The sequence below is a fragment of the Argopecten irradians genome, chromosome 2 (genome assembly GCF_041381155.1).
Source record: "Argopecten irradians isolate NY chromosome 2, Ai_NY, whole genome shotgun sequence".
Classification (NCBI taxonomy): domain Eukaryota; kingdom Metazoa; phylum Mollusca; class Bivalvia; order Pectinida; family Pectinidae; genus Argopecten; species Argopecten irradians.
In genome coordinates, this window is record NC_091135.1 from 23,622,341 (window position 1) to 23,766,519 (window position 144,179).

General features: G+C 38.7%; 1 protein-coding gene and 2 long non-coding RNA genes across 3 annotated transcripts; 2 read left to right on the plus strand and 1 right to left on the minus strand.

Annotated features, from left to right (window-relative positions):
- The first annotated feature begins 1,242 nt into the window (after positions 1 to 1,242).
- Positions 1,243 to 62,272, plus strand: LOC138314867 (mucin-19-like). Its single transcript, XM_069255462.1, has 71 exons — positions 1,243 to 1,418; positions 3,443 to 3,465; positions 4,026 to 4,064; positions 6,018 to 6,090; positions 6,547 to 6,701; positions 7,928 to 8,023; positions 8,260 to 8,871; positions 9,111 to 9,217; positions 9,491 to 9,641; positions 9,809 to 10,040; positions 10,314 to 10,662; positions 10,859 to 11,162; positions 11,582 to 11,752; positions 12,176 to 12,419; positions 12,768 to 13,073; positions 13,548 to 13,795; positions 14,134 to 14,318; positions 14,635 to 14,897; positions 15,403 to 15,533; positions 15,826 to 16,126; positions 16,554 to 17,116; positions 17,316 to 19,034; positions 19,352 to 19,484; positions 20,066 to 20,400; positions 21,379 to 23,364; positions 23,965 to 24,103; positions 25,160 to 25,557; positions 25,870 to 26,011; positions 26,247 to 26,743; positions 27,112 to 27,244; positions 27,724 to 28,187; positions 28,346 to 28,496; positions 28,770 to 29,024; positions 29,331 to 30,160; positions 30,485 to 31,307; positions 31,658 to 31,845; positions 32,144 to 34,006; positions 34,236 to 34,931; positions 35,415 to 35,474; positions 35,750 to 35,976; positions 36,487 to 36,613; positions 37,447 to 37,734; positions 39,400 to 43,785; positions 44,166 to 44,690; positions 45,061 to 45,621; positions 46,657 to 47,325; positions 47,814 to 47,879; positions 48,269 to 48,570; positions 48,908 to 49,043; positions 49,262 to 49,660; positions 49,834 to 50,232; positions 50,727 to 50,804; positions 51,226 to 51,386; positions 51,813 to 51,956; positions 52,142 to 52,292; positions 52,940 to 52,996; positions 53,322 to 53,612; positions 53,945 to 54,156; positions 54,640 to 54,735; positions 55,226 to 55,376; positions 55,659 to 55,829; positions 56,107 to 56,388; positions 56,704 to 56,751; positions 57,297 to 57,509; positions 57,922 to 58,023; positions 58,264 to 58,367; positions 58,971 to 59,084; positions 60,409 to 60,492; positions 60,793 to 60,924; positions 61,275 to 61,326; positions 61,722 to 62,272. Exons 1-71 carry the CDS (start codon positions 1,348 to 1,350, stop codon positions 62,051 to 62,053), a joined length of 26,496 nt encoding a protein of 8,831 aa, XP_069111563.1. The 5' UTR covers positions 1,243 to 1,347; the 3' UTR covers positions 62,054 to 62,272.
- A 2,436-nt stretch (positions 62,273 to 64,708) lies between these two features.
- LOC138316918 (uncharacterized) lies at positions 64,709 to 67,096 on the minus strand. The gene is made up of 2 exons (XR_011207679.1): positions 66,946 to 67,096; positions 64,709 to 65,078 (listed from the first exon to the last, which is right to left on the minus strand). It is a non-coding gene; the product is annotated as an uncharacterized lncRNA (long non-coding RNA).
- Positions 67,097 to 83,338: 16,242 nt separating this feature from the next.
- LOC138314868 (uncharacterized) lies at positions 83,339 to 94,374 on the plus strand. Its single transcript, XR_011207430.1, has 2 exons — positions 83,339 to 83,992; positions 93,004 to 94,374. It is a non-coding gene; the product is annotated as an uncharacterized lncRNA (long non-coding RNA).
- The last annotated feature ends 49,805 nt before the right edge of the window (positions 94,375 to 144,179 follow it).

A 144,179-nucleotide genomic window follows, 5' to 3' on the forward strand; every position in this document is an offset into this window, starting at 1 on the left:
TGCTTTAATTTGTTCGATATGCATGAGAAAATGTATTATTATACAAAAACAACAAAGTATAATAAAGTGATACGACAAAACTGTTTTGTATTGACGAAATAAACGGCATTTTGCTTATACCAGTACAAACTTTAACAGATAGAAAAGAACAATAACTGATCAATTTGTTTACGTTATATTACCGCTGAAATTTAAAACAAATATGAATGAAAAATAAGACAAATTCGTGTCAAAGAACATTAAAACAAACGAATATTTACAACAAAATAGTATCTTTGAAAAGTACGTATACCGCAAATGACAGACGTAAAAGTAGAACCATCTATACTCCTGAAGAGTAAGCTGTCCTGATTACATCGACGACACACACGATACAAACCTGGGTAAAATCTGGTGTATAACCTCACGGAAAACCAGTTGATGATAAAGATACAACAAGGTATAGATGAAACGCTCACCACGTCTGAATCCATATTACTTAATGAAACAGATGTTTGTTTATTTACAATGTGTCGATGATAACTCGTTACACTTATCACCTTTTGTGTTAGTAACGATATAACTTTTATTCAACAAGAGACTGGGCTCTTGTTACGATAATATGTCTCTCAGAACAATATATTCGAAGAAGAGTATTATCAAAATTAATTTTATTGGTCTAAGTTCCACTAATTGACCTCTAAGAAATTTTGAAAAAAGACAACATCAACACAATTTTGAAAAAAACCCATGATGCAATTTCAAACCTTACATAAAAATTACCGATTTCACCACAAGAAGCAATGAATTGAAGTGTGTACGTAATCATTTTCTGTTATTTAACCTTATCTCTGATAGATATGTGAATGCGTCTCCATATTTGTCGGGTATCATTTAATTTAATCCATTAGAGGTATATTCAGATTTGACAGATTCCTGAATTAAATATATCTTAATCCATTAGCTTTAGAAATTATGAATATAAACCAAACTTATGAAGTCTACTACTTGAAACATTTATCAATTTGGTTCTAAAGGTAAATTAAAAGGCACGACATTATGAAACCTATATCCGTCCCGGAGATACAAAACTAACAAAGGTCCATTTAATGTTATCTCAACCCTTACAATCCCAAATCAATGCTACACAAATCGAATGTCATTGCAACCAATCAGAATTCAAGCGATTGATCACGTGAACAAACCAACTTTCAATAAATGTCCCAAACTCCGAACTATTTTCCAAAGGGGTCCTTTCGACAGTACCAGTATACGGCCTTGTGATTTCCCCGAAGTTACCGCAACTATTTTGTGTAAAACATTTTCGTGAAGTGCTTTTTTCATAGTAGTTGTTTTAGGGGCCATACCATGGCGCCCAGTGCCCTACTGGGGACAGTGTGTATTGCACTAGCCCTCACCGGATCTCTTGTGGACGCAAGGTAAGAATGTCTTTCATTGGATTTTCATTTCGCGTTCGTTAGTTGCAGTTTCTGGAGGTTTTCATTTCATTTGGGCGTCTATATTTCTGAAATATAACAAGAGGTTAACATTTTTTTTTCATTTTGCTTTTCAATAAAAGTAAAGGGGGAAATTATACGTTTTACAACATTCTATTTGATATTCTAACATTAATGCATGTACACTTTGTTTTTTCAAGTCATAATATCATCATAATCCCATATCAATTTACTGTAGATCTAAGATAATTTGTAAGATAGCTTTATCATAAATCTATATAGTATAAATACTTTTTCGTCAACAAGGCAAACTTTTCCTTTGACTTTCTATCACAATGTTATCATCTAGAGTTGAATCATCTTGACAAGGTTTCGACATCCTTCACACGCGGGATTTATTCAAATTGCCCACCAATCAGTTAAATAGCGTTAGAGTAAATGACAGAACTTGATCACGCTAGCTTCTATTTGCAGTACGTTTGAATCAAATGCTTTATTATAGTCTATCAATGAAATATAAATCCTGTCGTCATATATTAAAATTTACTGTCCAAACATTTGAAAATAAACCATATTCGATATAAAATTGTTACGCATATTACATATTCTGACAAGATATTTCAAAATTTTAAAATTTATTGATATGCATACTAAGGTACTAATTAGGCATTGATTTGCGTATTTTTATTTTGTTTTACAATCAAACACATTTATTTCTTAGCCAAAAGTTAAAATTGACCAATGAGTGTTCCGCTTTTAAAATTTTCTGCGAAAACGTTCTTCGTGTATGATGTCATAATAATCGACGTGCAATTTCTTTTATTCTATGGAAAACAACCTCAAACCATTAACCAATAGAAATGAGTGTAAAATATGAAATTGAATTATAATTGTGGATCTTTTGACTTAACCTCGAAAAAATTAACACAAAGACAGCTAATCCAGTACGTTTTTATGCATTGAAGCAAAGAGGAGCAGAATGTGAAGAATGCTCTTAGTTCATTGCATTTGATGACGCAAAATAGTCTCAATAATGTAGTTATGCTCTGTATGAAGAATCGAGGCATTTGGTTCATATATAGGTATATTAGCTGTCATAACCTCCGAAACAACGTGGGTGTTACTGTGTTCTGGACGTTGGAGGAAAGTCATCTAATGTCATGCAACAATCTTTCTGACAGGCAGTGACTTTAATCCTAAATATTACTGCAAAGACACTTTAATGACCAAAACAATCGCTCTTAACGTTGAGCTTCTTATTTCAGAAGATAGGTTATACAATGATTTTTATAACCTTCAACTTATAATTTCTTTTAAGCTGTTTGACGTTTTCTGATGCTCACGAGTACTTGTTATCATTTGACCAATCAATTACATCAAATTAATAAAAAGTGTAAATTCTATATGGTTTTATGTGATATATTGGAAATAAATTATTACAGCCTTATTTTAATTCGAACCCCAGAGCTATTGTAAACTTTATCAATTTGCATTAATGGCTGATGTTTGAGAGCAAATGGCATGCTTGATGTTTTTTACTCTTGTGCCCAAACCATGGGATATTTGAAATAAGTTTTCATACATATAGTCCTATGGAACTAGAACACAAAATACTGATTTTATGTTGCTAATAATGTTTTTATTTATATGATATAATAAAGATTGAATGACTGCTGTGGTTCGGGTATTCTGCCTCTTGTAGAAAACCCGGTTCTTTCAAAGAATACACATCTGTGTTTGAGGCTCTTCAGCAGAGTATCCACTGGTTTTATTACTAATTACATAAGTACAGCGATCTGTCATTAGACTTTTCACCGTTCATAGTTATATTCGCTTTTGATTGTGTATTGGCTGCTTCATCAGTTGTATGTTTTCACACAAAAGAAGTATTATTTCTATTTTCATTCTATACCTTAACTATTATAAAGGATAATAAAAATATTATTTTTGGCATTTTAAGTTTTATATCATGCTATATATGTTTCACTGTTGTGTCTTATTTTCAGAGCAAAGAGATCTAAAAGACAAGGTATGTACATCTATCTCACTTTTTTCTTAATTTTCATGTGGTTACTCTTGTATTGTCCAGCAATGATAATCACATATGTAATTTTTATCATGCGGGGTTCCTTATTTTTCATTGCGGTGACGCGACAGAAATGGTTATAAAATGCGTAACCAACAGGTTGGATACCATAATTATTGATAAAATCATGAATAGAAAATACAATTCTGTGTCGTTGATAAATATATAATAATCATGATCACTAATTTACATATTAACGTAATTAAATCAATTGAATTCATTATCTTGATAGATTCAATAATTCTGCACATGCATTTATATAAAAAAAAAATTCTAGGCTTAAAGTAGATTTTTTTTGTATTATTATGGAAGACAAATAAACAACATTTAGAACAAAAATCCTAAACTGTATCATAATGTTCAATAGGGACCCTCCCCTTTATTTGTTATACTCGTACCTCTTTGATAAAATACTTACCGTCATATATATTCATAATGAATTTGTTACCATCGTATTGTTCGAAAAAAGACTTTTATTTCCGATCTGCTTATGTCTTTTTCAGCTTTCGACCCTTTCTCGGACCCTTTCGGCCCCGGCGCAGGTATGTATAAATTTTAATTTTTAACAAGCTGTTCTTGTCATAAGACAATGGAAACATTGTGCGTATATGCGAGTTTATCACTCACAGTCAAATACTAGTTTTAGATAAAATTTATGGTCGTTATCTATCAAAATAATATCCGCCAAAAGTAAGTAGGGCTAGAAATAAAAGCAAAAAAGATATGTCTACCTGTTGGTAATCTCTCTATGGTTGCCCTGACGACCTGTAATTAAATGTTTAGTTAAGAATTAAAGGATCACGGTGGTTGATGCACAGGAAAAAGATCCAATTGTTGTGACTGATCACAACGCAGCATTGACGTAGACATAGGATGTGTTTGGATTTACTGGGGACATTGGCTTATCTTACCATTGTCATAGGGTTTAGTGGCATTATAAATCAGGACTTTCCAAGGGTTTTTCTTCTTCAAATTCTTTGTGTATATATTAATCATAGTTGTGTGAAGATAGCAGCGGAATAGCTCAAAGATAATCAACAAGAACTCCGGTAGGGGAGGATACAATGATCATATAGTTTTCAAATCTCATTATTAATTTCCTTAAATAATTTAGAAATAACACATATAGCTTTAAAGGTCATACAGTTTTGATACCCCTTTTAAATTGACCTTTGGCAAATAAAAACACGTTTATTCAAATTGTCACAATTGAAATTGACAAAAAGACAATTATTTATTTTCTTTTATCTTGAAAGAAGATTGCATTGAAATACGGTATAAGTTCTTACCAAATCGCTGTGTAGTGTTATGTTTAGACTTCAGCCTTATCTACTTTAGTCTGTAAATACGTACACATACTGTACATCGGTGTTATTGACATAGCCTCGGCTGTTCAGAGCCAAAAGCACCGACGATGAGGTTTCCTATCGTCTGACTCGACTACCTATATAAAAGACCAATTTAAAGCTGGAATCATTTTTCATTTTATCCTACCCGTGATGCCATGATAAGTCCTGTGACTGGCTTTCAGTGATCCTGATAATACGACTGCCAGAGACCCCATAGGGCTCTGACATTGGCGGAATCGGGACAGTTGCCAAAGTGCACGTATCCGATTTTATTTTCATTCTTTATTTTACATGACAAAAATGTTGAATGCCATCAGTAAGAATAAATTGCAGTCGAAAATCCACGATTAGGTTCTCAATGCAGGGATCAATGGGCTCCAGATAGTGGGGTATGTGACTGGTGATTCAATAAGCCATCTAACGCCTACGCGGATTGGTGGATAGTGGCGAATGATAGGGAACGATCGGGTCCCGGGGAATGACATTTCGGAAAAGTTACAAAAGTGAAAGTTAGAAAAGATCCAAGTTTACACCAGGAAGTTGAACTTTACCACTGGTGTCAATATTCTAAGTCACGTTATACAATTGTAATACACCATATTTATCACAAGGGCCTGAAACAAATCCCTACCCATCGGATATGATAGTATGGTAATACATAGAATCAATGGGAGGATCGGGATTCGTGCCATATCTATGTATTAAACATATACGTTTTCCCGAAAAATAACGAAAAGCTTATATTCTGGTGCTCAATTTTACTCGCCGCAAATATAGATATCATTTTGTGTAGATACTGAAATTTATAACGTAAATTATAATCATTTTTTAAAACACATAATGAATAAAAATAATTAAGTATTAGCATGTATTGAAAGTTTACAAGGTAACGCATTTTTTTTAATCTGTAAAACTCTCAATAATAGAATTTTTCCCAGGAGTGAAGGCAAATGTCCTGTTGATAATATGTGGAAATTCTCTTTTATATGGGGTTCAAGATTTCTTTAATTTGTAATTAAGTTACGCGAAATAGGTGAGATGCGCTCTCAGTTAAATTATACATGTCGGTTCACGGAATTGCTTCATTTCCTTTTAATTACTGTTTGTTCTAGAGGTATTAATATGGAGTCACTTTCTTATTTCCAGGCGCTGGTGCTTGTCAACCTCTGCAGGCCCCGACTAACGGAAACATTAACTGTGGCGACAACATTCCATTTTAGTAAGTTACATCAATCTTTAAATGTGAATCGAAAGGTGTATTACAACCCGGTGTCCTTGCCGAGGTACTTAATGCTAGATTTTACTTCGTGATCCGCCAGTTGAAAGTCCCAAAATAATATGTATGGATTGTTTGCTACAAAAGAACGCATAGAAAATAAAGAAACGAATAAAATGAAATAAAAAAAAGGAATCAGGTTCGACATCAATGTATATAAAATCCAAATTACACTGAATTACACGCATTCTCTTTTTTTATCGTAAGATATTATTTGAATAGTGTTACATTTATTGTAATATCATATTCAAATGCAATTCTACATAAAATCACATTTTCTAATCACATGTGTGCAAGAATGAAAGCAATTGAATATCATTTTCTCTGAAATACAGTATTTGAATTTGATTGGACATCAAAGTGGTGATTTTTCAAAACAATGATTTATTTTATCAACAGTACCTGCACAGCTCGTTGTGATGATGGATATAAATTCGAAAGTGATGTGGCTTTCGTAGAGCGGGAATGCGACTCTGCCACGGGGTTATATTTTCCTCCACCGGGAGAGGCTCCGCTGGCACCGGGGGAAAAACCATCAATCCCAATATGCATACGTGAGTGCAATTTTTATATTCCAATCGATTTTGATGACATTTTAATTTTTTCATAGGGTTTAATTTGCTGGTTTGTGATACTTTCAGGTGTATGTATATCCTTTTGTTTGTTTCTTTTGCGTCTGTTTGTTTGTTTTTTTTTCTCTGTTTTCGAGTATTTTTTCTTCGTTTAAATCAAAACCATTAATATTTGGCCAGGTCCCAGTTGTGTTATTTCTCTTTTTTGCGCCATTTTTTCCATGAAAATTTAACAACTAAAGCTTTATAGGCATTACAAAGAATATAAGTAACGAGTATGGTCCTTTAATTTGTAATTGATAAAATTCAAAGAAGAGTGATGCTGTATATTTTGTATATTTTGGAATGTACGAAGCATTACGTTCCCAGTTGCAAACGCCTTTTATTGTTTATTTCCTAAAAATGTTTTTATTTTCAACTTATATAACATAACCCCTATCAGCAGGCGTACGCAAAACAAAATGATTTAAACAATTATAACCTCATGGTATATTTCAGTTATATAAATTTAGATCAATATCTTCAGTAAATAAGAACATACTTCCATTTAGTGTTGAAATTTACATACTTTGTCACCTGTATGAAGTTATCTAAAGTATCGATGTAGACTATTAGTAATCACGCAGACAAAGGCCTTCGCTGTGTAATTACAATTCAAAACGAAAGTAAACGCCTTCATTATGTAATAACTATGCAAAACGAAAGTTAAGTCAAAGGATATGACATGGTGAATAAAGATATCGCTGTGAAAGATATGTGTTTTGCTTATTTAGAAATATGATGTAATACATAATAACCGAGATATCAAATACTACAGCATTATATATTTATACCTTTTTTTATTTGAAATCAAGCGAGGCACAAGTCAAAATATACAATAAAGATGTTGTTGGAGGAAATTTTCGTAAGATTAAATCATGAGATATGATGCGCGTTTTTTAAATTTAAATGAGCATTGAAGGGAATGTTATAGTGTTAAACTTTATTCACTAAATGAATCTCGTGCGTAAAGCATTTTATTAAATATCCATATGAATGTGACATTCTGTCATTATGTGTACCCTTTATTGATACTGACTGAATGAGAACTTCGAAATCATTTAAAAATTCGAATTCTAAAAGGATAATGTTGAAAAAATGACAGAAGCTTCCCTTTTTTCATTGTAATTCAATAAACTTACAAAGTAATAAGTGTTTGTCTATTACAGCTGTCTGCTCACAGGGGTGTGAAAATGGTGGTTCCTGTGTCATGCCAGAAACCTGTGCATGTAACAAAGGATGGAAGGGACTCCGCTGTGAAATTGGTAAAGTGACACATTCTTACTTCGCCTTAAAGGTGTACTAGGGAGATCTGTCAAGTTTTAGTTTAAAAGAGTAAATATTATTAGTGAAATAAATTCAATTCAAAAAGCGCATAGTAATTAGAGATGCGGTACTTTGAAAAGTTTATATTTTGAGTATTTGTTTGCTAAGAATAAAAAAAACTCACTTGCATTGAAGCTATAGTAGCATGTTAATCATGTCTTTAACTTTGTTACAGTTGACAGCGGTTCTTCTTCCCCGGGGAGTGCAGGACTCCCCTCAGCTGGCACCCCGACAGGCACCCCACCCACTCACTCCACGTCGTACGACGCCACGTGTGTAGCCTGGGGTCAGGATCACTACAGAACATTCGACCGAAAGGTCTACTCCTATCAGGGTCAGTGCGAGTATGTGTTACTGAAAGACTGTGCCGCTAACACGTTCAACATCCACGTCATCAACGATAGGTCATGTTCCCCAGGCTCACCATGCACTAGGCAGGTGGATGTATATTTCGGGAATGTGAAGGTATCACTGAAAAGGGAGGCAGCCGGGCCAGCAATATTCTGGGATGGATCCCTAATGACACTGCCGATGTCTAGAAACGGACATGTTTTTGAGAAGCTCGGTGCTTATATCATCATCAGAAGTAACCTCGGGTACATGTTACGTTGGGATGGACGAGAGTCAGTGTTCATGGCAGTTACCTCAGATCACCGTGGTAACACTTGTGGACTTTGTGGTAAATTCGATGGGGACCCATCAAACGATTTCTTCACTGACTCTGGAAAAGTTGTCTCCTCCGCTGCCAGTTTTGCTACCACATGGAAGAGATCTGCACTTGGGGCTGGTATGCAGTTTGAAATATGCAATGCTTCATTTTGTCAGTTTGTCTCCTGTCATTGTTCATTTAATACTAAGATAGAGTGAAGTTGATCACAACCTAAAAGAGAGAAGCATATTTTTTTCTGGTGTTACTAACAATCCGTTTCATATCTTAGATCAAAATTAATTTTATTTGTTTTTGGTGCATTTGTATTTAAACATCATGAGTAATAAATGCACGAATCATTGCCTTGATTATTCCAGGAACCTGTCCTGATGTCCCACAACAGATGTGTAGTTCTGCGGACGCGACACAAGCCCAGTCCACCTGCTCAGCAATCATGGGATCTGCATTCCAGGCTTGTCACGCAGTAAGTAAAGCTTTCCTAATATGATAATTTAATCTTTACTTTTGGGGGTATTTGATAGAACAATGTCTGCAAAACATGCAAGGCAGTACTATTCATACGATACATGGTGAGAAAACGGATTATGACGAACTATCTGATAACCACTGATCGGTTACTATTGTAAATTGATTTCACAGTCACTGTAGAGCACTACCTACGATACGATTACAAATTGATAATCATTATACATCTTTAAAACAATTATCTATCAGCACGATTATTCTTTAACCCTAGACGGTGGACCCCCAGCCCTATCTGGAGGCCTGTAAGAGTGACTGCTGCCAGAATGGTATTCAGTCTTGTACCTGTAACAGTTTTGAGGCCTACAGTCGGGCCTGTATGGAAGCCAGTATCAAACTGTCGTGGAGGACCAACCAACTATGTCGTATGTATAAGCTTGTTGTATACTTCTCTATAAAGCATACCCTTGTCGATCATTTGCCTAAATTACAAAGCTTGTACAGTAGAAGACAATAATTTGTGTAGGAAATGTATGGAGTTATCACTATAAAGAAGATATGAAAGGTTATATTCCGGTATATTTTCATACAGCTGTCCAATGTCCCGGAAACTTCATTCATAAAGAGTGCGGAAGTACATGTTCGAGGTCATGTGGTTCCAGCATGACAACATGCACCGATACAACATGTATTGATGGCTGCTTCTGTCCGGATAACATGGTCATATCCGGCGATACATGTGTAACTGTCGACCAGTGCCCCTGTAAACACGGCGAGCACCTCCATCAGCCAGGAGAGACCATCAAGAAAGAATGCAATCAATGGTGAATACTTTTCATTGTTTAGACATATTTAGTAATAATTTCATTTGAAGTTAATTCCATGCCTCATTGTAAAGATGATGATCAAGGTACAATAAAAGTGAAAATATGAACTAAGATGATATTGGAATGATATCAAAGTTCATTTCAAGAACTTTGAGATATTACAAGAAAGGAAATGGCGATGATTTATGTCCTGATATGTGATCATAGACATGTTGCCATCATATATTGTATAGAGGTACTATTATAGAGTCTTTTATACAATGCTTTCAGCACATGTAAAAATGGAGCCTGGGACTGTACTACAAAGAAATGTTCGGCCACCTGTTCTGCTACGGGTGACCCTCACTACATGACATTTGATGGCAAGCGATATGACTTCATGGGTGAATGTACATATTATTTGATAAAGGAATCGACAAACTTCAATGTCTTAGCCCAAAACGAGCACTGCGGCCATGGTGTTGCGTCCTGTACCAAGTCAGTCACTATTGAGTATGGTGGACACACGATTACTTTGGGTTTCCAACATGTTCTTACCATAGACGGTGTCACCACCTCGGTTCTTCCCTACAAAGGAGACGGCATTGACGTGATTCGTCTCAACGGCCTCTTCATCAAGGTAGGTTTTTAACATTTTCTAAAACTGCCGAAAAGTAGAAATACATTCATGGCCATAACATTTTTATCTGCCACTCAAACTCAAGATCTATTTCAGGGAAAATGAGTGGGTCTGTAAAATTTTACCAAACAACTGAATACTACATGAAAACACATTCTTGTTATATGCCATGTTAAGAAATATATAAATCTTGCAGGCAATTCTGGACAATGGTGTTTCTATACTCTGGGACGGTAAGACACGAGCCTATATCACGGTACCAACAACCTTTGTCAACAGAACCCAGGGTCTCTGTGGTACATACGACTTCAAACAGTCTAATGACTTTTTGACACGAGAGGGCGATATTGAGACATCGCCAGCAAACTTCGGAAATAGATGGAAGGTGCGACCTACGTGTAAAGACGTTGGGGAGGTGGTAAATTCCTGCGATGAGAATGCCCAGAATAAAGTGAAGGCTGAACACTACTGCTCCTATCTATCAGGAGAGGTATTTAAACGTAAGTAACTGATTATCATGACCATGCTCTCGTTAAATACCCAGAAATCCACGATCAGTGTCATCAAATATTAGTATTATTTTATGCGATTCAGAAGAAAAAATGCACCTTTTTAACATAGACAAAATCTGTTTCATTGTATAAGCCAAAGATTATATAGCCGATTTATCTTATAACTTAAGCGTTTAAAATAAATATTGCTTAGTTAAAGGTTTTCATCAAAATTAAGAACATTATCTTTTGATCATTTCTAAATACGAATTAATGTCAATGCCTAACACAACAAGATAGATTTAGTAGGACATTCAGACAATGCCAGAAAACAGTTGTATGGTTAAAGAGGCGTTTTTGATATGCGAACTTCAAAATAAGAAGGAAAAAAATAACACGTGACATAAGAATATTTCTGTCCTTTTCAGCGTGCCATAGTATTGTGGATTACACAGTGGATCTACAGGACTGTACATTTGATATGTGCCAATGTCAGGATAACATCAAAGACTGTCTATGTCCAATCCTGGGCAGCTACGCTCAGCGATGTGCCACGTCAGGGGTCTCCATTCCATGGCGTCTCAATGTATCCGAATGTGGTAGGTACAAACTACAAAAAATATAGGAGTATACAAGAAAGGAACATACTACTTAGCAAGTTAGAATAGCTATTTTAGTGTCCAAATCTGTGCTATTGATCTATCATGGAAAATAGAATATTTGTCCTATTTGCCATTGTTTAAGAAGTAATCCTCACATTCATTTGATATGTTTTAATTTGATTGGGATGCTACAGTGATAGGTAGTTTAATGGTATACTATATGATTGAATTTGGAGAAGGTGTGGTGACGTAAGTATATAATTCCAAAACTAAGGGGTGGTCGAAAGAAGTTTAGATGGGAGAGGACAGCTACATATCTAAAAGTTTCGTTTGTAACTGTAAGAACACATAAATGTATTATTACATTATTAGATGTGCGCCATTATGGGAAGCTGAATGTTACATGAATGTCTGTTCTAGTGCTACCCTGTACGGGAGGCCAGGAGTACCAGGTCTGTCCTAATGAGTGCCAGCGTTCCTGTGATGTCATCGGTAAGTTTCCAAACTGTGTACAGTCCCAGGAGTGTGCTGAAGGTTGTGGATGTCCAGCCGGTCAGGCGCTCAATGACAAAGATGAATGTGTGACCATTGACCAGTGTCCATGCGTATTTGGTGACCGCCAGTTGGAGCCAGGCAAAGTAGTTATGATGGAGGACAAGATTTGGTAAGCCTACACAAATTCTCAATGACTGATAATGATAAACAGCGCAGTTATTGAACTTTGATAATACAGATAATTTTTGTTTATCCAGTGCATCTATATAACCTTGCTTGTTTTGTGTCTCTCTTGTTCAGGTATCGATTTCTAAAACAAAGTTTTGGTATTTAAATGTACTAATATAATTCTGGTAAATATAAGTCGTATTATACCTTTCAGCTTCACTTTAATTATATTGGCTATATACTTCAACATATAATCATGTGTCCTGTTTTATTTATATTGTACATGAGGGATGGTTAGTTTCCATCTTTGTTCGTAATTATAAGTCAATATAAGATGTTGTCTTTATAGCACTTGTCGTAATGCTCACTGGGATTGTCAGCTGCCATCTCCCAATGTTATGGTGGCTAACATCTCCTCACCATGTCCAGACGATGAAGAGTACACCAGTTGTGCGTCCGACTGTCCAGTGACCTGTCAGAATATGGCCTCGCCACCGACCTGTCCTACACCTAAGGACTGCCAACCTGGCTGTCGCTGTAAACCTGGATACGTCCGGGAGGGTGAAAACTGTATCCTCGCAGGCGACTGTCCGTGTCATCACGGCGGCAAAGCCTACCGAGAGGGAGAGACCATGGTCATGGACTGCAACCAATGGTTCGTATTTGGTATTTCGTCAAAAATTTCTTTCAAGTTTTCTAGTTATAGTATTAATTGTTATTTTAGTAATATAATGTGCGTTTTCAAATTTTTAGATTTTTTTTTCTATTTAAGTGGCAACAGTAATAATAACTACTTTGTATGTATACATAATAAAATTTTGACATCGATGTTCTATTTCGACATACTCATTATTTTATAAAAATGAAATACAAAACTACATATTTTAGTGATTTTATAACAATCACTCACTTTATTAACTGGAAAATTAATTTTGTAAATTTAAATTTGTCAGAAAAGAAGAGACAAGAGAAAAAAGAACGAGAGAACAAAAATTGTCAGTGGGCTTAAACAATGTCTTGATATGAGTAACCCGATTACTGTTCAATGTTCATCATGTGAACTTTTTTTTCTCATTTTTATCATTTGACGCCCTACCATTAATATGATGTCACCTTCATTGCCTTGTAGTACATGTACCAGCACAAAGTGGGTCTGTGAGAATAAGGACTGTCCTGCCGTTTGTAGCGCCTATGGTGACTCGCATTACCACACATTTGATGGGAAAACATACGAGTTCCAGGGCAACTGTGACTATGTTCTTGCAAAATCTTCCCCAGATAATCCTAACCAGTTCCAGATTACCACAGAGAATATTCCTTGTGGAACTAGTGGCGTTACTTGCACAAAATCGATCACATTTGAAGTAGGCGTTCCAGGTAAGTTATGCTACTTGTGAAAAATTGATTACATCTAGATAAATGACATTACCTGTACAAGTAGGTTTTCCATGTAATTGCAGAAAGAAAGATTGTATTCCTCAGCCATGCAAAGTGCTAAGTTCATCCAGTCTTGCCATGCCACATATCGCTGCATGCAAATTTTGTATATGCACAAAAAGAAGAGTGAGTGAAAAACAATTTAGGAAATCTATTATAATTTTTTTATAATTAAAAATATGAAAAATAATGTTTTTGTTATTTACCATATTTGTCATTCGCAAATAATAAAATATTATTGATACTCTAAAATGAATGTGGTGATCTTTCTTTGACAGGAAGCCTAAACTTCTTCAGGATACAGCTGATAAGAGGGAAGGCCGTCTATGTGGACTCCAACTCACCATTCCATAAACAAGAGATTGGAAACTTTGTGATCATTTCCACTGACAGTGGCATTACACTTACGTGGGATAGGGGTACTCGTGTGTACCTAAAACTCGCCACCATCCACAAGGGCAAGGTAGGGCCTTTTGGTTTTCCTTTGTTTAACGTCCTATTACCATTTCAGGCCTATTTAAAGATGTGCCAGGTTTGTTGGTGAATAAAAGTACGCAGAGAAAAACCACTGCCCATCGTTCAGTACCTGGCAATTGCCCCACATGAGATTCGAACTCAGAAGTGATAGAGTTTCAGAACAATTGCTTTATAATGGTACCAGTGTGTCGCCTTATTCCATTCAGGATGGAACTTTTGAATAATTCACTTGATAATCAATTAAAGCAACTCACAAATCATGGCCTCTAATTACGTATTGAATATAATATTTACTGATACAGGTCGTTGGTCTGTGCGGAAATTTCAACGGAGACCAGCTGGATGATTTCGCTATGCCTCAGGGCGGTCCACCAGCAGTGAAAGTCACTACCTTTGCTGACAGCTGGAAGGTGCGTCAAGCCTGTGCTGCCCCTGGTGTGATAACAGACACGTGTGAGGCCGCCCCACACCGTAAACCTTGGGCCCAGCAGAAATGCAGCATCCTGCAGTCTCGTATATTCCAGGCCTGTCACCACCAGGTTCCAGTTCAAGATTACGTAAACAGGTCAGTAATTACTAATTAAGGTGCTATACCAGGGACAACTGGTATTTTTATCTATAAAAACAGAAACAGAAGAATCAGTATTTTTCTGTTAGATGTAGTCGAGCATTGTACTGATATATACTGGTGAAATTGTGGACAAGACAGTTACCTTATGATGTGACCGGGTGGGGTGTGTTGCTTGTTGTCTTCGGCGGCATGCGTCAGTGAAATAGCACTATAAAAAGAGTAAAAGTTCCACAATACAATAAAACACAACAAGAAATACGTACCACGCACGTCATACACGCAACACACCGTCATAACATGCCGTCATTTCATGATCCTGGCTGTTAATAGGACGTTTATTAATCAAACAAACATTTTGCCTTACTGCTGATGGTCGATGACATGTGTACTTAGACCATTGTTATGTTGCTTTGAGAGGCAGCAGCTTTTATCTCTTATATGGAAACTTCCATTCGAAGAATGGGACAAAGACGAGACAATAAACCCCATTTGTTTACAGGTGTATCTTTGACACGTGCGCATGTGACTTGGGTGGAGATTGTGAATGTCTATGTACAGCCATTGCTGCCTACGCTCACCAGTGTGCTATCAGTGGATATCCAGTCAAATGGAGAACTGAAGAACTCTGTCGTATGTATTTTATTCTAATTTTGAACTTCAATCTATCAATTTTACACCCATTGCGAAACAATTTATATAACTGATTTATATTTAAGAATTTAAGAAATCAATATTATTTATATAATAAAATTGTGAAAATATTTACACAAATTCGAAACAAAAAGTTTCTCAAAGTGATGGCGTTTTATCCGGCCCTAAATTTAACCAAACAATTAAATTCATTCTGTATGTCGCAGAAATGTTTTTTCACTTTCATTGTGACATGATATTAACCATTCCAACGTATGTTTTGTTTCAACAGCCGTTCAGTGTGAGGACTGTGAAACATACAACCCTTGTATTTCACTGTGTCCTAAACGTACCTGTGATAACCACCTTGTATACGACACTATCACGTCCGACTGTCAGGAACAGAACTGTGTTGAGGGATGTGACATCGAGCCTTGTCCCTCTGGTCAGGTATACGACAGCTCCACCGAACCAATGGCCTGTATCCCAGAGGCATTCTGTAATACCACAGTGTGTACCGTTAACGGCAAAGACTACAGACAAAACGAGCGCATCACAGACGGGTCTGTCTGTCAGGCGGACTGTGAAATATGGTAGGTGTACGCAACTTAAATAAACCTAACAATATATACTCCAATATTTGTCATGCTTAAATTTGAACAATTTATAGTAAATAGTCTAACAAATCACATCTGACAAACTTGAATAAATTGGATTTTACTTATTCTCAGATATGAAGTGATTGCACCTTTGCCGTGCTGAACATGCCTCTTTCATTATTGGTAAACGCGTTGAAAACTTTTAACACGTGTAATTGTATTTTTGAGTTTCCATGCTATTTGTCTGCCGTCTAGATTACATCCATATCAACAATAAATCATACAAGAATTTTTTTCATAATAGTTTACTTTGACAACATATCAGGTCTATATACAATGTTTTGATGGTTAGAGTTTGAGGTCATTTGTATATTAAGTCTCTGGTTTGATTGTTTTATCGTTTTGTCTGATTTGTTACCAGTTTTTGTGACAATGGCAAGATCAAGAGGAACGGCTACTGTAGCACAACACTAGGACCAGCTACAGTACAGAGTGGTAACCCCACCCCAGGGCCGGGGCTTGGTCCTGATGGCCACCCCACTGCTGCACCTGGCTCTAGTCAGTTTGGTCAACCAACGGCTCATCCTCAACCTGGCAGCAACGGCAACCCAACCGCTGCCCCTGGATACACCAAGCCACACCAGGACGGATATTACAAGACCACACCAACTATTCCTGGTCCAACTGTTCTGCCACCAGTATGTGTGGCAAACGGCTGGACAAGTTGGATGAGTATTGCCGTGCCAACAGCGTTTAATCGTGGAGATGTTGAAACCATGGAAGGGCTGAGAGAAAAATACACATTTTGTGATGCTAACATGATTACAGAGATCCAGTGTAGGGTTATCGGTACCAACACGATGGCAGATAAAGCAGGACAGCGCGCTACCTGTGACTTGGCGTCTGGACTGGTGTGTAATAATGCATACCAACGAAATGGCGAAATATGCTACGACTATGAAGTTCGTTACAACTGTGATTGTGGTAAGTTGAGCAAAATAGTAGATATGACAAAAATATAAAATATTATAAAATCCTCATTAAAATGTTGTTCTTAATTCAATTATTATTTTGTAGTAGAATCGAAATCCTGTTGTGATACATATGACCACACATTTACTTAGACCCCAGATGTATTTGATATACAGTTGCAGAAAATTTTATTTTTGAATCTATATTTAAGCTCCAACGGCAGCTCCAGGATTAGGACCTAATGGCCAGCCTACTGCTGGTCCAGGTCTAGGGCCAAATGGCCAGCCTACTGCTGGTCCAGGACTAGGGCCAAATGGCCAGCCTACTGCTGGTCCAGGACTAGGACCTGATGGTAAGCCAACAGCAGCTCCAGGAGTCGGACAAAATGGACAGCCCACAGCTGGTCCAGGAGTTGGCCCAAATGGTCAGCCCACAGCAGGACCAGGAGTAGGACCTAATGGTCAGCCCACAGCAGGACCAGGAGTAGGACCTAATGGTCAGCCCACAGCTGGCCCAGGACTAGGCCATAATGGTCAGCCCACAGCTGGCCCAGGACTAGGACCTAATGGTCAGCCATCAGCTGGTCCAGGAGTAGGACCCAATGGTCAGCCAACAGCTGCTCCAGTTATTGGCCCCGATGGAAAGCCGATTTTGCCAACTCCAATGCCAGGAGTACCATATCCTATGAAGCCTTCTTGTGAATGGTCAGAATGGATGAACAGCTACATCAGAACAGCGTCCAGCAAAGGAGACTATGAAACCATGAGCAATCTGCGTCTGGCATACTCTTTCTGCGAATTCCCTTCAAAGATTGAGTGTCGTGTCACAAACCAACATACACCATTGAATCAAGCTGGTCAGATGGGCGTGTCCTGCGATATCAACAGAGGTTTGGTATGCGAAGACATCAACCAAAACACTGCCACATGTCTTGACTATGAAGTTCGTGTTTATTGTAATGATGCTTGTCAGCCCACAGCTCAACCTGGTGTAGGACCTAATGGTCAGCCCACAGCTGGACCAGGAGTAGGACCAAATGGTCAGCCCACAGCTGGTCCAGGCGTAGGACCCAATGGTCAACCCACAGCTGGACCAGGAGTAGGACCTAATGGGCAGCCCACAGCTGGACCAGGCGTAGGACCCAATGGTCAGCCCACAGCTGGACCAGGCGTAGGACCCAATGGTCAGCCCACAGCAGGACCAGGAGTAGGACCTAATGGGCAGCCCACTGCTGGACCAGGAGTAGGACCCAATGGTCAGCCTACTGCTGGACCAGGAGTTGGACCCAATGGTCAGCCCACAGCTGGACCAGGCGTAGGACCCGATGGTCAGCCCACAGCTGGACCAGGCGTAGGACCCAATGGTCAGCCAACAGCAGGACCAGGATTTGGACCCAATGGTCAGCCCACAGCTGGACCAGGTGTAGGACCCAATGGTCAGCCCACAGCAGGACCAGGAGTAGGACCCAACGGTCAGCCAACAGCAGGACCAGGAGTAGGACCTAATGGTCAGCCAACAGCTGGTCCAGGAGTAGGACCCAATGGTCAACCCACAGCTGGACCAGGTGTAGGACCCAATGGAAAGCCCACAGCAGGACCAGGATTAGGGCCCGACGGAAAACCCACAGCAGGACCAGGTTTGGGACCTGATGGAAAACCAACAGCTGGACCAGGTGTAGGACCCAATGGTCAGCCGACAGCCGGTCCAGGATTAGGACCCGATGGAAAACCTACAGCAGGACCAGGTTTGGGACCTGATGGAAAACCAACAGCTGGACCTGGAATAGGACCCGATGGTCATCCCACAGCCGGTCCAGGATTAGGACCTGATGGAAAACCCATTACTGGACTTACTCCAAACCCTCTTTTGGGCGAAACCACAGTTGTTACTCTTCAGACCACGCATGGCTTTTACACACCAGGAAGTGAAGGTAGACTTACATTTTATTTAATTTATATTTAACTTTGTAATCATGGAATTGAATACAAGCCATATATATTCGCGATAATGCCATAAATATTATTTTGTGCAATTTAATTGTCCTATAAGTAACGGGTTGTAAAATCTTAATGTAACTTGACAACAAAATATTCAACTGCCTTAAAATTTGACCACACATCTCCTCCCTACTTCCAACAAATAGTGGTTACAGCGTGGCCGATATATAATATATTTTATTATTGTACACAGACATTTGAAAAACAAACATGTTTAGTTTACCATTACATTAATTCTATATTTCATTAGGATGTGACAATGAGCTCGGCGTATCTAGTCCTGTCCAAGTGACGGATGATCAGCTTGACTCTTCCTCATCAAAGGGTGCTGCAACAGATGCTAACATGGCCCGACTCCGGGGAACTGCTGCATGGGTAGCAAGGTAATCATTTCCCAGTGTTTATCATGGAACTGCTACATAGGTAGTAAGGTAATCATTTCCCAGTGTTTATCATGGAACTGCTACATAGGTAGTAAGGTAATCATTTCCCAGTGTTTATCATGGAACTGCTACATATAGGTAGCAAGGTAATCATTTCCCAGTGTTTATCATGGAACTGCTACATATAGGTAACAAGGTAATCATTTACCAGTGTTTATCATGGAACTGCTACATAGGTAGCAAGGTAATCATTTCACAATGTTTATCATGGAACTGCTACATAGGTAGTAAGGGAATCATTTACCAGTGTTTTTAGTATGGAACTGCTCCTTGGGTAGGATTATAACTAACAGTTTGTACAAGTAAATATTAGCGTGCAATAAAGTTACGTGTATTTCCCAGGTGATTTAAAATCACGAACTGAGTTGCCACTAAGACGCTGCCATAGGAACATTACTACCACATGATTAAGTCGTCACAAAAATGAGTTGGTCTTGGGGTGACAATTATTTTGAATTTAGAATTTAGATGTGATGTTGATTGTATCATTATCTAAGTCTCTCTATACCTACGTATTACAGGTACAATGACGACCAACAGTTTGTACAAGTAGATCTGAAACAGCCTACCCGTATTTCCGGCGTCGTTATACAGGGCAACCCCTTGACACCTCAGTGGGTCACCAAGTACGTTGTCATGGTGAGTGACGACGGGGTCACCTTCACCCCGTATCACGAGACCGGATCATCCGAGGAGATGGTATTCGTAGGAAGTCACGACCAAAATACACCTGTCAAAGCCCGATTTGACAGAGAAATCCTCACCAATTTTGTCCGTATACAGCCCCGCGAATGGCAAGATGGCATATCTCTACGATTTGATGTCCTCAGCTGTTACAAGACCCTACTGTCTACAGGTAAAGATCATTAAATACTGATCTTGTGATGCAATGATTGAAGTTACATTTCAGGACGAATGTACAACCATCAATTTATCATATTACTGTAAAAACGTACTTATTTTTTCACTGTCAAATTTTAGCGCAAATGCGAAAAACTGTAATTATAATCTATTTGTGCTGATATAAATTAGCACAATTTTGTGGCTCAATACCAGGTAATACCCTATAACAATATTTAGCGCTGTATATGAATATCGCGTTAAAGACGGTACGAAAAAGATAACTATTTCTAAAATAAGTACGTTTACAGTATAAACATGGTTATACATTCATCAGTCTATTATATAGACATTCCAATTGTCCACACAAGGGTTGACATATTCAATACCTTAATTTCGGAATACTAAAACGATGTGAGTAAAGAACGATTTCCCATCGATTAGTTTCACCTTCCGGTGAATGTGACGTCACAACCATTACGTCAAAATATAATGTCATTCGGCGAAAATGCTTAAACTTTTTTAGTATCCATGAGTCATGTAATATATATAAAATATATGACGACGAACCATTATATTCAGCCTAGGATAGGTTCATATATATGAAACTATAACTCAGGTTCTTAAAAACAATATAACCATATGTTTTGTTGTTGATCATGAAATACTGTATGGTTCGTGGTACATCATGTATCTTTAAGTAATTGTATATCAAGAATGAATCTGAATACAGATTTTTGAAGCCTTAACGGCCATGTCATTATTACGTCTGATTAATACTAAGCTTATGACGCGTTCATCATCTAAAAGTTAATATTCATTTTATATTTCTGTGGGAAGTTGGTAAACGCTTTACTACTTTGCTTTAATTTCTCTCTATAATTACTTAACTTTTGAAGACATCAGCAATTAATATAATAGTGATTTTCCTTATATCAAAGACACACATTAAACATATTCAACAATTCACTAGCTCTATTTAAATTTCTAATAGCTGGACCAGGATTAGGACCAAATGGTCAGCCCACAGCTGGACCAGGATTAGGACCAAATGGTCAACCCACAGCTGGACCAGGAGTAGGACCCAATGGTCAACCCACAGCTGGACCAGGAGCAGGACCCAATGGTCAACCCACAGCAGGACCAGGAGTTGGACCCAATGGTCAGCCCACAGCTGGACCTGGAGTAGGACCAAATGGTCAGCCCACATCAGGACCTGGAGTAGGACCCAATGGTCAGCCCACAGCAGGACCAGGAGTAGGACCCAATGGTCAGCCCACAGCAGGACCAGGACTAGGACAAAATGGTCAGCCCACAGCTGGACCAGGTATAGGAGCAAATGGTCGTCCAACAGCAGGACCAGGAAAAGGACCAAATGGCCAACCAACCGCTGGACCTGGAATAGGACCTAATGGTCAGCCCACTGCTGGACCAGGTGTAGGACCAAATGGTCAGCCAACAGCAGGACCAGGGTTAGGACCCAATGGTCAGCCCACAGCAGGACCAGGAGTTGGTCCAAACGGTCAGCCCACTGCTGGACCAGGTGTAGGACCAAATGGTCAGCCAACAGCCGGGCCAGGAGTAGGAACCAATGGTCAGCCCACAGCAGGACCAGGATTAGGTCCTGATGGAAAACCAACAGCAGGACCGGGAGTTGGGCCTGATGGTCAGCCCACAGCTGGACCAGGTTTGGGTCCCGATGGAAAGCCTACCGCAGGACCAGGAGTAGGACCCAATGGCCAACCAACCGCTGGACCTGGAGTAGGACCTAATGGTCAGCCAACAGCAGGACCAGGTGTAGGACCAAATGGTCAGCCAACAGCAGGACCAGGTGTTGGTCCCAATGGTCAACCAACTGCTGGACCAGGTGTAGGACCCAATGGTCAACCAACAGCCGGGCCAGGAGTAGGAACCAATGGTCAGCCCACAGCAGGACCAGGATTAGGTCCTGATGGAAAACCAACAGCAGGACCGGGAGTTGGGCCTGATGGTCAGCCCACAGCTGGACCAGGTTTGGGTCCCGATGGAAAGCCTACCGCAGGACCAGGAGTAGGACCCAATGGCCAACCAACCGCTGGACCTGGAGTAGGACCTAATGGTCAGCCCACAGCAGGACCAGGTGTAGGACCAAATGGTCAGCCAACAGCAGGACCAGGTGTTGGTCCCAATGGTCAACCAACTGCTGGACCAGGTGTAGGACCCAATGGTCAACCAACAGCCGGGCCAGGAGTAGGAACCAATGGTCAGCCCACAGCAGGACCAGGATTAGGTCCTGATGGAAAACCAACAGCAGGACCGGGAGTTGGGCCTGATGGTCAGCCCACAGCTGGACCAGGTTTGGGTCCCGATGGAAAGCCTACCGCAGGACCTGGAGTAGGACCCAATGGTCAGCCCACAGCTGGACCAGGTTTAGGACTTAACGGAAAGCCTACTGCAGGACCTGGAGTAGGACCCAATGGTCAGCCTACAGCAGGACCTGGAGTAGGACCTAACGGTCAGCCAACAGCAGGACCAGGAGTAGGACCCAATGGTCAGCCCACAGCAGGACCTGGTGTAGGACCCAATGGTCAGCCCACAACAGGACCAGGTTTAGGTCCTGATGGAAAACAAACAGCAGGACCGGGAGTTGGGCCTGATGGTCAGCCAACAGCAGGACCAGGTTTAGGTCCTGATGGAAAACCTACAGCAGGACCGGGAGTTGGGCCTGATGGTCAGCCAACAGCAGGACCAGGTTTAGGACCCAATGGTCAGCCCACAGCAGGACCAGGTTTAGGACCTAATGGTCAGCCCACAGCAGGACCAGGTTTAGGTCCTGATGGAAAACCAACAGCAGGACCGGGAGTTGGGCCTGATGGTCAGCCCACAGCAGGACCTGGTTTAGGACCCGATGGAAAGCCTACCGCAGGTCCTGGAGTTGGACCTGACGGAAAGCCTACAGCAGGACCAGGTTTGGGACCTGATGGAAAACCAACAACTACAGGTATTTAAATGATATGTGTAAAGTTTACTACAGTTTTGATAGAATATAAATTATGATCTCAGTGATTTTTATTTCATCACTTACTCGTTTCTAGGGGACATTTAAGGTATCCTAATTGTCACTGTTGGTATATGTCTGTCTTGCCAAATAGGTTTAAAAGCCAGTGCAGTCAACTTCACATTGACTTGGAGATTGTCAATACTCATAAGTAATATCCTAAATGTCCAAATCTCAACTTTGCTTGTTTCGCTTGTAACAAGCAATTTCATTGGCGTTTAATTGTAATTTCGTTATCAGTTTTAAGTAACATACGATTGCATATATTTATGGTAATAATATAACTTTTATCATAATTTAAATTTCGCCACATATATAGTCTTGGTATTACAACTATATTGTATTCAGTTCCATACATTATACAGCATAACATGTCTTAACCGTATTATCATACATCCGGGACCAACATACTTCAGGTTTCAAATGCTTTATAATCTAAAATGTCATATGATTACACCGTAATAGACAGCGACCTGGTAATAAGGTAAGGAGCCGGTTTAGACAGGCTATCTGTAATTGGTTTTTATGTTTTGTTTAATTCAGCGCCATGTACAGAACCTATGGGTGTCGATAATAGTATGATAGTCAAAGACACACAAATGACAGCGTCTTCCTCCCGAGACATTCTTTCCTCAGCATCCTTCGGCAGGTTGTTTAATGAATACGGAGCATGGGTGCCTGAGTAAGTAATAGTAACTCGTGTGGTTACATATAAAACTCAATCACCCCTAAAGACACATGGAGTCTCTTCTACTTTAAAGACTAGACCAGTCCATTAAGAAACTTGAGGGGCGAGTAATGATTTAAGTTACAAAATATGTGAGTGGTACGTGATGTTTCACATGAGGGACAAAAGGGATTGTTGTTCTTAGGCAAAATCCTGTTCCATTAATGTAAATATTTCGTAAGGGCGGAGTTTGTTTTTATTTTTTGGAAATATAAAACTTACAAGAATAAATATTTAAGAAAGTGAAATGTCAAACTGTTTGGAAATATTTACTCACGTTTCTCACGTGTAATAGGCCTAACTATGCAATGAAAATCCCAACCTTTCTAATCGTAATGGCCGCCATTTCGGGTAATTGTAATAGTGTATTCGGATTGGTATGCAATTTCAGAATTTCACTAATATATTTTTTTTTCAAAATGGGATTGAATTATTTTTCCATAATTTTTGTGTATTTTTTGGAAAAAATAATAAAATCAAAATAAATCATAATCAAGTAAAATAAATCAATTATTAAAGAATTTTTCACTTTGTTCTCATTCTCAGATTAAGTTACATTTAGTACAGTTACAAGTTTGAAACTATTTCCTGAAATAAGTGCTTCTGTTGTGTATTAAGTATTTTTCTTATTTTTCAGTATAGAATATTTAAGATAAATTAAGGATAGGAAAAAAATAGTGGTATATTTGATATTTTTCCTTTCTTTTAATTTATATAAATGGAATTTAGATCTTTACCCGCGAATCACAGATCGTCATATGACGCACAAATTTCAATTGGATTCTAGTTCTGAAAAGCTAATGCATAATCACAGCGTTTAAATACAAAAGTAAATTTAAAAAATATGGACCTCAATACATCTTAAATCAAAAGAGGATTATATATTGTTTAATAAACTATCACAAGTAAGATGAAACCTTGGAACAAAACCGCACCTACTAAAAACTAATTATCCGATAATACCTAAGATATTAATTAATTACTGAATATATTTTCAAAATTGTTTTGCAGAAGTGGTCACAAGCGAGACTGGATTCAGGTAGATTTCCTCACCCCCGAGGTCATCACGGCCGTGATCACCCAGGGAAGCCCCACCGAGTCCAAATGGGTTACCAAATTTATCATCTCTACCAGCCAGGATGGCATCAGTTATAAACCATATTCTGTCACTTCAACAGGAAGCCCTAAGGTGTTCTACGGTAACACAGATGGGACTAACAAAGCCATTAATCAATTGGACAGCCAGATTACTGCCAGATATGTCCGTATTATTCCCGTGGAGGCCGCCCAAGGTGGCGTTGCTATGAGACTCAACTTCTTGGGTTGTTTCACCAGTGCCACCCCCGCCCCAGGGACCGTCACTGCCAAACCCAAACCAACTCCAGTACCTGTTGCTACACTTGAACCAGGTATGATATAAGATATGCCTGCCCATGTAGCCTTCATAGCCATAGAAATATCAAGGTTTGTTCAGGCCTGAGAAACGTTTGTGAGTGATACCCTGATTGGTTCTTGTTCTGGTGCACTGACAAAGAGATTAAAACACTCTGTCCAGCGCCCATCCTGATATTGAAGATGCATAGCCATATGTATTTAGTCACTTCCAAAGTATAGCCTATAACGCAATCATGGATCTGGGTCTATAACTTGATTAATCCAGAATGTCATTTACTTTCGGTGTGATACATGATGATAGTTGAATCATGATTTCTTTTTTATAGTTTGTGCATTACCCATGGGACTTGAGAACGGCCTCATTGTAGCTAACAGTCAAATATCTGCTTCGTCCTCCAAGAGTCCTAAGAATAATGCCACTCAAGGTCGTCTCTATAATGATGGTAAAGGAAACGCATGGATACCAAGGTAAGGATTTTCAAGGCATTTGTTTGAAAACATTAACTCATACAATACTGTTATCTGAAATGAATATTCCATTTTGATATGTTAGGTGTTACATACTCATAGCTTAGTATTTTCCATTTTTCTAAATAATTTATTCTACATTCCCATTTACGTAACGTAAATAAATTGTTCCTTATTTAAAGAAATTGCTCTGAATTGCTTGATATGTACTATAAACTATTTTCATTTCTTCCAGACTGTCCGATAAGAATCCACACATCGATGTGAACTTCTTGGAAGCCAAATCTATAACCGGGATCATAGTTCAAGGTCAAGGCAAGCTGCCACTGTGGGTCACATCCTTTTCTGTATCAACGAGTCTGGATGGAATCACCTTCACACCTTACAAGGATGATGTGAATGGAACAACAGCTAAAATCTTCCCTGGGAACAAGAACAGCTACACCCAAGTCTCATATCTCTTCAACAGAAAGATCGTTGCCCAGTACGTTAGGATCACGCCTCTGGAGTATTATGGACTTCCTGCTATTAAGTTTAACATCCTCGGCTGTAATCCATCAGCTCCTCGTCAGGGTGTTCCCACTGCAGCACCACATATGGGAAGTGGTCAACAGCCCACAGTAGCCCCAGGATCAGTTTCACATGACAAGCCAACAGCAAGGCCTGTTGTCTCAGGTCATGGAGCACCAACAGCTGCACCACATGCTGGCAAATTTGAGGAACCATCAAAAGGTATTTTGTACTAGAAAGTATGCCCTGGACAATTCTGTAGTCATGATATTATTTTTATCGTGTCCTGATTCAAACCAAGACAAATTAAAGCACGTTGGATAATTGTTTATTATTTTCAAAACTAAATACGATTACATCCAAATTTGCTTTTAGTTGGATCTACATAAATGCCATCTATACAAAAGCAATATCATAAAGAACTGATTAAATATAGATCTGTCATTGGCATATAATTATTGGTATTATTATTTTAGAGAGTTTTCAAATTGAAAAAAAAGTATATGAGGAATGTGAAGTGTACTGCAAGTTTACAAAACGTACTGAAGTAGAATAAAACACGTTGTAGAATATTGAATTATTGTCTTCAGTGTGCCTGTCCACCATGGGACTGCAGAACCACTACGTAGTAAGTGATAACCAGCTGTCTGCCTCGTCATCCAAAGATAAAAACCACAATCCCGGTATGGGCCGTATCTTCTCTCAAGCTTCATGGATGCCTAGGTAAGATTCTCGCAGTATAAGCAAATTATTATAATTTGCTTATAATTATTATAATTTGCTTATAATTTGCTTATTTCTGTTTGTTTATTGTAGTTGTCTCTAATGAATAGGTAATGAATACTATTTCTCTCATACTACAAACATGAATAGATAAATGAAAAAAGAGACCAAAATCAGCATTTATTTATGAATTTGAGATAATTGGCACAAAGAAATCAATTGTACATGAACATGTACATTGTATGTGCAGGTATCATAAACTGACTTTCCTTTACATTAAATTTACACTGATTTTACATTTATATACCAATTTACTTTAATGATACTGAAACATATTTCTATTTCATTTTGTATGCAAACCTTTCTGAGAATCCTCTACGAAATTTAAACTTAGTGAATAGTGAAAAGTTAAAGCTAATAATTAATTTTTCAGACCGCTTGACAAAAAACGTTCATTGAAATATATATTCTTTCTACAGTACAACTGACAGTGCTCCTTGGATCCAGGTAGACTTCAAAAAGCCTAAGTTATTGTCCGGTGTCATCACTATGGGAGGTCATCAAGTGCAGCAGTGGGTAAAAGAGTACAAGGTCGCGACCTCTCTGGACGGCAAAGTATTTACTCCATACAGTGATACTCCTGGCGCCACCGTAGCTAAGGTGTTCAGTGGTAACACAGACAGTATGACTCCTGTCCGGCAACTGTTTAACCGTAACATCACCACACAGTACATCAGAATCTACCCACTACAATTCGAGGGAACCATTCCTGCCCTCAGACTGAACATTTTAGGTTGTACACCGGACACTCCTGTTCTACCAACACCAGCTCCAGGAGCAACATTGAAACCCACAGCCATGCCTTTACCAGGACAAAATGGCAGTCCCACAGTTAAACCAGCACCTGGTGTCACTACTATCCCTACTGTAGCACCAAACACAGGTCAGCCCCTTTCCAAAATAGTCTTTCACGATTTAACTTACCTTCTGATAGGTTTCATCCGATGATATTTACTCTACTGTTTTAGAAGGACAGACATGCATAACAAACCAAAAATAAAATCATTTGCAAATGTATGTTTATCTTTAATTTTTTCTCAGTTTGTGATGTTCCCATGGGTATGGCAGACCGATATATCGTCAAGGACTACCAGATGTCTGCGTCCAGTTATCTTGACCGTTTCCATTCTGCCAGTCGTGGGCGCATCTACACAGAAAAAGATGGAAGCTATGGCGGTGGCTGGATACCAGCGTATGTATGACTTATAAATGCGCGCATTTATATTTTACAAATATTTATAGTTTTAGCATATTGATATTTGAAATGAGAAATGAAAGTTTTAAGGGAATCCAAATCAAGCTCAAAATTCACAGTTTCATAAATATATAGAATTGTACACAAAGCTTGAAAAAACATTCTTAAGTTAAAACAAGTCCATGGACACTTTCAAGTCAGATGGAGAATAGAACCAGGTTGAGACATTTTAATAAAATATAAGCTGACTGTATCATTATTTATCTTCAGTGTTAACAATAACCGCCAGTACATCCAGGTGGACTTCTTGGCACCCTATCACATTGCCGGAATCACAACACAAGGCCAGCAGGACAGACAATTCTGGGTAACTAAGTACGAGGTTTACTACAGTCGTGACGGGAAGACGTTTATTCCAGTGACGGCCTCCAAGACCGACAAGTCCCCCATGGTAGTATCTGGTAACACCGATCAGAACACCCCAGTCACCAACACTTTCCCACTGATCTACGCCAGATATGTCAGGTACACAAAACCAACTTCCGAAATGTAATCTTTTAATTATTATAATTGTTATGTTTTATTATTTCTTTTTATTTTCAAAAAATTCAAAAAATAAATCTTCATAATTATAAACAAAAGTGGATTGATCAAATTGATACATTTAATTATTACATTTGGTTTTTATAAAAATGACGTAAGCTGATAGAATTATTTAGCTGGTATGCATTGGAATATCACTTTTGTTATCTTGATGCCCTTGATATTTTTGTTTTTATTTATACCTCTCTACGAAGCTGCCTATTTCTAGTGTTTGTATGTGTATTCCAGGATTCGCCCACTGGAGTGGCACAGAGGTATTGGTGTTCGCTTCAATCTCCTCGGTTGTCTATCACCAACTCCACCCCCTACCACCATGGAACCATTCATTCCTGGATCCACCATGGAACCATTCAACAAAGTGACCACGATGGAGCCCTACATATCACCCTCCACCCTGGAGCCTTACGTCCCTGGTTACTCGACTGCCGCCCCGACATCCTGTCTGTATTGGACACCCTGGATCAGCACGGTCAGGCCGGATCAAACCGGAGAGTACGAGACCATCTACAACATGAAAAACCTAATCCGAACCTGTGACATGGACAAGATCACTAAGATCGAATGTAGGGCCGTCGGTTCTCATAAAGCGTTCAACGAAACAGGAGAAATCGGCATCATGTGTGGAATAGCTTACAACGGTCTGGTTTGCCTCAATAGCAAACAATCCTCTGGTCAATGTCAGGATCATGAGATCAGAGCTTTCTGTGACGAATGCGCTTCACATGTGACAACCACAGTCCAGACCCCAGCTCCTCAGGTCACACCGAACCCGAACTTGCCCCTGTGTAACGAGAGCAAATGGTCTGTATGGATCAACAAACACGTCCCAGGTGGTGATGGTGGAGAGACGGAGAACCTGTCTACTGCCGAACGTCAAAGTCTGTGTAATGGTGGCCGTATCACTAAGGTGGAGTGTGAAGACATGTATGGTGTGTCATACTTCAGCAGTGGTGCCTATAGCTCGTGTACTCCAGAAAAAGGCTATGTGTGCCGTGATGATGATAATGCTCCAATCCCTTGTGACGACTTTAAAGCTCGATTCTACTGTGATTGCTCCGGTATGGAACTTATTTTAAATTGAATTACTGCAACCTTTTTGAAATTGTTACATAATTGTTTTAATTTGCGATTTTTGCTTTTCTGTTGTGAAGCATCTTTTACATAATTGAGCTTTTCGAAATAGCTACATGGCAGCAAATAAAAAAAATATGAACAATAAAGAAAAATTACACATTTGATAATAAAACGTTACCAATTAGATATAATTTATCTACTTTTAATTGTTTTCATTCAAAGTTAAATTTCCTTCTATCCTGATAAGCATTTTGATAAGATAATATCAGATGACTTATAAATTAATAGTTTTTTTTAATTTTCAAAAGAACAACCAACTCTAATGCCCAACGGTCAACCAACCGCAGGACCAGGAGTGGGACCCAATGGTCAGCCCACAGCAGGACCAGGAGTAGGACCCAATGGTCAGCCCACAGCAGGACCAGGAGTAGGACCCAATGGTCAGCCCACAGCAGGACCAGTAGTAGGACCTAATGGTCAGCCAACAGCAGGACCAGGAGTAGGTCCAAATGGTCAGCCAACCGCTGGTCCAGGAGTAGGTCCAAATGGTCAGCCAACCGCAGGACCAGGTGTAGGTCCAGATGGTCAGCCAACCGCAGGACCAGGAGTAGGTCTAAATGGTCAGCCAACCGCAGGACCAGGAGTTGGACCTAATGGACAACCAACAGCAGGACCAGGAGTAGGACCAAACGGTCAGCCAACCGCAGTGCCAGGAGTAGGACCCAATGGTCAGCCGACAGCAGGGCCAGGACTAGGACCAAATGGTCAGCCAACAGCTGGTCCAGGATTAGGACCCAATGGCCAGCCAACAGCTGGTCCAGGATTAGGACCCAACGGCCAACCTACAGCAGGACCAGGAGTAGGACCCAATGGTCAGCCTACAGCAGGACCGGGAGTAGGACCAAATGGTCAGCCTACGGCTGGTCCAGGAGTAGGATCAAATGGTCAGCCAACAGCTGGACCAGGAGTAGGACCCGACGGTCAGCCCACAGCAGGTCCAGGTATTGGACCGAATGGCCAGCCAACAGCAGCACCAGAAGAATGTACAAGATGGTCAGCCTGGTTTAACAGAGACCGACCAAATACAGGATCAGGTGACTTGGAGTTCATGACACCAGAGGAGCAACAAACGTAAGTGTATATAGATTATTGGTCTTTTCGCAAGTCGACAAATAGTGTATATTATCAATTAGAAACAAAAAACCGAACAACGTAGTACAGGCCCAAAAGTTTGTACTTTAATCAACCTCGGAGAAAACATTTGTGTATTAAATGACTGGAATATATGCTTAATCATTTATTGTCCACGAATAACTTTTCATTTTGTTCTGTCTGATTTATAGCATATTTAAAAGATAACTCCAAGTGGATACATCATTTATCAATGATTGCATTGTAATTTGATTCGAAACCTGTTTTCCTCATTTGGAATTTTAAGAATGTTATATGACAGTGATGTAATGCTTTCCCTCCCCATACAGTTTCTGTGGCCAGGGAGTGATATCTAAGGTAGAGTGTTACTTGGCAGCTGATAACACCCCGGCTTACAACAGTGGAGAGAGTACCACATGCAACATCAAAACGGGATTCTCCTGTAAAAACATCGAGAACTTACCGTTCTCTTGTCAGGACTACAAGATCAAATACCAGTGCAGAGAGCTCTGCACATGTATGTATCATTCAAACACTCGTGTGTTTTTGTGTAAATTAAACCTAGGTTTAATCAAAGTACTTTTTCCTTATATTTATTGACAAATGTGACAAAAGGGTTCGATATGCAAGGTAGTGACTACATGTGTCTTGTCTGTAAAAAACTATTGACACATTGAAGGCAAAAAATAAATATGCAATAGTACAAACTTCTAACAGAGAAAATCGTTTATTAAGATTATTTCGATATCGTGTTAGTACGTCAATGGTTCTACCCCGGATTGCAATAATTAATTATTTCGTATTTTCTAACACAGTTACAAAGCCATCTGGAAATGATCGTTATTCAACAACACCTATGCCTGGCATTGGAACCAATGGACAGCCAACAGCTGGACCAGGATTAGGACCTAATGGTCAGCCTACAGCAGGACCAGGAGTAGGACCTAATGGTAAGCCGACAGCAGGACCAGGAGTAGGACCTGATGGTCAGCCGACAGCAGGACCAGGTGTAGGACCCAATGGCCAGCCAACAGCTGGTCCAGGATTAGGACCTGATGGAAAACCTACAGCAGGACCTGGAGTTGGACCCAATGGCCAACCCACAGCAGGACCTGGAGTAGGACCCAATGGTCAGCCAACGGCTGGTCCAGGCTTAGGCCCTGATGGAAAACCCACAGCAGGACCTGGAGTAGGACCTAATGGTCAACCCACAGCAGGACCAGGTGTAGGACCCAATGGCCAGCCAACAGCTGGTCCAGGATTAGGACCTGATGGAAAACCCACAGCAGGACCTGGAGTTGGACCCAATGGCCAACCCACAGCAGGACCTGGAGTAGGACCCAATGGTCAGCCCACAGCTGGGCCAGGATTAGGCCCTGATGGAAAACCCACAGCTGGACCTGGAGTAGGACCCAATGGTCAGCCCACAGCTGGACCTGGTGCAGGACCTAATGGTCAACCCACAGCAGGACCAGGAGTAGGACCCAATGGTCAACCCACAGCAGGACCTGGTGTAGGACCTAATGGTCAACCCACAGCAGGACCAGGTGTAGGACCCAATGGCCAGCCAACAGCTGGTCCAGGATTAGGACCTGATGGAAAACCCACAGCAGGACCTGGAGTTGGACCCAATGGCCAACCCACAGCAGGACCTGGAGTAGGACCCAATGGTCAGCCAACAGCTGGACCAGGATTAGGACCTGATGGAAAACCTACGGCAGGACCTGGAGTTGGACCCAATGGCCAACCCACAGCTGGGCCAGGATTAGGACCTGATGGAAAACCCACAGCGGGACCTGGAGTAGGACCCAATGGTCAGCCCACAGCTGGACCTGGTGCAGGACCTAATGGTCAACCCACAGCAGGACCAGGAGTAGGACCAAATGGTCAACCCACAGCAGGACCTGGTGTAGGACCCAATGGCCAACCCACAGCTGGACCTGGTGCAGGGCCCAATGGGCAACCCACAGCTGGACCTGGATTAGGCCCTAATGGTCAACCCACAGCAGGACCAGGAGTAGGACCCAATGGTCAACCCACAGCAGGACCTGGTGTAGGACCCAATGGCCAACCCACAGCTGGACCTGGTGCAGGACCCGATGGGCAACCCACAGCTGGACCAGGATTAGGCCCTGATGGAAAACCCACAGCAGGACCAGGAGTTGGACCCAATGGCCAACCCACAGCAGGACCTGGAGTAGGACCCAATGGCCAACCCACAGCAGGACCAGGAGTTGGACCCAATGGCCAACCCACAGCAGGACCAGGAGTAGGACCCAATGGCCAACCCACAGCAGGACCAGGAGTAGGACCCAATGGCCAGCCCACAGCTGGACCAGGAGTCGGACCTAATGGCCAGCCCACTGCTGGACCAGGAGTCGGACCAAGTGGTCAACCTACAGCTGGACCAGGAGTCGGACCCAATGGTCAGCCCACAGCTGGTCCAGGATTAGGCCCTAATGGAAAACCAACAGCTGGACCAGGAACAGGACTCAATGGTCAGCCAACAGCTGGTCCAGGATTAGGTCCTAACGGTCAGCCCACAGCTGGACCAGGAGTCGGACCAAATGGTCAGCCCACTGCTGGACCAGTAGTCGGACCAAATGGTCAACCTACAGCTGGACCAGGAGTCGGACCTAATGGTAGGCCTACACCTGGTCCAGGAGTAGGTCCTAATGGTAAGTAAAGATTCATCAACGCAAATCATTCAAAATGATTCCTTATCGATTTGTTTGTCAAGTTATATTCAATAAGTATAATAATGTCGAAATATTTTTTCTAGATAATGTAAGAACTTTTTCGGAATCTAATTTAGGTTATTTTTACAGAAGAAACTGAACAAACTATTGATGTAGATTATATTGATAGGTGTTATTTTTTTCTGAAATGATCGTTGTATTTTGTTAGGTACCCCGACTCCCGGAATGATTGATATCAGTACCCCTACTGCTGTTATATCACAATGTACCCAGAGTCGCTGGTCAAGCTGGATGAACCAAGACAACCCCTCTATTGGTGATGGCGATCATGAACAGGCCAGTGAAAGTGACCTTGAAGATTTTTGTATTGGAGGCAAGGTCACAAAGATCGATTGCTACACCTCCGATCAGATAAATCCCATCCCATTCTACAGTACTGGAGAAGTAGTGACATGCAATGTAGCCTCTGGGCTTACCTGTATGAATGCCGAAAACTACCCGATAGCCTGCAATGATTACAAGATCCGCTACTTCTGTGAATGCTCACCTCACGTCACATCTGCTGTCACACCTGCTGTCACACCTGGCAAGGTTTCCACAACAACTGCCCCACTTTTCGTCCGTTGCGGCTGGTCTTCCTGGTTGAATAGTTACACACCAGAAAGCCGTCTTAACAGCGGAGATTTCGAGACAATCAGCGGTCTGAGGTACAAATACACCCTGTGTAAGGACATCATCGATATCGAGTGTCGCGTCCGTGGTAGTGAGACACCACTTTCTCTGGCTGGACAGAGGGGAGTGACATGTGATGTGACCAATGGACTCCGATGTTACAACCGTGACCAACAAAACGGCCAGTGTGAGGACTACGAGGTCAGAGTCATGTGCTGGAACAACGACTATTGTGAGTATTATAGCAAAACGAGAAGAGATAAAGCTTACATAAAATGTATGTATCAAACGTGGGTTTTCTTCAGACACTTAGGTTTCCTCCCATACTAACACCCACCGTAGACTTACACACTCGACTTTAAGTAATTTGTATAAATTAAATAACAATTGATGTGAACGAATAAAGTTTATATTTTCACCAATCTTCACTTTAAGTAATGATAAGATTTTCAATATATCAATGGCAAATATTCAATTTTTCTCTTTAATTTTACTTCATACGTTAAAACACAGTTATAATGGACCTCTGAGGACCAATGAAATCACTTCATTATAAATACAGTTCATTATACACTTACCACATATGTGTTATATGAACCGTGACAAGCTAAGAGAATCACTGCGTTATAACCATGAATTCGTTGTTTTACTATATATCATGTTTCATAACATTAATTTATTTTAACGAGATGATTCACTTGTTTTTTTTCTTCAGGTAACCCGGGGATGCTCTCAACCACACCAGGAACAAATCTGCTGGTACAGACAACTACAGGTATGCCTTCACAATATGGTTTACAGTTCATGTCCTACTATAATGATATTTAAGTGCAGCTTCAGTTAAATAATTCAAATAATTAGGTCTTCAAAGGAAGCATAATTTAATTTAAATTCTGTAAAATCTGTAGAAATAATGAAATTTGGAATATCAAGATGGAAGAAATGAAAAAAATATAAAAAAAAACCATCTTGGTCTCCATGCCATCCTGTCTGGACAAGTAATGCTGTAGTTAATAATGATAATAATCCGTTTTCTTGTTATCGTTTCAGCTGTTTGTGCCCCAGGTGAGAATCTGTATGCATGTGCCTACAAGTGTGGAGATATGTGCGACAGCCTGTCCAGTCTGTCTGATAGCTGTAAGACTAGTGACGCATGTGTACCTATGTGTAAGACTGACACATTCGCCTGCCCACCCGGAGAAAAACTCAAGGACAAAGGAACGTGTGTTCCTGAGTCGCTTTGTCCGTGCAGAAAACAGGACGGTTCTCTTGCTAAGGTAATACGTGAATTCATGGTGAAAGAAATTGTAACAAAATAATTAAAGACTTCAGTTTCAGTAGGTCAGTTAGTAGAAACAAGAATGGAAGATTATATTTCAAAGACCTTTCAATTTTGTAATTATTTATGAAAAATATAATGTGTTTAAGGAAGATTGTGATTACAATGCCTCCTCATTTACTGCAATATTACATAGGCACAAATTAACATGAGTTTTGATTTGATTGGAATACTTTTATGGAAGAAATCCCTGAAATAGGTTCAGGTTTTGATCGTAATGGATTGTGGTTAAACAGTGGTACTGATTTCGTTTTGAAATTGGCATTAAAAAAAAAGTTTTTAAAGTTGTTCTGATGTAGGAATTAAATCAATAGTTATAATTATGCAATATCATTTGATATGAGAGAAACCAGTTTTGTATAAATCAAAGATCAGAATGTCATGTAAAATACTGGCCCTGTTGTTGATGCAGATCTGTAAATGTAAACAAATGATTTTCTTTTGACAGCCATTTGAAACTTGGACAAATCCATTTGATGAGTGTTCTATCTGCCGCTGCTTTAATAACACTGTGAGCTGTATCCAAGACTCTGGCTGTCTGAATACCACCCCAGAACCCTCACCACAGACAGGAGGTAAGCTGCAACACCTGCTGCTTCTTCTTCTTGATTTCTTCTTCTTATTCTTCTTCTTCTTCTTTGACGTCAATAACAACCATAGTCATTTAAGGACGTGATCGATTTAGGACGAGAAAAGCTGGAGGATCTGAAGAAAAATACTAATCTATTATCCTTTTCTGGCAATGACACTATGTCAATTGTGGGATTCAAACTTTAAAACCAGAGGTGACATTTCAGAGAGCTATGTCAGAATTGAGTGGCATCTGGGATCCGTACATTTGTCACCAAATATACAGATTGAACACTTGAAAATCAATCATGATTGTTGTGTATATAGATGAATATTAAGACACATTTCAGGAGGTATTCTATGTTAGGGTTAAATGCAGGTATAGACCAATATACCATTCCTATATCACAAAACACAGGGTTTGATCTCGCATTATCAGTAAAGACATCCATAGGAATTTATCTTACCTATCATTAAACTGATGCTTACCTCTTTCAATTGACGCCAACCTTAAGGTTATTTCTCCAATCTGATATAAGGGCCTGATTCTGCGTGTGAAAAATAAAAAAAATGTCATCCACATAGTGCAAAGGTGGATATAGTGGTAGTAAACCACTGGAATAGCGGGGATGAAACATTCAGGTATATGTTGTATATTGTCATTCGCCACGTTGATTTATTCTTTCTTTATCGAGCCACATAAGACTTGAGGAACTTTAACATATATTGTATTAATTACATAACAGTCTAATTAATACACACCTGAAAATGATTGATTTACAATATGATATAAAATGATTATACAGTAATATATTTGCTGTTGTTTTATTCCTAAAAGCTATCCCAACATTCGTCCATCCTACTTGTACTTGGACCTATTGGATCAACGTTGATTCGCCTGGCTCTGGTATGGGCGATTTGGAGACATTCGCTGCCATCCGTCCAGGACATACATTCTGTGACAACCCCGTTCAGGTTGAATGCCGCACAGTAGCCACACACATAGATGCCGCCATGTCGGGACAGAAAGTGACATGTGACCTCCAGACTGGACTCCAATGTAACAACTGGGAAAATAGCAACACATGTAAAGACTATGAAGTCCGATTCTTCTGTCCCTGTACAAGTAGGTTCCCCTGTTACATTATTTCTTCAAGTTTATATGTTATATTTCTCCAAAAATTTAAAAGATAAGATTTTAGGTAAGTTTGAATGTTTGATCAATTACAATCGTATAAAATAATGAAAAAAAACCAGCAAAACATTCTTCGTCGTTAACGATATGATATATATCAAGAACGCATTTTCTATAAGAACTAGTTGAAATGAAGGCCAAACTGAAGTCTCACAATGTCAGTGCGATAGACATAGCTCTTATGATTAGCATATAAATAATTATCCTTAATACTTGACATTTTAAGAGTTAATAAAAGTATGTAAACCTATTGCACGATTCTATACTAAATATCATAGTCGGTACGTTACAGTGAGTAATGTTAACCGAGCATCAAAGGCTGTGTTTGATCTGGCATAAGACATGTTCTTAGGCCGATTCGTTTGAAAACTGCCAAAATCGGGAAATTATGTCATGTTCTTAAACGGAACAATTACATTATGCGTATATTCATTCAAGTAAAGCTTCATAATTTAACTAATCAAAGTAGAACTCAAATGATACAATTTCAAAAGGTTGATGTTGTTCGTCAGACCATGCTTGATCTATTAAGTGGACGGATGTATTGATCAAATACCGCGTCATAGCGAATACTATCATGTCAGGAGAATTTATGTAATCATAATATACAAACCTTTTAATACCAATTTGATTTGAACTGCCTTCTATTGGCTGGAATTGCCATCAACGTTTGGTGGCTGTTCTTAAAACTGTGTTACATGCCACTTTGAAAAATTATTTAAAAGTACGTTAAATATGGTGTAGGTTCAACGCACTTTGAAAAAAAAATTATTATTTCATTTTGCGTTAATATGATACATTTTAACGCACTTTGAAATAAAAGTTTGTTACATGTATGTAACAACTCTCATCACTTAAATACTGTGTAAAATTTCGACACATCTACTTATATAAATGATACTTTAACAAATGCCTAATACATATAACAGTATGTATGCTATATAGGAATGAAATATTATTAAAATTCATTTTAACCATATTATCTTTTAATGGTAACACACACAAATGAAAGCTGCTACTTAACTTTAATCTGAAGGAGTAACTATTGATATAAATACAAGTGCATATTGTGTAAGGATTAATATGTCTTTACATTACATCTGATTGAACTGAACAAATTATCTAGTTGCATTTTGGCTTTGATTTCAATGATAATAAGTTTTAATTGTACAGACACGTGATCAAGAAGGCAAAAATGAGAAAATGTTTTATCTGCTTCTAGAACTTTGGGGGTGAAAACGTCTTACTACTTTCATTACATACATGAGACCATTCTTGTGGAGAAATATTTGATATGTTTTTCTTTTGTCAAATGGATCGTATCATTATATGATATGTATATGGGTATATCCCTGTATTGATGCCCTATTCAACAAAACAACACTAGTCCTTAAATATACGATACCCCAAAAGATGACTTCATTTTTTTAGACTTCGTTGGGTAGAAATTGGAGACCAGGGCATAAATGTTTCACAACACATATTATTTAACCTTATTTTAAATGCAACAGATACAATGTAATTACTTCATTATTGTGTTGTTTAGAACATCCTAGAAAAGATGAAATTTATCATTTTTGACTTTGGTTATTGTAGCTCCTGTACCAGGATTAGGTCCAGATGGCAAACCGACAGCACAGCCAGGATTGGGACCAAATGGTCAGCCCACAGCAGGACCAGGATTAGAACCCGATGGTCACCCTACCGCAGGACCGGGTGTTGGACCTAATGGTCAACCCACAGCAGGACCGGGATTAGGACCAAATGGTCAGCCAACAGCAGGACCAGGCGTAGGACCCGATGGTCACCCTACAGCAGGACCGGGTGTTGGACCTAATGGTCAACCCACAGCAGGACCGGGATTAGGACCAAATGGTCAGCCAACAGCAGGACCAGGCGTAGGACCCAATGGTCAGCCAACAGCAGGACCAGGTTTAGGACCAAATGGTCAGCCCACAGCAGGACCAGGCGTTGGACCCAATGGTCAGCCCACAGCAGGACCAGGCGTAGGACCCAATGGTCAGCCAACAGCAGGACCAGGTTTAGGACCAAATGGTCAGCCAACAGCGGGACCAGGAGTAGGACCCAATGGTCAGCCAACAGCGGGACCAGGCGTAGGACCCAATGGTCAGCCCACAGCAGGACCAGGCGTTGGACCCAATGGTCAGCCCACAGCAGGACCAGGCGTAGGACCCAATGGTCAGCCAACAGCAGGACCAGGTTTAGGACCAAATGGTCAGCCAACAGCGGGACCAGGAGTAGGACCCAATGGTCAGCCAACAGCGGGACCAGGAGTAGGACCCAATGGTCAGCCAACAGCAGGATCTGGAGTAGGTCCAAATGGTCAGCCAACAGCAGGACCGGGAGTCGGACCCAATGGTCAGCCAACAGCAGGACCGGGAGTCGGACCCAATGGTCAGCCAACAGCAGGACCGGGAGTCGGACCCAACGGTCAGCCCACAGCAGGACCAGGAGTAGGACCCAATGGTCAGCCAACAGCAGGACCAGGAGTAGGACTAAATGGTCAGCCAACAGCAGGACCAGGAGTAGGACCCAATGGTCAACCTACAGCAGGACCAGACTTAGGACCCAATGGCCAACCTACTGCAGGACCAGGAGTTGGACCCAATGGTCAGCCAACGGCGGCACCTACTTGTGGTTGGTCTCCATGGTTAAATACTGATAATCCGACAATTATGAAGCCAGGTAAGGTAATGGCTGGAGATTTTGAATCATTGTCTAGTGTCAGAAATAAGATGCCTCTTTGTGCCTTCCAGATGATGACCCGAATAGAGTGCCGCATTGCTTCCAGCCATTTGCCTTACACTGCCAGTGGAGAAATTGTAACGTGTGACAGAATCAGAGGTCTGCGCTGTAGGAATGAATTACAGCTTGATAAAAAATGTCAGGACTACGAGGTTCGCGTTTTCTGTGATTGCAATATTACTCCCACAGCTAAACCAGGTGTAGGGCCTAATGGTCAACCAACAGCAGGACCAGGATTAGGACCAAATGGTCAACCAACAGCAGGACCAGGCGTAGGACCAAATGGTCAGCCAACAGCAGGACCAGGTGTCGGACCTAATGGTCAACCCACAGCAGGACCAGGATTAGGACCCAATGGTCAGCCCACAGCAGGACCAGGCGTAGGGCCTAATGGTCAGCCAACAGCAGGACCAGGTGTCGGACCTAATGGTCAACCCACAGCAGGACCAGGATTAGGACCCAATGGTCAGCCCACAGCAGGACCAGGCGTAGGACACAACGGTCAACCAACAGCAGGACCTGGTGTCGGACCTAATGGTCAACCCACAGCAGGACCAGGATTAGGACCCAATGGTCAGCCCACAGCAGGGCCAGGAGTAGGACCTAATGGTCATCCTACAGCTGGTCCAGGAATAGGATCAAATGGACAGCCAACAGCTTCTCCTGCTGTCTGTGGGTGGTCAGTTTGGATGAATGGTAACAAGCCTAATGATGTGGCAGAATTAGAACTTTTTGTTGACCTTCGTCAGCAGTATAAATTCTGTGATACTGATGAAATAACTGCAATAGAATGTAGAAGAGCAGGTTCCTCCTTATCTTACATAGAGGCAGGTCAGTCAGGCATTATTTGTGATTTCAATAGAGGAGGACTTACATGTATCAACAGTCGACAGGGAGCTACAGGAGGTCGCTGTTATGACTACGAAGTAAGAGTGTTTTGTGAGCCAACAGGAGTAGATTGTTCTACATTACCAACAGCAGGACCAGGCGTAGGACCAAACGGTCAGCCAACAGCAGGTCCAGGATTAGGACCCGATGGAAAACCAACAGCTGGACCAGGATTAGGCCCTGACGGAAAACCAACAGCAGGACCAGGATTAGGTCCTGACGGAAAGCCTACTGCTGGCCCTGGAATAGGAACAAATGGTCAGCCCACAGCAGGACCAGGGGTAGGACCCAATGGTCAGCCAACAGCAGGACCAGGAGTAGGACCTAATGGTCAGCCAACAGCAGGACCTGGAGTAGGACCTAATGGTCAACCCACAGCAGGACCGGGATTAGGACCAAATGGTCAGCCAACAGCAGGACCAGGAGAAGGGCCCAATGGTCAACCAACAGCAGGACCGGGAGTTGGACCCAACGGTAGGCCCACAGCAGGACCAGGAGTAGGACCACATGGTCAGCCAACAGCTGGACCAGGGGTAGGACCCAATGGTCAACCCACAGCAGGACCAGGAGTAGGACCCAATGGAAAACCAACAGCTGGACCAGGATTAGGTCCTGACGGAAAGCCTACTGCTGGGCCGGGAATGGGAACAAATGGTCAGCCCACAGCAGGACCAGGGGTAGGACCCAATGGTCAGCCAACAGCCGGACCAGGAGTAGGACCTAATGGTCAGCCTACAGCAGGACCGGGATTAGGACCCAATGGTCAGCCAACAGCAGGACCAGGAGAAGGACCCAATGGTCAACCAACAGCAGGACCGGGAGTTGGACCCAACGGTCAACCCACAGCAGGACCAGGAGTAGGACCACATGGTCAGCCAACAGCTGGACCAGGGGTAGGACCCAATGGTCAACCCACAGCAGGACCAGGAGTAGGACCAAATGGTCAGCCCACAGCAGGACCTGGCGTTGGACCCAATGGTCAGCCCACATCTGGTCCAGGAGTAGGACCAAACGGTCAGCCAACAGCAGGACCAGGTATAGGACATAATGGACACCCCACAGCAGGACCAGGAGTAGGACCCAATGGTCAGCCAACAGCCGGACCAGGAGTGGGACCTAATGGTCAACCTACAGCAGGACCGGGATTAGGACCAAATGGTCAGCCAACAGCAGGACCAGGAGAAGGACCCAATGGTCAACCAACAGCAGGACCGGGAGTTGGACCCAACGGTCAACCCACAGCAGGACCAGGAGTAGGACCACATGGTCAGCCAACAGCTGGACCAGGGGTAGGACCCAATGGTCAACCCACAGCAGGACCAGGAGTAGGACCAAATGGTCAGCCCACAGCAGGACCTGGCGTTGGACCCAATGGTCAGCCCACATCTGGTCCAGGAGTAGGACCAAACGGTCAGCCAACAGCAGGACCAGGTATAGGACATAATGGACATCCCACAGCAGGACCAGGAGTAGGACCCAATGGTCAGCCAACAGCAGGACCAGGAGTAGGACCTAATGGTCAACCCACAGCAGGACCGGGATTAGGACCAAATGGTCAGCCAACAGCAGGACCAGGAGAAGGACCCAATGGTCAACCAACAGCAGGACCGGGAGTTGGACCCAACGGTCAGCCCACAGCAGGACCAGGAGTAGGACCAAATGGTCAGCCAACAGCTGGACCAGGGGTAGGACCCAATGGTCAACCCACAGCAGGACCAGGAGTAGGACCCAATGGTCAACCCACAGCAGGACCAGGAGTAGGACCTAATGGTCAACCCACAGCAGGACCAGGAGTAGGACCAAACGGTCAGCCAACAGCAGGACCAGGAGTAGGACCCAATGGTCAACCCACAGCAGGACCAGGGGTAGGACCCAATGGTCAACCCACAGCAGGACCGGGATTAGGACCAAATGGTCAGCCAACAGCTGGTCCAGGAGTAGGCCCCAACGGTCAACCAACAACAGGCCCGGGAGTTGGACCCAATGGTCAGCCCACAGCAGGACCAGGAGTAGGACCCAATGGTCAACCAACAGCTGGACCAACAGTCTGTTCCATGACATATTCCCCATGGATAAACCAGGGCAACCCTAACACTGATGACGGTGACCATGAGGTATCCGCTCTGGAGTACCAGACACAGACAGACTTCTGTAGCTTTGGTACCATCAGTGGAATAGAATGTTGGGACGTGACCCTCGACGCTCCTTCTGAATCGTCTGGAGAAGTCATCAAATGTACAGTGGCTGATGGACTTAAATGTTCTAATACTGAAAACTTCCCTATCCCCTGTACCGACTACAAGATCAGATACAGATGTGATATATGCCGTAAGTATCCTATGATTTGAAATATTTTAACAGGCAACATTGAAAATAAGGTTTTCGACTCAAACATTAAGCTTGAAAAAAAGTGTTTCAAACACCTTATATTATTTTCATACAAATATCAGTCACTATAAATAACAAATCTTTATACGGATTGTATGCTGTTAGTTTATACCTTGGGTATATTTCTACTTGTATGCCGAAATGCAAAGTTTGTTCTACATGACAAATTGATTCAATGTCTGTAAGAAAACTAATGATTTAAGAATAATTGCGTTTTATGATAATATGATAACGAAACTCTTGTAAAAATGCAAGTATACTGGAAGGTATTTTTTGAAATTGATATTTCATATCTGTGTGTTAATTTGTTTCTTTATCAGATGCTTCGCCCACAGCAGGACCAGGTGTAGGACCTAATGGTCAGCCGACAGCTGGTCCAGGATTAGGACCCAATGGTCAACCAACAGCTGGACCCGGAGTAGGACCTAATGGTCAGCCCACAGCAGGACCAGGAGTAGGACCTGATGGTCATCCAACGGCTGGTCCAGGAGTAGGACCTGATGGTCATCCAACAGCTGGACCAGGAATTGGACCCAATGGTCAACCAACAGCTGGACCAACAGTCTGTTCCATGACCTATTCACCATGGATAAACCAGGGCAACCCCAACACCGATGACGGTGACCATGAGGTATCCGCTCTGGAGTACCAGACACAGACAGACTTCTGTAGCTTTGGTACCATCAGTGGAATAGAATGTTGGGACGTGACCCTCGACGCTCCTTCTGAATCGTCTGGAGAAGTCATCAAATGTACAGTGGCTGATGGACTTAAGTGTTCTAATGCTGAAAACTTCCCTATCCCCTGTACCGACTACAAGATCAGATACAGATGTGATGTATGCCGTAAGTATTCTCTGATTTGAAATATTTTAATATGCCGCATTTGAAATAACGTTTTCGACTCATCCATTAAGCTTGATAAAGTTGTTTCAAACACTTTTATGTAATTTTTCAACAATTAAAGTCAGTATGAATAACAAATATATATAGGAATTGTAGACTGCTTGTTCATACATTGGTTTATTTCTACTTGTATGACGAAATGCAAAGTTTGTTCGTCATGAATAATTGGTTCGATGTCTGTAAGGAAACTTGTGATTTAAGAATAATTGGGTTTTATGATAACGATACTCTTGTAAAAATTCCAGTATACTGGAAATTATGTTTTGAATTAGATATTTCATATTTGTGTGTTAATTTGTTTCTTTATCAGATGCTTCGCCCACAGCAGGACCAGGCGTAGGACCTAATGGTCAGCCCACAGCAGGACCAGGAGTAGGGCCTGATAGTCATCCAACAGCAGGACCAGGTGTAGGACCTGATGGTCAGCCCACAGCAGGACCAGGAGTAGGACTCAATGGTCAGCCAACAGCAGGACCTGGAGTAGGACCTGATGGTCATCCAACAGCAGGACCAGGAATTGGACCCAATGGCAAGCCAACAGCTGGACCAGGAATAGGACCCAATGGTCAACCAACAGCTGGACCAACAGTCTGTTCTATGACATATTCCCCATGGATAAACCAGGGCAACCCCAACACTGACGATGGTGACCATGAGGTATCCGCTCTGGAGTACCAGACACAGACAGACTTCTGTAGCTTTGGTACCATCAGTGGAATAGAATGTTGGGACGTGACCCTCGACGCTCCTTCTGAATCGTCTGGAGAAGTCATCAAATGTACAGTGGCTGATGGGCTTAAGTGTTCTAATGCTGAAAACTTCCCCGTCCCCTGTACCGACTACAAGATCAGATACAGATGTGATGTATGCCGTAAGTAAATAGTTAATGCATTTGTGGTTAGAGTAGTGTATTTGATTGTTTCAACTTTTGGTAATATTTTTTTTCTTGGTTTGGCTTTCTGATTATTTGACATACAACATCTGTTCAATATCCTGATGCCTTCATAGCCCATTGAATTCACTCAAGGAGTGCTTCTATCTCTTGATGTTGGAAGTATTGCCGAAACATTAGAACCATATTACAAGGCATTGTATTAGTTTGTCATTGTCAATCTGTCTATTTTCATTACCAAACTCTCATGAATTGAGTATTTTCTATTTTCACTGTTTTGATGCCCACACTTATATCATGAGTGTCAATTTTATTCTTGCCCATTTCACTTCGTCTTCGATAATTGTCGATAATATGATATTCACAATACCTCGACAGTGTTTGTAGTTGTCAGTGTCAGATTGTCTATGATAACGCTTAAAGGGACTGGGTTTCTGCCGTTCGGATATTTACAATGCCTGGATATTTGTTGTAGTTGTTAGTGTCAGACTGTCCATAGTACTCTTGTTCAGAGTTTTTTTTACACCATTACTACTGTCCCTCATAATATTGTCTTCAACTCTAGTGATAGGTTCATCCTCATCACACGTATAAAAGAAACCTCTTCACCATTGCTTTCCATGCTGTTGTAGTGTCCCTCATACTATAAACCAAGGTTCTTCCGCGACTACGAAATTTGGCGTTTTTCATATGAAATTAACCTCATGAAGAATTTTTTGGATAATAATTCGCCGAGATAAACTATCATGAATTTACTTTGAGCACGAAAATAAATCGCATGCGAAAAGAGTTGGTTGACAGTATCTTATTCTAAATATGATGAAATGTTAGTCATGTGATACAGAAAAAGTCCAATTATTGCTGAAGTGATATTTTTAGTCTAACATATCTTATATATTATTGACTTCTGCAATATTAACAGAGAAACCACATTATTTTCATAAATATGAATCATCAGATGATTAATGAAGATATTATCTTAATGTTGATAAGCCTATTTCTTTTCGTCATCAGATGTTCAGCCCACAGCAGGACCAGGATTAGGACCTAATGGTCAGCCCACAGCTGGACCAGGATTAGGACATAATGGTCAGCCCACAGCTGGACCAGGATTAGGACATAATGGTCAGCCCACAGCTGGACCAGGAGTAGGATCCAATGGTCAACCTACAGCTGGACCAGGAGAAGTATCCAATGGTCATCCCACAGCAGGACCAGGTTTTGGACCTAATGGTCAGCCAACAGCTGGGCCAGGTTTTGGACCTAATGGACTACCAACAGCCGCCCCAGGAGTAGGACCCAATGGTCAGCCAACAGCAGGACCAGGAATTGGACCCAATGGTAAGCCAACAGCTGGACCAGGAATTGGACCCAATGGTCTGCCAACAGCTAGACCAACAGTCTGTTCCATGACCTATTCACCATGGATAAACCAGGGCAACCCCAACACTGATGATGGTGACCATGAGGTATCAGCTCTGGAGTACCAGACACAGACAGACTTCTGTAGTTTTGGTACCATCAGTGGAATAGAATGTTGGGACGTGACCCTCGACGCTCCTTCTGAATCGTCTGGAGAAGTCATCAAATGTACAGTGGCTGATGGACTTAAGTGTTCTAATGCTGAAAACTTCCCTATCCCCTGTACCGACTACAAGATCAGATACAGATGTGATATGTGCCGTAAGTCATTCTTTATTTTCAGATCACAACACACTTGTCTTATCATATTTTGGTATAATTGTGCTTATATGCATTATCATAGTTACATAGGCTATCTAGTATTATATGATATGGTAGAACAACAGAGGTGTGTGGACAGAAATACTTTTTACTAGGGCCAAATCATTCCACTGCATACCATATAATGCTCCTGTCTACTGGGTGCAATTCTCATGGTTTATTTATTCAGGTAACAATATAAGTACTATGACAGTACTATCAGTTTTATTTGTTGTTATTTACCTATGCCTACACAATAACCTCTGAAGCAGTATTTTCGCAGCTTTTTATCTTAGCTTTGTCTTTACGAGAATCTCGGAGTCTAATATCGTGATCTCTACTTTGCGTGTTAAACCCTTATGCAGATTAAGTAACCTATATTAAACTGTATCAATAACCTCAGGTTTACCCATGACATGATCACATTGATTGTTATCGATCACTTACAGAAGCGGCCCCGACATCCGCCAGTAACACTCCCACCACCAAGACTCCTATTGTTATCCCAGCACCAGGTAAGAATCCTATCTGCTTGTACCTCAGCCATATCTATATAACAATAAGTAACTGTATTAAGTGTACTGTTAAACTTCAAATGTGAGTGGTGGTTCACATAGAGTGCATTCCGTACAGTTCTGTCTGTCCCACCTTGCGTAGATACATGGAATCGAGTTAGATCACATCACAGACCTTGTTTAATCTGAAGTATCCCCGACAAAATGTTTGAACGTACCAATTAAGCTCTTAAATTGTTCTTACTGAAGGTTCCACCATGGCTGCATCAACTTTTGACCATAGCATTACACAAACATTTATGTTGGTACGTTATATTGTAGGCAATAAGCAAGGGGTTGAAAGGTAATGTTTATCATTTGGATATGATATATTGGTACACCTATTTCAGTATGTGCCAACCCCCAGGACAAAGGAGCTGTAATAGATCTCTCCAGCGCTATTCTGAGTGCCTCGTCAAGTAAGACAACAATGACTGGTCCACAACACTCCCTGATAAATGACCAGGCCTGGGTATCTGGAGCCAACAACAAGATTCAGTGGATTAGGGCTGACCTTGGACAGCCCAAGGTAATCATGGCACTCTCCACCAAGGGACACAAAACACAAGCATCCTGGGTGAAAGCCTACTACCTCATGTATTCTGTTGACGGTGTCCACTTCTCTTACTACACCGAAAATGGACAACCCAAGGTAAGGTCCTTTAAACATTGGTGTAAATATGTTGTTTAGATCTCAGCAGTACAAGTAAAAATAAAGTCTGTGGAAGAGCAAGGCAGTCAATGAGATATTAAAGTATGTTGAGATTTGAGTGTTTACACTTACATGTAACTATGTAATATTCCTCACTCTTTATTCACAAAATAGACTAAACAGGAAACTGATTGAAAATAACATATATTTAATTCTATTTCTTGGCACAAACTAATTGTAATATTAGTTTAACTTTGGTAAAATATCAAGCCTTTAAATCTAACTATGTATCCCTCTGAGGCTTTTTCTATTAAAAGACGCTTGATTATGATTGCAGCTGATTGGTGGAAACTTTGACTCGAACAGCGCGGTGAAGCAGACCCTGAATCCATTTGTTGCCCGTTACATACAGGTTATACCCGCTGTCTGGGAGGGGGATATTGCTCTTCGCTGGCAGCTGTATGGTTGTACAGGTAATTATTTTTACCGTTAACTTAAGAAAATGTTAGTTAGGATCCCGGTAAAACGCCATTGAAAACTTCATATCGTTAAGTGTAAGAACGTTAATTGATATTTCTTTCATCTGCACGACTGATTGTATGGTATGTTCTTTCTATTGACCTTTTTCCTTTAATAAATGTGTTTAAATATCATTTCACAAAAGTTGAAGGTTAATTGTATTTCTGTTTAGGCTCCCCAACAGCCTCACCTAACCCGGCTGGTTCCGGATCACCGACTGTAGGACCGGCCGGTCAGACAGGACAGCCGTCTGTAGCCCCCATCGGTCAAACTGGAAAGCCTTCAGCAGCACCAGTGTCCTGTGACAAGCGCTGGTCTCAGTGGTTCAACCGTGACAATCCAACAAGCGGAGACGTAGAACATGAAGCCATGACACAGTCTGAGAAGGAACAGTTCTGTCCTGGAGGAAATGTCACGAAAATCAATTGCAGGACTAAAGAGGGTATTCCGTTCGTCAGTACAGGAGAGATCGCCACTTGTGATGTCGTGAACGGCCTGGTCTGCAATAACATCGACAACGTCCCAATTCCTTGCAGTGACTACGAAGTGCAATACTGGTGTGACTGTGCTGGTAAGTATCTACTGTGTTATGTTACATTTTGAAACAAACTAAAATAAAGCTGACCATAAATCAGTTTTTCCCGCAATCATATAGAAATTTAAAGAAAAAGACCCTCTACAAACTGAAATGTTATGTATTTTTTGTTCTTGCTTTGCGTTACTTATTGTTGGCTATCCTTGTAGATTCACCAACCATCCATCCAAATATGGGTAGTTTTGGAACACCAACTGCAGCTCCAATTGGTCAAACAGGTCAACCTTCTGCAGCACCAAACAGCCAGACTGGAAATCCAACACCTGCCCCAGTACATTGTGACAAGCGCTGGTCACAGTGGCTCAACCGTGACAACCCAGCTAATGACGATATGGAACACGAAGCCATGTCGCCGGCAGAGAAGAAACAGTTCTGTCCAGGAGGAAACGTGACCAAGATTCGCTGTATGACCGTCAATGACATTCCATTCTCCAGTGCTGGAGAAGTTGCCACTTGCTATGTTGACGGCGGTTTGACCTGTAGCAACACTGATAACTTCCCTATTCCTTGTAGCGACTACAAAGTCCAGTACTGGTGTGACTGTGCTGGTACGTTGAAAAATATTGAATTTAGCTTATGTCATCACTAATTCACAAAAGAAAGATTTGGAAAAGTATTTATCGAAATATGACAAGAGTGGTAGTTCAAAATTGAACCAATGGATAGAGTCTAAACCCATAGGACTTAATACAGATAGTCGGTAATTCATCCCCTTGGGCTAGAGGGATGAGGTCAAAAGGTGTAAATGTGGTCATATAGCTACATGAAGGATTTAATTCTGTTCCTCCTAAAATCATTGATTGATATCTCTCGTATCTATTTTAACTTCATTTGCTTTCAATTGTTTTATGGGGGACGGGCAGCTTTCTGTTTATTGAATCCATAATTGCAAAAAAGGTGTGAATGGTATGAAATGTGTTTTCGTTGCGTTTATTGAATATTGGATTAACCAGGTGAGCGGTAAGGCCCACAGGTCTCTTGATTCCTTTTACGTACTCTCATAATTATTAGAGATATCAATACCACGCTTGTCTATTCACAGATCTCCCCACACCTGCACCATCACACAGCGCTGTGAAACCAACAGCTGCTCCAGTGACCCCAGCTAACAACATTCCTAGTAAGTAGTGTAGCTGTAGGTTTCCTGTATAATAACATTTTCGTTTGTCAGAACTAGTATATGGCAAACAACTAAACGTGACCACGCATTGCAAATAAAACTCACAAATTTCAACTGCAATGATATACTGTACCAGTTTGCAAAAATATCTTTGGTGAAGCCAATGGATTTTTGTGTCCTAGTTATAAATCTTCTATGAATGTAATATGATATTAATGTAAATCCATTCAAATATAAACCATTTTGAATGTTATTGTCACAAATACGTCACAGCAAAATTAAATGCCTGCTTATTTCGAAGGAACAAATAATCTTAATAAACTATGACAGTTCAGAAAATAAACATTTACGATGAGAATGATATGATTGATACAGGTTTCAACAACAACAAAGTTCAACTAAAACGATTTTTTTCTATTAGCTGCATGTAGGGAACAAATGGGTATGCAAAACCACCAGATTCGGGACGACATGATTTCTGCCTCCTCGTCACGTGATGCTAACTCTGCCCCTTACAAGGCTCGCCTTGGTGGGCCAACTGCTTGGACAGCTGCTGTTGACAACAAAAACCAGTTCATACAGGTAAGGTATAGACTGTCAGCGTTGTTTATTCAGGCGATATGGCGGACACACAAAGCTCTCAGTTAAAAATATTCTGCATACAGGGGTGGGACGACTGGATCGCCCGTTGTCAGTAAAACGTGACCGGGTGGGATGTGTCGCCTGGAGTATTCAGTGGCATGCTTTAGTGATATGGCACAATGAAAAAGACAAGAGTTCCATTGTGCACGAAGGCACAACACGAATATACCGCAGTCTCTCGCATACATGGGAGTCCGTCTTTATATGACCATGACTTTTAATAGGACGTTAATTTAATCAAACAAGCAAACTATTAAAAGTAAGTTTGAATTGCTGACAGACGATTAATTGCTCTACATTTGGCAGTGTTATGTTTTTGGTGATCCGTTTCGTTTATGTAAAGCAGTAATATTTAATGATTACCAGGTCGACTTCCTACAACCGTCACTGATTACCGGAGTAACTACCCAGGGTCGCCCAAATGTGCCATCTTACGTCACCTCATACTATGTCCGCTACTCGTTGGATGGCCTAAACTGGAACACGTACAGGGAAGATGGGGCCAATAAGGTAACATATTAATCATTTGTGATTTATTCCTACTTCAAAATATTTCAAATTTATTTAAATAGTGCTATTATTTTCTACTTTTTTTCTGCTTACATGTATTAACATTTCTCGCTTCTTCGAATTGTGTTTTAAAATCAACAATCCTATTGTGCCTAAAATAGAGGCTATTATATTTTACATTGTAGCTGTTCAACGGCAATTTTGATTCGGTCACTCCTCAAACCCATTTCTTCTCCAATCCCATACGAGCCCGCTACATCAGGATTAATCCACAGAGCTATCATGGCAAGGTCACGATGAGATTCGAGATCCACGGATGTTTCGCCTCTTATCCAAGTAAATATTAATTAGTTGTTTTCTTTTTATAAATACCGGGAAGAAAATGGAGATGTTGGCTGCATTAGGTCAACAATAATAGTCTGTCACATTGTATTCCACATCATGTATCTAGTTGGGATATGTTATAATTTACCCAAAAAAAAATATTGGACTACCCCGGTCTTAATTTGTCGTCAGTGGTGATTAATGTTTAAGTTTAACAGCTTTTCTTGGCAGGCATACTTCAATTTTGGAATGTTATCACATATTAAATAAGTTTCATGAAATGAAGGGGCGGGGGATATATTGATAGTCATGTCCATTCCGTCCTGCCAATTAAAAGAATCATCCGAATAAGGTATATTTTAAGAAAATATATAATTTCCGTGTAGCTGTTTTTTCTTCCCCGCGATTTCTTTCTTCCCCGCGATTTCGCGCGTCATTGCTATGAGCGCGAAAAGACGATCCGCAAAATATTGAGAAATGGTTGAATCATTTATATCCAGAGTGCGAAAATGAGATTTTCAAGGTTTTAGCTGAAATCAGGTAAATTTGTAAATAACAGTTATACGGTATGTAATTACTGGAACAAACATTATTTTTTAAATTTATACATACATTTATATATAGGCTCTCTCTGAAAACATTAACTAATTGTGTTCCAGCAACCACACAGGGTGTTCCTGGTAAAGTGCCTACTCCTATTCCAACCAAGGCTGTCGGTAAGTTTAATGGTTAATATAGGAAACATTTTGAAAAATTTACTTGTTCCTTTGTATAATTGAATATTGTGTTAACTTGCGATACTATCCTAAGTCCCTCTTTGTGCATTGCCTAACCGAATGCCATTCTTGCGATAAAGGATATACTTTTGATTAGAGATGGACTGTTTCTACTTTTTCTGAATAGAATATGATATTGAAAATGACTCATACAAACCTTCCCTGTAAGCGATGACGCAGGATTTAACACATGTTATTGTTTCCTCTAAGTGGTACCTTTTAAAAAGGAGGCAGAATATCAAATTTTGACCTTTTCCCATTCCAGATGAGAACTGCGTGGAGTATGATAACTGGGTAAATGTTGGTCAGCCTACCCCACTCAGCGGCGGGGATTACGAAAGGATTGATGCAGTAAAGGCCGCCTCACGTACTTGTCAGAGCCCAATGAAGATCGAGTGCCGCACAGCCACTGGAGTGTTGTACAACGAAACTGACCAGATCGTCAGCTGTAACCTCTGGCAAGGATTAGTGTGTAATAACGCTGACCAGGCAGATAGCCACGGTTGCTTCGACTACAAAGTCAGACTCGGCTGTCTGCGTAACAGTCCAGAATGTGGTAGGTTTAGCTTCTGTTCAAGTTTTGTTTTGAATGTTCAGCCTGTTTTTCAGTAATTTTCATCCTGGAATCAAAAAGTATGGAAATTTTGAATAGCCTCGGATTTATTCAAAATATATCATTTTTGATGCTGACCCATTTTTTAGAAGGACGAACTGCAATAGTTGTTTTGTTTTGCTTCAAACCATGCCTGAACATTAGTTCAACAACACATCAATTTTGATTACAAAGCCATGTGTTTGTGTAACATACTGGACTGATTTGAACAATTAGCCCTTCAGCCTCTGGAATATCATGACTATTATTAGCTAACGGTGTTGTTTAATTTGCAGTACCACCAATGCCACACCCTACCCCATCCATGGCTCCCCTGATCGGCTCCACCGTGGTGGTGAACCTGACGTACTCTGGCTCAGTGTGTTTTGAAGGTATTGATACGTCTAGGTGTCCAACAAATGGCTGTGCTCCTGGATTGGTCTGTGATGGCATGAACTGCGTAAAGAAATCCGAATGTACCTGTCTCATTGAAGGCAAACTTGTCAGGGTAGGTATACAGGATCTCCGAGTATAAGTGGCATGTTGTAACGATCTTAAATTTACAATAGTAATAGCATTTGCACATACTAACCACACGGTAAAGGAAAAAAAAACTACATTTTTGCTAGAATTATTATCTTGGGCCTCCAACGTTAGATTACAGCCCTAAAGTCACGAGCGACTTTGGTCGTTGGTGTAAAGTCCGTCAATCGCATATATATTCTTTTCTCAAAAAGACGTATTCCATTTTAAAGAAACTGGAACTGCAAAATACAATGGCTTACGATGTAAAACATGAAACTCAACAAAGGTTAGATAATTAATAAATAATCACAATCTCCCCTTTTGATGGCAATATCTAATCTGGTAACCTCCATTTGTGTTGTTAATGAGAAATCTGTTTAAAACCGTACCCCCCCCCCCCCACACTTTTATTGTAAATTTATATCTGGTTATCTCCCCTATTTATTTTGATATTATCTCCCTTTAGCCTGGAGACATTATGGAGAACTCCAAGTGCGAGACGTGTCAATGTTTCGCTGGACAAGTTTCTTGTCTACCTAAACAGTGTCCTATGTGTATGGATGTAAGTATAATCTAATGTTTACACCATCGAAATATTACTTTTAATTCGAATTTTAAAAGTAAATATTTTTTCACATTCTGAGCATTGGTTAAGGTTGTCAAGTTTATAATTTTATCATGGGTCAGGAAATCTGACTGCGAAAATGTGTTTTGATAAAAAGATGATTTTTCATTCTGGAACTAATATACATGTGTACGTTGTATTAAAATCATAACTATCAAACAACTTGAAAAGTAATTATTTGATATTCCATTTAAGTTTCATTAAATTCGATAATTTTTAATGAAATTCATAATTTCTCAATTTTAGTTGTAAGATTATGGTAAACTTGAAACTATTTTACTACTAAAATGAATTCAATTGAAACATTACGTTTTTGATAAACTTTAAAACTAACACCCACCATCAGTGAGCAGTAGACATCAAAATACTGCTCGCATGCTTGTAACAATGTCAACGAAAGTGCCTTGACAATAATCCAATGTTTCAGGGCTACACCAAAGGTTTCAACACGACCACATGTGAATGTTCCTGTGTGACTTGCGACGCCAGCGAGTTCCGCTGTGGAAACGGCCAATGTATTCCTGCTAATGCCAAATGTGATGGAGTCATTGACTGTATCGATGATGAACACTCCTGTGGTAAATAACAGACTTATCCTGACAATTTTAGTAAAAGATTCCAGCACTAAGTGCATTGCACGTTACATAATCATAAACATACGAGTATAGCAATTTGGTTTTCATTGAATAAACTTAAACTATGATCCTCCAAATCATCCAAACATATTATAATGTTATAGAATATATCCCACATTATGCGTCTACGGTATACTCCAATTTTCTCATCAATTAAGCATATTAAGCGTTATTTAAAACACTTTGTTTAATATTTACACAGAAAATATCATTTTCTGTTGTCAGCTGTTGTGCCCTTATTTACACCGCCGGCCACACCTACTGCCGCTCCACATGGCTCTCAAGGAAACCCAACTGTTGGACCTAACAGTAACAAAGACACCCCTACACTTGCCCCAGGCTCACTCACCAAATCTCCGCCAGGCCACGACATGTACACTACTACAGGACCATCATGTAAATACTGATTTTATGTTTATAATATTTCAAGAATAGTTTCTTACCTCAGCTACAAATTACGGATTGTGTGTTTTGGATTATGTTTTATGTAAAATAATAAAAACAATAATCCAAAGATTTTGCCCCGAATTATATGAAGATAAACACATGATGTATTACTTCATATCGCTGATTTAGCATAATGCAACCATATTCAGCTGAAACGGAACTTTTCCACAATATATTTTGATTGCGATAACTCATGTAAATATTCGGTATGTCTTTTGTTGGTCAGCTTGTGTTAGTGGTTGGTTGCCTTGGTACAATGAGAATGACAGAACAGTGGATGGAGATTTTGAACCTTCAGCTGCAGTTTATCAGAAACACACTGGCGCATGTGCAGGCGGAACCCTGACGCGAATTGAATGTTTCTCTATCGACATGAATGCCCCGTCCTACTCTACAGGGGAGGTAATTCAGTGTACCACAGACATTGGACTCCAGTGTCTAGACTCTGATAACTTCCCTGTACAGTGTACCAACTACAAGATCAGATATTTCTGCGAGTGCTCAACATGTGAGTTGATTTTCTTTTGATAAAAAATATTCTTCACTTTGTTAACAAAAAGAACAAAACTACATATCATTTTTGTCCCTTTTAAGAATTAAATGCAATGACCTATGCAGTACTTTAGACTGAAATGTGTGCAAATTTCTAAATGCGATTCAATTGTGAAACACACATTTGTACTGGTTGTTTGGCAGATTTAGAAATAAATATTTTAAAGTTATACCTTTGATAAAAAAATTGGTTGAACAGGAAATAAAATCAAAACCATAGAAATATTATAGTGATGATTTAATGATAATTTGACGAATGTTTATGTTATAGCTGTGACTCAAAACCCTACTCCAGCCCTAACAGCTACACCAGTCCTAGGTAAGACATCACCCGTCCTTATTTAGTGTTTAACATAGTTATGTGTAATGTATGTGGTGCTCTTATCTCATATTTTGACATTTGGACCTGTTGCATATGTAAAGAGTGGTCCAGTCTCCATGGAAGGGTTGAATTTTCCATTAGCTAATATTACCTCGGTTGCTAAAAGAACTCTTCACAATAACCATGTCACGTTATACAGTATACATCGGATCTTGGTGTCCTTGTTTATTTCATAAACAATTAAACGTGACAATTCCTTAAAGTTTCTACTTTAAGACAATATCAAGTCATTATTTCAGGATGCCCTGATGCAATAAACCGTACAACATTGCATCTTTTGCACGGTGGGCTACTGAATGATGGGCAGCATTAACTCCCATGGTTGTTCTAAATACATTGTTCCATTGCTTAACAACGCATATTTCTATCTACAAAAATATGTCAAAGCTCAAACCACGACAGAAATTACACATGACTATTTCATGTTCAGTATAACCTGATGTTTCCTCATGTGGATTGATTTTGAGAGTATTTGCTTACAGATACATGTCAGAACGTTGTCTGTCAGCCATTGGTCAAGCCATTCCTACACGAAGGCGAGGTTGCCCAGATCGTAAAGACTGTAGATGGTTGTTGTGATCGTTACCAGGCAGTATGTAAACCCGACCGTTGCAGCACCTCACAGGTCACATGTACCACACCACGTGTTATGGCTGCTATCAACCCGGGAGAGTGCTGTCTCCGATTCAGATGTGGTGAGTAGTTATATAACCTGCAAGTAGTTATATTACCTGTAACAGGAATCATTCGCAGTTTCTGATGTGAGGTATTTGGATTATCCTTAACTGTATCATCTATCTTTTGTTCTTTTTTTATGTGGAGGAGGGATGGGAAGGGATAGGCTGGGCCATCAATGAAGTACAGCACACATGCTCTTCAATATCTATATTTTTAATCTTTTTTATCTATTCATCCATACAATGTACATTTTGTTGCTATCTCGCTTCAGTATAATATTGATTACTTTGAATTTCTATTGAAACTTTTACCAGAATCCTGATCGGATGTAATATTTTTGCATTGTTGACTAGATATTATTGTAACTATTTGAGAGTATCTTGATTATCCACTCCACCATATCCTATATCGATTTGTCGATGTCTATAGACTGTCCTGCCACCTGTCCGACGCATGTAGGCCTGACCTGTCGTCCTGGTTCCACCATCACCACGGTAGAAACTGACTGTAACTGTACAAGCTTCGCCTGTGGTATGTTGTCTCCTACTTTACATTTAAATTCACTACATTTAAAGGCATTTTTCATACAATGTTTCGACATTTTAAGTCGATTTTAGTGAATGAATAATAATAAACTGGAATGACAATAGGATCTAACAGTACCATTTACAAATATAAAAACAACAACACGTGCTAAATATGAGTTAATTTTATCTCAAAAACCTTTATTAGTCTGTTGTCTTATCAGCGTATAATTTTGTATTCACACAGTACCCACACCAGTTCCCACCAGACCAACTGGATGCAGATACACCATGGAGTTTGTCAATGCCACCGCTGTACCAAACCCTGCACCATACCCAGCCACATACCAGGTAAACTCGGTCTCAAGTTAGTTCCCTTCAATTTATTATTGAGAAAAATACCTTATACTCTGATGAGATAAACACATTGACTTGGAAAAGTTCAAATATTTGTTCAGTTCTGAATGAAAGATATTTTTCATTTGAACATTCTCGGTAAATACATCTGCATACTCAACTTTCAAGATTAAAAACAAATTGAATGATACTTGTTCAAAACTCCTACGAGACAGACCTCTTATATGAACTTACATGTGACTGATGGTACATGTACTAGAAAGTACTAGAACGTCAAGTTAATGTCACAACATAAAAGTTTTCAATTAAGTTGAAATTAAATATTCATGGTTCAAACTAAATAAAGAGACTTCCAAGATTATTCTTGCATATTATGTTTACATTTTTTTCCTACATTAAATAGTCATATATCCTGTTTAAGATTCTTGTCCAGCTTACACTATTCCCCTTTACCTGATAGCCATATATACCCATCTCACATACACATACACGGGAGGCTGACCCTGGATGTTAACAGGACGTTAATACAATAATATAATAACCAACACCTATTAATAAAACAATTAACGTGTTAATAAGTGATGACACATTTGATAGGTTGGCGAGACGTGGAAGGATGGACTGTGTAAGTCTTGTCAGTGTGTCCTGGATAGCAGCGACGACAGCAGTGAGACCACATGTCACACACAGACCTGTCCAGACTGTAAACTGGTGAGTAGTCAATACGGAAATCGGAATTCATCTTACTTGATGAGTAGTAAATAAATAAAGTAAGCGGAAGTCATCTTACTTGATGAGTATTAATAAATAAAGTAAGCGGAATTCATCTTACTTAATGAGTAGTAAATAAATAAAGTAAGCGGAATTCATCTTACTTGGAGAGTTGTAAATAAATAAAGTAAGCGGAATTTATCTTACTTGATGAGTATTAATAAACAAAGTAAGCGGAATTCATCTTACTTAATGAGTAGTAAATAAATAAAGTAAGCGGAATTCATCTTACTTGGAGAGTTGTAAATAAATAAAGTAATTTGAATTCATCTTACTTGGTGAGTAGTAAATAAATAAAGTAAGCGGAATTCATCTTACTTGGAGAGTTGTAAATAAAGTAAGCGGAATTCATCTTAATTGGTGAGTAGTAAATGAATAAAGTAAGCGGAATTCATCTGACTTGGTGAGTAGTAAATAAATAAAGTAAGTAATCGGAATTCATCTGACTTGGTGAGTAGTAAATAAATAAAGTAAGTAATCGGAATTCATCTGACTTGGTGAGTAGTAAATAAAATAAGTAAGTAATCGGAATTCATCTTACTTGGTGAGTAGTAAATAAATAAAGTAAGTAATCGGAATTCATCTTACTTGGTGAGTAGTAAATAAAGTAAGCGGAATTCATCTGACTTGGTGAGTAGTAAATAAATAAAGTAAGTAATCGGAATTCATCTGACTTGGTGAGTAGTAAATAAATAAAGTAAGCAGAATTCATCTGACTTGGTGAGTAGTAAATAAATAAAGTAATCGGAATTCATCTGACTTGGTGAGTAGAAAATAAATTAAGTAATCGGAGTTCATCTTCCTGTATTCCATTCAATTATATTTTTAAGTATTGTTGGATTCTCATTTGAGCAATTCTGATTTCAAAAATATTTGTTAACACATATGATATTCAATGTTACAATTTCATGGCGACGTAGCTGTGTTTTTGAGCAGTCATTGTTTGACCATTGTCGAACAATCAACCAGTATTATTCTGTATTTTGTTCGTCGAACCTATGTTGCATTGCTGTATCTTTTTGTGGTGATGACATATTTTCAATGGCGACATCTAACCATTTTGAGGTGTATATCGCCTTGGCATATTTTATAGATTTGACCGTTTACAGTATGGATGGCGACACCATATTTAAATATAGATTGATTAATGAATATTTATCTATTTATTACGATTTATTAGTGATAAATTGATTTATGATTGAATGATTCATTGATTGGTTTTTATAATCATTTTGAATGACCTTTATCAATGAATTTCACACAGGGAGAAGAACGAGTCAATGCTACTGACCAGTGCTGTGGACAATGTAGGTCTGTTGGCTGCGTAGCCAATGGCCAAGTCTTTACGGTAAGAATCAATGGTCAATATTTCTTGTTATTCAATGATATTTCTTCTATTTAATTGACGCGAAAGTCCGTTCTACAAAATACTATTTTATCATGGGTAAATGAGGTATATGCGTTTACATGCAGATTTCACAATTTTTATAACAAAATCTGAATTTCTTTTAAAATGAAAATCACAAAAAAGACAAAAGGGATATACATATATCTTGATTGTAAATAAACGGATTTAAAATCTAAAACAGTCAATATAAGCACAGTCAATATAAGCACTTTATTTATTTACTTGTGTAATGTTTTCCAGGACGGACAATCTCTTCCTGGTGCTCAGCGCTGCTACTCTAAAGTGTGTGCCTTCGATACGAACAGTGGTACCCACCTAATCAGGGAAACACAGTTGGATTGTCGCACCGACAACTTGCCTACATGTCAAGGGGTAAGTCATACACCAGAGCTTATCGTTCACCAACCTTCTTGCGCGTGCGACTTGCTTTCATAAAATTTAGCTATCCATGCAAATTTGCGAAATTTTATCTTCGCGATTTAGCATCTTTATTATTTATATTGATTGGGTTTTGCAAACTAGAAATTCGCGAACGTTAATTTCGTGATCTTGTAATGAAATTAAAATCAGAAAATAGTAGCCGAAAGATAATTGGTTCACAGTATTGGGGATCAAAAACAGAATGACAAAAGTTGTAAAAGGTGGAATGATTGAAGTTTGGGTAGCAAGCTACATAGACATATCGTATACAATAAACATTTGTTTGTGTGTTAATGTTTCAGAACCAGACCAAATATGATAGCACTGGATGCTGTAAGACCTGTATTGTCAGAGGTAAGTCTGTCGTTTACAGTTACTTGAGTTGTGCATTCTATTACAATAAATACGATTGTGTAAATAAAGTTACATCTCTCTGTAAAAAACAGTTCGTTGACAATATAAATTATCGTTGTGGAGATTAATTCAAAGACTGAGATAATAGTATCAACAGATGTAAAGCTCAATAATGTAAATTGGGAGGGAGCTTGACAGAATTTTATTACCTTGAATAACACGTACACGTGCACATCTACATGTACCTCCCTGATAAATTACAATTATCAAATAGAAATCATACTGAATGATTGGAACCTGAAACTAAATACATGACCCTATCTTATATACTTAAAGAATATATCCCCTTGTGTTGTTAGTACCTGAATCATGATTGCTCTGTTATTCATCCACAGCCACCGCCAGTCAGACCTGCTCCGAATGTTCACCACGTCTTATGTTTGGTCAGCCGGCAGCGTCTGTAGGATTCTTCAAGGTCACTAGAAACAGCGCCACCTGTCAGAATACAGACCCAATCCAGGATCTGACCGAGTGTTCTGGATACTGCCAGTCGCGTGCCAAATATACCACACTGATGCGCGGCTTTGACAACAAATGCAACTGCTGTCAACCTCAGGCCACTGTGTCGCGGAACGTTACACTTCACTGCACAGATGGAACAACGTTCGCCAAGACGTACACAGTACCCACTTCGTGTGGCTGTAGCGCGTGTGCCGGTGGTGCCTAAATAACACTGCGAACTGAGGATTATTACCAGTGACTGATACACGGACTACGATATATTAGTGTAATAATAGTGTAATATTTTATGGGCTATGTGATATGATTGTGCCCAGTTTCTGTTATTCTATTTATATTGAGGGTAACACCGAATCTCGTTATATAACAATAAGGCCCTCACACCATTGTTAATGTACGTTATAATAATAAATTATCTTCATGCTCATATATGGTTGTAGTTATGTTTGAATCATGCCCTTACACAGAAGAGCAACTAAAAACCATAAGGATGTGTGAAAGTCATTTTTGACGTAAATCTGCCCATGCCGTCCCACTTCCAAGTCATGAGGTCGTAAAAACTGACGTAAACTGTATTGACATGATCTATTTTACATCAATTATGAAAAATGTTATCAAATCTGTAATCTAAAATTGAAAGAACAGAATAAACTTCCTTTGGTTAAAAATAATCTTCTTGACATATTTTATGACAAGCCGGAAAACCGCGGATCTTTGTGTATATCTGATTGGATGACCTTTACACCACCTTCATATCAAAATTCATTTTCCACACCTTGCTACATTAATTAAAAACGACATTTCGTCTACATTTAGCTTTGTTGTGCTATTTGAACGTGGTTGTTACGTACTCTAAAATAATCCGACAGCACTTTCACAAAAAAAAATAACACACAAATAACCTCTGGAAAATCAGCATGGCACGTTCCCATACATTACCGGGTGTCTGGTAATCGGGTCTCTCCAAAACTATGTTTGCAAAAGTGGGCGAATAACACCGATTGGTGTGTAGTGTGTATGAAGTGTGCAGTCTTTGGTTTTGTAAGATTCTAAAAATGCTACAGTTAGAGTTATCTTTCTTTGTTTGGTTTCTGTGTCAATCAATTGTTTTAAAACGAATATCAAATAACCATTTAATAAGATCGCATTGCAGGATTGGTCGGAGAAAGAAACATCCACGTAGGACTTTTTACTTGTTCTTTAAAGGTCCACTACCTTTCCGGAGTAAAATTGAAAGGTTTCTTGGAAACATTAATAACATAAGAAAAAACACATTTATAACCTTAGATAAAGTAACAACACCAAACAAATGCAAGATTTCCTGCGTAATATAATTATATAACTGCCAAGATTCATTTCGGTATCTTGCCGTCCGGCGCAGTAATAGTCAACTACAGCGCGAAAGTTTTATTTATTTAAATCAAGTTTTTTTCAGAAGATGATGATGAGTGTATTATTACTGTTAGTTAATAACTTTTGCGACTCGACAAAGATATCGATCTCGTTTTACATTCCTATTTTAAAAATTATCAAGAATTCCACGGAAGTGGATGTGCTGCCTGCATAGCATCACAATAAATAGTTATTAACAGTTGAAAATATTGTTAATAATTAGGTTAAGTTATAAAGTTTCGAACTCTTGCAAATATTGATGGATTTTGACCAGTATCAACACACTCCGAGATTTCATTGATATAAAGCAATATACCTTTTTTTTTTTGAAATTGGAGAATAAATACTAAAGTTATCGAGTAGAAACCATAGATTTATCTGTTTTGACGATTTTAAAGTCCCGTAACTCTAGTAAATATTGATGAATTTGGACCAGTATTACGTCCATCTAAGATCTCATTAATATAAAGTCATTTACAAATACAAACGTTCCATTCATTCCCTTGATGCTGAGCGCTAGCCCTGCAGAAAGCGGATAGAATTGCACATGCTGCCCCTATTGCATGATCGTAAAAGGCGACTTAATTTCCGATCTTATATTTTCTTTTTTCCTTCCTTAAGTCTTTGGGTTTTGTTACCTGGCCGAGACACATCATTGTCTTTAAAAATGGTAGTTTCTACTACTGCTTCGTGTTCAGCATAAAGGGAGTGAGACGACTGGTTCACCCGTTGTCAGTATAATGTGACCAGGTGGGGTGTGTTGCTTGGTGATTTCGGTTGCATGATGCTATACAGGAAGACACAACATGAACATACCGCAGTCTCCCTAAACACGCACCTCGCACTTCACACACGCTACACACCGCATACATGGTAGGCCGTCCTTGTATTATGTGCCGTATTTTTCATTCTCACATATCAAGAAGAGCTTTTTATATCTACACATAAATAAGGCATAGATAACAACAAGTTTACAGTTCCTTATTTCTGTGTATCAACTAACGTTTATAAGGCATTTGAAACCGCTTGAATGATTTTCACACTTTAATTCATCAAATCATATGGTTTTCAATAGATTACTGAAGAAAAAAATGACATGTCAAAATTTTCGGCAGGCTACGGCACATATAACTTTAAGCAGGAATAGAAACTACCACTTTTACAGTCAATGGTGTTCTGGCCAAGGGAAACGTTAGGAAGGAAGAAAAGATAAGATCCTTTTACGATCATGCTATAGGGGAAGCAGGTACAATTCTTACACCCTACCTGCAGGGCAGGGGAGACTGCTGATACATATATATTTGTATTGTCTCCTTGTGATAGAGGAACTATTGTCTGTTTTATAGTGCTGTACTACAGAAACACACTGCAAAGATACCAAAAAAATCAAATTTAAGAGCCAAATAAAGCCAAGTACTGTTAATTTATCTTTTTTCTTCAATATTTGACACAAAACAACACAAGAAAATCCTTTGAAAATTCAAAGTTATATTTCAGAGTCAGTTCAATTCTTCGCCAAAAAATTGAAAGCATGACAGATTATTATCTTTACCAGATTGACATTTTCATACAAAACGATTGACATTTTCATAGAAACGTTCTTTTTATAAATCGGGTAATAAATGAAGATTTGCACAATTTATGTGACTGTTTAGTTCAGCAATGTTAAATGTATAGCCTACGATCACGTGATCCCGGCGGGTGGCACTGGAAATTCGCCTCCATTCGTCATCATTTTCTGTGTCCTGTTTCCTGTAGATACAGAAGCTGGGACACCAATAGCTACTGGGGGTTCTGTCAGCCATTCATCACAATTGAAGTTTTATCAGTCAATTATAAAGCTGTGAAGTACAATAATTATAATTCAAACTTGAGAAGTTACACGGGCTTTTCGTCAATAATAATCAGACAGGGTACTATTACAAGAATGATTCAAACCTTGTGTTGACAACGTATCTTCAGGTTCGCCTAAATAGGAAATAAGTTTCAATTTTTCACAGAAACATATTGGCCCTGGACGATTTTGGAAACCTGTATATGTTACCAAAATATGACAATAAGCAGAGAGATATTATACAACCAAATATCTTAAAGATGCTCCACAGTTGACGATACCCATCTTTTGAAAAATAATTGGTGTTTATATATAAAACCTTTATTTATGTTTACATCGATTGCGAAACAAGTTATACATTTTATAATTATATACAAATCATTTTCGGTGGTCTGGATATAAGCGCACGATGGATCTTAGTGTGGGAAGAAACCGGAGCGTCCGGATAAAAACGACGTGATCAGGCCAGGTGACCACTAACCTTATCGCGTCGGTGCCGGGGATCAAACCCCGGCCGGCTAGGTGAAAGACGAGCGGCTTAACCACTACACCACCCGATCACCTTGTTTATGTGTGTACCTTACATACATATGCATATAAAATAATTTATTTTGAAATTGGTGCCTGCACAACCAGTAGTTAATTCCATATAGGGCATAGTGCTATGGATTTTTTCCAGGACGCAATTAATTAGGGTTTTCAACCTATGGGTGAATAGACCTATCGTTTTGGTTCTATTTTTTATTATTCTTCACCACAGAAATTTCTAAACAAAGGATCTCCGAAAATGATAAGAGATATACTAATAAACGTGTCACCATATTGTAGGACATAGTTGAAAGTGTGAAAGCAGCATTTAAATGTTGGTCAAAAATCCAATATCGCCGCTATGATCTCACTTTCTGTTTTAAACTTACATTAATATCTCGTTTACAGCACGACGAATTTCTTTCTGTTTTGGATATGTTATATAGAATCACAAATAAAGCAAATAACTACGTAACATTTTATTTTAAAACGTCAATTGCCGGTTGGAAATAAGGGTCAAGGGTCAAAAGGGCAATTTTTCGAAAAAAAATGACTTGCATTTAAGGTCACATGGGCCAAAAATTCTAAATTCTTCAAATGACTTCTAAAGTTCTGATGCCGAGATGCCTAATATTAGGCCTGCAGGATGCTATCATAAATACCTCTCAGGTTTGTTAATATGAATCACATTGACCTTCATTCAAGGTAACGTGGGCCAAAAATCCTTAAATCTTCAATGACTTTTTGCGAAATTCTAGACGGCCTTGATACCTATTATTAAACCTGTAACAGGCTGACATAAATGCCTACCGGGTGTCTTAATATGAATGACCTTGATGGATGTAACTCAAATACGTCTGCACAGTTCCGAGTCGCCTTTCATTTTTTTATCATTTTACACGAGAGTTTCGTCCAAGGGGTATAACTCGTACACGAGATAAGTATATCCCATTGAGTATAGATTGTAATAGCAGCACCCATATAGATAGTCTGGAGCAGAATGAAACAAACTGACAGGTTAACCAAGCAGGGGCAATTTTAGCTCAAACGCTACTTACCCTCTGACAATGTATTTAGTATCAAAAACATTCACAGTAGGCATGCGCCTTAATCACAGGGGTGAATGCTTAACTTTATATCAAAAGAAATGATGGGAGACAGTCAATTGGAAAAATAGAAACAATATGATCTAGACACGTGTCGCTATTTTTTACAATATTATATCTATTTGAGGTGGCAGGTACAATACAAATACCTTTCTGCAAAAAGCCAAGTTCGAATGGTCCACATATGTTTTATCAACATTTTTTTACTGTAAAACATCGTTATGACAAACCAATTATTACCAATTTTGGAGATCCAATTCCGGAATCCTATTGTACTCCTGATCAGTGTTGCTAACTTGCTATATAGATATCGAGCCTCGACTGACATTAATGTATAGTTACAGAATATATCGTTATCAGGTCATTGTGTTTACGTCTAATGTCAGGTTTGATCACGTTTCCGGAACAAGAGAGAACGGAACCGGTTTTTGTATGTCTAATGTAAGGTTTTGATCATGTATCCGGTGAAAGGGGAAAACGGAACCGGAATGGTGTCTAACATCAAGCGGGAATGACATGGTTAATCAGCCGATCGAGCGATTTAGATCTGATTGCTGTTGTTACAAGCACATACAACAAGTAACGACAGTGCGATCTATAGGGCGACTTTTATTTCGTTTACTTACACGGATTTCATCTCAATAAGATTTTATCAATTCAACTGGTAAATGCTTCGTAGATGGGTATCTTTGTTTAGTTTGTATGCTTGACGTATATTTTTAATGTAAATGTTGTGTTGTCTCCACAATGTAAATGCTATGTTGTCTCCATAATGTAAATGCTATGTTGTCTCATCTACGCATTATTTCTGTAGATGTCTATCTAGTGTTACACAAACTAACGTCATGTCCAATGTATGTTACTAGCAGCTGCGGTGCGTAATTTGGGAGACTGCGGTATATTCTTGGTGTGTCCTCTTGTATAGTGGAACTCTTTCGTTTTTTATACGTTACGTTCTATTACATTCTAGAGTCAATTTCAGGACGGCCTCCCCTGTATGTAGATATGCTTCGTGTGACGAATGCAACTCTGTTGACTCTGGAGACCGACCGCAGTATGTTCAGTATGTTGTAACACCACTTCACTTAATCATACTGCCAAAACATCAGAACTCCCAACCGGATCATATGATACTGACAATGGGCTAACCAGTCCCTCTATGCCTCTATGGTGCTATCCTGTGCATGGCCACTTTTAGATAAGCTGAATAGTAGTTTGCGTGAATATGCAGTGGTTATTTCATAGTTCACAAATCACAGTACAAATAGAGAAACTTCCGGTTTTAAGTCCCTACAAACGCATTATTTCTTGGCAGTTTCTTTTTTTGCATGATAGGTATGTGATGTAAAATGGAATCATTTTCAAGATATATATATATATATACATAGGTATGTAGGTATGTGACCTAGTTAAGAATTTTAGCAATTATTTCATTTATATATATATATATATATATATATATATAGCTTCAATTTATCGACCCAGTAGTGATTGCAGTTAATGCTAAATGACGAACAGGAATCCCGACATCAAACACGCACCGCGCACTTCATACACGCTACACACCACATACATGGGAGGCCGTCCTTACATGACCCTGGCTGTTAATAGGACGTTAATTTAATCAAAGAAACAAACAATCCCGACATTACTTTCTTATTTACTTTAATATGCACACTAGATGTTATTATGAATACAATAAAGCAACATAAAACTAGAAGTTTGAGAAATAAATAATCAAATCTACACCTAGGACGCTTTTTTATACATAGTTCGTCGACCTTTCGGCCGCGACTAACTGATCTGGAGAAGAGAAATCACATTTCAGCTTGTCCTGCAACGCTTGCGTGACGCCGCCGGACGCAACGACCGTAACAAGGCGATACTGCATGCTTTTATCATGTCTATAATTAATATATCATAAAAGCTGTGTTTCCTGGACCATAATAAGCTGCTATCAAACTGCTTAGCCCGCGTCTGTGACTCACGCCTACCTTCAAAGTGTGCACGCAACGTTAGACAAACGCTTTGAAGCTATAGGCGTAATGTACAGATATGATGTTTCTGAGTAAGATTTAGGAAGGCTAGACATGAACTTGAGTTATTATAAAAGATATGAAAACATATCGCGTTTGAGATGGTTGGGTTCCTCTGATTGATGTTGGTTGTTTTGTCGTGTTGAAGGAGGCGTCTATTGCTACCGGCTTGTCACCACCTTCAGGTATGGTCGTAGAGTAATGTAAGCGGGGAGCATAGCAGATAATATACATGTACATTGTGTTGTAATCATTATAAGCCTGCTAGGTAGCTGGATTTCAATACTGAGGAAAACCTTGTATTTACATATGAAACGTTTCTTAATGAATTAGTATCTCATTTAAAAGTAAACGTTTCTGATGCTTATCGAAATCCCAAACCGAAACATCCTTGAGATTGGATGAGGTCATAATTTTATCGACAATAATAATGTCATTGCTTCTAAATTATGTCTAGTTTTTCTTAAGTTGCTAAGCGTTGGTGTGATTTATTCGAATTCATTGATTTAGTTCATAAGATCCAACATTCATGAACATATGTTGATAAAAAGCAATGCAAGAAGTTGTTGGAATACACCAATTTGTGTATTTTGCAGACTTATCATATCATCGCGTTAACCACGGCAATATACTATTTAGCCTTTAAGTTCTCAGGGTTAATATGTTGCGGTTTCCTATAAATGACATTGCAGATGGTCAATTTCACTGTTAAATGATCCTTACAATTCGTGAATCTATACAATGATATTTTTCTTAGGGACGCCAATGATTTTCTGAATATATCGCTGTTTGGTTTCGGATCCAGCTTAGCGTTCAGCTGAAAGGAGTGGGACGATTGGTCCCCCGTTGCCAGTATAATTGGACCGGGTGGTATGTGTTGTCTTGTATTTAGCGACATGTTTCAGTGATATAACACTAGCAAAAGGGAAAGGGTTCCGTTATATAAGAAGATACAACACTTTTATACCACAGTCTCTCAAACCACGTAACTCGCATATGACACACGCAAGACACTGTTTGTCAGGCTGTATGGAATTCGGGAATTTCATAGAAAACGGGGAAATAACGAAAATATTCTGCTCGCGAATTTTAACCGATATACCGTAACACAATTATGTACTCGTAGCCAAAGCATCGGCATCACAATCTTTATTCCCTATTTCTGATAATGCAGAAATAAAACATGAGGGCGATATGCTTGACGAAGATAAATGGTCTCGTTTAGTGTATTTATCAAAAGGAATGAGATTTTTATCAATGATATGAATGGTCTCCAATATTGCGGTCCACTGCGAAAATATCAACAAATGTCGTTTGATGTCGTTGAAGTAGATATCGACAGCATTGACCTTTATCAATGAGAAGGGCGTCTATGAGAACAGAGCAATACCTTCAAGCACATAATTAAACATTAACGTTTTAATTAAGTCTATAGATTTATTGATTCACTTAAAAGGGAAAGGAATATGTATGGTTTGGGCCATTTTTAGCCTGCTAATTCGTCAAATTTTCAAAAATATTAATTAATTATTTAATTGTGGCATTATTCCCCGCGCCCGGAAGTTGGAATAAAACCCAAATACATCAAGGTCAAAGTAACAATTATTCAAGTATAACTTTAAATGTTGGCGAGTATTGTAAAACTGTTTAAAAATAACAGCAGGTAACAAAAAGAAACAGTAATTTGGTATTTTTGACAAAGTTTCCAATGTAACAGAAACTAATTGAAGGTCCGTAACAGCAAATGGCCCAACTAGCGCACTTGTCTGATATATACAGAAAGTTTCATGGAGCTGCGTTAAACGGTTTTCGAGTTATAATTCGGAAACAAAAGGAAATAGTAATTTGGTATTTTTGATGGTTTCCATGATAACGGTAAAGGCACAACAAAGGCACTTGCATGATGTGCATTAGTGATGTAACAATATATAAGAACTAGAGTTCCATTATACAAGAAGACATAACATGAACATACCGCAGCCTCCCAAAACACGCACCGCACACTACATACACGCTACACACTGCATACATGGAAGGCCAAGCTTACATGTTACATTTGTTTTTCCTTATGTATGTTCGGATGAATACATTACTGCAAAAGTCACATGCAATTCATAAAAAAAAAACACTGTAAAAATGTGAAATGAAGATTAAATTGTATACCACAATTTGGATTCATGGTTTGACACGCATGTCCTCATTTCACCCATTGTATACGTTACTGTAATGCTTTTTAGCATTGCCGCAAAAATTAATTTTGACTCTTATTTGTAAACGAGATATTAAAATAACTATTGATTTAAAGTATTGTAATTCTCAAAATTGTGGTAACGTTTTGCGGTGAATAGTACATAAAACCCTTCTTTGATTCGTGAGTATGGAAATTACGTCACATTGGCAGTATTACTAAAAATCATTAAAACGTACGGCAGTCAGACCATGAAGGCAAGTTGTGATCTGCAATTTCATGTCACAATTTTACAGTGTTATTATTAATTATTAAGTAATTTATGTAGTAATGTTTCAATCTAAACATGCAAAAGGCATAGAAATAATTTTGAAAGTTCATCAAGCCTGATTGTTTTTAATAGATTACGGAAGAAAAAAATAAAATTTTCTCCAAGTTATGGCATATAATAATCATAAACTTAACGTTCAGCGGCAATTTAGAAAATGCTCCTTCAATGCGGAACAAATTCACGTTAATTGTATTCATTGATAAAGCAAAAGTTATCCGTTAGTAGGTATCAATCAGTATTCTCAATATATTTTAAACAGTCTTGAGAGAACGGGAACAGTTTGTGTATAAATGGATAACTGATTTGTTGGAACATCAGGGATCACGCCCAATAAGAGATATAGAAAATTCTTTAAAATATTTCCTCTGCTGAAGGAATGTAATAGAATAGAAAATCGATAGGTAATATTGGGATTCAATAAAATTAATACAATTCATCAGTTCGCAGGCGTTCGGCCGAATTAAATGTGTTATATTCATAGTAGATATTCTGAATTAGATAATTTACCAAAATTTCAGATTGATACATTACTTACAATATTCTTAATATGATCCTTCTTGACAGCGAATACAAAATTATGTCCAATATTCCAGTATAATGTTTATTAGCCTTGACCACGTCTTACCCATCCCTCTTTATGTACAATTACCGCTGTGGATTCCTCATGATGCAAATTAAACTTATAAGTTTCCTTTCCATTACCATCACAAGTTTATCGGTATTCTGAATATTTTGCGCCGGTATTTTCGAAAGTATATAAAAGGTTGGTAATACAGAAATTGATTTGACATTTAAATACTTCCCCGTCTTTATTCAATAAGCAGTAACTTCGAAAGGGATTGATTTTCACGTAAAATACAGATCTTGCACCAAACCCAAATACTTATATTTACCTGTCATTATTGTATGATACAATCCCAAGAGACTTCGCACCCACAATGGATAAACAATTCAGCATCGTCAAGGTCGGAACAAATATTTTCCGTGATCGTTGGCAGGACAATGATAATGGCGTCAAAGTAAGCGGATAGCAGTTCATGCATTGGAAAATGCAAACTGCATTCGGTAAGGTCACATATAGGGATTGAATGTATTTTTCTTATTTCCACAGCGGCTATGAATAGCAGAAGCTATCTAAATATCCTGTTGAGCGCGTTAGCGCTCTTCGGAAGATATGTAGATAGCTTCTGGTATTCAAAGCCGCTATGAAAATTAGAAAAATACATTCAACCATTTATTTACATTAGAATAATTGAATGAAAATTAAATGAAAATAACATTTATTGAAAGGTTTATATATATTTAAAATCATGACACCCATATACGACGAGAAACGAGATTAATGGAACAGCTGGATGACGAAGTCGTTCCACAACGTCGCATTTTCAAGCTTCCGCCTTCCGGTCGACCTTTTTTTGCAAATAACAAACGATAAACAAGAAATATAGTTAAAATAAGATTTGATTGACTTATTACAGTGAACCTTAGTGGATTCTATATCAGGAAACAACACATTAGATATTATACATTAAAATATTGTGGGGAACTATTTTGTATTGGTATGAAACTGGCGCATTGTTTGAAATCAGCGGATCGATGCACGAGAATCGTTGTATTCGTAGTGTATTCGTAGTGTATTCGTAGTGTTTTCAGAGGCAATTGTTTGTTTTAGTCAGTTGGTTGATTCATATAGTGACGAAGCACTCCGAATGTAAATAAAGTAGGAATACGCGATGTAGTGAAAATTTATATATATAGAACGTAAGACTTGATAAACCAAACCAATCCCACGTGACTTCCGGAAAACACGCAACAAAATTACATGCACTATATGCAAAACATTGGCCATAGGTAAACTTAAAATTGATAATAATATTATTTCTCAGATAATGACATGGTTAAGTCTCAATTCAATATTAGAAAATAGTGTTGTTATATCAGGACTGGGCACTGATCGCACTATATCAAACGGAGAGACATGATAATGTGCAGAAAAACAGAAAGGTAAAATGAAAGGTTGTTAATAAGGGCGAATTAATACGTCAACAAAATCGAGAAAACAAAAGAAAGTTTCGAGTTTCAAGTAAAATGGAGCTTTTCAACTGGAAAATCATACTGAAAAAGTCGTCCGGCATGAAAACATGAAATTAACGAATATAAGTTTGTTAACAGTTCGGCATTTTAGCACTGGCTATGTGTTCTTGTGTGATCCATTGAGAAAATTTCAGGGGATAGCAGTCGTCCTCGAAGTGAGCGTTGCAAGGTACGGAGTATCTTGCTGGCTCCCAATCTTTCCGTTTTCTCCTCACGAATGCTACCAATTGTAGGTGGAAATTGGGCCTTTTTGCTGGAAAATTGTGTAAAGACACACCATCAGAGTTCGTACTTGAACATCCACCCGCCACACATCGTCTATCATAACGCAGTCCTGGTGTATTTTCTTTTTTGTTTATCTCCGCCATGCGGGCTTCCAATGAGGTTTTTTTCTTCTGGCGGGTCACTGTTTCTACGTCTATTCCGGTTTGTAAGCTGAAACCGGATGGTCTCGAATTTTGCATAGGTATGAATTTCAGAAAATCAGCCATAAGTTCGTATTTTTTTTTAAATATCATTTTTTATCAATTATTTTTTATCATGAAAGCATAACATCAATTACCACTACAGTTACACTTTAACGTTGTGATTATGCAATAAATAATATATGGTGATTTCTAGAGAATAATGAGATTTTCTGTTGAAACAGTGGTGTAGTCATAGCATCTGTATTAGTGGTGCATATGATGTTTGTTTGACTATTTAACGTCTTATTAACAGTTAGGGTTATGTAAAGACTGTCTCAAATGAATGCGGTGTGTTGCGTGTATGAAGTGCGTGGTGTGTGTTTTGGAGGACTACGGTATATTCGAGTCATGTCTTCTTGTATAGTGGAACTCGTCTCATTTTTATAGTGCTATATCACTGAAGCATGCCGCCGCAAACACACCCAACACGGTCATATTATACTGACAATGGGCGAACCAGTCGTCCCACTCCCTCAATTTTGAGCGCTAAGCAGTAGCAGAGACTTGTGTCTTTGCCAAGGGACAGAACCCAGAACCTACCTCACAGGAGCGATCGCTGTTTAATAGGGGGCACTAGTGTTATCGGTTTTAATTGTAAATACGTTACATAATGGTACGGTTGTTTTGTCGCACTAGAGGAAATTTCTCTTATCCGATAAATTGTGAACGGTCTGTCGGATAAAGTGAGCTCTGATATACATGTCCACGATCACATAACCTTAAACAGCAATCTGATATAACCAATCGATTCCGCTGATAGAACTGATAGCCAGATAGCTGATTTGTACTAAAACAGCCTTGGGACTGCTAAATTCATAGGAAAACACAACAAAGGTATACTTATAAACGTCCATGTTTTACGATGATACAGATAAATAAATGTTGTTGCCTGACGCGTCGTCGTTTGTATATAACATAGTCAATTAAACGTTGTGTTGATACAAGTACCTCACTTATCTTCACGATCAATTTTATGATAAATATTCATTCACTACATATAATTCTTATGCATGTAAACGGGATAACTCCGGTCTATTAAGTCTTGTTGTGTAATTCATCCCAATATTTTATACCAAGAAACCCGTGAGTAATTTTCACACGGATAAGTACAGAAAGATTTCGGGATCGCTGAAATCCACCCAAGAATGCCATTTTTATTTTTTGGTTATATTTTTCGATTTTTTTTTTTTTTCAAATTTCATAACATATTAGACACATACAGGTCATTTTCATTATACAAAAACACAAACAAATCCACACAGAAGTTGATACCTTCTATACGATGATGCGTTCTCATTATTGATAATTGACTTATTTTCACAAAATGAATTCATTAGAAATTCATTCAATATGGGGCGCTAACGCGCCCCATAGAATATATCCTTAGAGGAATTACTCCATACAAGCATGGTTAAAGGGACATGAACCTAAAAAAACCATGTAAATTTGAGTAAAATACATATTTAAGACGTGTCAGATACCTTACTAAGTAATATATATCAGTTATTGTGCAAACGTGTCAAATGAAATATTTATAATGGAAATTCCATCTTTCTGCATTTTGAACTTGCCCGGTCGAATTTTGTAACGATAGTATAGTAGTGTTGAACTTTAGTGACCTCCCACAATGCACTGCACAATTGTTGGTCAAAAACGTGGGTGAAGCGAACACAAACTAATTCTGATAGAAAACGGTGTACGTCAGGAGTCAGTTACGTGCGCGATTTGGAAAGTAGGTAAATATAAATGGATCGCTGAAATGCAAGAGACGGGAGCAACTCCCCACTTTATACTTGCGTGATGTACATATGTGCAATAAGTCAGGAACCTCACTTCGCGGTGCCCTGTCGAATGTTTGACCTAAATACAAATTGTTTTATAACAAATATGGCTTAAACTTCATTTGTCAACCATCGTAAATTGGAAAATAATCTTAAAATGTGGAAAACAAATATTCCTTGTCATGTCAGCAAGTTTGTTGTTCATTATAACCTCGCTTTCGGCCAGCTTTCGTTTTGTGTTCCAAAAATAGAATATGACGGTCTATTTTTATCATTTTTTAGGTAGGTATTCCCCACGTTTTCCAGTCGTTTTAGATAACCAATCATTGTAATAAAATATTCAATAAACATCTGAAAACCATATCTAAGCATACAGAACAACTTATTTAAGGTTCATGTCCCTTTAACATAAAAACGAAATCCAATCCCTATATATACTTAGAGGAATTGCTCCATACAAGCATGGTAAACATAAAAACGAAATCCAATCCCTATAACATCGAAAACATGGTGTCAGTCATACGTTCAATATCACACTTATAAAAACGTTATCTTTGTCATTTCTACATCAAATAAAATATTAGCATTGTCACACAAAATACATAATAATCTATGTAGGCACACCCTTATGATAATACATACAAAGAGATAGAGAGAGAAAGGCGAGGGATACACCGAGAGTGGCACCTATACAAAGTGATGATCAGGGAAATGATATCTGTAAGCGTGTATCATTTATAATCACTATATTGACTCTTTTTTTTTCATTTCCCTAGTCTTTTGCTCAACAATGGTCAAACGTGAGATTATTCCATAGGAGGCATTCGGAAGAAGTAAGATAAAACCCAAAAATCAAGTCGCCTTTTACAATCATGCACTATGTGAAGCAGGTACAATTAAAAAAAAAATTGCCCCCTACCTGTAAAGCTGGTAAATTTCAGACCAAGTTGCACCATCGATATCTGCTCCAGTTAAATCTACCAGAGGTTTCATTATGTATTAGAATATTATGACTGGCTGCTCATTAAATAAATGTAATTCTACCACAGTAGGCGGTGTTATTCAACTCTAAGGACATTAAATAAACACTTAACAATATGTTTATACCACGTGTGGTATAAACTCTGTACGTATTCCGATTGGCTGACGCTGTGAACCTTGACCGAACTACTTATTTCTCAGTGTCAGGTCATCATTGTCAACGTCATCAATAATCAAATGACATCATTCTATGTTGTAATCGCCACTTGACGTCCAAAACTGCTGTTGGAAAGCGTATACGTCGTCTTCGTTGTGTCAAAGTACGTGACGTTTTCATGCATTTTAAATTGGCCTTAAGTACTAATAGTGCATCTTGACGGATAAAAATTTCACTGATGAGTTTCGTAGATTTCACGTGCATGAAACAAACTTGATCTTAATGGTAATGACTTGATGATCATCTGGCGGGAAATAGGCGATGCCGTGCCTTGCGAATACTTTTACATGTATAAATGTAGTCTGACATTGAGTTTTATTTTCTGGAAGCAACTATGAAGATTTGAAATCAATATGACGTTAAATGAGTACTTTTTAACCCTTAATATGTTCCCAATTAGAAGAATTTGATATTGATGGAATTTTTTTTTTATTAAACGATGACTTTTGAATACTAATTAGTGTCTTCTTGCTGATGAAAATATTACTACACCTTATTTGCATATTTCGGTAAATATACGTTACCGTATCCCCGCCGTATTTCTATCGGCTAAAAACGAATATGATTGTGGTAGAAACAGGTCACACTACTCGTGGTTGTTGAATATTGAATTTATTCCACACTCGTAAGTTATTTTTTAAAAGTTACAAAAGACACTTTTAAAAAATTACTCACTCGTGTGAAATAAATCTAATTTTCAACAATCACTCGTTTTGTAACCTCTATATATAGACATGGAATGTGATCGCGTGTTAAAAAACAACTTGAATTCGATTAAGTTCTGACTAAGTAATTCTACGCGACAATTTTATTCCCTGCAGGTAGGGCGTTAGAATTGTACCTGCTGCCCCTATTGCATGATCGAAAAGGCGACTTAATTTAGGATCTTATCTTTTCTTTTCTTCCTAACTGACTTTATCTTTCCTAATGCCTCCCTTGGCACCGCCTCACTTTTGGCCTTGGGCTGAGCGTTCGCCCCTGTGAGGAAGGCTCTGGGTTCTGTCCCCTAGCCGAGACACACCAAAGTCTATAAAAGTGGTAGTTTCTGCTCCTGCTTATCGCTCAGCAAACGGGGAGTGGACGACTGGTTCGCCCGTTGTCAGTATAATGTGACCGGGTGGGGTGTGTTGCTTGGTGTCTTCGGCGGCATGCTTCAGTGATATAGCACTATAAAAAGGGCAACAGTTCCACTATACAAGAAGACATTACATGAATATACCGCAGTCTCCCAAAACAAGCACTTCTCACACATACACCAATTCTACGCGACAATTTTATAATCAAACAAACAATCGATATTGTTAAGGTGGCTAACTGAATATATATCAAAGCTACACGTACAGCGTGACGATATACTATAAATGTGACACTTCAAGCGTGTTTTGTGTTTAAGCCCTGGAGAAAAATAATACATTATTAATAAGCATGGTTCATTTATTTTTACATTTTGCTGATTTTAGGTCTCCCTCGGGAATAACCATAGATGGCAGGAAGTGCAAGTACATAAACACTGATAAATTTAACACGGGGTAAGACGCCTTTTGTTTATAATATAAAATATATGAAAGTGAAAACAAAACGGAACAAGAGGCCCAGATGTTCTGTACTCTCACCTTACTTGTTAGATATTTTTAAGTCCAGAAATATTCATAAAGTGGGAATCTCAACTGTTTCTAAGATATAATTAAGAAACCAATTAAGTTCTAAAGTAAAGACCTAATTCCAAATCCGACTCGTGCATATTTACCGCAAATATGATTTGATGATGAATTATATTACAAATGTAATTTTATAAACACGAGGCAGTCAGTATCCTTTATACTTCAGATTGCAAATACCACACAGTATCGCATGCAGTAGAAGCCATTATTCCGTGACACACGAGGAAGATATCTTTAGCTATTAGCTTACTTATGGAACATCAAAGTCTTAAAGGCCAATGGACAAAAACCTCGACCTTAAGTGCTGCGAAAGTGCTGAGACATTAGGGAAAGTTTTTTTATAGTACACTAGGTGACAACGTAACCTATCCGGTCTAAAAGTTTTTAATGTAGTTTGTGTCAATCTAAATTGTGTGCAATGTTTTACAAACAAACTTGTATTCGATGGTGTTAAATGAATACATCTATATTCTATTGTGTTATGATCATGGGTTATATACTAGTCAGGAGTGTAGTGGTATAGGTATGCATTAATCCGGATATTTGTTACCGACAGTTGATCTTTTTTTTATATATATATGTTACTAAATATACGGAATCTGAATGTTTCCGGACTGGTTTATGTTTTAGGTGTGAATAAATACGAGAGGATTGAGTTTGAATTTCTAACAAATTAATGACATTTTATCTGCAGTTGCTACTTCCAAGCCCTTCTACAGTTATCTCCATTCATGATTTTCTGAAAACAAAACGATCTTGCATCCACTCGAAGACCTAGACGACAGGTAAGAGGTAAACTGGAGTTACAATAATCAATGTTTAAGTCAAAGTACAGGAACGAAGACATGTTTGTATTTTTTTTCAGTTAACATACAAACAACATATTTAGGATAAATATTATATGCATATATGTATGCCCTTTCTTTCATCTTGCATCAACATAGCAGCAATGTTGTAGTTTTGAAGACATCTAGACATATAACGAAGTCGTCTTGTCTGCCTAAACGTATTTAAGGCCGGGGACGTCTATTTATTCTAACATAAAAAAAACTGACTGCTAACAAGACTTCCATTAAAATCATTTTCATCACAAAGATTATTAACTTTCGTTTCGTTTTGTTTATTTTACGAGACAGAATAATTCATCTATATTACGTCAATTTCTATTATGCATTTCTCCACTATCGGTTGATTAGTAACATAACTCAAGCAGACATTTTCTTTAATAACCTCCAGTCTCCCTACTTATACGGGGTCTAAGCTCAATAACAATGCTGATTGATTCCATATTGTATTTCTGAAAACTGACGAACCTGGAGCCATATTAAATTACAATACATCATAGCTTTTATTGTAATTACTCAAAGAATTTATATTTTCAGTTTCCTCTGTAACGTAAAAACAAACGAAATACAGTTGGAAAGCTCAATTTAATTTTAGATTTGTTTGCAAAATGAATATCACATGATATTGATTTCGGTAATTTAAGCATTTTAATCTATAGCAAAGCAATTACACAAGCAATATATATTCGAGAACACCACGGTTTGAATCAGCATACCAAAGTCTTAAAAACGAACAATTAGTTCAGGCTGTTAAGTAACTGCCATAGCACGAAATTGTAGAAGTTTTATTGTGCCGGAGGGACCTAGGTAAAAGCTGACGGAATACAGCATATGGCACAATTACTAAATCAACACTAAATCTTTAAAAACAACCCACAGTTCCGTTCAAAACGACTAAACCATCAACAATGCGGTAAAGGTAAACCCCCTTTGGTCAGAGGAAATGTCAAATCAGTGCAAATTAATAAAAATACAGGCGAGCATACAACAAGAAATGTAATCTGAAGCTCCATATTGTATATTTAGATATATCATGATTCAAATTATATTTGCTGCATCAATAATTTGACATGAAGGTAGGGCGTTAGAATTGTACCCGCTGCCCCTATTGCATTTTCTTAAAAGTCGACTAAACGGATATTATCTTCTTACGTCTCACTAGACAACGCCCCACCTTTTGGCCTTCTGTTGAGATAGGGTCCTGGTTCTATCCCCAGACGTAGACACACCAAAGTCTATAAAAGTGGTAGTTTCCTTTCTTGCTTAGCGCTCAACATACCGGGAATGGGACGACTGGTTTGCCCATTGTCATTATAATGTGACCGGGTGGCTTTTTTTCTGATATCTTCGGCAGTATGCTTCAGTGATATAGTATTAAAAGGTGGCACAACACGAATATACCTCAGCCTCCCAAAACACGCACCATGCATTTCATACAACCAGAGCTACACATACCTCTAAACCTGGTAACGTTGTGTAACTGGATCTACATTTAGCAAAAGGTTAAAAATTTAACAGTGCTTTCTCTAAAATGTGCTCATTATAATAAGACTTAATACTGCTTAGCTTGTAACCCATACATACATACCAAAACTAAATACCAGTTCGACTTTCATTTCCACATTTATAACTTGTCCACTATCGCATTAATATAACATTTCTATTGACATACGATCTAATATATATGTATTTAGTTACACAGCAGCTATTATGCAATGAGATTTAGTTTATCTTATAGTATAAATTATCGAACGCCTTCATTCAATGGTTAATGTAACTAAGATGTTCAGAACCTTAGTTAAGATAATGTCCAGGCAATCTAGATACTACTCAAAATTCGTAAGTACCTGCTTGATTTTTTCACGATTAAGAAAAATTTCGAAAAAAACCCAAATCCTGTTGTAAATCATGCAGATAAGATTAAATGAAAGTCAAGAGGCTGCGTAATAAGTTATATTTAGGTATACATATATAAATAACTCCATATCTGCTTTGTTAGATTAATGTATCCTATATATAGCCGTAAACACATGTCCGATATGCATGAACAAGGTCATCTTACAAATTCGGCATTGTGTAAACGGAATAAGATGATGCATAACTTCGGTATGTTTGTCTGGATATCGTAACACAATCATTTTCACATTATTCCCTTAGACGTATTTAAGTACGCAGCCCATAGTGCCCGAAGTGTGAAGCTCTTCTAGGGTAACACATACGCAAAAAACGCCTATCTTCAATACGGACAGCTAAAGCGTTGGGACCATGTTGGATTCATATGTGGAAATGTGGGTAAATATTACCATAGATATGATGTTAGGTAATAAACTCATATCACCAATTGTTCTTGAGATTCCGATGAGTGTAAATCTTCATTCAGCAGAAGCTCAATAATATCGCTATAATTTCTAAACATTCTAGTAATTTGGAATAGACAAAGTAGTTTGATTTTATCAATTTGACTTATTCATTTATTACATTCATTTTGATGATATAATTGTTGTTTTAAATCCATCTTTATTTTCAGGTTAAATATCTGTCACGGAAAAAGCATTTCGTTCTTATCAAATAGGGGTGAGAGATAGAGTGTGAAATACATGAATAATATTACACAAAACATTGAAATCGGTTCCGTTGTTGTCATAGATTTCACGTTTTCCTATTGCGTAAATTCTGTCGATTTGTATTTGGTTACTAAAACATCTGATTGCGCCCCTTACGACCTTTCCTTCGGAAATATTATGACACACTTACAGTTAGGCTTTTCATAAAAAAGGACGCAGATGGTATTCCTGAAGCTGATTTGAAACTCCCATCCTGTCTAGCTATTTTAGTTCATTCAGCTGCTCCGAATTCTTACTTGATTAAGAAACAATGACCTTTACTCGATTCAGACATGCGTCTTACTCATTTCCCAGTCGCCTGAATATTTCATAACGATCCGCCGGTTTTTCCTTTGACAATGCTTTTCATTTCATAAAAAGAGTAATTATATTAAACATTTAAACGCGCCCTGAAAGTCAATTGGAAATCAATATCGATCACCAACTGATTGTTGGCAGGAAATCGATATCATATGCCGAGGACTTCGCGCTAGTCTTGATGACATACAGTCAATGCCTCTCGTGTTTAAGATTTAAACAAGGAAAGTTAAGGTCTGACTCACTCATATCAAAAATGTATGATTTAGCCTTCGCCGGTGAAAATCTTTCAATACCATAGTTGAGAGCAGCTAACAAAAACTAACTTGCATGTTATGAAAATTCTAATTTGGGCTTAGAGACGAAAAATCCCGTAGCAACACCGTATCATGAAATATAAAGATAGATTATTCATTTGAATAGTTTACACGTCTATATTTGTACCGAGAGAGAAAAAACACGCAGCCATGCCCTATTACGAAAGTGAACCACGGCCATCTCGTTAAAAAATACCAATACACTAGGTCCTACATTCAGCTATAACTATTGACAGAGCTACTCAACAGAGGGATACTTTTAGATAATGATTTTGTGCGTGCGAAGACGCATTATGCTTTTAAATGAAACCCTTTAACAGTCCCATTATTAAAGCAGCAAATAGGATTCCATTTCCCTTTTTGACATGGAAACTATAGCATCACCTGCCCAACCAAGTTAGCTTTTGGCCGGATACTCCAGTTTATTCCCAGATAAAGACCTCTCGCTCATGTGCTTTCATCGTATTTCAATATACGTTCAGTATCCATATACGATTTATAGCAAAATAGAAAAGAACAAATGTTGCGATAGTAAAAGTAAAAATGCAGAAATTAAAACCTGAAAACGACATTGAAGGTGCTTAGTCAGCGTACGCATCTGTGAGACTGATACTTTTATATTAAATACAACATATTCGCAAATAATTAAAAGCACTAATATAAAGAAATTACCTATCGAATTTCTTTGCTATAAATAATATTTGTTTTATTTGAAATCCCTTAATTTACATCCCCTTCTATAATCCGCGGTATATATATGGATTTTACCAGCCCTGCATTGCTGTTCCGCCTAAGCACCGAGTTACACTTTCATGGACAAGCGCTCTGGTACCCTATGTATCTATTCAATGTACCTGTCGTTCTAGCTTAGTTGCTTGATATTATACGGCGGCACCATTTATCTATGTAACAGAGATAAACAATTGGAACAAAAACACGGACGTTGCTACAGCTAGTTCCACCTGAGTGGAGCCGGGATCGTTCTGATAATCAGAGAGCCTAGTACTTAGTGTGTGTGCGACATTTACTGGCATTAGTTGTAGTAGCTTTATACGACACGTCAGCTCGTCATCACTGTTGATACTAGACGCTGAGGCGGGAAATACCTGCAATGTATTTCGGCATTACATTGCTCGCTATAACACGCGAGTTGACAATTCTGCCAGAGTTGACTCTGTACTAGTCTGAGAGCGGACGTATTTCTCAGGCATTACTCCTGCTAGTCTCCGAGCGCACGTTCTTCCAAGGAATTCCTCCACGCGCGTGTTGACATATCTCCAGTACATCTTGCCTGGACACGCAGATGGACCAGTGTTCTGGGATTAAACTGTTTACGGTATCTGTAGTGAACACACTATTTGTAGTGAACACACTATTGTTTAATACAGGGTTGCGCTTTAGGACACGGATTACGCTACATATATAGATAGAAACCAACAACAGATGAGGTGGGTGATTGTGTTTCTAAAAACAAATCTAGTTCTTTTACATTATAACGGACGGTAACTGTATATATTTGTGATATCTTACACTACAAGTAGGTGTTGATAAAAAAACCCATTATATTTCATTATAATAGAATATATCTTACACATTGAATGCGAGTCCCTCGTATTTTGATGCTCAAACTCTACTACTGTGTAATGCCGTTTTACCCATGTCTTGAATTGGTAGGGCATTCCGAACCATAGGTTTAATTGTGTCTCTATTATAAGCGTGATAGCCATTACTTATAATACAATATTTAATCAAGAAGTTGTCACATCTTTATGTGGCGTTGTATATATTGGATGGGGCTGTGTAACAGTGTCGTGGATCTCGAATTCAAGAAAGACAGCTTCGTCTGTTTTAAAATTGAAAAGGGGGGAATTTTCAAAAGTGTTTTCATCGGGACGTATTGTCAGGTTCATAACGTAGGCGGGATTTTAAAAAAAATCGACTTTCAGTATCTGAGAAAAACTGGCACGTATGAATGGCTATATTAATCGAAAGAAAGTAACGTTGATAATAAAATTAACTTACACTATCGATAACAAGAATTATTAGCTGTGTATATGTTACATCAGTACAGGTTTAGAGGAGTACAATGCAGAATTAAGGTACTACAGTATGTTTGGTGATGTGACAATAATGTTTTTAATGTTAAGGATAATAGTGTCGGTAAAGGAGTTACAATACTGGTTTTAATGTAACAATGTAAGCTTTAATGTTTATATGGAGTAACAAAGTAAAAAGGGTTACAGTTCTGGTTTAAATGACTACAGGTTTTAATGTTTACAATGCGTAAACTGTAAGTTGCTGTGTTCTTTCTTGTTTTTTGATATTGCAAAGAAGGTTTGATAGGTGAAACCTCGACATGTGTAGTTAAAATATGGATTTAATTAGAGGTATTAGGATAAAAAGAATATACAACAAATGAGTTTTACATCAATGGATAGAAAGAAGGTACAGCAACTGTGTTCTATGTTAATTGATAGGAGTGTTATACAGCAACTAAATTCTATGTTCGGGGATAGGAAAGATCTTCCGCAGCTAATTTCTTCGTCAATATAATATCCATTTCTTTGCATTCTCGCTTCGAAAAGTTTTCTTTTTTATCCCGCGTGAAATTCTAATAACATATGAAAATCAGTTGGTTTATATAGCAATAGGTGTATCCGCTCATTGTATTAAACAGATCATTGATAACTGTTATCGGTCGTTCACCCTACTGGTGTACGCAAAATGGGTTACTGTAAGGACAACTGTTAATTGTTGTATGTGACTGGAAATTATCATTCATTGTTAAGAAATTGTATCATTTGAATAGTTTGAAAACGATATTAGAATCGATGATATGTCGAATTCACAAAAAGATACAAATTTTAATCCAAGATCGAAGATAATGAAAAAGCAGGAGGTAGCAAAAAAAACCAAAACAAAACAAAAAACCAACAATTTGTAGTTATTCTTGAAAAAGCTTGCAGACGGTAACAGGTGCTTAATACATAATGCATTGCCTATTGCATTGGAGACCTTTCATACAAATTCAGGGCATACCAACTCCTGTTTGATGAGAATCGTGGGTAGGATTGGAGTCGTGTGCGAAACCCTTGTTTTGTCATGAAAAATGGGTAATATCCGGCTGTTTTATTAGCCCCCTGCCGGTGAAACTGGAGGAGACTATAGTGTTTGTATCCGTCTGTCTGGTTTCAAGATGATAAGAGGCGAACACATCAACAGAATTTGTTCAAACTTCCAAAATTGATAGTATAAGTAATCAATAATAATATCATGCCATAGATTAGAAATTAATTGACGACAGGGGACGTGTGTTGCTTGCAACACTTACTATAAGCTTGTTATATTTTATTTTAAGATATTCGCATGTGTCTATCCTATGTTCTACCACATTGAAACATTTTGACCAAACTGAACACTCATTTATCCGTTTGAAACAAAAATATTCCAAGCTATAATAATGTTTTTGAAATGTTTAACGCAGTGGCATTAGTATACCTACCCCTAAAATGTATTAACAGAAACGGCACTCATTGCAGTGTCATATAGGTTTTTAATACACCAACATACCAATCGTTTCCCATTTTGTTTCTTTGTGTGATAAAATTAAAGTCCTATTAACAGCCAGGATCATGCATATAATTTAACAAACAAATTAGCACACCTGGCCTGAAGGTCCGGTGAGCTTATGTCATGGCGCGGCGTTCATCGTCCGTCAGCTATTTACGAAAAAATCCTACGAGTAACGAATGGGTAAATGGTTTTGACCAAATTTGGTCAGAAACTTCCTTTGATGAAGGAAAACCAATTTTGTATTAATGATGGGCCTGGCTCCAGGGGATTTGTTTGTTTGTTTGATTATTTAACGTCCTATTAACAGCTATGGTCACGTAAGGACGGCCTCCCATGTATGTGGTGTGTTGCGTCTATGTTGTGCGAGGTGCGTGTTTTGGGAGACTGCGGTATGTTCATGTTGTGTCTTCTTGTATAGTGGAACTGTTGCCCTTTTTATAGTGTTATATCACTGAAGCATGCCGCCGAACACACCAAGCAACACACCTCACCCGGTCACATTATGCTGACAACAGGCGAACCAGTCGTCCCACTCCCCGTTTGCTGAGCGCTAAGCAGGAGCAGAAACTACCACTTTTATAGACTTTGGTGTGTCTCGGCCAGGGGACAGATCCCAGAGCCTTCCTCACAGGGGCGAACGCTCAACGCAAGGCCAAAAGTGAGGCGGTGCCAAGGAAGGCATTAGGAAAGATTAAGTCAGTTAGGAAGAAAAGAAAAGATAAGATCCTAAATAAAATCGCCTTTTACGATCATGAAATAGGGGCAGCAGGTACAATTCTAACGCCCTCACTGCAGGGCCTCTGAGGGGCGGAACAAGCAAGGGAAATATAGCAAATTCTTTAAAGTCCTTCTCCTTCTGTAGGAAAGAATGGATTTTGTTTTAATTTGGTCTGAAACGTCCTAGGGTGAAAGGGAACTATTAAAAAAAAACTCAGATGATCTGGTCCCACAGAGGCTTTAGAAATGTAGCAAATTATATAGAATCTTTCTGTCGAAATGACTACAATTAGTTTAAATAGAATGCCTTCAAGATGGTAGCTTGTATTCTTGGCCTGGAACAGGTAGGCGATACAGGCTCGTTGGGTCTCTTATTATGAGGTTTATGGATGAACTCCTTCCTGTGCCATTGACACATCCTCGATATTCCAGAGGTTATTGCCCTACTGACATCGTTATATTCACACTGTACTAGACAATGTTCTGTGTTTGGGTGTGGTAGTTTGGTCCTTTGTTATATGTTCGAAGCATAATACCAAAATTACCAAGCAAAGAGTTGTTACTATATAGTCCGGGAACATTAGTTCAAGAGTTAAATGCCATGGAAACACCAAATTATTTTCATGTATATTCGATCGCAAAGATATATCGAGTGAAATATGTTTAGTATCTTCCCTGGATAGGCACGTAATGAAATATCTTATTTAGTTATAAATCTATATAAGATTGGCTTTATAATGTGGTATTTATTAGACGGTATCAAATAATAGATCCTTGGTGTTGTAAATCCTTGTTGTATATTGAAGGACTGACTTGAATCACAAAATTGGAAATATAATATTTTAAAATAAACCGTTATAACGAGCTTACATACACATTTATGTGTCCATAACATGTACATATATTCAAGTTACTCCTTATAACTCAATTAAATTATATTGTCAATTCAAATTACTTGACGGACTACTTTCTCTAAGTTATCGCTACGTCGTTGTATTAGTTAATCAGATGGAACAGTGACGTCATATGTACGTTATGAAACGATATAGCATAACATATAGAATGTAATATTATATATACAATACAAATATATCGTATATAAATACAATATAAAATCAATATTGAAGTTCTACGTAATGCATAAATCTTTCCTTTACATCGAAGAACGAGTTCTTAAGAGTATTATTCCAAAATAATCAAATTCATTTCCTTAAAGTAACAGGTACAAAATATGTTAAATCATGAACAAGTATAACGATGTAGGCTAGCGAGAAAATAGTGCAATGTCAAGTTTATAATTTTAGCGTGTATGCGTCCTGCGCTTTTTACGTGATTATCGTGTTACCGGGCACAATATGTCAGTTATGTGACGTCACGATATGCATTCATGCGCATTTACCATTCAATACCAGTATAAATATTCATCCTGTATTGCCAGGGAAAAACAACTTTTTTTCATTACTCATGTGATAAGGTAAATTGTATTAATATTTCGATCAATGCAAAACTATATTAACCGAGACAAGAATTAAATTTCCGTAGGCATGCGACATACACATAAACCTGAATGTTTTAATTAAGTCAGACAGAGCCGATTCAAGAAGCACGAACATGTTAAAATCACAAACAAGCTCGTACCGGTGTCATCAAAGCCACGTGTATAATGAATAGTTACACGTGTTTGTCAGTCACCAAAGTAACTTCAATCGAACGCTCCCTATTCTCTCTCGGACGGAGGTAAATGAAGTAGATTGTATGGGATCGCATAAAGTTACCATGATAGAAGGTATAAAAATCGAACACGAAAAGTGAAAAAACATGTATAAAATAAGAAATTTATTTTTACAAAGTAATGTGCACGATAATATTTACCTCCATGTCTATATATAAAAATCGAAAGTTTATCATTACGGCGGAGAAACGAATAGAAATGAAATGATACAAGAATGATGAGCATGCATCGGATATGTGAAATTGTGTAATAAAATCGATAAAATATACCGGACAGTATTAGGAGTACATGTAGCGATCAAAACAAAATGAAGCAATACAATGACACACTTAAAACATGTGTAAATATTAAACAATATGTAAGATTCAAAGAAAACTCATCAAAACTCAAATTAAGATAAAGTATGCCAGGGCTTTATCGGAAATATCAAGCGAACATGTGCAAAACGTGTTAAAATCAGTCAACTTGTAAGAAACATCTACGTATGACTATCTTAATGATTGGAAAATTAATATTAATTTATAAGATATTATAATACTCATCATTATGAAAGTAGACCGTGTGACACGAGTTCTACAACACGTGTTGTTTACCCCACACGTCATCACGTGACATCCGTGGAGACCAGGCCAGTTGTTATATGCGTGAGTTGGTGTGAGGTTCGGCTGGAACGCCGCCGTCTTTGGGGTTCATTCTGGATGACACACGCGTAAATTAGCTCGTGTATGGTATGTCGGCAAATTACAATATTGGCTTCAATAAGATATTTTGAACTGAGGATTAAAGGTCCGTGTCAACCGTATTGATATCATTCGAAATAGTAGCGAATTGTCAAAATATTATTATTTATTTCTAATAATGATTACGTGTAATTAAAACAGTAAAAATAGAAGACAAATAGATATATCGCAGAGTTAATATAGCACACTTAAAAGGATAAAATTTCCACTGTCACAAGGAAACAATATACGGATATACTGTAGTCTCCTAAAACATACACATTCACACACACGCCATGAACAACCAGGGTCATTTAATGACGGTCTCACGTGTATGCAGGGTCCCTTGATTGACCCAGGATATTAATAGAACGCTAAACCTAAAAACCAAACCGCATTTTGTTATTTTGATTATGATGGTCTTGCGGTGTGTGAATGTCTATGTTTCGGAAGCCTGCGGTACATTCCTCTTGTGTTTCCTTGTAATGTAATAGTGAAGCTCTTTCCCTTTTTATAATAACACCTCATTGAAGCATGCCGCCGAACATCGAACAAGCTCACCCCACCTGGTGTCATTATACTGACAACAGGCAAACCAGTCGTCCCATTCCCTCTATGGTGAGCACGAAATCTTTCCTAACGATGATCTAGTCCTGACAAACATAGTGCTTGATTGCATCACAATGTGTGGGGCATTTCTATAAGCCACCTAATGGCTAGGAAACTGATGACAATCGGGTTGTTGCTTTAAGCAAACACTGGTAGTAGACACATATATCTAACCTGTGAGAACGAAAACCTGACTACGACTATAATTGGTGCATCTGAAGCAATTGTATTTTTGTTCAAATATAAAGTGCCATCACAGACCCGGGTTATGCGATATTTACTACCAACACAGCAGGATATGTATGATATTACTGATAGGTACGAAGTATGCTTTTATCCATAGAATTAATTCCAAACTAGTATTGCGGTATTGGTATATATCTTGTATTAAAACTGATACTGTTTACATGTTCAAAAACCTAAAACAAACCGGCTGTCTTGCGGGTAAAATTGCCTCCTACCTTGTCGATTGGTTGGTTGGTTTGTTCTATCAACGTCCTACTAACAACTGGCTTGGTCATTTAAGGACCGCGTTCCGCGAATGCGTGATTAAGGAAACTGTGGTGAAATGGTTAATAAAATCTGGCCCTGCAGGTAGGGCGTTAGAATTGTACCTGCTGCTCCTATTGCATGATCGTCAAAGGCGACTAAATTTAGGATGTCATCTTTTCTCTTCTTCCCAACTGACTTTATCCTTCATAATGCCTCCCTTTGCACCCCTGTGAGGAAGGCTCTGGATTATGTCCCCTGGCCGAGACACACCAAAGTCTATAAAAGTGGAAGTTTCTACTCCTGCTTAGCTCTCAGCATACATGGACTGGGACGACTGGTTCGCTCGTGGATAGTATAATATGGGGTGTGTTGCTTGCTGTCTTCGGCGGCATGCTTCAGTAATATAGCACTATAAAAAGGGCAACAGTACCAATATACAATGAAGACACAACATGAATATACCGCAGTCTCCAAAAACACGCACCTCGCACAACATACTGGGACTGGGACGACTGGTTCGCTCGTTGTCAGTATAACATGACCGGATGGGGTGTGTTACTTGGTGTCTTTGGCGGCATGCTTCCATAATATAGCACTATAAAAGGGCAACAGTACCACTATACAAGAAGACACAACATGAATATACCGCAGTCTCCCAAAACACGCACCTCGCACAACATAACGTTAATTAATCAAACAAAGTGTGGATATATCTGAAACATATTCCATTACATCTCCTGTGGCCTTAGTCCTGACGGCAATAACAGTGATAGTTGATTATAAAGATGTATTTCTTTTATCGTCCAAAAAAGACAGTTTCTGTTCTTACTGAGCGCTTAGCATAAAAGGAGTGGGAGGCCTGGTTGATCCTTTTTTTAGAAATCACGTGTCGGCTTTTCGGCGACATGCTTCGGTGGGATAGCACTATAAAAAGGGGAAGCGTACACGTAGTGTACACAGGGAAGGCCGTCCATATCTGTTCATTAAGCTAGACTTTAAGCCTAATAAAACAACCCACATGTATTTAGAACTGAGAGATTAAGACAAAGGTGCATCCGCTGTAAGGCTGCTATAGGGTGATTTATGCATGCGAGTATGCTTCAGCGTGGTAGCACTATGTAGTAAGAAAATATCCATTTAATGCAAAGAGACGACACGAATAATAGTCTCACATGATCCATCACTTACTCAATGCACGCATGCACATTATATTCGGGCCGTCTTAGCTGTTGATGAATATTATGACCTGTCTTTGAGCCGCCGAAGCTTCATATACGTTTAATAGTACAAACCAATTCTACGCTATGGATCTAAGGAAGTTAAAAATCGATGTAGTTATTGCTTCGTCTTACATTACAACCACATTCAGTTTTTGAATGAGATAAAGCTATTTGATAACAGTTTGTTGTTTCTCGAATGTAAACATATTTATAAATCTTAGCTTGCCAATGGAAACAAAATAACGAAAGACCTATTGATTTTACGTGTAACACATGAAGATAATATGAAGATATATGAATACAATGTTTTTCATAATTTCGAGAATGGTCTATTAAAGCGATAAAAGGTAGGTTATAGGATTCGTCTTCCAAGTGAATGGTGATGTACTTGCTCAGCAGATAACATGCAGGGTGTTTTTTCAAAATAATTTTTTAATGAAATAATTTTATTTTTTTCGTCCTATTATGGTCCGAGCTCGGGTTGACGATATTACATATTATGAATTTGGTATGTTCTGCATGCAATATTAGTGTTTACGTTGGCATGTTTACGTTTCACAGCTACTGAAGACGGAGTTTACACACTCTGTATCGATCCAGCTGTACCGTTTTATACCGCAATGTGCGCGCTCGCATGCGTCTAGCTTTAGTGGGTAAAGGTTATTCTAGAACAGAAAATGTCACTTCGCCAGTGATCACTCCTTTGGGGTAACTACAAGCAGGTAAACTCAAGACTCTTGTATGTCGATTAGAGTCAGGTTATACTGTAGAAAACAATATCAATACCACGATAGCAGAAGAGGACCTGTCGATCCGACACCGACTCTCTTCTGGATACAGTAACTGATTTCATGATACACATGTAATTCAATTAAGGTAACACAGGTAGATAAACGAAATGACATCAGTTTACATATGGTTCAAACCACAAAGTTCCGTTCAGATGTATTTCAGAAACTCCATAAATGTCATTGATTCATAGGTGAAAATGTGCTTTTCAAAATGGATAAAATAAAGAAAACATCATAACTCCAGAAGAATTATGGCATGCCGATTTTAGCTTTATAGTATCTCGATGTGGTTTGCAGATGGTTGTTCGAGGAAATTGTTATGTTATTTGTTTGAATTTGATTGATTTTATGCACTAGCATGTAATTGGCCAAAGTATCTTTAGCGTTATAGCAACTCCAATTGTATTCGTTCAAGAAACATGTCGTTAGAATAAAACGGCCTTCTAAAAGTCGTTAATGGCGTTGAGTGAACGATTGGAATAATCACGAAAACTGTGTGCTTTGGACGATATAATAGCACTAGGATTTTAATTGTGGTCGTAATATTTATAGCTATATTCGTTTGATTAATAATTCTAAAATTGTTTCTGTTTTATTTCACCACAGATTGCCTTACTGACAGCGCAATGAAACGTCTGGACCGGAAGTATATAACGGGTTACTCTGAATATGTTTGATGAGAACGGAAGTGGATAACCTTTTCATGGAAACAATAATGAAATAACGTCTAGGTTTGATCAATATAACTATGCGTAGACAAATATTAACACCCACGTGACCCAACGACAAAGTCACGATGAAGGTCAAGCGGGATACTTTTGATACGGGTCAGCCGATCTTCCAGCACCCGGAGGATTACAGCGAGGATCGGTATATTATTCATGAAATGAAAATTTTCATAATTCTGGTGATCGGCTGTATAGTGATAATGGCGTGTGTCATTTATATTATTGTGCAGTGCAAGCGCAAAGCAGGGTATGCAGTTAAACTCTGCCGGAACCGGAAAGAGTCGAGTGACGTAAAGAAACTTATAGATAACCATGAGAGTGTTGAGAGTCTTCTCCATGTGACGTCACCAAATCTTTCACGAAGCCAGATTAACAAGGAATTTTATGTGTGATTCTGAGCGTTATGTTTTCTTGGTGTAATTTAATGATTGGGAATATGTACGGGGCATGGCTGTAGTATTATTCAATGTGCGCGAGAGTTACATTATACGTGCTAACATTAAGTAACGTCTCACTATAATGAAGAGGCTAAACGCCCCAAGGTAATTTATTTCTATGCATTCAAGGTTGGTGAAACATGTCGATTTGTCGACTAGTCCGAACTCTCAGATGAACACTCGGTATGCCGGTACAATTTGTTATGAAATAATTATAGATGGCGTACGATGAGATAACGTACTGGATTGCGTTTCAGATGTACATCGCCTGGTTTCGAATGTTAAGGACGGGAATGCAGTCATACATTGCATGGACACATGCTGGTGGTCTGTCTGACAGGGAGGTCATATTACTGCTGAAAAATTGACTTCCTGTCTGTACCTACAAAAGTGTAGACTGAGAAGTACATCCTGGCTTTACCTACAAAATAGGTGGACCGAGGAATGACTTTCTGTCTGCACCTACAAAAGGTGGATTCAGGAATGACTTCCTGTCTAGACCTAAAAAAGGGTGAACTCAGGATATACTTCCTGTCTACACCTAAAAAAGGTGGACTGGGGGATGATATCCTGCTTTCAACCTTCAAAAGGCTAAGACGTTAGCGTTTTTTTTCCAATTCATATTATTTTAATTTTTTTACTCAAGTTGATTGTTTGTGATCAAAAAATCTTTGAACCTTTTTTACTCGTGTTTGAGCACGGACATCCAATCAGATCCCTAATCATTGTCACGTGAGTGTGTTTTCATACCTTTTTATCATATAACTTTTATGTATTTTTCCTATACAACTTAAAATAACTTAAACTGTTAATGCAAAAATGAAAGTTTGTGATTTGTTTTCCAAAATGTGTTTTCTCTTTATTGATAGTTCGGTATTCGGCAAACAAATTTGTCGTTGAAAACCGACGAGATTATGACCATAAAATGACGGTCAGGTTGAAATAGAAACCGTTGTTTTGTTTATTGCTGTTGTATCGTCCCGTTTTATTTAGGTTGACTGTCTTAAAATCTTATCTGAATTGGTGTTTTCATTAGCAATGGAAAAACGAATCGGAGTGAAGTGTAAAATCGGCTGAATTAAGTAAAGGAAGGCGAAGATCTATGTGTAGAATATGTAGTTTCGTTTATTTGGTCATTTTGTGTTTATTTTGAAGCCTACTAAACTCTGTTCTCTGTGATGTACAATTGAGAAGAACGGTATTCTTTTAAAGATTGATATACATTTTCGATCTTATGGTACACAAAAAGGTGGCACTTGAACACGGCCACGATCTACTGTTAATGAGAGGTTGTTTCGTTCAGTATTTGGTTTGTTATCACTTCAAACATTCAAGTCAAACGATTCACTGCAGGTCTTATTACAGTGACCAAAGTACATATGCACTTAAAAGAAGGTTGTATGTCAAAGAAAGTATAGATATTTGCACCTCTAAGGCAATACCAAAATTTGGAGTGTCATGTCAGTGTACTTATTCAGTTTCCATGAATGTTGGAAATGTTTTAATACAAGCTAAAATGATAAGCAATCAAATCGTTTTGATAGTGTCGGCGCTCTGAGGCAGTACCTGTAGTCTAGATATACATCATGGATGACGCAAATACATCATCTGATATTCCGTGATATGTCTTACCGGGGTATTTATCTGATTCGTCGGAGAATCAAAGCGTTTCTAAACACACGTCAATACAGCGAGACTTTACAAAATACTTGACGCAAAAGATACAAAACAAACTCACTGTGAATCATCTGCAAAGGATGAATAATTTAACGACTTGCTTTTGGTTAAACCTCAATTATGAATGAAATCTTAGACGGAAAGGCATTTCTGATGAAATCGGACAGATGCATTCCACAATGTAAGGACTGCTTAACAACCTGAGTTAAGTTGCCTTCTCTAAGTATGCAATTTTAATTGCTTGGCGGGTTTTCCTTTATTTATCCAACAAATCTAATCACTCCCTGTTCGGCCCTGCGAATACAAATCTGCTTGTGTATGATTTTGTCGAATAACACGCGAAACCACATTCTCGTCGAGTGCCTCAACCAGATATAGATCCAGGGTCTAAGAAATGAAAAACCACGGCTCTAACGACTGACTCAAAGATGCATGCTTCGTCAGTTGAGTGACAAGACATCGTATTTAAAACTGTTTAAACCATAGCGACACACTTTATTCATACTTTTATCTCATTAACAACATTTTTGCATGACCCTGATAGTCTCTCTAGTATAGCGGGATTGGACTAGGTCGATCATCGGTGACCAGGTAGCTCAGTCGGTGGAGCACTCGGCTAGTGTTCGGAGGGTCCCGGGTTCGAATCCCGGTCTGACCGCTACATTTTCTCCTCTCCTGTTACAGAATTGGCGCTCAACTACATAACCCACGGTGGTGGTGTTTGAAGGGTCTCTTATGACTTCAAGGGCGAAGACTTCGAGAAAGAAGGGAGGAGAGTGGCGGGATTGGACTAGGTCGATCATCGGTGGCTAGGTAGCTCAGTAGGTAGAGCACTCGGCTAGTGTTTGGAGGGTCCCGGGTTCGGCCGCTACATTTTCTCCTCTCTTGTTACACTAATATGACCATATTTACGGAAGGCTCTGCATGTACTTTACCAAGTCTCCTCGAAGAATGCTGCTGAATGTTGTCATTCCATGGCACCGACCTAACATGATGTTGGCTATTGTGTCCTCGTAACGACCTCCCTACACGGTCATCGCTACTAACGTCTAGTTGACACCTGTTCCCTTTCCCCATGACTCTTGTTTCCCCAACATCCACCATTTTAAAGTAAATCTGGCTATTTTGGTCTGAGTATTACTTATCCTTATACAACATTCAGGCATGGTGTCTTGTGAACACTAGCACGCATATGACATTGATTGTTTGGGTCACACTGACACCCATCGTTAATATCTGCGGCCTTGGCGTCTTATTGGCACCCGTCCTCAAGTCATGACATGGCGTTGGCATTGTTTACATTCTTTAAATTAGAACACGAGGCATTTCAAATCACAGTTTTGTGGTTATTGCTGCTCTTTAGGCTACACATTATTGACATTCATGTATTATTTTAATTAATTTATGTTTATTTGTTATATTATCTGTGAACCTAAAATGTTATCTTTTAAATGTCATAGAACTGAATTCGACAGAAAAGTGTTGTCAGAAAAAGTATAAAAAATTAAACATAAAAAATACAGGAATTATCAATTCATACTAATATTTACATAAGGTTACGTAGAAGGGTAACTGACTGGAAATGTAAGATATGATTTTAGTCTTCTGGTAGAGCGTAAAGAATGTTACCTCATTCCTAATAATGTAACCGTTCATTATTGGTATCAGTACGAAAGGCAATTCAACGCGCACCACCTAGTCGAGTGTTCCTGTTATCATAAAGTAAACTTTATTGACGCTAAAAACAATAACTTGGCATGTGAACGAGCCTATTGATATAATATTGATGGTTGTGATGATAAAATCAAAGGTAGCAGCGAACAAGTCCGGCACCATATGTGACAAGATGGTGTGTTCTGTCCGGTGTCTTCGGCAAAGTGCTTCTGGCAGATAAGACTATTATGAGTATAATAGTTCCCTCTATTTAAACAATTAAAACTACAAACCAAGAATTCCTCTTGTGACGATAGAATAACTAGCAGAAAGGAACAGTATTGGTTTTGTTTGTTGGTTAACAAACATTAACAGCCAGGACCATGTACGGTCGGCCTCACATGTATGCGATGTGTAGCGTGTGTGTGTTTTGGGAGAATGCGATGTATTCATATTATCTCTTCTTGTATATTGGAAGTCTTGTCCTTTTTATAGTGCTGTATCACTGAAGCAGTGCCAGGAAGACATTATATGATAAGTAGACAAGTAAACATGATAGGTGTCTGTTTGCAAACATTCCTAACAATTTCCGCCATCTATCTGCGGATATTCAACATCTACCTTCCAAAAATGACATTTCATCGTGATGAGACTCGGTTCCGGCCTTAAGTTTCGAAGTTTAAACATATCAATATGTATATTGACCATTGAGTCACGGTTCTTATATCAACTCTGCAACACAAAACACACGTTCTAGTAAAGCCTACATACACCAAAATACTTGCATAAGACTAGATACTATACCAGCTGTTTGTCCATAATTACATATACGCTCAAATGCCTGTTTATAATCAACCACATTCCAAGACATTTGTTCATGGTCTTAACTCAAAATGAAATTTGCGTTTTTACAATTCTGTTTTCTGTCGATATATTTGTTGGTAATTTCACACTGCGTGGAGATGTGTGTTGTTAATTCCACACAAAACGAGTCTGTCTGTTTTTATTTAATCTCTGGCAAGGTTAATCAGTGAAGTTTGCGTCTAATAGCTAGCCTACAAACACAGTTAAGGGCGTGTATGGAAATTGAAATTTCGCAAAAAAAAAAAAAAAAAAAAAAAATACCTTTCACATTTCAAGGCATAATGTCTTTTGAAACAAGAAATCGATTCTAATTAAACCAGCCGGGTCGGATCTGCGTACGACACGAGACTGAGCATGGCGTTATTTGAAATCTGATTAACCTTTCAAATAGGCACATACTCCTTATAGGTAAGATTCTCATCAAACAGAATCATTCCGTGATGGTAATGCAAAAATAATATACTCTCTCCGACCATAAAGTACATTACATATAGTTACTTATCACAGCAAATGTCAGATGTTTTCTACGAACACCTTTGGTTATATCTTTTATGGTAATTAGAGATGACATATTTATAGACTATTCATTGTATACAGACACTTTGTTGACATGTTAAATCACTGCACTGATCAACGGCGTTTACAGAAGCAAAATGATATTTCGTTATCAGTACATTCGACGTAACTACGGCATACCTTGTCAATAACGTCATCACAATATGTATATTTGATGTATTTTTTTTAATAGTATAACGAATTATGCTTGTAACGAAGTGATTTCATTGGTACCCATAGGTTCATCATAACCAGCAGTGTTTTATTGCATTATGAACAATTGCAACTTAATTATTTTGTTTTAACGTTATCTTTTCTGTTCTTCCTAACGTCTCTCTTGATAGCGCCTCACGCTTGGCCTTGATTTGAGCGCTCGATCTGGTTACGATAGAACTAAAGTATACATTTCCAAATATGGGCTGGTCAGTTGACTATGCTGTTGTCCTATTATAACTGGGTTGATAAAGTGATTACGTCCTGTAAGATACCTTGATGTTCAGTAGTATGCTCGTCCGTTAAGCTGGAATACAGGTATGTTGATACTCTGTTTAGGCTTATTCATCGACATAAATCCACCGAGGATAATGTACAACTGCAATTGCATTGTATGAACAAGTACAATTCGATGTACACTGTAATGCTGTATACTGCCGAGATGTATACTATTGTGGTAATAATGGATACGTACGAATGTATTCACACTGGCTTTTCAAGTACATCCCATACCCACTTACTAGGTAGAAACCTAAAGGCTCGTGGTACAATGTAATTGTGTTAGAAATAATGGAAAACGCACAATATCTGATGAAAACAATGCCATCAGTTTCCAATTCATTGGCCGTAAGGAAACCTATACTGGCAACAACACATACGATACACGCTATTCGTTCATTACATTTCTGTACAACGAAGACGATGACCTAGAAACTGCGAATTGGCTACATGGACTTGGGAAATAATTAGTCAAGTGTACCAACTCCATAACAGTACCAACAATGTAGGGGCAATCCGTACGAAAATGCTGAAGGTCATGTATGCGTGTAACGACGAACAGTTTTCTTCTATGGAAATTCGTCGTAATGTTCGAATGTTTGGTTTGACGTGACATACACAACTTCAATGAGGAAAAGCTAAAACTGAAAGGCAATTTAGGTATTATGAGCCCATGGGCCATTCGATTGGGTATTTGTGTCGAGCATTTGTTCCGTTGTTTCTCGTATTGTGTTCGTATGCTAGTACCGGCCTTTCTATTCTCATTATGGGTCAAGGGGGTAAGCATTCACAAGCTGTCATATAACGATGGCTGTTATAAGGGCGAAAAACGAGGAAGGGCGCAAACCTGGGGAACGCAGTAAAGAGAAAGACTTCAAAGAGTTGCCTGGCATACTGTAAAATATCGCTTATCAGGACATTTAAACAACGATGATGTATGGCATGGAAATATACATTTGTTCGATTTTATTGTGAGAGTATTTAGATAAGCATGCATAATCTAGAAACTATTGTCTTTGTCTAATATTATAATCATATACTTACAGCTTGTAACTACAAATACAAAACACGGATAAATCGATGACGATGGGATCAGAGGTAAAATATCGACCTTATCCGATGGTTCGACACAACCATATTAAATAAAATAACTGGCACCTTCGTTCTATATCAACGTAGTTAAGTATATGTTTATGGCAAATTGATACTAAGGTAAACTTGAGCGAAACATAATAGGTCAGTTTACGTTTGTTAAATTGCATACACAGCCGAGGGACAGAACACAGAGCCTATCTCACAGGGGCGAACGTAACGTTCATTCAAACCTCAGCTACTTTATATACAGCCTTCCTTGTATACAATGTATGATGAATCATGTGGTGTGAGTGTTGGAAGAAGTTCTATTAAGTTCTAGTAAAACGCCAAGGATTTGAACTTGAGTGATGTGCTAATAGATCATGGAGGCAGTGCATTAGTTTTACAGAGACTTACCCTACAAGGAAATATGCTGCGACGTATCTGCTACATTGACATTTACAGTTGTGGTACTTAAACTATAATAAACACCTCATTACACTCTTTTTCATTTTACATATTCACTTTTATTGCCAATCCGTATACAGGTTTTGGTGAAAATACACATTGCCTATAAGGACCGATAATATATATCTTCAACACTCATTTTTGCCGCTTTTCCGTTTATTTATCGATTTAAGTTAGGCACAGGCAATGCTGATATTGGCATCTACTGTCGCCGGGTCCCGGGAGACAATACTAGAAATTATAGTATACCCGTCTGGCCCACATCTTGACTGCCATAATCGCATAAAACAACGGTTAAAATTCTCACGATGTACTGGATTGTATATGTATTAATGTGCGTGTTATTTGGGATAGGTCCCTAGGGGTCACGACTACACTATAACCAATAGGGCAATGGGTACATTTAAGGCACTGCATTCTGTTATTTGACATTATATGATGTTTCTGAAATATCTGTGCAGAACGTGTAGATGAAATAAGAGTAGAAATAATTGCTAAGAAGAAGCAGCATTATACCTTATGCACCACTGTTTGTATGAAATCCCTAATATATTAATATAAGCTTATAGTAAGTATTTAAGTCTTGATATTGATCAATGTATAGTGAAACTACGGAAATGAATAAAAAAATAGTTGATGACAATTATTCTGTACACCTTTCGAATAGATTATCATGATACTTGTGAGCATGACAATAAGTCATTTAACATCAACTGTAATCAGCAAAATAATATATCTATATAAATGTGTAGTCCGAAACAGACCATGGCCTGCTTATAAAGATGTACACCGACTGGACAGCATTCTTTAGTGTTGCCTTGGAGATAGATCGCACAGATGCCTTATTTGGAAACATGTTCACAGAATTACGCATATTAAAAGAAGTGCAAGGGCCTTAATGGGCATATGACAAGCTTGCATCATACGGAGTTTACAGGTACTGAAGAGCTGAATCTCTTTGCTGCAACTGAACACATCATCATTCAAGGGAAGTTTTAGATCAATTTTAAGTTTAGATGATAAGAAGAAATTTGAAATAATTTTGTTAGTGAAAGGTTTGTAGACGTTAAAAATAACCTACTTAGGTTAGTCTGAAAATTACAACAGTGGTGTATTGTTGGATGACGACGGATAAAGCAAAATACTCCTGGATCCTCGGGTTCGACGACCTCATATCAATATCGCAGGGTAAAATTTAACGCCAAATACAAAACAAACCAAATAGAATCACTGGATACTTACTTCTAATAAGACAAGCGTTATTGTTTCACCATTATTGGTGATGACGTATACTCTGATTAAAAAGATAAAAAGACAGAAATCAACATATAGTAGTCTCTTAATTTGTATGCAGTAGGAAAATAATCATCTAATTTGAAGTACTACATTCTAATAAATCCGTGTAAAGTGACTTCATCCTTTGTAATAAAAAGTTGTGAAGTATACGATCAATAATCAGCAATGCAAGTGTTTCAAAGAATCATGGACTCCCATTACCGTAATTACATTGAACGTGTGGATATAAAGATGATCTTGTTTGATTACATTAAGTAACTCGAAAGTTGCACAGGAAAATATCCATTGGCCACAACGAGAATACACAATACAAACGCTTGATCCGTACAAATACACATATTTCAAAACCATAAATAAAGTCTATTTCAATCTTTAGATGTTTAGATGATATGGATTTTCATCTTATATAGTATTGCTATCCAAATCACGTATCTTCGGTGGCACACTTCACTGAGACAACGCTATAAAAAGATCAATACTATTACAAGATGAAATAGAGCGGATATACTGCAGCCTTCCAAAACATACCGACATTCACACATCACAACACACTGCACAAATGGTAAATCTTACTTTAATGACACTGGCCGTTAATAGTACATTAAACTACTTTATCAAACCAAACCAAAACATAATAAGATTATGGAAAGTCATGTAACTTCAAATAAATATAACTGAATCCAACAGACAATATAAAAGTATAATTATTACTGTTCAAGCACGATATGTTCGATAATACTAGTGTATACATTCCTTCTTGAGATTAGATTAATTTGCATAGTACATTACAACTGACACAGTTGACAATGTATTCTTTAGCAAATGCACCTTAGGTGAATACAAATGTCTTTCTCCTAAAATGTATCAAAAATAAAGTGTCCATGTAAATCCACATCAGACAAATGAAATACGGACTTATATTTAGCACTATTGAAATCGAAAAGACGTATCAGGTACATTTTCATATCGTAGCTGTCCATTTAAAGTTATATGTGCCGTAACTGGGCGAAAATATTGACATGCTATTTTTTTTATCATTGATTTATTAAAAACCATAAGGTTTGATGAATAAAGCTGTAAAAATCATTCAAATGGCTTCAGATGACTTATAAACGTTAGTTATAAAGCAGAAATTTTGTACTGTAAAATTGTTGTTTTTATGCCTTAAATATGTTTAAATGAAAACATACCTGCAGAAGTCACTTTACAATTACTAAAAACATTGTAAAAATATGTAATGAAATTGTAGACCACAATTTGGCTTCATGGTCTAACCGTATGTACTCATTTCACTTCACTATTGATGTAAATAAATGATTTTTGGCAGTGGCAGTACCGCCAAAAATCATTTTCAGCTCTTATTTGTACATGTAAAATTAAAACCTATGCATTGAAAGCACTGTAATTTTCAAAAAGTTGGTAATTTTTGGTGCTGAATAACATATCAAAAGCTCATCTTGATTCGTGAGTATGAAAAATACGGCACATAAAATTTAAACTTCCTTTACGCAAATGTGTTTCTATTGCTTACGTTTGTATTGCGACTAATGGAAAGTGTTTACTTTTAGCACACTTTCTCGTTCAAGTAACACATTTAAATAATGTTACTTAGGGTCACGTGAGAAAGAGAATGCCTTCATATTGAAAACAAATTACAATACATGTAATTTGTTCTCGTGTGGATACCAGTACTTTAATCAAGAATTCATAATTCATTACCCATCGCAGAAGTTGTATGTCGAGCAGTCTCAACAACTTTTGTTATTTTCATTAAACTTTAACCAATTGATAGACATTTGACAAAAAACTGGACGCCATTAAACTTTAACCAATTGATAGACATTTGACAAAAAACTGGACGCCACTAAAGTGCCATCCGAATATTGCACATTGCCAGTTCTAATTGTACTGATAACGGTATTAGTATGCCGTGGAATAAGGGTCCATCAACGGTGATAGTTACTGATTAATGTTCGGAGGTTCCGGGTTCGAACCCTAGTGTGATTGCGCATATTTCGTTTTTATTACAATTGTCTTAAAAATTGCTATTTAATAAAACGTTTAAAATAAACATGCATACAAAACTTTTTGTGTTCCAATAGTTATGAAAAACAAGTAAAAAATATCCGCGAACTTGGATACATTTACAAGGTTTAACGTCCAACATCATCGAAGGACACGCCTCAAATGCTCGTATGTCTGTATGTTTTGGGAGGCTGCAGTATATTCAAGTTGTGTATTCTTGTAATAGTGGAACTCTTGCCCTTTTTATAGCGCTATTTCACTGACACATGTTCGGAAACAGAAATGAAAAATAAGGTGTTGTTTTTTTTGCAGAATAAATAAGAGATATTCCCACGGTGGTAATAAGGCATCACTTTCAATAGTTTGTTCATAAATATGTGAGTTAATAGGAAAACCAGCAATGCAAAACGATAAAAAAAGATAGATGACAATAGGTCAGTACGAGATGTAAAACTGCTTTACTTAAAGTCGAGAACTTGTTTCTCGTTCATGTCGTCAGAACTTTACTGAACGGTAAAGAATAGTTGGTTTTACGAGATTAAACTGACAAATGAGAGATTGTTTTTCTTGTGTAAAATGTTATATTTCACATTCCATTTCTTAGAGAAACAGTGGAATCTAGTGAACGAAGATGTTTTAAATGGAAGGAAGAAACCTTAGAAAACACAGGGGAGCCCTTTGAATGCCATGTTGTCAGAATTATCTTAGGAAACATTCCTTGAGTAATACTCGCTCACGTCAACAATGGCTTTCACACAGCATCTCACGAATCTCAGATGAATTCTCACATTAATTCTAAATTTAGGTTTATTTATAGATCAGTTTAGAATTTCTTTTAGAGTTAGGTCTTCGACATTCCTAGATACTCTGTAGGTCTGCCAATAAAGCATGGTCCTGAATACTTGGGTTGGCAACTGTTTACGGCCAGTTATTGTCTCATTTTAATAACGATAACATCTAATTTTTATTGCTAGCACAGGGACGCAAACAGTCGAAAAGAGTTGGTTTTCTTTATAAGGCTTTAACATTCAGGGTCAGTTCAGGATTCTGATGGCTTCCCATGCGTGCAATATACAAGGTGTGTGAATATCAGTATACATTGAAATGCTATGGTATATTCGTGTTGTGTCTCCTTGTAATAGAGGAACTATTGCTCTTTTTATAGTGCTATTTTACAAGAGCATATCGCCGGATAACTAACCGGACATTCCTTTCTAGCCATATTCTAATGTACCCACTGCATTTCTCTTACCTTTGATTTGAAAGCTCATTCTGTCTAATGCTATCATGTATTTGTCTTTTGTCTATACAGAATACCTCTTTTATAATCATGGACAAGAAATGAGCAGATTATGTTGTTGAAAATAGAACCAAATATTGCTGATAAGTCGAACCAATTATAGGTGAACAAATATGAATTAGATCTAGAGATTCTAATCAATATATCACACGACTTGTACTGCCTCCTTGTAATATTCCTCTCTGAATATAATCTATCTATATTCCTGTTTTTAGTTTTGAAGAAAACAAAATATATATAATCATTTCCCTCTCCCTTATTAATTTTTGATTTGTTATCTTTGATATCGACACCATTATACTTTACATCAGTGTATATGGTCGCGATACACCAGATGTATCGATCGTTCACACTTATGAATAGCACGAAATGAAAACAATACAAAACTGAATTGAATAGCATGCATTTTTAATTGTAATCGATAAAATGCCGGTGTGTACTGTTACTATCATGTAGGTTATAGATATCAGATATTTACACGTCATCGTACGGGGACTGTTCTCAATTCTAATTTACACTTGCTACAGTGACACGAAAGTAGGAAACATGTTTTTATCGAAGAACGTCCTATTCACGTATCAGTTTAGTAAAAAAATCTTTTGTATTTGGCACGTGATGTACGTGATCTTTTCGAGCGATCGCTTGGCTGCGATCTTATACCAATATGACTTTGACTCGTTGTAATGATCTAAATGCAATGGAAGGCGACTTCACTGAAGACCAAGATCACATGTAAAAGCAAATACTATAACGATTAGTGAAACGTACCAAAGGTTTAAAACAATATGGAAATAAAGACCACCAGTAATTTATTATTCTCTTCAGTTACACAGGGATAAGAGATAAATACGAGACAATCATCACGATATTGCTGTCTTAAAGCATGGAACACACATATGGAGGACGGTGACAGGAAGGTGGTCGATTATAGAACGCGTTTAATGCATGAAAGGCATCGGTTAATCGCCTGTATGGTAGGGTACATTTTGTAATCGTAGAACATTTGTGATTTGATCTCTGAATTCTGAAAATAGTCTATTATTTGAATCAACATTGAAAAGTTGTAATTAATAGGAAACGATTTCATGCTATATTCCTATCAATGTCCGACCTACACAAGATTCCATGTCAACCTATCAATCCACTTAAACACTACACTATCATAAACCTTAATTATCACCAATGCACTCTTAACTGCTCGTCTAACATTTTGGCGGAAAGTTATTTCAAAGAAGCGTGATGTGGTTGCCTTTTGCACGCAATGATGGGCGCAGTAATATCCGGTTTGAGGATTCCAATTCTCTGTTGAGTAAAGGACTTGTGATTATATCGAAGTGTATTTATTGGGCCTATCTTAAGCTGGGCAAAACTTTTGTCAATAAAATCCAATAAAAGTACGGCTTCCTACGCCGAGAAGGATTACGTATCCAAGGATGGGGGAGGGGAGTTCCCGTATCATCAACAGCATGAATCAACTTCGTCATTAAAAGGAATACGGGACTGTCGTATTAACGAATTTAATGTTGTAGTTGTCGTTTTTGAATGCAGACATCGATTTTTTGTAAAGACGATCGTTCTTTTGAGGATGTACAGTCTACTGTGAGATGAAATCTGTAGGATGTTGGTATCATGAAGATATTATCAACCGGATTTCTCAGAGGTAAAGACAGACACTTCCACATGATGACGTTTCGTAATTCACATTATGTTATTTAATGTACATGCGTTTAGCAATACCAAGGGTTTTAAGTAAATATATACATGATCATGCCTTATATGTCAAAATGTATACCATGCATTGCGTTGCTCAGCAAGAGTTTAATAATTTAATTGGAAGTCTGAAATGTGTCCTCAAATTGAGTTAACCGTCTATTTTTTGGTCCTTTTGTAATTCTTAAGTTTCATTTTGTTTGTTTAGGTTTGGCGGCCCATCGACAACTAGGGTCAAATTTTAATATTAATTTGTTTGTTTGATTGATTAACGTGCTATTAAAGTGAACAGTCGGGCAAGGATGGCTAAAGTCGGTAAAAATGGTGTGAATGTATCCAGTATAATTTCTTATGAAATGGAAAAATAAAATCTCTCGCCAAAATCTGTCTGCGTACGAAGAAATTAATTTAAAGTATAGGAATCCTAAAACGTCCTCCCGGCTGACTATGTACGTGGTTACATTTACACGCAGCCTCGCTTTCAATGCTTTCAACTTTCCTTTACTTTAATGGTCAGAACTGGGAGACGTAAGCAGAACTTGGCCGTCGTATTAATATGTGAGAACTTTTGGAAGGCCAATGAACGCATTTAGATTGGTTTTCTTTGCCCGACTATTCACTTTAACATCCAAGGTTATGTATGTAAGGACGGCCTCCCACGTATGCGGTGTGTAGCAAGCACAACAAATAGTCTCACTTTTAAAACACATTAAGGTAAAAAGGTATCGGTATTTCTAAAAGTGTAAAAGGTTGTAAAGAGTAAAATTGTTTTTCAGTTAAAACCATAAATAAGCATATGAAAGAGGAAAGGATGATACAAAGGTGACGTTGATAGTTATGTATGGATTTGGTTGAAAAGGTTTAACGTCCTAGCAATAGCAAGGGCCGTTGACGGTCTCACCTGTTTGCAATATGTTTACACTGTGAATGGGTATGTTTTGGGAGGCTGCGGTATATTCATTGTCTCCTTGTAATGGTGGATCTTTTTTTAGCTGAATGGTCCATCGACAGCCTGGGTCACTCGCAATCTTTATGTAATGATTCATTTTAGATTCAAAGAATAGGACAGACCGTAGGCATAATGACCTAATTTTAAGATAAACAACCAATGATTACCACCGTAGATGACCAAGAACTTTATGGTTTGACCTAGAAAGCAGCAGGTGTTCGAAGACCGAATAAAGTCTTTATCTAATATTTCGCATCACTGAAAGATATTCTTACACGAATGATTTTAGCGACAATTGGTTCACAACATTTCAAGGAAGGCTGATTGACGGGGGTGATAGTCGATATTTAGTAGCTACCTAATTCTATGGAATGTGTTATCCTTTCCACTTCCGCTCAATCCTCGTCTCCAAGGAAATCGGGTTGACACAAGTTGAGATGCACGTGATATCAATGATCTATATCTAGCATTTAGCTGTCGCGTGCTTCCTCTTTTTCCTTTTCATTTTCAAAGAAGCAGATGGATCAGGATACCAGTGAGAACTTTCATCAAAGACAGCATAGTTTAAAATTCAAACCTGTCGAGATATTCCGAAATAATTAGGAACGTGAAAATTAAATACTTTCCGCACGATTCGCTCCATAGGAAGTTGTATGACGGAATCTGAATTTTTGAGTCTGTTGGGAAATCAGATATCATTTGAATTTCAAATGAAGATGGCAAAAATTCTTTATTAAATTGTCAGTGGAATAGTATATGTTTTGCATATTGTACATGCAGAAATAGGCATGAAGGCATGATAAATGCTTTTAGACTGACCAGACTGGAATGGTAATGCATGCACAAGTTCAAATGAGAGATTGTGAACCAATGAGAAGCTGTGGCAATGGCATTGGCGGATAAAGTGGCCAGTAGAGCTAACCAACAGGTCTGTAACCACCATTACGAAAAAAAGATCGTTTAATAAGGCAAACCTTCGGTAGAACGAAATTACTCAGTGCACTAGGTGACATTTATTAGATGACGTTCCTTTATAATTTCAATGTGCAAAGCGTGAACCAATGGACTTAGCGTACGTATCTAACGAACTGAATGACACCTCTAACCTTAATGCCTTTTACGTCATTGACACAAATTGCTATTGTGAGGAAATATCGTTAACGCTGTATTACTGAATATTTCTTAGTTTTCGTTATCGACGTCTAGTATGAACAAACAGCTGCAAAATAATTAAATGTTATATAGTAACACATTTTGGTTTTCACGAGACAAACGGGAAATTTAGCTACTAATATATAATGATCTAGGGCAATCAGTATGAATGAAATAGTATTTCAATGGTGATAAGGACTGTTTCGTTGAAACCTTCGGGCTATCTATCGAGACATTTTGCTATTTCTGAAACATACTTTTCAGCGCTATACTGACATTCGTGTTCATTGATTTAAAGCAAAATGTACGAACATTGTGCACATAAAAAGAGGAGTATTAATTGGGGTCGTTTTACGGCAACTCAGCGATAAGCAAAACAGTTTACATGAAGATACCTAAGGGTCAACTGCATATATCTGGTTTGATTAATTAAGTTTGACGTCCTATTAACAGCCAGTATTATTAAAGGACAGCCTCCGAAATGGTTTATGTTTTGGGAGGCTGTGGTATACTTGTGTTGCGTCTCTTTAAAACACACCAAATCTTGTAATAGTGGAACCCTTGCCCTTTCGATAATGCTATTTCAGTAAAACATTCCGTCAAACAAGTGTATGCTATTAAAACATCTGGGCTTATGGTTATTGCAGAGTTCAACAGGCAACAGTTGAAATAAATCGATTGTTTCTACTTTAATATATAATTTCTTGGTACTTAAACACTGGCCCTGTAGGTAGGGCGCTAGAATTGTACTGGTGCCCCTATTTCATGATCGTAAAAGGCGGTCTTCGGCGGCATGCTTCAGTGATATAGCACTATAAAAAGGGCAACAGGTCCACTATACAAGAAGACACAACACGAACATACCGCAGTCTCCCAGTACACTCACCTCGCAAAACATACACGCTACACACCGCTTACATGGGAGGCCGTCCTTACATGGGTACTTAAACACTGGCCCTGTAGGTAGGGCGCTAGAATTGTACTGGTGCCCCTATTTCATGATCGTAAAAGGCGACTAAGTTAAGGATATTATCTTTTCTCTTCTTCCTGAAGGCTTTTTTCTTCCTAACGTCTCCCTTGACACCGCCTAACTTTTGGCCTTGGAGCGCTCTCCCCTTTTAGATAGGCTGTGGGTTCTGTCCCCTGGGCGAGACACACCAAAGTCTATTAAAGTGGTAGTTTCCTGCTTAGTGCTCAGCATACAGCGGGTAGGACGACTGGTTCGTCCGTTGTCAGTATAATGTGATTAGGTGGGGCGTGTTGCTTGCAGTCTTCCGCGGCATGCATCAGTGATATAGCACTATGAAAACGGCATTAGTTCCAAAATACAAGAAGACACAAAACGAACATACCACAGTCTTCCAAAACACGCACGTCGCACTTCATACACGCTGCACTCCGCATATGGGAGGCCGTCTATACATGACCTTGGCTGTTATTATGACGTTAATTAATAAAAAAAAACAAAGAAACAATGGAAATTTCAATGTTTCTCTTTTTGGCTTAAAATTACCCTAAGACCTAAAAAAATAAGGTTGTTGTAATTACCATACAACATGCAATTGGCCCTAAGGTATTTGTACGCAAAGTTTTCAGCGCTTATCTTTGCGCAGCAGTATAATAGATTTCCGACAGGTTTAGCTTTTCCAAGCTAGTCGGGTCAAGAATGGGAGTTGGGTTTTTGCTTGTTCCATTGCTTTTTCCAGGTTCATAGTTGGCTCACTTGTTTTACAATTCAATAAATGTTATTTATCTATTACCGTTTGACCTTGATGTTGAGGCTGGGTCGGTGGATACCGAACGTCGCCTGAGATTATATCATCCACTTATAACCACCTTCGCGAAAAAATTTTATCCTTGTACATCAGAATACATAAAATATTTATAGACGTTTCATATCTCACCTCCATCCGACCCACTCTCTGTAGTATAACCTTGTCCTCGTATCGTTTGACATTGAGTAATTGATCGGCTAATATCAGACCTATGTCATAGTTTTATTATGTATCATATACCGCTGGTTAACCGTCAGATTATATCGTTATTGTCTAAAGCAATGATACACCCCCTTCCGGTATGATGGGGGCATTTTATACGGAAAAAATACACAGATCGTATCACAATGAAGTTGTAAATCGGTCAATATATTGCAATAAAACTATTGGGAACAGTGGTGTTTCCCCACTGGGATGATAAGCGATTCATCCTCATCATCTACCGGGGTATTCTTCTATCTACATATCGATAACTATGTGGTCGATTACCAGTCCCTGTTTCGTTCTAAACAATACGTGATCAATTGATTTCTGCCATTTCAGTAACTTTTACTGGCATCGTTCTAACAATATAAAAATTGATTACATTGTTACGATATCGGCATAGTACGAATGTGTTAGATGTCATTGATAGTACACGACTATATCGAATAACACTGCAAGATAGGAAATAGTGAGCACGGATAGGTATTTACCTTATAATCATAGAACTGTAAATAAACATACGAACAAAAAGCGAATTCGAGATAAACGCGGACACACAATGTTCTAATACCTCATCCATGTATTAGTGCTTCTGATTAGTCAATACAGTATCACATGATTTTAAACAATCGTCAATCGCGATGCATTGTTTGAAATTCCGTTATGTCACCCCCGAATCGGTATGTCGCCCTCGTTATGTCACCCTCTCGTGAGCCTCTTTCGGTAGTCTCTAGTAGTGACCTGCTACTATCCGATATTCGTAGAGAGGTTCCGAGTAATACAAGTATGGCGGCTTCAGGCAGCTATCGTCTTGCCTTCTGCGAACGAAATGAAGAGTTTGAAAGAGAAGAATTTTAAAAATACCAAGAGAATTATAAAGGGGTCTGTTAAGTTATTCCGGAACTTCCTTAAGTCTACAGGCCGCGATGACGCATTTGAAAGATACGATAAGTAAACATCAGACAGTCGCCTAGGAGAATTTTTGTCGGTGTCCAAGAGAGGAATATATCATGAAAAATATGGACATGGATATCGACGGCCACGATTTCGTATCATTATCCGGTTTATATAAAGCTGTAATTTGTGACTGAAATAAAAGGGGCAACGGAACTGATCACCCCCCTCCTATCTGAAGATGATTTGAAATCTGTAATCCGGGAAAACGCCAGTATTTTATCTGGGATCTCCATGTGGGCTACAACAAATAAAAGGTCTCTTTTGAAATAATGTACTATCTTTGTAGAAGAGGAAGCGAAAATATCCGCCAAATGAAAAAAAAAAAAAATTCAATTGCCATCGATGACACTAGGGCGAAGTACGTGTACCAGGCAGTTGATGAAATAGATAGATATCACAGGGAAAACTCCAACGGAAATAACATAGAGGGAAAAATGTATCAGATACTAGGTAAGTGATCTCTATTTTAAACCGTAATTGTCCGGTGTTGTCATATAGACTCTATATATCCAATTTGCATCATAATTGTGGAGATCTCTGGCAGAAACCTAAAGATTCTATTTCGACTGATGGTGATGATATTTGGTAGTGCTGTGCTATTTTATGTCGCGAATTCCCTCTATCGGTAAACTCAGCCGTAAATATACAAACCATTCCGTAAGAGGAACAAGCACTATCGTCATGGACCAGTGTGGAATAGATACCAGGCATAATATGAAAGTGTCGGGTCATGCATCTACCAAGTCTTATTCCCACAGCATTAATGACCACAAGAAGCGCGAGATATCAAATGTTCTCTCGGACAGCTTGGTCAAGGTATGCGATAAATCACCTACTGTACATGAACGGTCAAAAACTGTAAGTGTTCCTCCAGCTAAAGAAAATACTGGATCTTGTGCTCAAGTCAATGATTCTGTTGACCAGGAACTCATGGACATTCTCGCACTGCCTTTTGAATTGGAACCAGCAGACTTGAGATTGACACAGCCTACACATGTACAATCTACAGACATCCTCTCGACAAGTAGTTCATTGAGCAAGACATTAGAAATTAGTGCAATGCATTTTACACCAAAATTTGAAAGTGGTTGCTCCGCGACAATCAACATCAACAACTATTACTGAAACTTTGTAGATTTTGGATACGTAGAAATTCTGCAGATTATTGAGACTGTTGAAATACTTCACCATTTCATTATTTGTTTGCAATTAAATATATTTAACTGTTCTTCTTTTTTTTTGAACTGTCCTTAATCTACATTTCCTGATATAGTATCTAATGTCGACATTCGTATAATAAAACAATTGATGCCTCCATGATTGTGTGAAATGACGATTTGCCCACCCTCGAGTGGTTAATATACCAGAGGTACGTGTAATCGTCATGTCATACAACCATGGGGACATCAATTGTATAGTACATGTAGCTACTCAACCACAGACAACATTGTAGGGCATGTTGTGCTAGTATAAAGACGGTCTTGAAAGTGATGCGAATGGTTGTGGTAATATATTAGTGGTACGTGTAATTCAGAATACGCCAACTACAGATATTTCCTTTCATTTTTGGAATTTCGTGTTTGGATGGTATTTATATCGGGCCAATTTTGAACTGATTATAAAGATACACTCAATTAAAAGACGAACACACTGGATTAGGGACGGCTTATGCTTTTCGACGTAAAATTATTTTAGGTAAGATAGGTATATGAAGCATCTAACAAATTTTCGCCACCTATATTCCGCGATTGCTGGAAAGGCAATTGTGACAACGTTAATGGCTTCAAAATAAGAGGATGGCAATTCATGCGCTGAACAATGCCAACTGTTTTTGTAAGATTAAATAGTGGGGGTGCAGTGAAAATATAAATATGTTGTTATAAGGCATGCGTTGTACCTAAATTACTCGTATACCCCAAATGGCTCAGGCTAATATTACACTAACACAGGGAACCATACCCCAAGTAATGATGCAAACACGTGATACAGAACGGTTGTTTACTACATCACCATAATATATTCATTAAAATTATTGGATTGTAAATTGCTATAGAAGAATCTATCAATAGTGCTGCAAGCATGCACGGTATGCGTTTAAGATATAGTTAGTGAGATAACATGCTTTGACTAAATACATGCATATATTCGTATATGCGTGCTCGTTTTTTAAATACCACTGATAAATAATAAATGTGTTATCATCAACGCGAGATCTGAGCTCAATGGTATCATCACCTTACTCTGTGACATGCATATTCCGCTTGCGACCCTTCGAATATCAGCAGAATGCCAAACAGCTTGGTGCGCCATCCAACCCGTGGAACTTCCCGCCAAACAGCTGACCGCGTGACAAAGTCCAGTACAGCGGACAGGGAACATGGCCGAGTGTTAATCAACATCATCGCCTGGAGAGATAAGGCTGAATAGTGTGGTAATTTGGCGCGACAGTTTACATAATATATTAACTTAATTGATGCCAGGTTTTCTATCAGACATTATCGTCTGCTCTTGGGTTATTGGCAGAGACACATTCTACGCTAGCATGGGTTCCATGATCAAAGCCGGACGTATTCATGCATGGCGTAGTTTGGATAAGATACAATAGATAATAAACCCACGCTCTACGTATACATTGACGTTTAATCATATTAATTTCCACAGAATCAACAACCCTGTCCTAATGGCTGTATCATTCTATAAACACTTCAACCCTGTCCTAAATGGCTGTATCATTCTATAAACACATCAACCCTGTGTCCTAAATGGCTGTATCATTCTATAAACACATCAACCCTGTCCTAAATGGCTGTATCATTCTATAAAACACCCTTCCCTACATCATAAAACCACTGTCCTAAATGGCTGTATCATTCTATAAACACACCTACCCTGTCCTAAATGGCTGTATCATTCTATAAACACATCAACCCTGTCCTAAATGGCTGTATCATTCTATAAACACACCTACCCTGTCCTAAATGGCTGTATCATTCTATAAACACATCAACCCTGTCCTAAATGGCTGTATCATTCTATAAACGCATCAACCCAGTCCTAAATGGCTTTATCATTCTATGAACAGCTTATGCCATCTAAGGACATCCTCCTCTGTATGTTCTGGTAGAATGGTAAACTACCAGGTTTTGCTGTGAATTTTCTGAGGCATTGATGACCACATCGCATTCGGTCATGCTACACTAACGACATATAAACCGGTCAAAAACGATTATTACGACGATATCACCAGCATGTTTCATCTTCTACGTTACATTTTAATCTCTAGATCGCGTCTGATCTGAGAGTTACCCACAGTTAATGTATCTTGTACACTCATTTTGGTACCACCTACGGAATCAAAGTGATTTGAATTTTGTTTCATTTCTCCGGAGTGTTCTATGATATGATTATTATAAGCTGAAAACAAGTCAGACATGTGTAACCACAAAGACGAAGAGTGGTGTACATTGTTCCTTGTCAAAGCAATATTTTCGGTATCCTTTCCCCATGGTATGGTAACGGGATCCGGCCCCGGTTGTTTGGTATCTACTTCAGGAAAAATCGGACCCCCAAAAAAAGAGAGGGGTACGTGCTAAATCGCTTCAATAACTCGATATTATGTCATTTGTTTATCGAAATCCATTAAAAATTGGAATAGTGAAAGCTTAGAATTTTAATATGTCCTTCAATTGTATGTGAAAATGAGAATAAAGTATCCTTTTTTGTATTCAAACATGAACCTGGATCGTATTTCCGTACAAAATTGAGAACAATGCGTTAAAATATGAAAATATCTCAAGATATCGGATGCATTTCATTAAGATAAGATGTTGAATGAAGAATAAGAATAGAACAAAAACTATCTACCACTTCAAATTTATCGTAAATCCGTCCTTTGTCCCATAATCGATGATATTTAGTGAGCAGGTTATGACTATAGTGTACGTGTTTGGTACGCACAACATTCCGGTTTGGTACAGTCATTAGTATACGGTTTGGTATAACAACCTGGTTAAAATTTATTCACAAACAGGGAGCCGCAAAGCGTGGCATAATCCCCCGCGCTCCACAGTTGGTATATTTGTGAAAACCCAAATATCAAGCTCAAAGTAAGAGTTAGTAATGTACATGTATAATTTAAAGTGTATGTATGTATTGTAAAACTGAAAAAACAGCTTGTGGCAAAAATAGGAGTAATTTGGTATTTTCGACTAAGTTTCCATTGTAACAGAAAAAAGTACCAAAAATGGAAGGTTCGCAATAGTAAAAGGCACAACTAGGGCACTTATCTGATATATATATACAAAACACGAGTTTCGCAGGCGATAATAAAATTTGATTGACTGAAGGAACGAACGGAAGAACGATCAAAGTAACTAACGCGCAAAAATGGACGCACGAAAGAAATCTATTTCATTTGTTCGTTCGTTCATTCTTTTTTAGCTCATTCGTTTGTTCGTCATTTCTTTCTTTCATGCGTGCATTTGTTCGATCGTTCCTTTGATCATTCGTTTGTTTAGTCAATTGAATTGAAGCGAAGGGAAACGTATTAAAACGACCATTGGTTCATTGATATATCACTAAAATCATTACCTGGGTGGAAATCCCGTGTTTTGATCGCGATCAAATCTACTATATTTCGTTTTCTCTTTTTGTTTATAATTTTGAATATTTTAACATTGTCAGCAGAGAATAACTATTTCCAGTAGATTGTTCACGAATATTCACGGACAGTAGTAGGCCCAGCGCGAATCCTTGAGGGATTCCTGATGATACGTCTTTCCAATCGGAATGTGTTTCAATAGATTTAGTGCAATTGAACAACTGAAATGTGATATGACACCACAGTCAGTAAATAATGGAGAATTGGATATAAGCTGTTTAATAAAAAAGAACACTTGAATAAGCATCGTTCGTTTCGCCCTGTAGATAAAATCATAGGAGAGATTATAATGTTAATAATATGGTATAAAAAATAGAAGGACATCGATATTAATTTTTTCATAAAATGCTTACCTGTAAATAGAACACAAAGGTAACGTGTCTCCTCCCATTGGGGTGAGTAAAATAACATGATAACAAAAAAGAAACAACATGAGTAAAAATTACGCATGAGTATGGAAGTATAAAAGTGTCTTGATATGTGTTTAAGATACTTCATGATTAATTGTTGCATACTTTTTATAGAGTGTACTGGTTTTTTTCGGCTTTCTCAGTTATATACTTTGATATGACGAAGCTATATATAACAGCTACCAATAAACACCAGGGTTGCAAACTTACATGTACACAAATGTAATTGTTTTCTTAGATGGTAATTATGTGTCGGCTCTTGATGTGTTAATTTGACGGCGCGAAATGATGATACTGTCCCGTAGTTATCCTATTTCCAAAAGGAAATACCATGTCATAAATATGAAGTAATTTTTCCACAGAAAAAATATAACAGAATGTATTTTAAAAAGGATATATAGATGTTAATCACATGACACCGTTTGACCGCTGAAACTGCCATGGTACAATTAAAACAGATGTTCTAAAGAGCATACAATTTATATCTGACTCCATTATTACAAAATACAATTGATACTGTAATGATCTAGGGGCTGCATAAAAACTAAAAATTTTCAAATATTCTTAAAAGCGTTTTTAAATATAATTGTCTGAGGTCCATTGGTACAAGAATTACGGACCTTACTGTTCCTGAGAAAGAAAGGTCTGTGCTACCCGGGGAACGACACTGTTGGCGTAATAACAACCACTGAAAATTGTAACAAGCTCTGTGAGCAGAGGAAAGTGTATCGAACTGTCATAGCCAGTACGTTCTGTAGCCTCGCCAACATATCGCACTTTTCTTTGTACAACATGTCAACACAGAAAAATAAACGTTTTATCAACCTTGATTAGCGAGAGGTTACGTCGTTTAACGGGGCTATTTCATCCATTACAAATCCGAACTCAATTACGAGAACAAATAGAAAAAGAAGGAATGTGAGAGATGTAACGAATATATGGAGCTTTAAGGTACTGTTTACCAGATGAAGCTATCAAATATAGAAGGCCTTCGTTAGACGTAATTCATACAACTGATTCCCAATTTACTACGAACATGTCGCTAAGTACAAGGTTATCAGATCGAATTCATACAGATGCCGGCAATAAAACTAATTAGGGAGTTCTAGATTTAATCTTGTTGTCGTGATTAAGAACAATTCTGCAATTAGTCGCAGTTTTATACAATTTCCAATATTTGGGTAATTTATTTTCTCCGCTGTGTTATCGCCAATAAAAATGTTCAAAGGTGATTGGTAAGGTATATTCGCTGATTATGCTTGAAGGCTTATAAAAAGCTGGGGTCATTTTTTGTATGCGATGCGATGATTAGCGTATTAGTGTTCATGCGTTTTGGAAGACTGTAGTTCATGTTAGATCTCCTGCTGATGTATAATGCCCATCATAAAGGGGGCAGAACGATTGGTGTATCTGTTGTCAGTAGTAAAACGTACCGAGTAGAATGTGTTGTTCGATCTTTGGTAGCATACTTCGGTAAAATATTTCTTTAATTTGAGGTCGTTCCGCCTTTACAGGTAGGCATGAACTTCACACATGCAGTAGAACATATTCACGAGAAACGTTATTGAATGGTCATGGTTATAAGTTAGACGTAAATCTAAATGAAATAACCAATAATAGTGAAGTAGTTTTGAATGCATATCACACGACGAAACCGTTACTCGGTCATGTACATTTTGGGATGCAGCTTCAGTCATCATCAAACTCATCATTATATCAAGACAGAGTCAATAAAACACTTAAATCGCGTCAAATCAATGACGTCAAAATCCGGATACCGTGTGAAGTAATCGGATTTCGCCATGACAAGTGTCGACATTTAGTGGCCACTTTTACCAAGGAAGTCCATATCGTGCAATATTCACGGCCATCCAAGCTGTATATGGAACAGTTGTCTTAGTATAGAAGGACTTGATGGTGTATCATTCTATTTCGGATTACTTATCTACGGCAGAGGTATCCCGAAGGGCATGCACTGATGCATCTATTCTCTATAAATATAATCCTAAATACAGCTAGTATATAATTTTGAGATATCATACAAAAACAATGCGATGTAAGTTTTTTTAAAACTAAATTTGTCACAAAAAGTATGACGCTGTATGTTGAAATGTTCAATTAAATAAATAAAGAATGAAAAGGAAATAGTATAAACACATTTACATAACAGCATCAGAGCATGGCGTGATATCGTCAATGCAAATACACGAGTCATATATTTGCTAACCCTAGGATATACACATGTAGGCCAAATCAAGCACGTGCGGTTAACTGAAAAATCGCATGACTCAATATACTTATAGATTTACAAGTGGGTCAGATAAAGAGTAATCCATCTACATTGTATGTGTGGGAAAGATTCTTACAGAAAAAAAATCATATCTCGTTGAAATCTGATCAACAGAGCAAGTCTAAGCATGACAGAAACATATAATGTTTATGGTGATACCTACTGGGCAATATAATGGTGAAATTTAGGTGTAAAGTGGAATAGCAAATTAAGGGTTATTGAACAGATATATACAACTGCTGAAAATATTCACCAGGGAAGAAAAGTGGAAGGAAATAGGACAGATCAATGCCAGGAAGATTGCCATTTAAAAGAAGCTAGTGAAAACGAACTGGGGTGTTTCTGGAAACTATGACGTCAGAGTTGATACTTCCTCCAATTGGAACTCGAAGATCACGACACTAGATCACTTATCGCAAAATCAACCGGTCAGAAATATCTTACAACGAATGTTTAATCATAAAAGGGGACCAGCGAAATTGCACCTGATGTGTTCTGTTATTTGCAAAACGAACTTTGGAAATGCTTTCATGTTATGGCCTCAATGAATTGAATTTGATTACAAATCCCCCTTTCAATTTATTTTAATAGAAATATTCCGATAATCGTTATATTAATATCGAACACCCTCTTTTTAAAATTGCATCGTTTATCGTTTTTCCATTCTTGATACCAGTCGATGAATGTCCTTATTCTAAATTCCTGAAGGGATTTCATCTTTAGCTGTAATGTATTTTAATTATTATTTCTGAAATATTCATATTTTATATTCCAATGTTTGTTTTCATCATGATAATTTGAGATATATTGCCTACTTAATGAAGAATAACTACACAAATATGCAGATTGATGAATCCTATTCAGTAGTTTAACTGTCGGCATAACGATTTAAGAGGGATATTATATTACTCGTTTAACATACTAGTTTAAGACTTAAACTATTTAATTTCTTTTGTTTGTTTGATTATTTTAACGTCCTATTAACAGCCATGGTCATGCAAGGACGGCCTCACATATATGCAGTGTGCAGCGTATGTGAAGTGCGAGGTGCGTGTTTTGGGAGACTGCGGAATGTTCGTGTTGTGTCTTGTATAGTGGAACTGTTGCCATTTTTATAGTGCTATATCACTGAAGCATGCGGCCGAAGACACCAAGCAACACACTTCACCCGGTCACATTACACTCCTGGGAGTTAATAGGACGTTGATGTAATCAAACAAACAAACAATCTTACAGTGCTGAAGATGTTTGAAAAGCGTCCTATAAACAGTGTTTAAGGATGGCCTCCCCTGTGTGAATTGATGTATATGTTTGAATGTTTTGATGTTTTTGGAGGCTGCAGAATATTTGTGTTGTGTCTTTTGGTACAAGTAGGACTCTTTTAGTCTTTTTACAGCGTTATCTCTCTGCAGCATGCCACCAACGACACCACACACTGAGTAACATCATATTGACAAGCGTGCCACCAAGTACACCACACACTGATTAACCATATATTGACAAGCGTGCCACCAAGTACACCACACACTGAGTAACATCATATTGACAAGCGTGCCACCAACAACACGACAACATGACAAGCATGCCACTAACGACACCACACACTAAGTAACATCATTTTGACAAGCGTGCCACCAACAACACCACGACAAGCATCCCACTAACGACACCAAACACGGAGTAGAATCATAATGACAAGCATGCCACCAAGTATACACCACACACTGATTAACATCATATTGACAAGCGTGCCACCAACAACACCACGACAAGCATCCCACTAACGACACCACGCACTAAGTAACATCATATTGCACAAGCGTGCCACCAACGACACCACACACTGAGTAACATTATATTGACAAGCGTGCCACCAACGACACCACACACTAAGTAACATCATATTGACAAGCGTGCCACTAACAACACCACGACAAGCATGCCACTAACGACACCACACACTAAGTAACATCATTTTGACAAGCGTGCCACCAAAAACACACCACGACAAGCATTCCACTAACGACACCAAAACACTGAGTAAAATCATAATGACAAGCATGCCACCAAGTACACCACACACTGATTAACATCATATTGACAAGTATGCCACCAACGACACCACACACTAAGTAACATCATATTGACAAGCGTGCCACCAACAACACCACGACAAGCATGCCACTAACGACACCACACACTAAGTAACATCATATTGACAAGCGTGCCACCAACAACACCACGACAAGCATGCCACTAACGACACCACACACTAAGTAACATCATATTGACAAGCGTGCCACCAACAACACCACGACAAGCATGCCACTAACGACACCACACACTGAGTAACATCATATTGACAAGCATGCCACCAACGACACCACACACTGAGTAAAATCATATTGACAAGCGTGCCACCAACGACACCACACACTGAGTAATATCATATTGACAAGCGTGCCACCAACAACACCACGACAAACATGCCACTAACGACACCACATACTGATTAACATTATATTGACAAGTATGTCACCATGTACACCACACACTGAGTCACATCATATTGACAAGTATGTCACCAAGTACACCACACACTGACACAACAGTACAGTACACACACACTGAGTACAATTAACAAGTATGTCACCAGTACACCACACACTGAGTAACATCATATTGACAAGTATGTCACCAAGTACCACACGACAAGCATGCCACACTAACGACACACCACACACTAAGAAACATCATATTGAAAAGCGTGCCACCTAGTACATCACCCACTGAGTAAAATCATATTGACAAGCATGCCACCAACAACACCACGACAAGCATGCCACTAACGTCACCACGCACTAAGTAACATCATATTGACAAGCGTGCCACCAACATTACCACGACAAGCATGCCACTAACGACACCACACACTAAGTAACATCATATTGAAAAGCGTGCCACCTAGTACATCACCCACTGAGTAAAATCATATTGACAAGCATGCCACCAACAACACCACGACAAGCGTGCCACCAACGACACCACACACTGAGTAACATCATATTGACAAACGTGCCATCAAGTACACAACACACTTATTAACATTATATTTGACAAGCATGCCACCAATGACACCACACACTGAGTAACATCATATGGACAAGTGTGCCACCAAGTACACTACACACTGAGTAAAATCATATTGACAAGCATGCCGCCAACAACACTACGACAAGCATGCCACTAACGTCACCACACACTAAGTAACATCATATTGACAAGCGTGCCACCAACAACACCACGACAAGCATGCCACTAACGACACCACACACTAAGTAACATCATATTGAAAAGCGTGCCACCTAGTACATCACCCACTGAGTAAAATCATATTGACAAGCATGCCACCAACAACACCACAACAAGCGTGCCACCAACGACACCACACACTGAGTAACATCATATTGACAAGCATGCCACCAACGACACCACACACTAAGTAACATCATATTGACAAGCATGCCACCAACGACACCACACACTAAGTAACATCATATTGACAAGCGTGCCACCAACAACACCACAACAAGCGTGCCACCAACGGCACCACACACTGATTAACATCATATTGACAAGCGTGCAACCAACAACACCACAACAAGCATGCCACCAACGACACCTCCCACTGAGTAACTTCATATTGACAAGCGTGCCACCTAGTACATCACCCACTGAGTAAAATCATATTGACAAGCATGCCATCAACAACACCACGACAAGCGTGCCACCAACGACACCACACACTGAGTAATATCATATTGACAAGCGTACCACCAAGTACTCTACACACTTATTAACATTATATTGACAAGCATCTCACTAATGACACCACACACGGAGTAAAATAATATTGACAAGCATGCCGCCAACAACACTACGACAAGCATGCCACTGACGACACTACACATTAAGTAACATCATATTGAAAAGCATGTCACCAACAACACTACGACAAGCATGCCACTAACGACACCACACACTAAGTAACATCATATTGACAAGCATGCCAAAAAGTACATTACACACTGAGTAACATCATATTGACAAGCGTGCCACCAACAACACTACGCCAAGCATGCCACTAACGACACCACACACTAAGTTACATCATATTGACAAGCGTGCCACCAACGACACTACACACTAAGTAACATCATATTGACAAGCGTGCCACCAACAACACTACGACAAGCATGCCACTAACGACACCACACACTAAGTAACATCATATTGACAAGCATGCCAAAAAGTACACTACACACTGAGTAACATCATATTGACAAGCGTGCCACCAACAACACTACGACAAGCATGCCACTAACGACACCACACACTAAGTTACATCATATTGACAAGCGTGCCACCAAGTACACTACACACTAAGTAACATCATATTGACAAGCGTGCCACCAACAACACAAGCATGCCACCACGACAAGCATGCCACTAACGACACCACACACTAAGTAACATCATATTGACAAGCATGCCACCAACAACACCACGACAAGCATGCCACTAACGACACCACACACTAAGTAACATCATATTGACAAGCATGCCACCAACGACACCACACACTAAGTAACATCATATTGACAAGCGTGCCACCAAGTACACTACACACTGAGTAACATCATATTGACAAGCGTGCCACCAACAACACTACGACAAGCATGCCACTAACGACACCACACACTAAGTAACATCATATTGACAAGCGTGCCACCAAGTACACTACACACTAAGTAACATCATATTGACAAGCGTGCCACCAACAACACCACGACAAGCATGCCACTAACGACACCACACACTAAGTAACATCATATTGACAAGCATGCCAAAAGTATACGACACACACTAAGTAACATCATATTGAAAAGCATGCCACCAACAAGTAACATCTACGACAAGCATGCCACTAACGATGCCACCACACACTAAGTAACATCATATTGACAAGCATGCCACCAACGACACAACACACTAAGTAACATCATATTGAAAAGCGTGCCACCAACAACACCACGACAAGCATGCCACTCACGACACCACCCACTGAGTAACATCATATTGACAAGCGTGCCACCTAGTACATCACCCACTGAGTAAAATCATATTGACAAGCATGCCACCACCAACACACACGACAAGCGTGCCACCAACGACACCACACACTAAGTAACATAATATTGACAAGCATGCCACCATCAACACTACGACAAGCATGCCACTAACGACACCACACACTAAGTAACATCATATTGACAAGCATGCCACCAACGACACCACGACAAGTATGCCACTAACGACACCACACACTAAGTAACATCATATTGACAAGCATGCCACCAACGACACCACACACTAAGTAAACGAGCACCACTCGGAAAAATTGCCTTGCTATCGTTGTCTATGTATTCTGTTGGAATGTCTTGTATGTTTTTGTTGTGATACCTTCCCTCAGCGCTCGCTTTTATTTAAAGATTACATCTTTTAGTCCATATGTTTCTTATTCCCTTGTCGATTCTAAAACTCTCTATGACTTCACCGTGGTCCATATTACAGACACGTGTAACGAATCGGTTACTTGGCAATTAAATTAGGGAATACAGCAACACAACCTATTCCCAGACTCGATATGTTAAAAAGTTCCATATGTGAACCCGAAAAAATTATCGACGCCTGTATGACCTGTTTACTATCTCTTAAATATATTAGGCATTGTAATGAAATATATGCTAAGAACATAGAAGTTATTTTCTGTACGACATATCGCGGTTCTAAACAAATTACTGACGCAAATAAGGGATTGTTAAGTCAAAAGTTTAAAGGAAAGTTAAAAAGAAAAACAAAAAGATAATTTTTCATGACATGCCTTTAATTTTTAAGTAAAATTTGCCCCTTGTTTGGTTTGGTTTAGTTTGTTTTATATTTTGTTTGGTTATTATGTTAACGTTCTACGAATAAACAGCCAAGGTCATACAAGGACGGCCTACCGTGTATGCGGTGTGTTGCGTGTGTAAAATGTATGGTGCGCGTTTTCGGAGGCTGCGGTACGTGAAGAACAATAACAACTATATAACGCTAGTAAATCAAATTATGAGCTTACCATTATATTGCTGAGCACATATAGTGAAATTGAAATAGATTATCATTTTACTTAGATGACGACTGTTCGCCACATTCAGATAGCATTTTGACACAGCTATGATACACTAGGACAGGCCTGAGGTCAGTATCCATTGTCTGGATCTACGATAAAGAATTGATTTATTTCAAAGTCGATATATTGTTATGGTGGTGATAAATCAACCAGTTTATCTCCATACCACAGTATAAAAATCGTCCACTCGAAAAATATTTATAGTAAAGGTGTCAAAAGCATTCCGCTGGAATGTTAGAATTTCGGCCAATGCGACAAAACTGCGACCGTTAAAAGATGGGTATCAATTCAAACGTGAGAAATAAATATACTACGTGAACATGATTCAATAACCTTGTTCATATGGTACATTTAGAGACGAATAAAAATACTTACTTTACACCTGCAACAAGGTCACACAAGTGTAGATCGATCTCAAAAGAGAAAGTGAAATCACTTGTCAGTATAACTTTGTACCATGGTAGTGTATCTGGAATGCAATATGTTGAACGAGCAGTGTGGTCGTTACCATGCTAGACAAGGTTCTGTATACTTGGACCTACATATGTATTTATATCTTTTAGATTGACTCAGATTGTACACATTCGCCTTCTGGTAGAATGGTAGCGCGAAATAACATACGTACAATATGCATCAATAAAACGGTGTCTTAAAGGAAAATAGGACAAAGGTATTCGTCATTCATCTAAACCCATTTTACAGGTTTTTTTTTTTAAATTTTCACTATAAGGTTTCACGTGATCGTGATCTTTATACAAAGGACTGTATTCTGAAAATATGTGGTTTAGAGCTGAAAATATGTGGTTTAGAACTGAAAATATGTGGTTTAGAACTTTCCACAAGTAATAATCGACCTGATCAAACCAGAGTTTCTGTCTTTATGTTATTGTTTCTCACCATTGTCCTTTCGATCTGAGGGCGTTACAGAATCAGAACGAAATGAGGAAAAACTGTCGACAATGAAATAAAGTTGTCGACGATTTGACGCCGTTTGATTGAGTTTGCTTTATAAACAAGTTACGAGTAGCAAATCAGGGTCATAACGCTTGTGATACGGGGAATTAACGGCCATAATCCTCTCGGGAAGGTTTATCAGGAAATGTTTTCTAAGGAATACGTGAAATCGTCACAAAACGACATGTTCGACCGAAGAAACATTATCAGGGTTTAAGCCTTTATTATCTTAATGCGATTTGATGTTCCATTTACTACTAAGGACCGACTTTTCTGTAGGTAATATTAGGTATGTTTGTGTGCTGGTATTAGGTATGTTTGTGTGCTGGTATTAGGTATGTTTGTGTGTTGGTATAAGGTATGTTTATATGCTAGTATTAGGTGTGTTTGTGTGCTGGTATTAGGTATGTTCGTGTGCTGGTATTAGGTATGTTTGTGTGCTGGTATTAGGTGTGTTTTGTGTGCTGGTATTAGGTATGTTTTGTGTGTGTATTATTTGGTTTAGTTTGTGTGTTGGTATTAGGTGTGTTTGTGTGTTGGTATTAGGTGTATGTTTGTGTGCTGGTATTAGGTATGTTTGTGTGTTGGTATTAGGTATGTTTGTGTGCTGGTATTAGGTGTGTTTGTGTGCTGGTATTAGGTATGTTTGTGTGCTGGTATTAGGTATGTTTGTGTGCTGGTATTAGGTATGTTTGTGTGCTGGTATTAGGTGTGTTTGTGTGCTGGTATTAGGTATGTTTGTGTGCTGTATTAGGTTGGTTGTTTGTGTGTGCTGGTATTAGGTATGTTTGTGTGCTGGTATTAGGTATGTTTGTGTGCTGGTATTAGGTATGTTTGTGTGCTGGTATTAGGTATGTTTGTGTGCTGGTATTAGGTGTGTTTGTGTGCTGGTATTAGGTATGTTTGTGTGCTGGTATTAGGTATGTTTGTGTGCTGGTATTAGGTGTGTTTGTGTGCTGGTATTAGGTATGTTTGTGTGCTGGTATTAGGTATGTTTGTGTGCTGGTATTAGGTATGTTTGTGTGCTGGTATTAGGTATTTTTGTGTGATGTTGTGTGTGGTATTGGTATGTTTGTGTGCTGGTATTAGGTATGTTTGTGTGTATTAGGATGTTTTGTTGGTATTAGGTATGTTTGTGTGCTGGTATTAGGTGTGTTTGTGTGCTGGTATTAGGTATGTTTGTGTGCTGGTATAAGGTATATTTGTGTGCTGGTATTAGGTATGTTTGTGTGCTGGTATTAGGTATGCGGGTTTTTGGGTGACTGTTGTACAGCTATGTATACTTCCTGTTGTGTATAATTGGTGTCTTCGGTGGCATACTTCAGTGTTAGCACTATCAGAAGGGCAACAGTTCCACTACACAATAAGACACAACACATACCGCTGTCTCCCAAAACACGCACCACACACTTTATGGGGGCCGTCCTTACATGACCCTGGCTGTTAATAGGACGTTAAAATAATCAAATAAACAAAGTATAATTATATTGACGTTTTCGTGTACTCCTATTTCACTGCTGGCGACCTCTACACAGAACACATATATATACTAATATTGTCTATCCGGTTATTTTCGTGGGGATATGAGTTCTAATTTCGCGGGCCATCACAATGGTAGCGAAATTTCAATCAATCCGTAAAATATGAAGATTTTTATATACCCCCGAGTCAAATCGCGTAATTTTGATTCGGTAATATAGAACTTTCTAGTTTTATATCCAAATCGCGTTAACAATTGACTGTAGGGTATCAGACATATTATATTACGACTGGTGAGCTCATTGTCAGTAATAGGGGCCGTCCTTACATGACCATGGCTGTTAATAGGACGCTAATTAATCAAACAAACAGAACAAGCACACCCACACCCTGTCACATACTGACAACAAGCAATTTAATCGTCCTACCACACAACACGAATATACCGCAGTCTCCCAAAATATATTTACACATCGCAACACATGGCATATATGGGTGACCGTCCTTCAATTACCAAGACCGTAGGACAATAAACCTAAGACCAGAATACAAGAGCAAGAAACACCTTTAAGACATAAAAACAAAGACAACCATAAATACATTCCTTCCTGGCATATTCTTAATGAAACTAAAGGTTGTTTGCCTGTTTGATCATTTTAACGTCCTATTTACAGCCAGGGTAATGTAAGGACGTCCTCCCGTGTATGCAGTGTGTGGCGTGTGTGAAGTGCGAGGTGCGTGTTTTGGGAGACTGCGGTATATTCATGTTGTGTCTACTTGTATAGTGGATTTGTTGCCCTTTTTATAGTGCTATATCACTAAAGCATGCCGCCGAAGATACCAAGCAACACAACTCACCCGGTCCTGTGTCTCTGGTAGATTTCATGGAGTTTCACTATCACAACGAAACACAACTCGAACATAAATCAGTCTACAGAATGACGCACGCAATTCCACACCGCAAACACGGAAGGCCGTCCTAAAATGCCCCGACTGTTAATAGGGCGTTAATATAATCGATCAATTATTTATGCTAAGCGTTATTGTATTTAAGCAGGAACAGAAACTACCAAAGATGTATCCGTCGATAAATAGTTTTTTTGAATGATGTACTAAGAAATTAAGTTGCTATATTTGAAATATTTAGTACAACCTTCCCTAAATATCTATGGTAACAATCCAAAATATGCATGAATTAGCCGAAGTTCAATTTCTGTCAAGTTTTTGCCTATTTTGTGATAGTGTTTGTCCAATAAACAATATAGCGTAATCTTGAACATACTCAATATTGACCGAGAATATGTTGGCATCTCAGATACATCTCTATGGCTTCAAGATGAAAAATATGACAAAATTTCCACATTTTCTTAATTTAAGCATGTTTAGGATAGTAATCATAGCAACTGCAGTCAAAATGATATCCAATTAGCATATCTACTACACTCGATATTTGAAATTCCAGGAATTCGAGAAAGACACAAACCATATTTTATACCAGCATCATCACAGGGGAGACTTCACTGGAGCTACGCCGAGAGTAATGAATTATTGTAGCATTGAGAAGTTTACGGGACAGGATGGGAGAATCAAATAGCATTATTATGCAACATTCACATTATATTATAATTGGACATCGCTGTAGAGGCGATATTTTGTAATGGCGATGTATACCGATTACAGATGGTTTTGTTTCCGTCGGCGATAGGAGCACTAATTCAGTCGATATTAACCACAGAAACACACAACACTAATAGCCTGAAGTCAAACATGTCCCGGGGGAGAGTGTTTACGTCATTCAAGAGGATGTTATATAGAGGGATTAGCTCTACATAAACGAGCTAGAACTGTACATGGTAATATCGCCAGAGCTGTCACGATAAGGATCATTGTCTTAACATGGTTAACGGAACAGCGGCGGCAGCATTGGCACAAAACATGCCATTTTAGTATAACGCTGACATTTATATACCACAAAAGGATTTGTGGTAAATCCATTGTCATTCAAGATTTCAGAACATTAATTCTGTGTTCAACACATTTACCTATCAAATGTAATCAACAGTGACAAAGCTTTCACTTTTACGTTAGAAAATACCGTAAATTCACAAAATATATCCTCATGAAGATTGAAATGCCGGTTTAGTTGAAATGAAATATAATTACTGTTTACGTTATTTGGAATTTACTTCACTTAAACACAGTTTAATAAAAATAACAGTATAAATTGATGGTGTTTTTATCATAATTTCCGCAAAATTTATTTTTCACATTGAAACAAGTAAAATACAATTTCGATGCATTTGATCTTATTCAGTCTTATTATTTATAAACCTATATACTGATTATACATTTGTACGATACTTCGAATTACAAAATTAAAACCATTTTTGAACACAGTTGATTTTAAAATTGATTCTAGCTCGCAATGCCATCTACATGTAAATCTGATAAAAATGTATGGCTATCATTTTTACTTTTTTTCTTTTTCAGAATCAAAGGAAATAAATTATTAATCTGCAGACTGCTATCGATGAAATAAACTGTAAAACTAGATTAATCTTCTTCCGGTTAGAGGCTTGCTTGATTACATTAACGTCCTATTAGCAATTTAGCAGCTAGGGTCATTGATGTTAATGATCTGTTCGCCAGTCTCAATTATCAATCATCATTTTCTGTTCGACTTCATTCGATATAATTCCACACATTCATCCATTTTAATTGTTGTCCGTGTTTTAAATTAAGAACGGATGCGAGTAGGTAGCAAGTATTTGTTAGGTGTGCATCTATACACTTTATATTAAAATATTGTTATCACATCGGCAACACGCCTCGTTCATGGGATGCCGTCCTTAAATGACCATGGCTGTTCATAGGACGTTACTTTAATCAACCATCCTGCAAGATACTTGTTTACTATACCACAGCCTGTCAATCTACCAAATACTACAGCCAATCACACTACCAAATACCACAGCCTGTCAGTCTACCAAATACCAAAGCCTCCCAACCTACCAAATACCACAGCCTCCAAATACCACAGCCTCTCAACCTACCAAATACCACAGCCTCTCAACTTACTAAATACCACAGCCTCATTCTACCAAATACCACATCCACTCAACCTACCAAATACCACAGCCACCCAACCAACCAACCAAATACCACAGCCTCTCAACCTATCAAAATACAGCCTCTCAACTTACCAATTACCACAGCCTACCTACCACGCCACCAATCCAAATAATACAGCCTCTCAACTTACTAAATACCACAGCCAAATACCACACCAACCAACCTAAATACCACAGCCAACCAAATCACACCTCTCAAAATCAAAATACAGCCTCTCACTACCAACCACAGCCTTTTATCCTACCAAATACCACAGCCTCTCAACTTGCCAAATAATACAGCCTTTCAACCTACCATATGATACAGCCTCTCAACTTGCCAATTACCAGTCTTTCAACTACCAAATACCACATCCTCTTAACCTACCAAATAATACAGCCTCTCACTTACCAAATACCACAATCCTACCAAATACCACAGCCTCTTAACCTACCAAATACCGAAGCCTCTCAACCTACCAAAATACCACAGCCTCATCCTACCAAATACCACAGCCTCATCCTACCTTATACTACAGCCTGTCAACCTACAAAATACTAAAGCCTGTCAACTTACCAAATACCACACCCTGTCAACCTACCAAATGACACAGCGCCTCAACCTACAAATGACACAGATCTACAAATGACAGCCTCTCAAATACCAAATGCCACAGCCTCTCAAACCAAATGAGACAGCCTTTCAACCTATACCAAATGACACATCCTCTGAACTTACCAAATGCCACAGCCTGTCAACCTAATAAATACCACAGTCTCTCAAAACATACAGACATTCACACATACGCAACACATAACACACATTCACATTTAACTGATATTGGTAAACACATTGCCTTACTCCACGGAAACATACTAGTAGGTACATTATTACTATCATCAATGCCATGTTTCCATATAACTTTGCAGTGTCAGAACTATTGCTTTCTGATTGATTGACACTGATATTGTTGAAGCAATTTCCTTTATCTCATGCAGATCATTGAAACGCGTTGATAAACTTACTGGTTCATCAAAGTGGTAGTAAGAATTTAGATAGATACGTCTTAAAATAAACTTTAAACTTAAATAACACCATTTAATTTTCATTTAACATCTCAGAGCCATTATAGTGGAAAAGAGATGTCCATCTACAAAGCCAACAGCAGTATCTTTAAACAGTGGAGTAAAACTGCCAGTAACCAAGCAGTGAACGAGAAACGCAGAAAATGGTGAAGAGTAGATCAGCAAAATTACCGAAAGAAGACAGGCAGAATAGAAAAATACAAGTACCATGATATCACCAAATCTGAGTACAGTAGCATCAAATCAGGCAGCACAGAATAGGAAAATAACAAGAGGCCCACGGGCCTTAATGATTGGCACAATACTTATTTATTTTTATTTTATTTGTTTATTTGATTTATTAACGTCCTATTAACAGCTATGGTCATGTAAGGACGGCCTCCCATGCATGCGGTGTGTTGCGTGTATGTTGTGCGAGGTGAGTGTACTGGGAGGCTGCGGTATGTTCGTGTTGTGTCTTCTTGTATAGTGGAACTGTTGCCCTTTTTATAGTGCTATATCACTGAAGCATGCCGCCGAAGACACCAAGCAACACACCCCACCCGGTCACATTATACTGACAACGGGCGAACCAGTCGTCCCACTCCCTGTATGCTGAACGCTAAGCAGGAGCAGAAACTACCACTTTTATAGACTTTGGTGTGTCTCGGCCAGGGGACAGAACCCAGAGCCTTCCTCACAGGGGCGAACGCTCAACTCAAGGCCAAAAGTGAGGCGGTGCCAAGGGAGGCATTAGGAAAGATAAATTCAGTTAGGAAGAAGAGAAAAGATAAGATCCTAAATTTAGTCGCCTTTTACGATCATGCAATAGGGGCAGCAGGTACAATTCTAACGCCCTACCTGCAGGGCATAATACAACACCCCATAGAATATAGTAGTGGCAAACAATTCAGGCAATACAAAAGAACTCTTTTAATAGAAGAAGTTCAGATTCTGATATATTTGATGAATTAGACCATGAAAGAATGTTCCTTGATCTTCATCATGCTACAAGTGCAATATCATTTCTTTAGGTCTCTTAGTTATTTACGAGTTGTTTAAAGATATTAGCCTATTTGATCCATTTGACCTCCAATGATGGTCAAGGTCATTCATTTGAACAAACTTGGCAGCCCTTCATCCCAGCATGCCACAGGCCATATATGAGTACACTGGGCCTTTCAGTTTCTGAGAAGAAGCAATTTAAAGATTTTAGCATATTTTATACATTTGACCTTGAATGAAGGTCAAGGTCATTCATTTGAACAAACTTGGTAGCCCTTCATTCCAGAATGTCACATGCCCAATATCAGGTCTCTAGGCCTCTTAGTTATAGCCCATTTGACCCCTGTGATTTTGAATGAAGGTCAAGGTCATTCATTTGAACAAACGTGGCACCCCCTTCATCCTTGCATTTCACAGGCCCAATATCAGGTCTCTAGGTTAGTCACAAGAATTCGTTTAAAGATTTTAGCTAAATTGACTCCTGTGACCTCCAATGAAGGTCAAGGTCATTCATTCGAACAGACTTGGTAGCCCTTCATCCCAGTATGCTACAGGTCAAATATCAGTACCATAGGCCTTTCAGTTACTGTGAAGAAGTCGTTTGAATGAAACGTTCACACACGGTGCACGACGACGGATGATGCATGGTGTCAATAGGGCAATGTGACCATTCGGGTTAGATGACCTAAAAATCGCTACATATATTCAACAAACAAGACAAAGCACCGAGAAGTACAGAATAAGATGGTAAAGGGCTGATTTTAGTATCAAAGGAAAGGGATGTAGATTGGCCCTGCAGGTAGGGCGTTAGAATTTAACCTGCTGCCCCTATTGCATGATCGTAAAAGGCGACTAAATTTAGGATCTTATCTTTTCTCTTCTTCCTAACTGACTTTATCCTTCCTAATGCCTCCCTTGGCACCGCCTCACTTTTTGCCTTGAGTTGAGCGTTCGCCCCTGTGAGGAAGGCTCCGGGTTCTGTCCCCTGGCCGAGACACACCAAAGTCTATGAAAGTGGTAATTTCTGCTCCTGTTTAGCGCTCAACGTACAGGGAGTGGGACGACTGGTTCGCCCGTTGTCAGTATAATGTGACCGGGTGGGGTGTGTTGCTTGGTGTCTTCGGCAACATGCTTCAGTGATATAGCACTATAAAAAGGGCAACAGTTCTACTATACAAGAAGACAAAACATGAATATACCGCAGTCTCCCGAAACACGCACCTCGCACAACATACACGCAACGCACCTCATACATGGGAGGCCGTCCTTACATGACCATAGCTGTTAATAGGACGTTAATTAAACAAACAAACAAACAAACAAAGTATCAAAGAAAAATCCATCATCTCCAAAGGTAAAACAAAGAAACAAAGAAGACAAAAAGGGCTAGCGAAAACCATACTTTTGCATCATGCTTTGGTTGAACAGCTGAGACAAGGGTATTCTGCACCATCAAATAAGAAAAACACCTGCTAAGAAAACACATCATAGGCACCCTATTAAGTATAGTTTAAAAGACTTATGCAGCCAAGTCAGTGGGGATGTCAGTATCATCAACCTGTCCATGACCAATGAGGTGTTGAAAAGTTTGTTTGATTTATTAACGTCCTATTAACAGCTATGGTCATGTAAGGACGGCCTCCCATGTATGCGGTGTGTTGCGTGTATGTAGTGCGAGGTGAGTGTTTTGGGAGACTGGTATATTCATGTTGTGTCTTCTTGTATAGTGGAACTATTGCCCTTTTTATAGTGCTATATCACTGAGGCATGCCGCCGAAGACACCAAGCAACACACCCCACCCGGTCACATTATACTGACAACGGGCGAACCAGTCGTCCCATACTCACTGTATGCTGAACGCTAAGCAGAAGCAGAAACTACCACTTTTATAGACTTTGGTGTGTCTCGGCCAGGGGACAGAACCCAGAGCCTTCCTCACAGGGGCGAACGCTCAACTCAAGGCCAAAAGTGAGGCGGTGCCAAGGCAGGCATTAGGAAAGATAAAGTCAGTTAGGGAGAAGAGAAAAGATAAGATCCTAAATTTAGTCGCCTTTTACGATCATGCAATAGGGGCAGCAGGTACAATTCCAACGCCCTACCTGCAGGGAAGGTGTTGAAAAGATTAAACAAGTCAAAATCCTTGGCTTTTTCATTATGATTGTTCTTCCAGCATGGTGATATCAGGTAGGAGGTGTCCTAGCAAACAAAGAAACCTTGACCGTAAAATGACCTTTGTTTTCAGTGTATCCTATGTTACACAATCCCAATGTTAATAAGCTGTTCAACCGACTCATTGTACCCATTGTATTAAAAATATCACGCTCATCAAGGTCAGGTATGAGAATAGGGCAAAAAGTACCAAATAATTTTGTAGTTCTTTTACCACCTTGTAAGAGGAATGGTGAAAAGATTCCTGGCCATGATCAAACAATTAAAGATGATGGATATGCGAGAGAAAGAGATGACGAAGCAGGAGAAGACAATGATTTGAAAATGATATACTTGGTTTGGTGCTATATGTTAACGCTCTATAAAGGGCCAGGGTCATTGAGGACGGCCTTCCGTGTATATGGTGTCTTCACTGTGTGAAGGTGAGGTATGTGTTTTGGGAAACTGTGGTAAATTCGTGTTGTGTCTTATTGTATAGTGTTACTCTTGCCTGTTTGATAGTGCCATATGACTGAAGCATTTCATCGAAGACACCGGAATGATACCAATACGATAGAAGACAAAAGATATGAGCAGTTTGTATTTTTGTTTGATTATTTTAACGTTCATTAACAGCCAGGGTCATATAAGGCATCCCATGTATACAGTGTGTGTGAAGTGCGAGGTGCATATTTTGGAAGACTGCGGTATTTTCGTGTTGTGTCTTTTTAGTGGAACTGTTGCCTTTTTTATAGTGCTATATCACTGAAGCATGCCGCCGAAGACACCAAGCAACACACACAACCCTGTCAAACTATACTGACAACGGGCGAACCAGTCGTCCCACTCCCTGTATGCTGAACGCTAAGCAGGAGCAGAAACAACCAATTGTTTAGACTTAGGTGTGTCTCGGCCAGGAACAGAACCCAGAGGCTTCCTTACAGGGGCGAACGGTCAACTCAAGGCCAAAAGTTAGGCGGTGCCAAAGGAGGCATTAGGAAAGATAAAGTTAGTTAGGAAGAAGAGAAAAGATAATATCCTGAATTAAGTTGCCTTTTACGATCACGCAATAGGGGCAGCAGGTACAATTGTAACGCCATACCTGCAGGGGCAAGGACGACTCTATGTCGAATATATATAGCTTTTATCATGGAGTGGAATTTTTTTTCTTTTTTACAATTCCCAAAATCTGATTAAAATACATATCCTTATTATCACTACGTTCGGTAAGAGGCCTTTATTGAACAAAGTCAAGCATTTTAATTCGATTGCATTCCTCATTGAATATACTTTGTTTACATTACTTTTCTTATGGCAATCCTGCTATCAAATTTCATTTATATTACCGATACCAATTTAAATTGGCATTTGGCTATGTATTTGAAAAATGTCCAAAACATTACTGTAAGATTTCTCATTATCAGTTGATATATTATGGAAAGTAGCGTATAGATTATTATCTAACTATCTGAAAATTTAAGTATCATCTGAAAAAACCTTGTCTTTGCGCAATATATTTTATAAATCATGTACGTCAAATCTTATTTTTGGAAACGGTGATATGACTATTTTCATACTTAAATGAAATGAAATGTTCTTATAACTTCTAATAAAGGGTAATGCTTTATTAAAAGTTTTAAATCGTCATTCTATCTATGATGTCAATGAATCGTTTCTATAGATTGACTCATCAATCTAATTAAAGACTCCAAGCGTCCGTGTACTGACCGGTTTAGGTCAAATAAATAAAGACTTTTTAGAAACCGAGGAATTATTAAACAGATATGTGCAACAGGCTTCCTACCATCTTCAAAGGCAGAAATTCGATGAACACATTTTGTTTTCAAAATCCAATAAAATGCAATGAAATAATTTCTCTTTTTGAATAAAATTTTCTTGTTTGTGATTTTCACCCGTATTGGCTGGTAATTTCCAGAAAAAAAAACGGAAAAAAAAACCAGAATAATATACACACATGGCCTAACATTTTCGTCCAGATAGTATTGATGTCCTCCTTCAAATAACATTATTATTATCGTGTGTTATTTGCTTCAATAATGCCCAGAAGTACTCATGTTGGGAAAATGGGGAGGAAATGAAGAATCAGAATCTAATTTGATAGACCCCGACTGAGAAAATTAAAAGTAAATAAAAAGAAATCAGATGGCATTGTGGTAAAGGAGATAAATCATCACTTCATACTCTCGCTATCACAAAATAATAGAATGCTGGTAATTACACTGGAAACTATTGTTAAAAGCCTTAGATGTTTAGACACAGAAATCCCAATTTTATTTCTCTCCAGAGACGAAATGCTGATATATTCGTCCCCAAACAACACTAAAAAACAGAGATTGATTCTTTTGACAGACATTATTATATAAGGGTAATACTCTGCTTGATCACGACCGAAACCGCAAATAGAACAAGTGAGTAGACTGGGACTAGCTATGAAAACCGGATTTACGTCACAGCCAATAACAAAATGTAATTTAAATATCACGTGGGGTTATCATCGACTGATGCCGATTGTCAGAGACTAAGTGAAGAATGCTGAGGAGTGATGGGATCGTTATACTCTACACAGAAAGGATTGATTGATTTCTAAAATTGCTTTGGTGAAATTAACACTTGCATTATCCAACTAAACTATCTATACTAACACGTTTGCTTTTTCTCAGTTCTTTGAGTTGATTTATGTTTCCTGTGTTGTTTTATTGACAGGCGGGGACCCGAGACATGGCAGCTTTCCAGGAGCACAGCATCACAAGCCAATAAACTTGTAGGGTTCATAGTATGTGTTATTTCCTACTCAAATCATTCCCTGCCTGCATTTAAATACAGCCAATTTATCTTGATAATTTATTACATTATTCGAGCCGTATAAGCAATAAAAAGGTAATTACGACTACAGTTACCGATAACCCACTCCCCCAAAAAATCATGTCAATCATCATATAACACAGTTTGTTATTGCATGGTAGCACAATGTTGTGTTTGAGTTCAACTGTGATGTGCACGGCAGTTCTGATCATTTCTGCTTTGAATTGCACTTTATTTTTACTTTAAGGCAAATACCTTTCTTAATTATACAGAAGTCGAGCATGTCAGTAACATGTATCCCTTTTGTTAACATACATGAATCTTTCTGACCCATATCTCACGTAAAGCAACATATTTTGCCTTTTCTCTATTGTCTCCGTTAACACCGCCTCAATGTTGGCCGTTGAATTAAGCGTTCGCCATGTGAGGAAGCCTCAAGGTTCTGTCCCATGTCGTCATATCATAGTCTTAAATGTTTCTTCTCATGCGTAGCACTCGATTAGCATACAGGGAGTGAGACGAAGTTATTATAATAAAAAAACCCTATTTAAATAACTATGACACTGTCATGTTAATAGAACAAGAACACATCCCAAACAGTCGCATTCTACTGACAACTCACTTTATGTCGAACGCTAAGCAGGAGGGAAAATACTCATTTACAGGATATGGCGTATCGGCCAGGGCACGGAACCCAGTGTCGTCCTCATCAACTCGTGACCAAAAAGTGAAACGGTGTCAAAGGAGACGTTAGGAAGTCGGTATAATGTGACCGAGTGAAGTGTATTTTTGTGTGTCTTCGGCGGCATGTTTCACTGAGATATCACTGCAAAAAGGGCAAGCATACCTTCGTTACAAGAAAACTCAACACGAATATACCACATTCTCCCAAAACTCACCACTCATTACACACATGTTTAAATATAAGAAAGTCAATTCGTTCATTGCCCATAGTTGCTCCATAGTAGCTTTACACACACACATTCTATCAAATGGATAAATGAATCGTTATTGATGGCTGATATTGTTGCACTCTCTACCGGTACCAGGGGACACGGAGCACTGGTCAGTGCTCTTTGCAATTACGAATTACGATATCAATCCTTTAATTGACGTGAGCAGACGTCCAAAATATGGAAATAAAGGTCAAAACCATACGGGCGCACGCTCGTTACTCGTTCTATAACATGATTATGATATGTTAGGCGATATGGTTACTACGAGGGTGAATGTTGGTCCTCTCGCTGGTAGCTCTATCAGGTGTCAGATCACACAGGCTTTTGACATAGTAAATATCACTGCCATTTCCTATTATAACTGATACCATACGGGTACGTACTGAGTATCTGTTATATACTTTTGCACATACCCATGTCTTATTTAAGAGCTATTAGGGTTTCTGAAGTTTTCTCCAAATGAAAAGTTCATTTATGAAACCACAATGATGTAGTAAGACGTCAAGCATTCTCTATATGACATGTTTTTGACCGTACATAGGCCGAATGGGCTATAGGAACCTTCCACATGTCGACATCTTATTGAGAATTTTTGACGGACAAGAAGTAATATACCAGTCGCCAAAAGCGGACCTCGCACTTCACACACGCATGACACCACGTACATATTGTGTCTCGGCCATGGGAGGGAAATCAAGAGCCTACCTCACAAGGGCAAGCGCTCAACCGAAAGCCAAAAGTGATGCAGGGTCATTAGGGATACGTTAGGAACAATAGAAAATATAAGATCCTAAATTTAGTCGCCTTGTGCGTCTTATGCCCTACCTGCAGAATCGAATTCATCCTGGTTCATTTTGTAAAATACGAAGCCTGACCAGAAGATCCGTGTTTTGATTTGTGTCAGTATTATTGGATTATAGTGCATATTAGTGGTGTAGTGTCTCGTTGTTAAATAAAATCTGAGTGTGTGCCTTGACCATAGCAACAGTGTGTCTGGAAACTTGAGAGGTTAACAACAAATTCAGATTTTGATTAACATTCTCATCCTACTAAATAATTATATAACTACCAGTAATGTAATAATGTATAGCAGGTTATTTTAATTTTTAACCAAAAAGGAGAAAATCACATTTAGCTACTTGAACTTTCGCCATCTGACTTTAAGAATATATATGATTCAAGTCATAGTTTTCTTTTACTATTGCAATGACGAAATTAAGATTTTTATCTTTAGGAAAAACATGCAATAAACAAAATTCTTTCTCTGAAGTAAGAACCACCAAATGTTTGTAATCCCAGCCATTATTCCACGCTATCTCCCTTTATAGCCTATTCTTAGCCTTTAATGTTGATCGATCGGTTGATTCTGTTAAGAGCTAGGGTAATTGAAGACAGACTCTCCTACATTCGATGTTTCTTGTAAACGTTTTTTCTAAGAAAGAATAGAATGATAACTTTTAAGGAAATATAACGATTGTGCTAACATATTTATAAAGTTATCAAACGGATCTTGGTGATGTACAAATTTCTATTTCCCACACACATAGCTTACATGATATAGAAGGTTTATGTGTGTATGTTCTAGTTTGATGAAGTGCAAGCCTTCTATCCTGTTAACAGGACGTAGACCTAATAAATAAAACCTTCTAAGTGTTTTGAGACGTTATAACCATGATGCCATTATAAACAAATATAAATAAAATAGATCTGTCTCGTTCTTAATCGGCGTGACATGAACGTTTGTCTGCAGTGGGGTTTATACAGGGACATTCAGATGTTTGTCTCCAGTAGGGGTTGTACAGTACATGTTACCTTAATAAACATGCGTTGTAAATTCGCAGCAATTGTCGCAGACTTCGAGATAATTCCCTGTCGTATTTTGCTGTTAACAGAACCCACCAGACAGGCGGCGTGTGGAAGGTTCATGGATTATATATATTTGTGTGTATAACCTATTTTCGAAATCTTGTAAGGGCCTAGTGACATGATCCGTCGGTATGACTGTCAATCTAGCAACTGCAAGGCCAAGGTTAACAAACAAACCATGACAAGTCCGTCTGGGCAGGAGGGCAGGGCAGACGGAAGTCGTCTGCGAGGTCCTCATCATTTTTCTCCTGTGTTTACCTAATTGTCTGGTAGCGGTGACTCCTTCGACTTTGACATACTGTAATAAATATGTAGTCAGTAGTTGGTTTACCGAACTAGGTTTTAGCAAATATTTCAACAAGACATAATGTATCGTATTTAGTCATGGAAACGTTCCTCAACCATCTAAGACATCATTTAATCTTATTAAAGATATCCCTTAACTTCAAAAGACGGCTACAGAATATTAACCCGACATTGTACATGTACCTGCAGCTGAAATCATTGGTATTTAAAACAATTAAATTCGAAAGTCCACTTGTTTCGAAATAGTGCTCTTAACAATTAAATTCGAAAGTCCACTTGTTTCGAAATAGTGCTCTTAAATCATTACGGGAGTGCGATGACTCGACAGTTTTCTAAAATGTGTAGGAGTATGGATCTATATTGATCTTGATTAATCTCTTAACTTCGAAAACAGACATGCAAAACATTTCATTTTCGGATCCTAGATTATATATAGGTGTCCAACTGCTTATATTTATATCCTATATTCACATTGTATTTGTCCTAACCTAGATATCTACATAGATAAAATATGATCTTATAGTGAAAGAATATAACAAATACTATATTGTTTGTTATAAAAATAATCAATATATAAATTGTCAAAAGTATTGTAGCAAAAACGCCTCGGAGGCAGCTAACGTTTGTTGCAATATGATAAGGATGTTGCTTTAGGAGAATACTTCTCAGAGGTTAGGCTTTAAATAAGTGGACTTTATAACTCCGAGGTAATTGCATCCATCCATTTCCCGTCCAGTTATATCTGTACTTCACCGAGACAAACACTTTACTTCAGAAGCCGTGTGTCTAAATTAGACACCTCGATGAAGTGCCGTGTCCGATAAAAGACGATCAGTCACATATACAGTCCGTCTCCCCCGCGAACATGTCAACCTGGCGGGGTCAAGCTTCAATACGTCCCGACCACGGAGGCTGATCAATACCTTATCACAGAAAAAACTCATTCGTTGTTATCAGACGACTGCTGGCTAGTCAAAGGTCTCGTAATGATCCCAGTGCGGGTAATGGCCTATGTGTGATAGCACCTATTCTAGTGGTTATCGGATGTGGATGTACCGTAGTCTCCCAGGAATATTCTAGTGGTTATCGGATGTGGATGTACCGTAGTCTCCCCTGGGATATTCTAGTGGTTATCGGGTGTGGACGTACCGTAGTCTCCCCTGGAATATTCTAGTGGTTATCGGGTGTGGACGTACCGTAGTCTCCCCTGGAATATTCTAGTGGTTATCGGGTGTGGATGTACCGTAGTCTCCCCTGGAATATTCTAGTGGTTATCGGGTGTGGATGTACCGTAGTCTCCCCTGGAATATTCTAGTTGTTATCGGGTGTGGATATCCCGTAGTCACCCAAGAATATTCTAGTGGTTATCGGATGTGGATGTACCGTAGTCTCCCATGGAATATTCCATTGGTTATCGGATGTGGATGTACTGTAGTCTCCCTGGAATATTCTAATGGTTATCGGATGTGGATGTACCGTAGTCTCCCCTGGAATATTCTATTGTGGTTATCGGGTGTGGATGTACCGTAGTCTCCCAGGAATATTCTAGTGGTTATCGGATGTGGATGTACCGTAGTCTCCCCTGGAATATTCTAGTTGTTATCGGGTGTGGATGTACCGTAGTCTCCCCTGGAATATTCTAGTGGTTATCGGATGTGGATGTACCGTAGTCTCCCCTGGAATATTCTAGTTGTTATCGGGTGTGGATATACCGTAGTCACCCTGGAATATTCTAGTGGTTATCGGGTGTGGATGTACCGTAGTCTCCCCTGGAATATTCTAGTGGTTATCGGGTGTGGATGTACCGTAGTCTCCCCTGGAATATTCTAGTGGTTATCGGGTGTGGATGTACCGTAGTCTCCCGGGAATATTCTAGTGATTATCGGATGTGGATGTACCGTAGTCTCCCCTGTAATATTCTAAGTTGTTATCGGTGTGGATGTACCGTAGTCTCCCAGGAATATTCTAGTGGCTATCGGGTGTGGATGTACCGTAGTCTCCCTGGAATATTCTAGTTGTTATCGGGTGTGGACGTACCGTAGTCTCCCCTGGAATATTCTAGTGGTTATCGGGTGTGGATGTACCGTAGTCTCCCCTGGAATATTCTAGTGGTTATCGGGTGTGGATGTACCGTACTCTCCCCTGGATTATTTTAGTTTGTTATCGAGTGTGGATGTACCGTAATCTCCCCTGGAATATTCTAGTGGTTATCGGGTGTGGATGTACCGTAGTCTCCCTTGAATATTCTTGTAATTATCGGGTGTGGACGTACCGTAGTCTCCCCTGGAATATTCTAGTGGTTATCGGGTGTGGATGTACCGTAGTCTCCCTGGAATATTCTAATGGTTATCGGGTGTGGATGTACCGTAGTCTCCCTGGAATATTATTGTGGTTATCGGGTGTGGATGTACCGTAGTCTCCTAGGAATATTCTGTCGGTTATCGGGTGTGGATGTACCGTAGTCTCCCCTGGAATATTCTAGTGGTTATCGGGTGTGGACGTACCGTAGTCTCCCCTGGAATATTCTAGTGGTTATCGGGTGTGGATGTACTGTAGTCTCCCGGGAATATTCTAGTGGTTATCGGGTGTGGACGTACCGGAGTCTCACCTGGAATATTATTGTGGTTATCGGGTGTGGACGTACCGGAGTCTCACCTGGAATATTATTGTGGTTATCGGGTGTGGACGTACCGTAGTCTCCCCTGGAATATTCTAGTGGTTATCGGGTGTGGACGTACCGTATTCTCCCAGGAATATTCTAGTTGTTACTCCCCTGGAATATTCTAGTGGTTATCGGGTGTGGACGTACCGGAGTCTCCCCTGGAATATTCTAGTGGTTATCGGGTGTGGACGTACCGTAGACTCCCCTGGAATATTCTAGTGGTTATCGGGTGTGGATGTACCGTAGTTTGTTTGATTAATTAACGTCCTATTAACAGCTATGGTCATGTAAGGACGGCCTCCCATGCATGCGGTGTGTTGCGTGTATGTTGTGCGAGGTGCGTGTTTTGGGAGACTGCGGTAAATTCATGTCATGTCTTCTTGTATAGCGGAACTATTGCCCTTTTTATAGTGCTATATCATTGAAGCATGCCGCCGAAGTCACCAAGCAACACACCCCACCTGGTCACATTATACTGACAACGGGCGGACCAGTCGTC

Excerpts from the sequence above, each read along its gene's own strand:
- LOC138314867 (XM_069255462.1), top strand. The coding sequence starts at position 1,348 with ATGGCGCCCAGTGCCCTACTGGGGACAGTGTGTATTGCACTAGCCCTC. Across the intron at positions 24,104-25,159 it reads TACGGAGCATGGGTGCCTGA|AAGTGGTCACAAGCGAGACT; the intron begins GTAAGTAATAGT and ends ATTGTTTTGCAG. Across the intron at positions 45,622-46,656 it reads ATACAGATGTGATGTATGCC|ATGTTCAGCCCACAGCAGGA; the intron begins GTAAGTAAATAG and ends TTTCGTCATCAG.